Here is a 144,179-nt window from a genome sequence, read left to right as displayed (position 1 = left end):
ATTTCAGACCTTTGTTGCAATAACTACAGAAAATTTCCACATATCCTTCACCTAGATTCCTCAAACGTTAATATTTTATTATCATTTTCTCTGTGAGACTTTCAGACATGATGTTTCATTACTCTTAAATACTTCAGCATATATTTCCTACAAACAGGAACATTCTTTTATAAAACCAGAGCACAATGATTAAAATCAGGAAACTGGGGCACCTGGGTGGCTCAGTCATTAAGCGTCTGCCTTCGGCTCAGGTCATGATCCCAGAGTCCTGGGATCGAGCCCCACATCAGACTCCTTGCTTGGCGGAGAGCCTGCTTCTCCTTCTCCCTCTGCCCCTGCTTGTTATCCCTCTCTTCCTGTCTCTCTCTCTGTGTCAAATAAATTAATAAAATCTTTAAAAAACTCCATTTAAAATTAGGAAATTAACATTGATGCCAAAGTATTGTCTGATATATGGATCATATTCAAAATTTGCCATTTGTCTTAATAATGTTTGCTATAGCAAAACAAAAGTCTGGGTCATATGTTATATTCAGTTTTTATTTAATTTGAAATAATTCCACAGTCTTTTTTTTGTCTTTCATGACATTGACATCTTTTTGGAGTACAGGCAATACATTTTGTAGAATATCCCTCAATTTAGGTTTGTCAGATATTTCTTCATGATTAGATCTAGGATGTGGCTTTTGGTAGGAATATCACAGAAGTGATGTTTTCTTCTTAATGTATCACTGCAGGATGCATATAATACCAATTTATCCCATGTCCCTCTTTTTAAAGTACTTAGCATCTAGGATTGGTGACAGGCACACAGAGAAATAACTGTAATATAGTCTGCTTAGCACAATAAGAGAGGCATGCATGTGTGTGTGACATCTTTCATTCCTTCCTTACATTCTCTTGGCTCTCCTTTTTGCCCCAGTCATTGCTGCCACAACCAACTATGTATACTCTGCCATGGCCTTGCCTCAAGTGCATGGATCATCTCTTGCTTTTTTGCAGTAAGGGCTTTTCTGCTACCATCATGGGGAATGCCTGCAGAAGCCCATCCAGCTGTTTTGGCATAGGCACAGACTGAGGAGTGTGAGGGAGTTGACACTCACCGAGGCAACCTTCTACCACTGAGATGTAGAGCCAGGGAATCCATCATCTCCTCTTCTGTGTCACAATTCTGATGATTCTGAGACACAATTCACACAGCCCTCCAAGGCCTCTTCAGTAGAACCAAGCTCCAGGTGGCCACAATGGTGACAAGCTCAATAATGTACCTTAGATTAGCTTTCTTTCTTTCCATTTATCATTCTTCTCCAGACCCCTCTGTCCCCTGCTTCTGCCCTATGGAACTATTTCCCAGAGTAAACCAACTGCATCCAAGTCCTTGTCTCAGACTCTGCCTTTCAAGGGAACTCAAAATAAGACATTTGATATGTGGAGTAGACCTAGAAAGCAGACCATCAGGAAGGGATTCTGGAATTGAATCCCTTGCCAGTCAGACTTACCACTGTGGGTAGAAAGTGTAGGTAGTGATAACTCCTAGCCTGAATCAGGATCACTAAGGTTTTCACTGGTAGATGTTTGGGATGAGGTATAGATGGAAAGTCAAGCATTTGCTTATGGACTGGGAATGTTCCTTGAACAGTTTAAAGACAGTGGTACTTTTTTTAATTCGAGTATAATTAACATACAGTGTTGTATTAGTTTCAGGTGTACAATATAATGATTCAACAATTCTATATATTTCTCAGTACTCATCAGGGTACCTGTATTCTTTTTTTTTTTTTTTAAAGATTTTATTTATTTATTTGAGACAGAGAGAATGAGAGACAGAGAGCATGAGAGGGAGGAGGGTCAGAGGGAGAAGAAGACTCCCTGCTGAGCAGGGAGCCTGATGCGGGACTCGATCCCGGGACTCCCGGATCATGACCTGAGCCGAAGGCAGTTGCTCAACCGACTGAGCCACCCAGGTGCCCGGTACCTGTACTCTTAATCCCCTTTATCTGCTTTCCCCAACCTCCTACCCACCTCCCCTCTGGCAACCACCCATTTGTTTTCTGTATTTAAGAGTCTGTTTTGTTTTGTTTTGTTTCTTAAATTCCACATATAAGTGAAATCATATGGTATTTGTCTTTCTCTGACTGGCTTATTTCATTTAGCATTATACCTTCTAAGGTCCATCTGTGTTGCATAAATCTCTTTGAATTCGTGTTTTCATTTTTTGGAGGGGTAAATATCCAGTAGTGTAATTACTGTATCATATGGCAATTCTATTTTTGATTTTTTGAGGAACCCACATACTGTTTTCCATAGTGGCCATGCCAATTTGCATTCTTTGCCAACACTCGCTATTTCTTGTGTTTTTGACTTTAGCCATTCTGACAGGTGTGACGTGATATCTCATTGTGGTTTTGATTTGCATTTCCCTGATGATTAGTGATGTTGAGCATCTTTTCAAGACAGTGGTATTTATAAGACCTGTGGATTGACTCACTTTTGTTAAGGGCTTTTGAAGGCTTTAAAAAAAAAAAAAAAACAGGGGCGCCTGGGTGGCTCAGTTGGTTAAGCAACTGCCTTCGGCTCAGTTCATGATCCCGGAGTCCCGGGATCGAGTCCCGGGATCGAGTCCCGCATCAGGTTCCCTGCTCAGCAGGGAGTCTGCTTCTCCCTCTGACCCTCCTCCCTCTCATGCTCTCTGTCTCTCATTCTCTCTCTTGCAAATAAATAAAATCTTAAAAACAAAAACAAAAACAAAACAAAACAAAAAACAAACAGACTCAAGTTACCAACCTTCAATTCAAGACAGGCTGTGAAAATCAGAAAGCCTCCAAAGCAGTATTTAAAGACATGCTTATCTTTTGCACCCATAGGGGAAACTGTGCTGATAATCAGATCCAAGATTGATCAACAAGGTAGTATAGCTATAAGGAGACTGAATGCACTGCCTTGACAAGTCCTCTATGCCAAAGAAGGGCCTTGGTAGGGAAAGAAAGGAACCCTAAGACTTGCTACTGTAGCATGTAGGTGGACAAGCCTGAGAAATTCAAACCCCCAGATTGTTCTGAACTCTACATTAGCCTAACTTGAGAATACCCTCCCATTTTCTGGAGACACTACAAAAACCTCAGATGAGGCAATAGCATATAATTAAACAAAGAATGTTAAGACTTGGTTAATATTTTACCTGAAAGGACTGAGGATACAGGTATAGGAATGAATTTTTAAAGTGTTGGGCCAAGGAGGGCATAATATAAAGGTGGACAGGAGAGAATTTATTGACATTGAAAAATACTCTCATGACATAGCAAGGATACATGGAGCTAGTCCTAATATATTGCTAGGATGTTTCTCTAAAGTTTAGATAGAATGAAGGGCTATAGGAAATGAAGGAGAGATTCTAGAAGTGCCTTAACTGCCTTAAAGAAGGTGTCAGAAGGCTTAGGGAGGCTGGAATAAATTTAAAAAACGAGACCTGAGAATCTACCATCTGACTATGTTCCTTGTAAGGGCCCAGAAGACATACCCATCTCCAAGGCAGTAAGAAATACAGCAATGAGGGTACCATTGGCATCTTTGAAAAGCTCAGTCATAGCTATTCACTGTAGTTGACAGTAAGAGATGCTGCTGTGGAACTGGGCTCCCCAATATCAATTAGACTGATAAAAATCCAAAATAGCAGAGGCCAGATGGAGCACATGACTGACAGAAAGAAAGTTTACATAATTATAATAATGGACTGCAAGGCCACAGTGGCAACTAGAAGGTCTTCACCCACAGGGCTCTGTGATAATGATTAATAGACCACTGTGTTCCTCAGGGCAAGTTAAATGAGTGTCCACTAGGGTGTTACTTGACATATATGTATAATCATAAACAGTGAACAACTGGTGAACAGAAGGCTGATGCCAGTTAGCTCAATGAAAAGTTGCAAGCTCTCACCCACTTTACAGATTAAGCAAGTTCTCAGACTTAAAACTCATCATTTGAAGGGGACGCTGAGTAAAGACTCACCAATACTAAAACAAGTATATATACTACATATTCTCCCAATTATTCTCCAAAAGGACATATGCCCATTTATGGGGAAATTGTACATTGAGAAAAGGGAAGCGTTTAGGCATTTCAAGGCTTGTTGGATACAGGTTCTGAGCTGACACTAAATACCAGAAAGCTAGAAGCACTATCATAGCTTTCAGGTAAGTGGGAGCTCATGGAAACCAGCTAGCTCAGGTTCCTCTCACAGTGGTCCCATGGAGTCACAGACCCACTTTTGCTTATATCCCTGGTTTCCAAGTGAATGTTTGGAATGGATATACTCAGAAACTAGCAGAACCTTCACTTTGGTTTCTTGTCCTGTGCAGTAAAAATTATTGTAAGAGGAAGGACCAGTGGAAGCCCCTGAAACTGCACATTCTCCCTGGCTAAGATAATGCATCAGAAGGAATACAGGAATATATTTCCTCCTCAGAGGAAATATAGAGACTAGTGCCACCATCAAAGACTTAAGGGATGCATAGGTGTTGGTAGTCATCATATCCCTATTCAACTCGCCGATTTAGCCTGTTTGGCCACTGCAAAAACCATAGTAGAAAGTTATGGTGGACTACTATAAACTTAGCCTAAGAATAGCCCAATCACAGCTGCTGTGCCAGATACGATATATTTGATAGAATATAACCACACAGTTTTTGGCAGCTAGTACATAGTTATTGCTCTAGTGAATATGTTCTTCTCAATCCCTCTCAGTAAAAGGAGCAAAAGTGGTTACCATTTATGTGGGAAGGAGAGCAGAACATATTCACTCTCTTGCCCCAGAGCTATGTTAATTTTCATGCTGTCTATCACAATACGTATAGTCCACAAGGACATTGATCAAGTTGACATTCTATAGAACATCATGCTACACTGATAAGGTGAGTAGCAAGGTGCTTCCACACCCAATGATAACCATAAATGGACAAATGCAACAGCCTTTACCCAATCAGGTTAAAGCAACTAAGGGCTTTAGCCCCTCCAAGATTAAGAAGTGGATAACCCATCTGGTAAACAACCTAGGTAAAGCAGAGTGGTGGAAGAGAGAGAGGAAGAATGTTAATTATGGCCTTGAGATCAGTTACAGCTTGTAAGGGAATATTGCTTGTCTCTCTAACACTCCTGTATCAAATCTTCTGTGGGCATTGCTGTCAGCTACCACCTTGAAGGCTCTCTGGTACACTACATATAAGGCAGGCTACTAGCAGATCTGAGTAATACACATACTGGAGTATATCAGACATCTGTTCTGCCCACTTCATATCCAGTTGAGCCAACGTTGGGGTGCCTGGGTGGTGCAGTCAGTTAAGCATTCAACTCTTGGTTTCTGCTCAGGTCGTGATCTCAGGGTCATGGAATGAGCCCTGCATTGGGCTCCATCTTACTTTGTTTTCTTTGCTGGGGTTTTCTAAAAAGAAGAGCCTGAGACAAAGTTCACATTCATATTCACTTAGTTTGGGACATGATCCCAGGGAAAAAAAGTTGGAGGTAGAGGATTAGAAGTAAAACAGGATAACAAAAAATCAGTGCAGAGGTACATTATTGATCTAATTAACTTTACAGGCAATAGGGGCTTTGCCTTGCCGGAGAGCTTCTGAGAGGGCAGAATTAGTAACTGCTTGCTGACACACAGATGGTCTGTTTCAACTACTCAACAATACTGTTGTAATGTGAAGGCGGTCTTTAAGAATACTAAACTTTATCTATAATATGGAACTTCGAATTTCACTTAATTTTTAAAAAAACTGTTATAAAATTTTAATTCCAGTGTAATTAACATACAGTGTTATATTAGTTTCAAGTGTACAATATAGTGATTCAACAATTGTGTACGTTACTCAGTGCTCATCATGACAAGTGTACTCTTAATCCCTTTCATCTGTTTCACCCATCCTCCCATCCACCTCCACTCTGGTAATCATCAGTTTGTTCTCTATAGTTAAGAATCTGGTTTTTTTTTTTTTTTGTCTCTTTTTCTGTTTTTCTTAAATTCCACATATGAGTAAAATCATATGGTAGTTGTCTTTCTCTGATTGACTTATTTCACTTAGTGTTATACTCTCTAGATCCATCCATGTTGTGGTAATGGCAAGATTTCATTCTATGGCTGAGTAATATTCCATTGTGTGCGTGTATATGTGTGTGTGTGTGTGTGTGTGTATGTATATATATATATATACACACATACACACATCACTTCTTTATCCATTCATCTATTGATGGATGCTTGGGCTGCTTCCATAATTTGGCTATTGTAAATAATGCTGCAATAAACATAGGGGTGCATATATCTTTTCAAATTAGTGTTCTTGTATTCTTTGGGTAAATACCCAGTAGTGGAATTACTATATCATATGGTAATTCTATTTTTAATTTTTTAAAGGAAACTCCATACTGTTTTTCACAGTGGCCACACCAGTTTGCATTCTCACCAACAGTGCACAAGGGTTCCTTTTTCTCCACATCCTTGCCAACATTTGCTATTTCTTGTGTTTTTTATTTTAGCCATCCTGACAGGTGTGAGGTGATATCTCATTGTGGTTTTGATTTGCATTTCCCTGATGATTAGTGATTTTTTAGTATCTTTTTGTGTGTCTGTAAGTTATCTGTATGTCTTCTTTGGAGAAATGTCTGTTCATGTCTTCTGCCCATTTCTTAATTGGATTATTTGTTTTTTGGTGTTGAGTTGTGTAAGCTCTTAATATACTTTGAATATTAACCCCTTATCTGATATGTCATTAACAAATATCTTCTCCCAATCAGTAGGTTGTTTTTTTTTTTGTTTTATTGATTGCTTCCTTCACTGTGTGGAGGCTTCTTATTTTGATGTAGTCCCAACAGTTTATTTTTGCTTTTATTTCCCTCGCCTCAGGAGACATATCTAGAAAAATGTTGCTGTGGCCAATGTCAGAGAAATTACTGCCTGTACTCTCTTTCAGGATTTTTTTGGGAAAGATTTTATTCATCTATTTTATTTTAGAGAGAGAGAAAGAGAGAGATCAGGGGAGGGGGCAGAGGGAGAGAGAGAGAATCTCAAGCAGACTCCACACTGAATGCAGAGCCTGATGCAGGGCTCAATCCCACAACCCTGAGGTCATGACCTGAGCCAAAACCAAGAGTCAGACACTCAACCAACTGAGCCACCCAGGATCCCCTCTTCTAGGATTTTTATGGCTTCAGGTCTCACATTTAAGTAATCCATTTTGAACTTTTTTTTTTTATGTTATGTTAATCACCATACATTACTCATTAGTTTTTGATTAAGTAATCCATTTTGACTTTATTTTTGTGTATGGTGTAAGAAAGTGGTCCAATTTCATTTTTTTACATGTAGCTATCCAGTTTTCCCAGCACCATTTGTTGAAGAGACTTTTTCTTGTTGCATAGTCTTGCTTCCCTTGTTATAGATTAATAGACCATATAAATGTGGGTTTATTTCTGGGCTCTCTATTCTGTTCTGTTGATCTATGTGTCTATTTTTGTGCCAGTACCATACTGTTTTGATTACTACAGTTTTGTATTATATCTTGAAATCTGGAATTGTGATATCTGTAGTTTTGTTCTTCTTTTTCAAGATTGCTTAGGCTATTCAGGGTTTTTTGTGGTTCCATACAAATTTTAAGATTATTTGTTCCAGTCCATGCTGTTGGTATTTTGATAGGGGTTGCATTGAATCTGTAGGTTGCTTTGGGTAGCATGGACATTTTAACAATATTATTCTTCCAATCCATGAGCATGGAATATCTTTCCATTTCTTTGTGTCATCTTTAATTTCTTTCATCAGTATTTTACAGGTCAGAGTACAGGTCTTTCATCTCCTTGGTTAAGTTTATTCCTAGGTATTTTATTATTTTTTAAAAAGATTTTATTTATACATTTGAGAGAGAGAACACAGCAGGAGAGGCAGAGGCAGAGGGAGAGGGAGAAGCAGACCCCTGCTGAGCTGGGAGCCTGATGTGGGGCTTGATCCCAGGACCCTGAGATCATGACCTGAGCTAAAGGCAGACGCTTAACCAGCTGAGCAACCAGGTGCCCCGTATTTTATTATTTTTAATGAAATTGTAAATGAGACTGTTTTCTTAATTTCTCTTTCTGCTGCTTCATTATTAGTGTATAGAAATGCAACAGATTTCTGCATATTGATTTTGTATCCTGCGACCTTACTGAATTCATTTATCAGTTCTAGTAGTTTTTTGGCGGAGTCTTTCAGGTTTTCTATATATAGTATAATATCATCTGCAAACAGTGAAAGTTTTACTTCCTCCTTACCAGTTTGGATGCCTTTTATTTCTTTTTTTTTTTTTTAAAGATTTTATTTATTTATTTGAGACAGAGAGAGCACATGAGAGGGGGGAGGGTCAGAGGAAGAAGCAGGCTCCCCGCCGAGCAGGGAGCCCGATGCAGGACTCGATCCAGGGACTCCAGGATCATGACCTGAGCCGAAGGCAGTCGCTTAACTAACTGAGCCACCCAGGCGCCCTGGATGCCTTTTATTTCTTTTTCTTGTCTGATTGCTGTGCCTAGGACTTCCAGTATTATGTTGAATAAAAGTGGTGAGAGTGGACATCCTTGCATTGTTCCTGACCTTAAGGGAAAAGCTCTCAGTTTTTCACCATTGAGTATGATGTTAGCTGTGGGTTTTTCATATGTGGCCTTTATTATGTTGAGCTATGTTCCCTCTAAGCCTACTTTTTTTGGGGTGTTTTATCATGAATGGATGTAGTACTTGGTCAAATACTTTTTCTGCATCTATTGAAATGATCATTTGGTTTTTATCTTTTCTCTTGTTGGTGTGATGTATCATGTTGATTGACTTGCAAATATTGAACAATTTTGCATCCCAGGAATAAATCCCACTTGTTTGTGGTGAATGATTTTCTTTAGTGTATTGTTGGATTCAGTTTGTTAAGGATTTTTGCATCTATGTGCATCAGAAATATTAGCTTGTAGTTCTCTTTTTTTGTAGTGTTTTTATCTGGTTTTGGTATCAGGGTAATGCTGGTCTCAGAATGAATTTGGAAGCTCTCCTTCTTCTATTTTTTGGAATAGTTTAAGAATAGGTAGTAACTCTTCTTTAAATGTTTGGTAGAATTCACTTACGGAGCCATCTGGTCCTGGACTTTTGTTTGTTGGGAGATTTAAATTACTGATTCAATTTCATTGCTGGTAATTAGTCTGTTTAAAATTTCCCTTTCTTCCTGATTCAGTTTTGAGAGATTATGTGTTTTTAGGAATTTATCTATTTCTTCTAGGTTGTCCAATTTGTTGACATATAATTTTTCATAACATTCTCTTGACATGGTTTATATTTCTGTGGTGTCAGTTGTTATTTCTCCTCTTTTATTTCTGATTTTGTTTGAGTCCTCTCTCTCTCAACCTCTTTCTCTCTCTCTTTTTAACGAGTGTGGCTAAAGGTTTATCAATCTTGTTGATCCTGTCAGTGAACCAGCTCCTGGTTTCATTGATCTGTTCTATTGTTTTTATAGTTTCTATTTCATTTATTTCTGCTCTAATCTTTATTATCTCCTTCCTTCTACTGGCTTTGAGTTTTTTGTTCTTATTCTGCTCCTTTAGATGTAAGGTTAGGTTGTTTGAGATTTTTCTTGCTTCTTGAGGGAGGCCTGTATTACTATAAACTTCGCTCTTAGAACAGCTTTTGCTGCATCCCAAAGATTTTGGACTTGTATTTTCATTTATCTCCATATATTTTTCAATTTCCTCTTTGATTTCTTGGTTGACCCATTCATTGTTTAGTAGCATGTTATTTAACTCTATATATTTGTGTTCTTTCCAGATTTTTTCTTCTGGTTGATTTCTAGTCTCATAGCATTGTGGTCAGAAAAGGTGCAAGGTATGATCTCAGTCTTTTTGAATTTGTTGAGACTTGTTCTGTGGCCTAACATGTGATCTATTTTGTAGAATGTTCCATGTGCACTTGAAAAGAGTGTGTATTCTGCTGTTTTAGGATGGAATGTTCTGAATATATCTGTTAGATCCATCTGGCCCAAGTGTCATTCAAAGCCCTTGTTTTCTTGTTGATTTTCTGTTTGGATGATCTAACCATTTTAGTAACTCGAGTGTTAACATTTCCTATTATTATTGTATTACTATCAATGACTTCTTTTATGTTGGTTTTAAGCTGCTTTATGTATTTGAGTGTTCCTGTGTTGGATGCATAAATATTTATAATTGTTAGAGCTTTTTGCTGGATTGTTCCTTTTATGATTATGTAGTGTTCTTGTCTCTTGTTACAGTCTTTGTTTTAAAGTTATTTTGTCTCATATAAGTATTGCTATCCCAGCTTTCTTTTCACTTCCATTGGCATGATAAATGCTTTTCCATCCCTTCACTTTCAATTTGCGTGTGTTTTTAGGTCTGAAATGAGTCTCTTATAGGCAGCATATAGATGGGTCTTGCTTTTTTATTCATTCTGTCACCCTATGCCTTTTGGTTGGAGTATTTAGCCCATTTACATTCAAAGTAATTATTGATAAGTATGTACTTGTTGCCGTTTTGTTACTTATTTTATGGTTGTTTTTCTAATTTTTGTTCCTTTCTTACCTTGTTCTCTTATCTCACAGTTTGCTGGCTTTCTGTAGTGATATACTTGGGTTCCTTTCTCTTTATTTTTTGGATACCTATTACCAGTTTTTGATTTGTGGTTACCATTGTTTATATATAACATCTGAAGATAGAGCAGTCTCTATTAAGTTGATGGTTGCTTAAGTTTGAACCCATTCTAAAAGCACTAAATTTTGAGTCCTCTCCCCCTCCATGTTTTAAGTATACAGTATCATACTTTACATTGTTTTATGAATCCCTTGACAGATTTTTATAGTTATACTTCGTTTTCCTGCTTTTGTGCTCCCTACTTTTCTTACTCCTGCTTATGGTCTATCCTTTCCACTCAGAGTCCCCTTTAACATTTCTTGTAAGGCTGGTTTAGTAGTGATGAATTCCTTTAACTTTTGTTTGTTTGGGAAAATAGTTCATTTTATATTTGAATGATAGCCTTGCTGGATAGAGTATTCTTGGTTTCAGGTTACTTTCTTTAAACACTGTGAATATATCATGTCATTCTCTTCTGGCCTGCAAAGTGCCTGCTGAAAAATCAGCTGATAGACATATAGGGTTTTCCTTGTAACTGTTTTCTCTTGTTGCTTTAAAAAATCTTTATTACTACTCTTTGCCATTTTAATGACTATTTGTCTTGGTATGGACCTCCTTGAGTTGATTTTGTTGGGGGCTCTCTGTGCCTCCTGACTCTAGATTTGTATCCTTCCCCAGATTTGGGAAGTTTTCAGATATTACTTCTTCAAATAAATTTTCTGCCCTCTTCTCTCTTGTCCTTGTGGGATCTCTATAATGCAAATGTTATTATGCTTAATGGTGTTGCTGAATTCCCTAAGTCTGCTTTCATTTCATATTTTTTTTCTCTCTCCTGTTCAGCTTGATTGCTTTCCATTACTCTGTCCTCCAGTTTGGTGATCCATTCTTCTGCTTCCTCTGGTCTACTCTTGATTCCCTCTAGTGTATTTTTTTCCTTCTAGAGTATTTTTATTTCAGTTATTGAGTTCTTCATCTGTGATTGGTTCTTTTTTATGCTTTCTCTTTGTTGAGGATCTGACTGAGGTCCTCCGTTCTTTTTTTTTTTTAAAGATTTTATTTGACAGAGAGAGAGAGAGAGAGAGAGAACACAAGGAGGCAGAGCGGCAGGCAGAGGGAGAGGGAAAAGCAGGCTCTCACTGAGCAGGGAGCCTGACGTGGGGCCCAATCCCAGGACCCTGGGATCATGACCTGAGCCGAAGGCTCAACCGACTGAGCCACCCAGGCGCCCCAAGGTCTTCCATTCTTTTCTCCAAGCCAGTGTGTATCTTTATTAACATTACTTTAAATTATCTACCAGGCATATTACTTACCTCTGTTTTGTTTAGCTCTCTTGCTGTGCTTTTTGTCTTTAATTTGGGATTTATTCCCTGTGTTCTCATTTTGTGTAACTCTCTTTTTTTTATGTGTTAGGAACATCAGCTATATCTCCTGTTTTTGAAAGTTGTGGTCTTATGAAGAAGAGGCCCTATAGTGCCTTGAAGAGCAACATCCTCTGGGCACCAGAAACTGGCACTTCAGGGGTGTCTCCTGTGTGTGTTGTGTGCACTCTATTGTTGTGGCTGAGCCATGTTTGCCTTTAGTCCAGTCATCTGCAATGGCTTTTTTTGATAGTTGTGGGCAGGGTTAGTGTTAGTGGTCCCTGTAGTGTTAGTGGTCCAGTCTGGGGCCACCTTAGGCTTAAGTTGAGTCAGACCCAGTATTTCCAGAGCTATGGTAGCACCAAACTGGAGGGTGCTCTCCCTGTGTTGTCCCCGAGAAGCTTTTGTTGGTGGTTGGAGCTGCAATCAGACCAGATGTCTGCCCCCTGTCCACTGCTAGGGCCCCAGTTGAACTAGTGTGTGTGGTTTTCTTCCATCTCCCTGGTACAGAACCACTTTGGGGTGGTGCTAGCCCGTCATGACTGTTTGCACACTGCCGTGTTTGTGCTGCTGCTTTGGATGGACACCTGCCTTGTGTATTGAAGGGGGTGGGTCTGCAGGAGAACTTGGGGGGGGGGTGTGCTAGTCCAGTGCAGGAGGGGACCTCAGTAGTTCAGGAAAATGGCTGAGGCCAGACTGGAGGGGGCAGGCCTGCATAAGAGTATGGGGGCAGGGCATGCTGTTAGGAAGCTAGGTGGAGAGTGTTTGGGCTGTGCTATTTCCCTCGGGTATCAGTGTATCTAGGCTGGGGAGCAGGGGAGGGAAATGGGGCCCTCCGGCTCTTTTGTTCTTGGTGAGGTCTCCCAAAGATCCCTGCCCCTCCAGCACAGGCTCTGAGATTAGTAAATATATCTTCCTCCCATATATCCCAGGCATTTTTCAAACTGTTGCTTCTATGCTATATCTTCATGGGGCTATTTATTGTGTTGTCTTTTTAAGGGCAGGGACTCAGTTTTCTATAACCCTCTCCGCTCTCTCAGGTCTTAAAGTTCCAGGTGTAAAGCCCCACTAATTGCAAGAACTTGCAAGGTTAGGCCCCTCAAGTTTTTAAAGCCAAATGTTATGGGAATTCATCTTCCCAGTGCAGGTCCCCCCATGGCTGGGGTGAGGTCTGCTCCTCACCCCTCTCCATGCCTGCAGCATCCTTCCCTCCTGTGGATAGTCCTGTGAGTCTGTTTGACTCCTGATTGTGTCTCTGCTCTTCCTATCCTCTTTGATGTGGCCTCTTCTTTACATTTAGCTTGGAGAGTCTTCTGCCAGTCTTCAGATCATTTTCTGGGTTATTTATACTGATGTGGATATTATCTAGCTGTATCCATGGGACGAGGTGAGCCTAGGACCTTCCTACTCTGCCATCTTCCCCGGAAGTCACTTAATTTTTCTGTTTCACAAAGTAGTATTTTTCTTTTGATTTTTTGCAACTATTTAAGAATGTAAAACCCATAGTCTGTGGCCTATACAAAAACAGGCAATGAGTCAGAGTTGCTCATAAGCCACAGCTTGTCAACCCTTTCTATAAGTTAACCAGGGTGGTCTAATTTCCTTTGCCAAAGTTTGGCTTTAGCATGGACAGGTAGTTGCATCTTGACCAATGCAACTTGAGGGATGGTATGCTACAAGCTTTCCTTGATTTAAAAAAGAGGCCCATGAGAAGGAACAGTACTTTTATTGCCTGTAGATACTGCTATGTGATGAGTAATGCCTACAGCTGCTGTAACCATGTTGCGACCATGAGGCTTCTTGCCTTTTTACTGAGAACAGCAGAGTAGAAAGAATCTGAATCTTAATGATATTAATGAGCTGTGGAATTAACTTGGAAAATACTTGAATCTTCATGAAATTACTCGTGTTGAATTAACTTGACTCTAGACTTCTTGTTGTAAGAAACAATAAAGGTCCTTATCATATAAGCCACTTTTAGTCAGGTTTTCTGTTACTTGACTAAAAGCCAAAAATATTCTGATACTAAAGGACCCAGGAGAATACTACTTAAGCCATTAGAACTATAAATGCTGCAGTGGAAGGATATCCAAGTCAAATTCTTAAGTGGAAAAAAGCAAGGTATGGAACAGTTTGCACAGTTAGGATGTCATCTTTTTTTATTATTATTATTTTATTTATTTGACAGAGAGAGACACAGCAAGAGAGGGAACACAAGCAGGGGAAGTGGGAGAGGGAGAAGCAGGCTTCCTGCTGAGCAGCGAGCCTGATGCGGGGCTCGATCCCAGGACCCTGGGATCATGACCTGAGCCGAAGGCAGACGCTTAACGACTGAGCCACCCAGGCGCCCCAGGATGTCATCTTAAGCATATATAGGTATATACATTAAAATTTGGGGAAGACTATGATTAATTATGATTAACTCTCGGAAGTGTTATTGGGATGAATGGGGAGGAAAAAGAGACTTAATTTCAATTGTAGGTATTACCTTATTTAAATGTTTTAAAGGATGGGCAATTACTACTTTTCAAATTGAAAAGCTGGTTACAAAATAGAAAATTGTTAATATCTAGATAAGCAAGTATTGTGAATAGGATTCCGCAGGATTCTGGAGATGTAGCAACTTGATGCTGATGCGTAAAATGTAGTAAGGCCGTAGATTCAGATAAATTATTTCACTTCTATTTTATTCTCTTAATGTGGTATCTTTATCTATGCCACCTTCTCTCTGAGTGAAGCTTAGAAAAGTATAATCTAGAAGGGAAGAGCAGAGAATAACAGATACTGCAACTACAACAGTTTAGCTCCTCTTATCTTTCTGAGAGACAGAATATCTAATGGATTGCCTTTTGGTGTTACAACTGTGTCTTGTCTCAATTACCATGTGTGTTAATGATTTAAAAGTGGGAAAAAGGGTACTTAGTAATGGAAGTCCTTCCTTAAGTTTCACTAGTGAGACTTACCTGTCTGGGAATGATTTGGGTAAGGAAGATAAAAGAGAATATTAAGAATACCGAGAAGATAAAAATAAAAAGAAGACCTATAGCATGAGGGATTTAGGATAGCAATCAGGAAGAAATTTCTGATAGTAAAAACTTACAAACAGAACAGAGGTTAATTACACACACTGTGGACTTTTCATTGTGACAGTTTAAAAGGAAATTATCATCTGTGTGTAGCATGGTATTATCATTAGAATCATAAAGATGAAAGAGTGTAGAGAGCACCTATTCCAAGCCCCTTCATTTTACAGATGACAAAACTGAGGCTGAGAAATTAAAGTGACAAAAATCATCCAGTTAATTAGCTGTAAAGCCAGAACCAGTGTTCAGTTTCTTTCTTTCTTTTCTTTTTTTTTTTAAGATTTTATTTATTTGAGATAGAGTGAGAGAGCACGAGTAGGGGGAAGGGGCAGAGGGAGAGGGCAAGGCAGACTCCCTGATGAGCTGGGAGCTGGGTGCAGGGGGTCCTTGCTCAGGGAGTCTTGAACCCTTTGATATTTATGCAAAATTATGTGTGTGTATGCTTGGAAATCTGTGGTTTCCAGTGCCTTCTTTTGATGGACTAGTTTAACAGCAAGTATCCCAAAAGCTGAATTTGAGAGTAATCTCAGAGAATGAAAGTAGGAAAAACCATGCAATCAAGGAGGTAACTAGTTAGAACCCAACCTCAGCAATGAGGGGTGGTGGAGTTAAGGGGACTCTCCAGGTTCAGTGATAGGGGAATATTCTCTAGAGCATCTGATTATATCAGCATATCAAAAGTTGACTGGGTATGGAGGAAAACTCTCATGGGCTGGGGATTTTTCAAAAGTCCAGGTGGCCAACTAAAAGTGCACAACAGACTTTTTCTCTTTAATACCTGCCCCCCTCCCCCCAAAAAAGATCTAGAAAATTCACCAGTTCAACAACCAAAAAATGAAAGGGGCATACCCTAAAGTTAAAACAAGAAAAACAAAAAAACTTCCAGATACACAAAGAAATGTAACATTCTGAAACAAGTACCAAATTATGAGATTAGCATGGATATCCCCAAATTTGTAGAGTAATAAACCTAATGGATCTCCTTATATTTCTCATTTTCTCACTGTACATTACTAGAAATAGCTGAAAGAAAGGCTGGTGATATGGGGAAAGTGAACTATGGGTCTGACCCTAAAAAAGGGCTACTCACTAAAATGGGGAGACTATCTGATGTCTGAAGATTTTTTTTTTTAATGGGATTAAGATATAATTCTCAGCTAGGACAAACACTCAGCAAAGAAAGTATGGCCTGAGTTTTCTAACGCAAATTTTATCTTTCAGAGCTTATCTCTCCTTCCTACCATTTCCTTGAGGTACGGAAAAGTAAACAGAAGATGAAATACTCTGCTAACAGAAACTGAGTGGAAGCCAAACTGGACTCAGACATGAAGGCAAGGAAGTAAAAACATCATTCACACCATATTACAGAAAAGAGAATGTCTATCAGACTATCCAATCCTGAGCAAGATGAAAAGAAATGACATGGCTACCATGCACACATGGTATAGCCAGACACTGTATGTAACTTTTCTCAGGTCACAGAATTAAGATGGTAGAATTGGGATTCAAACCCAGGTGGTCTGACTAGCCTGGAAAATCTGGATAGAAGAATGTTTGATTTACTAAACTGTTTCCTAAATGAGATAAAGCTGTTGAGCCAACTGTAGTCAGATTTCCAACTCTGTTTGATTCTTAGGTATAAATAAGATAATGAGAGAAAAGCCTCTGGTCCCTGGTTCTTCTAGCCATAGGAGGCAAAAATCATTCAGGATATCTCTCTCCAATGATGGGCCAGAAGCCTGGGGAAGAGGTCAGGGACAGCAATGCTGGGGGACATTATGGGTGTGGCCTGGTCACAGCCTACTTCTACAATAGCTACCATACATTCATACTATCCTAATGAAGTCCTGCTATAAAAGTTTACGTCTTTTAATGTTCTCTTAAACAGGAGCCTTGACAGGGGTCCAGCATAGTGAGTCAAGGCCCTATTAGCACAACTGTCGCCTTTTCCATTACTAAGTTAAACATGTCTGAAACATGAGTATCCTGTTCTAGAATCTGGGTGACAAGAGAGTGGATGTCATAGTTGTGGCCATTTCCTTCATGCATGGCAACAACCAAAGCCCTATTCTTTTTTTAAGACAAAGCGTGAAGAATACCTAATTTGTTCCTGGCATGGGTTTGATCTGTAGTCCAGCAGTCATTCTGAAGAACTTAAATGACATTAACAATATGGCAGCATACAGGGTGCAAGCAGAGGGTGGGCAGAGATGTGGGAAAGATGTGGAAGATCACCGAAAACATGTTTTGACTTTTCTATATTTCCCCTGATTCAAACAGAGGGCTATGACACAAAGCTTCTCTCAACTGCTTTCATTCCCTAATGGTAGCAACATAAAAGATGTATTTTTAATAAGAATTAACTTCATTTCCTCTTAAAGTTGTGACTAATTTTAAGTACTATGTAGATAGTCAATGACAAAAAGTTTTCTGGGATTGTTGAATTGTCAGAGAAAAACTAATGAATAGTGTATCTGACATTGGATCAAAGAGGTAATTTTATGGCAACAGAGGTGTATCTTTCTATCCAGTCATGATAACATAATTAACTAGCATATATCAACCTAATAGCTTATTACCTTTTGTCTACATATTTGATTTCAGGGCCCGACGACGCATCATTAATTGTTTGCAAACTACCTAATATATAGATATCCTACAGAATCCCATGTAGCCATCATATTAATTCACTGTAAAGGGTCAATTTACCTGTAAAAGGGAGATATTTACAGTACTTACTTCTTAGGCTTCATATGAGCATTAAATGGGATCATGTGCATGAAGGATTTAGAACAATGACTGGTACCTAGAATGTGTATCATCAGTCAGAGCCCTTCCAGGAAATAGAATTGCCTCCACATGACCCAAAGGAAGAAGTGTTAGTGAAAGTACTACATACAGTGATATGGGCAGGGTGAAGGGAGCAAGAAGAGCTGCCAGCTGGAACTGTAGAAGAGGGACCACCAGGTAGGCACTGTAGTCTCAGAGGGATGAAACTGCTGACAGAAATGGTTTGTCAAAGCAGGGGAGGCGGTAGGAAGAAATACTCTGAGCTATTTCTTACACCAGTGCCTCCCATCAGCCAAACCCAAACAGCAGCCAACTTGGCCAGATAGTGCAGGACATGCAGTCCTTGGTGATCAATTTGCTAGAGCATAAGGCAGAAAAGAGCAAATAATGGATTGGGATGGGGGGGGGTGTAGTAGGGAGAAGGGGTAATGCAGATTAACCAGCACACTCTGGTTCATTTTCTATTTTAAACCAAAACATACTACACCTGAATCCTAAAAAAAAGTTGGTATAAATGCATCTTTTCCCTACTATGAGAAATAGATTATGTGGAATTTTATTCCTACCAAGGCTCATATATGCTTTCTTTTTTTTCTTCATTTATTATCTATTCATGTAACATAATTATGGAATAACTACTTTGAGAAAGCAATATGCTAAGTATTACGTATATGATTGGTATTCTTGTCCTCAAGGAGACTGTCATTTACAAATCACTCATGTAAGTTAATATCATGTAAATAATATAATAATATAGTAAAAATGCCCAATATAAATTTTCATTTATGTAAAAGGGAGCAGTACTTCTAAAACAATGGAGATTTTACATTTTAAATGTTCCTAGATATGAACAGCCTTTTTTGGATCATATACCCACTTGAAAATCTGATGAAAGCTATAGATTCTCCAGAAAAAAAAAGTGCATATGCATGTAAGGGCTTTCATTGATCACTGTCTTAGTCTCAAGCTTGTTCACTTGAGCCTTTCTTACTCTTCCTATCTACCCACTGGCAGGTGCTCATGTGATCTTTTTGGGCTTAGAGGTGCCCAGGAACATTGCAGAGGGTGGAGGGTCAAAAGACAAAGAGTAAAATAAAACTTAGTGGCACTGCCTGGCATGGCCATACCTTGTTATTCCTAAGGAGTAGTAAAATGGTGGAGCCCTGGTGCCTAACAAGAAAAATTTGCTTCCATGTACAGAATGGCTGTTGCAAAGGGCTCTGATCCATGAGGCTCCTGGGCACTCAACATGCCTTCACAGGGCACTCTTCCCGTCTTCTATGAGTGCACTCACTCCCCACAACTCCCCATTTCCTGGCAGCAGGATATTTTCTTAGACAAATTCAGATCTAGCACTCCATACTCTTGCTACCTGGACAATCCTTTCTCCTTGTTCCCCCTTCAAAATTACATTGTTATTTCAAATCCTCATTATTTTTCAACACAAAGTTCCATTATCTTTCACATTGACGGTCCTTGAAGGCTGACCCCAAGTTACTAGAACTGATTCCATTCTCTTTAGGGATGTGACCAGCTCAGTTTTTAAACATTCCCTGGAAAGGAAGAATTTGCATGCCACACTTCCCTCTCCCCCACCAAAAATAACAACAGGGGAGCCTGGGTGGGTTCATAGGTTGAGTCTGACTCTTGATCTAAGCTCAGGTCTTGACCTCAGGGTCAAGAGTTCAAGCCCCACATTGGGCATGGGGCCTACTCAAAAAACAAAAAACAAACAACCCCCCAAATTCAGTTATATATTCCTTTTAAGGGACTAAAACTTAGGAAAAAATTGAACAGTTCTTTTAAATCAAATTGGATGTTTTGATCCTGCTGTATTCTTATAAACACATAACTCTGTAAATGATTTCAGGGGTTTCAGGCTTTACATACTGATTATCTACTACTGCTATATAATAAATAAAAAATATATAATATAATAATAAAATATAATATAATTAATATGTTATCCCAAAATTCAGCAGCTCAGAAAAATAAACACTTAATATTTTACACAATTTTAGTGGTTGAGGAATCATGGTGCAGTTTAGGTGGGTGGTTCTGGATCAGGGTCTCTCATGAGCTCATAGTAAAAATGTCAGCTGGTGTTGCAATCATCTGAAGGCTTGACTAGGGCTAGAAGATCTGCTATTAAGGTGGCTCATTCACATGCCTGCCAAGTCAATGCTGGCTGTTGGCAGGAGGCTCCACTTCCTTGCCATGTGGACCTCTCCATAGGGGCTGCATGAGTGTCTTCATGACATGGCAGCTAGATCCCCGAGAGTAGGTAATCCAAGAGAAAATGAGACAGAATCCACAATGCCTTTGATGATCCAGCTTCCAAAGTCACACAAAATTTTTCTGCAATATCTTATTGGTTATGCATATCAGCCCTATTCAGTGTGGGAGGGCACGACCCAAAAGTGTGAATACCAGGAGATGAGAATTGTTGGCTTAGCAGTTGACTATCACACATGTCAAGTTCCACATGTTTCCTTTAATTCTCCTGCTTAATTTTATTTACATCAGTGATTCCTACAGAAGATGAGTACAAAAATATTGTTCTCATTTCATTTAAAATAAGATTATAGAGTATTGCTATATGTCCTTGCTTTTCTGTGTTAAAATACCAATACCTTGCCCCATCCAAGTTTTAAGTAGGTAGTATCTTATTTGGTTCTAGAGTCCACAATTCTAATGAGATATAGAACTTTATGAAATGGCTTATAGGAAAATCTTACAATCAGTGGATCTCATTAGATTTCAAAGGACTATAACTAAGGAACAGCATTTAGCTAAGTCAAATAATCTGTATGGTATCTTAAAAATTATCTTTGTTGTGGTTACTAATTCTAGCATTTCACAGAAAAAGCATTTAATAAAGTATTAAATAGACCAAATAATAATTCACTGAGGGTAATTGCAACAGAAAAAATGTGGGGTAGAACCAAGAACAGTAGATGGGGAAGAGTTAGAAGGCTCCTAGACATGGTTCTGCTGCTACCTAGTTTTATGACTTTAAGCTGATTTCTTAAATTCCCCAATTATCATTTCCCTATTTGTGAAGTGTTAGAGTTTGACTAGAACTGGATGACCTCTAATGATGTCTTTAGCTCTAGTACTCTCTGAAATTACATATGAAGCCACATCTATACAATAATTCCCCATTCCTCTCTGTTTCTAAATCCATTTCATAATTCTTCTCTAACAAGGTCCATCTTCTCTTTGTATTTTATTCTCTTTCAGCAATTATTCTGCATACCTCCCTAATTCTATGGTATTCTTTTGCCAATTTATCCATTGACATGTCTACTTTCTTGGCTGTACTTCACAGTAGCCTGAATATATTGACTCAAATCTGCATGTAGATAAGAACTATGCAATTACCGAGATGGACTCTGACTATATCTATAGGGTTCATTTCGGTCCATATTGAACCTCACCCAAGCCTCAACTTCAACATATTTTCCCAAGAATGGCTGCTCTTACTCCTGATTTCTTTCTTTCTTAATTTAATAACTATTGTTTTCCGTCATACAGCAGTGATCTCTGGGAAGGCTAAACATCTCCATTTTTTGAGAACTCATACACCCCAATGTTCCTAATATATGGGCACCGGTGAAACATTCTTTCGTGTTATCTATACTTGTTTTTATGTCACTCCCCCACAATTCAGTATCTTCTTTACCCCATCTCCCAACTGTTTCTTTTCTTTACTCCCATCTTCTATTTCCAGTAAATGTATGATCATCATAGGGTAAGGGGGAGCAAGATGAAAATTGAATTGTTGAAGTGAAAATTACTTCTGTCCATGTTAAAATGCATCTAAAAGCAGTTTGGAGCGCCAAAGGGAGAACCCTAATTCTGTCTAGTTCTGCATGCTGAGTGAAAGAGTCAAACCAAAATTTTTCGTTTGGGCTAGGACCCAAAGAATTAAAATCAGCTCAGACTGAAAGGAGAAAAAGCAGCAGTGCTGGGAGGACAGACAGATACACCAGCTGCAGTTAACAGAGAATCTTGTTCTTCCCACGGCCATGCAGCAGCTGTAAAAAGCTGTATCCACCTATCTGAGTGATACTGCTCTCTTACCAATGACGCCAAGGCTATTTATTAGCTCTCTAGCTATTTAATAGCTAATCTCTAGCTAATATCTAGTTCTTTAATAGCTAATAGCTAGCTATTATTAGCTATTCAGCTATTTTTGTTTATTGCTGGGTGCACCCAATTAGTGAACGGTCCTCTCCTCATGATAGCATCCAATCCCCAGTTAATCCCTGCTTTTCCTAATCCCACCTCACAAACAGCGTCCAATCCAGAACTGGTACTCGCTCTCCCTAGATCCTCCTGACTCCCTTTGGCGGGAACCTAAACCTTACAAAAGACACTTCATCCTCCCTTTTCCCGTGGTCCCCACGCTTCCTCTGGAGTGCCCTTCCTCCTGATTTACACATAAATCTGACCTTATCAGATGGCAGGCTTCTTCCCGGTGGTCTTGGCTGATGTGGCTTTAACAGGAAACAGGTTAGTATCAGAATCTCTCTAATAGGCATGTTTCGTGATGTCTCCTAAGTCTTTCTCTGAGCAGTTTAGATTTTCAGTTCTTAATAGCTAAAAGCAGAGATACATCTTTTCTATAATTGTTCCATCAGCACATTTCTAGGAAGGAATTCCCCCCACCCCCATCATAGAGCCCTAATATCCGTTTAAAAATGGCTTTAATCGTTTTATCGGGTTCGAATTTCAGCGAATTCAGTTTAAATGACTCCCGCTCTGCATTCCTGGGTTACATTAAAATGTAGCAGATGGGGGTGTGTGGGCTTTGAGGGTGTAAATTTTTTATGTAGTTACTGTTAATTCAGTTAATTCAAGACCAACGAAGGCAGGTTGGGTCATTTAAAAAAGGCTTCTCTAGGAGGAAGCCTCAAGCTTCACCCATGTTTTTCCGAGCGCCCCCCCGGAGGCATGAATTGCGGGATGATCTTTTTGAGAGTGGAGAAAGGGGGCGCGTCTGTAGTCTTCAGGAGCGATGCACGTCTGGATTCAAGCCTAAAAGTCCAAAGCCTTGTACCTGGAGCCTGGTGAAGGTTCCGCCCCGGTCTCTGCGAAGGAGTCCCGGGGGTCTCGGAGCCGGACAAGGTGCTCGTGGGCGTGCGCCGCCTCGGCAGCCCGAGGCCCCCAGTTCTCCGCTACGCGGTGCCGCAGCTTCGTCTTGCTCCCACCGGGCGGCCAGCTTTCCCGCGTTACCGAGTCGTCCCTCGGCCGCCTCCCTCGAGCGGACAGTGGCGCACATCTGCCTCGTGCCCGAGGCCCGCCCCCGGGCCGCGCTGCCCACGCCCAGAGCCTTCCGCCAGTCCGGCCCCGCGCAGTGCAGCAGAGCGCGCTCCCGCTCGGGGCCGGCCCGGCTCGCGCGCACGCGCGCAGGGACCCCCGCCCTCAGAGTGGGGTGGGGGCAAAGGGGGGCGGCACGGGGGGAGGGGAAGGAGGCGGAGGAGGCGGCCGCATCGCCTCCGGCGGGGCTCGAGCTCGCCCTCGCGCGTGCCCTCCGCCGCGCCCGAGCCCCGCGAGGGTGAAACGCTTTCTCCCGGCATGCAGCGGGAGGAGGGATTTAATACCAAGATGGCGGACGGCCCGGATGAGTACGATACCGAAGCGGGCTGCGTGCCCCTTCTCCATCCAGAGGTGAGGGACCGCACCGAGCGCATTCCTCGCCCTTCGGGCCCCGACCTTTCCCCTGCCCCCCCCGACTTGCGGAGGGCTGTGGCCTAACCGTGTCGGGGTAGTGGAACGTGCCGAAGTTGGGGAGGGCGGGGAGGCAAATCCAGGCCCGAGCGCAGCTGCGAGCGGATAACGGGGTGGAGATAGCGGGGCGGGCCTGGTCGGGGCGGGCTCTGGGACGCGGTCCCTGGCTGTGCCTAGAGGACAGAGGTGGAGATGTTGATGGTTCTGCTCTGTCGCCACGCTGCTCGCGGGTGCACAGGCAACGGGGGCCTGGTGCTGGTTTGGAACCGCAACTTACGCCCCTAGTCCTGCTACAAGCTTCTCGGGGGCGAGGAGGGAGCGCGTCTGGTTTTGATTTCTTCTCTTTTGCTTCGCTAGGGTGAATGACAGTATCTGTTCCTCCCATTTAGCTCATCACTGTGGGGGGAGAACACAGTTTTTGGATAAAGTGGTGTCCTTCCAGGTTATGCCACAGGCAGCACCTCGGGCACCTTGTGTCCTTATTTGAGCGTCTGTCTTTAAGCGATTAAAGAGAGAGGTCAGAACTTTGGGGAATAGACCCCCGATTACACTAGCTTGTCAAAGTACCTTTTTTTTTGTTTTGTTTGTTTGTTTTTTGGAGCCAGGGGAGGACAGTGCAACACGTTTCCCATCACAACATGAGTATCTTCCCATGTAAGTAAACAGTGCCCCGCTCCAGGATCAGTCACATTCTGTACTTGTTTACCTCTTAGTTTATAGCTGAGCTAGTGCTAGTTCAGTACTGGAAGTAATTTGTGATACATTCAAGTTTTTAATGATCCACACTTAGGTGCGGATCAGGCAGTGGCAAAGCTTCCTGAAGAACTCCTGTAGTTTTTATGAGGCTAAGGGAAGAAGACAACCTTTGTGTTGTAGTGGGGGGAACAAACATGGAAGTCTCTACCTGGTTACTTTGCAGTAGAATGATTCTGCTTATTTCTGAATTTTGGGCTAAAGCATGTTTTTATTATTTAGTAAAATGTAAATAAAGACGCACACTTAAACATGCTCTATATTAATACTCAACCACCCTCTTATTCATCACTTTGATTTACCAGAAACAGATGGGACTGTTCCTTAGGAATATGCTTGAGCCACTCTCAATAGAAAAGGCTCCTCTGGATTCCTGAGAAACAGAGCTGTACAGTAAAACTAAATATTTTTGTGACCAAGGTAGTACCATTTTTAGAACTGGCATTGGACGCATCCTTTCTTTTAGTTCACACTTAGGCCTTAAAAATATGCCAAGAAATAAAGTTTTCAGATGATGCATTGAAAATATTGCTAAGGAATATTTCTATTCATCTATTCCTGTGAAAGTTTCAAATACTTAAATGTTGATTTTATGTATTTTAACATGCTGTTCTTTTAACAAACCTTTGCTTTGTGAAATAATACATTGTTTGGTATTTTAGGAATAATTTTAACTGGTAACAAATCCAGAGAGATATTGCTTGTAATAATGAAATGGCCTGTAGGCTTGAAATTTAGAGACCAGTCTTCAGGTTGCTATTTAAAGAATATTATTAGAAGATAGGCTTATCATTGAAAGTGGAAGTTGATACAAGTGATATCTACCGTTCTTTTTCTTTCTTTCTTGTGTCAGAGAGAGACACAGCCAGAGAGGGAACGTGAGCAGGGGGAGTGGGAAAGGGAGAAGCAGGCTTCCCTCTGAGCAGGGAGCCGGATGTAGGGCTCAATCCCAGGACCATGGGATCATGACCTGAGCCGAAGACAGACCCCCAACGACTGAGCAACGCAGGCGCCCCTACCATTCTTTTTCACCTAGCAAACACAAGGTCTGATTAATTTAGATGTTTTGCATCTTAAGCTTAGAATTATAAGAGCTAAGGTCTTTCTGCATTATTACTGTGGTTAGTGTTGCATGCACACCTGGTGCAGATCTGGTAAAGTTCTGCTTCCTTGCAGTATGTTCTTGGGCAAGCTACTTCTCTGAGTTCTAGCTTCATCGTTTATAATAATAGTATGAAATGATAATAACTAATAGGCTATTGTGAGGATTGTGATAATGTATTCTTTTTTTGTTGTTAAAATAAGCAGTGTTTTCAGTGTCCCTTGGAAAGAAACCCATTCTATGCTTTGGTGAGCAAATAAAATAATACTTTTAACTTCTTTTAGAAGAGAACATAGACTTTTGGTCAGACAGACTTAGGTTCCAATTCTGTAATTTGTAGTAATTAGCTAAGGGACCTGAGACAAGTACTTAATCTTTTAAAGCCCAAATTTGTTCATCAGAAATGGAGATGTGGCCCAATTCAGTTAGCTGTAAGGGATTAAGCGAGACTGTATGTTGAGGATTAAGAACTGGCACATTGTAGGTGTTCAGTTAATGTTATTTCTTTTTCCTCTACCAAAGAAGGAGGGAGATGTACCACATGTATTTTGATTTTGGTAAGTAGTTTAGAGACTTGTGTGGGTTTTAATTTATGGAATAGAATCTTGTAGGAAAAAGTTTTATTTTACTTATCTTCGAATTTAACACTGAGGAGAAACAAAAATAGTTTCTCACTTAATATTTGTTGAACAGTTGAATTATTTGTAGGATAAGGAAATTAGCCATTCTTTAAATCTTCTGTTAGTATGCAAACTGCTCACTATTAAACCCTTTCTCAGGGGATTATGTAATTAGATGAACAGTGAAACCTTCTTTTTAGAGGTATTTACTGTGAGAGAACCTTACTTTTTAATTAATTAAATGACCCATCCATTTAGTCAGTCTTTTAAACATTTCTTTATTTTGTTTGGGTCAGGTACTGTGCTGGACTCTTGAGACTTTGGGATTTTTGTGTTAAATTCAACGAGAGGTGGTATAGGATAGTGGTTAAGAGCCACTGGTGACAAACAGAATCTGGGTTCTGCCACTTGCTGTTATCATGGTCAATTTACATTTGTAAAATTGGGTTAATACCTCTTAGAGTATTTATTGTATTAAGTAAAAAAAATAATGTTTATAAATGTTTATATAATGTTTATAAAGCAGTCATCCCAGACCAAGGCACATAGGCTGCCAAGCAGATCTGGCCTTCTGAAAGTCCTAGCATGTAGTGAATACTGGTGCTATTACTTTGTTTTCTGATGAAGTAGGTGATTATTCATTTTATCATAATGGAAGAAATTAGAGGCTATTTGGAAAAAGATGAACTGCTTATCATGGGATTAGGGATGTTAATCCTACCTCTGTGACTTTAGGCTATTGGACATTTAACTACTCTTAGTTTCTTTGCTTTTGAGATAGGCTAGGGGTACCTGAGTGGCTCAGTTGGTTAAGCGTCCGACTCTTAATCTCAGCTCAGGTCCTGATCTCAGATAAAAAGAAAGAGGCTAGACTAGATCTCTTAAGATTTCTTTTAACTCTAATGTTGTGATTGTAGGTTTGAGCATCTACTATATGCATAGTACTGTGCTAGGTTATATGGGTGAAAATAAAATAGCTAGGATAGGATAGCTTCTGCTCTCCAGAAGTTAATCATCTAGTTGGGAATATATACATATGTGAAACACTTAACAGAAGCCAAATAAGTGCTGAATTGATTAGCCTATAAGCAGTGTCAGATTTCTGTCCCCTCGAATGGTTAGAAGAATGACTTCAGCAGGGAGATAGAGACCATATGTTGGTCTACAATCCAGCTGACTTGCTATCACCACTCTTCCGTTTCATCCACTAGTATATCCTCAGTAAGCCGTCCTAGCTCTTTCATTGAATGAGGCCACAATACCTCCTTTTGCCAGAGTATTATTATAGGGGCTCTCTGTTTCAGCAAGATCTGACTCAGAGCTTTGAACTGGATTGCCTAGATTATCTAGGGCTTTCATCTCTTGTTTGCTTCCCTTTTTAATCAATTTCAAAACTTCTGTTACTGCCTTTTCTCTAGTTTCTCTCTTTTTAAAAATAGCAACATTTTTTGCTTCACATTAATTTTGTCCATATTCATGTCTCATTGTTTTTCCTTTGTTTAAAACGTTAAGTCAAGGGCACCTGGGTGGCTCAGCTGTTAAGCGTCTGACTTCAGCTCAAGTCATGATCCCAGCATCCTGGGATCGAGCCCTCCATTGGGCTCACTGCTCCGCGGGAAGCCTGCTTCTCCCTCTCCCACTGCCCCTGCTTGTGTTCCTTCTCTCGCTGTGTCTCTCTCAGTCAAATAAATGAATATAATCTTAAAAAAACCAAACCAGAACAAACAAAAAAAACGTGAAGCCAAAGTATTACTACTTCTCTTGCCATCAGATTTTATAAAATCTCTTTTTTGAAGTTTTTCTTTAGTGAAAATGATTTTGCCTTTTTCCATTACTATTTTTTGCCCTATAATTAGAGATATACATGTATACACATAAATAAATCATTTGCTTTCAGAAAATAGATAGAAAATTCCTTTGAAAATTGTTTTTCTTCTTCTGATAGGTTACTGGCATACTCTTTATCTTTAAAACATGTCTTTCTGGAAGTCTTTAGAATCTGATGCCTTTTTTTATTCAGGAAGAATGCTATAGGTCATGTAGTTGTAATTGAGATTTAAAAATACTGTACCTTAAGTCTAGTAACCACTGAATCAATAGATATAAAATGAAAATGCAACTAATTGGTGACATCATAGATTGTGGCAAAAGCCAAAGTTGAAAACTACTGACCTGTAAACCAAAAAATAATATTTGGCTGTGAGAAATGCCACTTGTAACAGTTTTGACTTCTTTGTTTAATTTTGCTCATTATTTTGATTTAGTTTGAGACCATCATCCCAAAAGTATTTATTAAGAATGGACTGTGGAGTGGGTAGATTTAAGAAGATATAGATTAAAAGTGTGGCTGCTTGAGTTTAAATCCTAGTGTTGCCACTTACTAGCTATGTGACCCTGGGCAAGTTACTGAACTGTGTCCTAATTTTCCAGACTAAAATGGGAGTATAATAGCACCTACCTCATGAAGTTGTTGTCAAGGTTAAGTTAGATAATATATATAAAGTTGAGTCTGGCGCTTAGTAACACAATACATGTTAGTATTAATGTTGTGGTAAGAAGTTAGTAATTCTTAAGCAAAGTAGTATACATAAACTGGATATGGAGGCAACTAAGTAGCTAAGATAATTAAAATTGGGGATTGAGGAGAGGATGGGCAGAGGACTTTATTATTAGCTTTTTTCTTATTTTGATTTTAATTTTCTTAAATTTTCTTAAAAATGTGTGCTTTGTTATGAGGAGAGTTTATTGAACATCTAAGTATGATCTTGATGCTTTGATAGGCTACAAAGTAATGGGGAATATAAAATAAGGCATTGCAAAATGACAAAAGATTAACTGTAGGCCTTCAGATAGATCCCTCACAGTAGACAAAAGTGAGCTTGTTAAAATTTTGTTAAAAATTAAAAACCCATGGCAAAACTCTTTTCCTTTAGAGAGTATCCTAAGGTTATGTTAGGATAGTTAGGATTTGTTAGTTAAGGCATCTTGATACAGTGTGCTTTTTAACAGAACCTCTTACAACCACATAATCCAAAAAGCATTTCAATATCAGGGTTATGTGAAGTGCTCTTTCACAGCATCATCTAACTCTAGTATTATTTTGTAATTAGATTCTAGTACAGATAGGTAATTTAAAATTGAATATCAAATACTTTAAACTTTGGAGTTTGAAAAATTGATTCAAGGTGATATTGTATTTATAAAATATACAAATAAAATTTTCATCCAGTATAATAATTTTCCAGTGGTAGGATAATATCTTCTATTAAAATATCCTTAAGGGGCGCCTGGGTGGCTCAGTTGGTTGGGCGACTGCCTTCGGCTCAGGTCATGATCCTGGAGTCCCGGGATCGAGTCCCGCATTGGGCTCCCTGCTCAGCGAGGAGCCTGCTTCTCCCTCTGACCCTCCCCCCTCTCATGTGCTCTCTCATTCTCTCTCAAATAAATAAATAAAATCTTAAAAAAAAAAAAAAAAAAAAGAACTACACAGGCAGCTAATTTGAAAGTGTGAAACTTCAGCTTTCAGTAAAGGAGATATTGCAAAGAACTTAATTTTCTGAGTTATAAAGGGATATTATTTTTTGCTTTTGTTTTAATTGGTGAAAATTTGTCATATGATTATTGCATTTTCTAGGGTTAATAAGCACTAAATTAGAATCTTTGGTAAATCACAATATTATAATGTCTTAAGCTTGTCTTTCTGATTATCAATGATTATTATTGAGGAGATGGAGATAAGGGGGATAAGTGTACCTGAAGTATGGGTTGTTTTTTTTTTTTTCATATATGTTAAATAGGTTATATTTTTAAAAATCAGTTTTTTTTTTTAAGATTTTTTATTTATTTGAGAGAGAGAGAGAGTGAGAGAGAGAGAGAGCCCAAGAGGGGGTAGGGTTAGAGGGAGAAGCAGACTCCCCACTGAGTGGGAGCCCGATGTGGGACTCGATCCCGGGACTCCGGGATCATGACCTGAGCCGAAGGCAGTCGCTTAACCAACTGAACCACCCAGGCACCCTAAAAATCAGTTCTTTAATACTAGGAAAAATCAAGTGAAAAATAGTAACTACTGATTGAGATGTTACTGTACTGTACCCTTGTCAAATTTTTTAAAAAGATTTTATTTGAGAGAGTGCATGCATGAAGTGGGGAGGTGCAGAGGGAGAGGGAAAAGCAGACTCCCCGCTGAGCAGGGAACCCAATGTGGGGAGGCTCCATCCCAGGACGCTGAGATCATGACCTGAGCCGAAGGCAGATAATAAACTGAGCCACCCCGGCACCCCTCCCTTCTCAATTTTTTAAAAATAAGTTTCTGTATTACCAACATTTGTTAACTTACGAAGGATTTAATGAGGGATGAGCAAAACTATCCCTATTTTCATGAAAAACGAAAAAAATAAACCCTTCTGTGAGCTAAAGAGAGAAGTTGCTTGCTGTGTTAGAATCCTTGAATTACAGGGGCACCTGGGTGGCTCAGATGGTTAAGCGTCTGCCTTCGGCTCAGGTCATGATCCCAGAGTCCTGGGATCGAGTCCCGCATCGGGCTCCCTGCTCCTTGGGAGCCTGCTTCTCCCTCTGCTTCTCTCTCTCTCTGTCTCTCATGAATAAATAAATAAAAAATCTTAAAAAAAAAAAAAAAGAATCCTTGAATTACAAACCCTTTTAAAACTTACTTGGGAAAAAGGGAAGTTACTGATTTACATAACCCTAACTTAGGATGGCAGGGATGCTTTTGGGCTCAAGGATACCTGGAACTTGAGCCGAGAATGTCACCAAGACTCTGTTTTCTATCTAGTCTCATCTCTGCATTTCAGCTCTATTTTCTCCTAAGGTAGAGCAGCTTCTTTCTTCTCTATAGTGGTGACATGGATGCTGACTTTTTTTTTCCCCATATATCTCAAATTTTAACTAACCATTAGAGAGGGACTGCATGTCTTGCCTTATTCCATGGTGGGAAGTGGCACTGCGTTTTCCTTATTTAGGTTGTTTCCACTCTTATGACCATGAAATAGGGCCTCTAATTTGCTAAGATCTCTTGGTTGGACTTGGGGGGAGAACGGTTTCCTTAAAGAAGGAACGCTAGCAGGCAAAATTATTTCTGTCCTCTATATTCTTAAGTGAAAGAACTGTTTATTTGCTTTGTTTTGTCATCTAGTTTTTTACATGCTTTAAGAGATGTTGTAATTACATTGAACTCATTCTTAATGCCAAATGTTCTAGTAGAGTTACTGAATAGCGTTCTGTATGAATAATCTGGACCAGGAGTTGGGAAACTCTGTAAAGGCCACGTAGTAAATATTTTCAAGTTTGTGGGCCATATAGTCTCTGTAGCAATTACTTAGCCCTGTGGTGGTTGTATGAGAGCAGCCAAAGACAATATGGAAATGATTGGGTGTGCCGTGTTCCTATAAAACTTTATATGTAAAACCAGGTAGTGAGCCAGATTTGACCTGTGGGTTGTATTTGTCAGCCCCTTATTGGGACAATACAAAGAAACTCCAAGAAATTTATATTAAAATATATGTTTCAGTGCATGGAATCCCATTAGTCACTGATATTCAATAACTTTATCAGAACTGGATTTGTGTGGGAGATGGGTTGGGTGAACTAAGAATATGTGTGTGTGTGTGTGTGTGTGTATTAGAATCTTATGGAGAACTTTGTTAGAATACATCTATTTCCATGCACACCTCTTAAAGTTTCTAATTTAGTATGTGGATTTGTGGTATGTATATTTTGAAGAAGTTCCAGAGATGATTCTTATAAAACTCTCTCATATTTTGTTCTCCATTCATTGATACATACTTGATATGTGGGAAAAGTTTTACTACAGGAGGAGGAAGGAAGCTGATTTGACATTTAATGTATGAAACATTGTACTGTATGCTTTTCATGTTATCTCTTTGGTTTGATAACAATAATGGTAATTGCTAACATTTATCAAATTATGACTATGAGCTAGTCACTATCCTGAACAGTTTTGCATATATATTCATTCATTTAATTCTCACACTTTTTTATACCTATTTTACAAATGAGGAAATGGAGGCATAGAGAAAGTTACTTGTTGGTAAGTGGCAGAACTGAATTAGAATCCAGGTTTAAACTGCTTGAACTCAATTGCTCCTTTTTTATAGTGCAGCGCAATGTGAAAGTGATAATACAGTCATGAAGTTGATTGACTATTATTTGCCAGGCACTGGTTAGCAATGATTGCAAATGCCCTCATTTACTTTTTAAAAAATTCTTGAAGTTTTTTTTAATAGGCTCTATTTTTTAGATCAGTTTTGAGTTCACAGCAAAACTGAGCAGAAAGTATAAAGATTTCCCATATACTTGTTGTCCCCCACACCTGCACCACCTTCCCCTGCATCAGAGTTACATTTGTTATGAACCTACATTGACACATCATTATCACCCAAAGTTCATACATTACATTAGGGTTCACTTTTGGTATATATTCTTTGGGTTTTGACAAATGTATAATGACATATATCCATTGTTACAGTAGTATACAGAATAGTTTCACTGCCCTAAAAATCCTCTGTGCTCCATCTATATTCATCCCTCCCTCCTTGTAACTCTGGCAACTACTGATCTTTTTACTGTTTCCATAGTTTTGCCTTTACCATAATGTCATGTAATTGGAATCATATAGTATGTAGCCTTTTCAGATTGGCTTCTTAGTAATATGCATTTAAGTTTCCTCCATGTTTTTTCATGACTCAACAGCTCATCTTTTTAATGCTGAATAATGTTCCATTGTGTGGGTGCACCATAGTTTAGTTATTCATTCACCTACTGAAGGACATTTTGAAGTTATTTCAGTATTCTGCTCATTTACTTTTTACAGTTCTGCAAAGCAGATATTGAACTGTTTACAGATTAGGACGCAGAGTCAGAGGGGTGAAGTAATTTATTCGGGTTCACGTCATTAGTAGTTGGCAGCTTATATTAACCTAAACTCTCTCTCTGACTCCAAACCCGTAATCCTCATATATATTCTGCCATATAATTTAATAGGTCAAAACACAAATTATTTTTGACTATATAATTGAAAAGCTCTGTCAGAATCCCACATCGGGCTCCCTTCTTGGCGGGGAGTCTGCCTTTCCCTCTGACCCTCTCCCCTCTCATGCTCTCTCTCTCTCAAATAAATCTGATTGCAGAAAGTTCTGTTGGACAACACTGATCTGGATGGCTTTTTATGTATGCCTTTTAAAAATATTTTCTACTGCATAACTTTTTTTGTTAAGGCATATTTTATTTATGATAAATTGTGCAAATTTAACATTTTTAAGTTGATAATTTTTAAGTTAAACTTTTTATTTTGGGATAGTTTAGATTCACATGCAGTTGTAAGAAAAAGTACAAAGAGATCTTGTGTACCCTTTACACAGGATCCCCCAGTGGTAACACCTTGCAAAATTATAGTATAATATCACAACCAGGAGATTGATAGTGAATCAGTAAAGATATGGAACATTTCATACCACAGAGATCCTTCGTATTGCCCTTGTATACCATGCTAATCTGTTATCCATTTCTATGGTTTTCTAATTTTAAGAATGTTATTTAAATGGAATCATAGTGGTATGTAACCTTATGGGATTGGCTTTTTTTCAATCAGCATAATTCTCTGGAGATTCGTCTGGTTGTAGCAGTCAGTCATTAGTTTGTTCCTTTTTATTACTGGGTAGTATATGGATGTACTACAGTTTGCTTAACCATTTACCTATTAAAGGATATCTGGATTGTTTCCAGTTTTGGTTATTATAAATGAAGCTTCTTTAACCATTTGTGTACAGGTAAAGTAAAAATAAGTTCTCATGGGGCACCTGGGTGGTCCAATCAGTTAAGTGTCTGACTCTGGATTTCAGCTCAGGTCGTGATCTTGGGGTTTTGAGATTGAGCCCCAATTGGGCTCTGCCCTGGGCATGGAGTCTGCTTAAGATTCTCTCCCTCTCCCTCTGCCCCTCCTCCCCATGCACATGTTCTGTCTCTAAAATAATAAATAAATCTTAAGAAAAAAGATTTCATTTCTCTGGAATAAATACCCAGGAGCGCAATTACTGGGTTATATGGTAGTTGTATGTCAGTGTTTTCAAGAAACTGTCAAGCTGTTTCCAGAGTGGTTGTACATTTTACATTTCAGTCAGCAGTGTATGAGTAATCTGATCTCTGCATTTTCACCAGCATTTGGTATTGATACTTTCTGATTTTAGCCCATTTGAATAGTAGATGATGATAAGTCATTGTGGTATTAATTTGTATTTCCCTAATGGCTAATGATACTATGTTTTCATGTGCTTATTTGCCATCTTTATATCCTTTTGGGTGAAATGTCTCTTTGTATTAGTTTGCTAGAGCATAGAAATACCACACACAAGGTGGCTTAAGTAATGGAAATTTATTTTTTCATTGTTCTGGAAGATGGAAGTCTAAGATCAAGGTATTAGCCAGTTTGGTTTCTTTTGAGGTCCCACTCTTTGGCTTATAAATGGCTGCCCTCTTGCTGTGTCCTCACATGGTTTTTTTTTTTTCTGTGCTCACAGTGCCCCTGGTATCTGTGTCCAGATATCCTTTTCCTTTAAGGACACCAGTCAGATTGGACTGGGACTCACCCTGGCGACCTCATTTAAACTTAATTCCCCCTTTAAAGGGCTTAGTTCCCAATACAGTAACATTCTGAGGTACTGGCATCTTGGCTTCAACAAATGGATTTTGGGGGACATAGTTCAGCCCATAACAATGCCTTTTGCCACTTTTTTTCAATTGATTTTTTATTTTACTGTTGAGTTTTTAATATATCCTAGACACTAGTTCTTTGTCTTGGCTTGCGGATATTTTCTCCCAGTCTGTCAGCTTGTCTTTTCAGCCTCAGTAGGATCTTTCTCATGGCATAAGTTTAAAGTTTGATGAGGTCCAGTTTATAAGTTTTTACCTTTATGGGCTGTATTTTTTTTTTAAGATTATTTATTTATTTGAAAGAGAGAGAGAGAGAGAGAGAGAGCACATGAGAGGGGGGAGGGTCAGAGGGAGAAGCAGACTCCCTGCCGAGCAGGGAGCCCGATGCGGGACTCGATCCCGGGACTCCAAGATCGTGACCTGAGCCGAAGGCAGTCGCCCAACCAACTGAGCCACCCAGGCGCCCCTATGGGCTGTATTTTTTTAATTCTTAAGATTCTCCTTCCCTAGCCATAGATCTCAAAGATTTTCTTTTTCTTTTTTACAGTTATAGTTTCACAGGTAACACTAAAGTTCAGGATCAGTTATTTTTTGCATAAAGTGTGAGAATTAGGTTGAGGTTTTTTGTGTTTTGGGCTTTTTGTGGCCTGTAAATGTCTAGCTGCTTCAGTACCATTTGTTGAAAAGCTTATCTTTCCGCCATTGAATTGTTTTTACATTGTTGTCAGAGATCAGTTGAGCATATTTGTGTGTGCTTATTTCTGGGTTCTGTGTTCTGCTTCATTGATCTATGTGTCTGTCCCTCAGCCAATAGTATACCATCTTGATTACTGTAGCTATATAATAGGTCTTGAAAATGAGTACCTGCTTTCTTTATTCATTTTTTAAAAAATTATTTAACTACTTTATTTGCCTTCCCATATAAATTTTAAATTAATCTTGTCTATATCTACAAAAAATCTTGCTAGGATTTTGATAGGAATTGCATTAAGCTTATATATCAGTATGGGGAGAATTGACATCTTTACCATATTAAGTCTTCCAATCCATGAATATGGTATGTCTGTCTGTTTTTTTAGATCTTCTTTGATTTCTTTCATCAGTGTTTTGTGGTTTTCAACGTAAAAGTACTGTATATGTTTGGTTACACTAATTTCTCTTCTCTCAGGCTGACTTACGGCATCTCTCCAGCAGTTCTCACACTCCTCCACCATCAGTTTTTGGCTTTATCAGATTATATCTACTAACGATCATTTCTCCCATCCTAAAAAAAAAAAAAAATCCCAAAATCAAACCATACTTTCTTTGATCCCACTTACCTTCTGTCTTCTGCCCTATTTCTTTGCTCTTCTTTATAGCAAAACTCCTCAGAAGAGTTACTTATATTTGCTGTTCCCAGTTCCTTTCCTTCCCAAATTTTCTTTAATCAATCCAGCCTGGCATGTGCCCCACCTTGTCAAAGTAAAGCAGCATCTAGATTGCTAAATCCAGTGGTCAGCATGTGGTCCTTAGCCTTCTTGAGTTTTCATCAGCATCAATAGAGTTGATTTCTCCTGGATAAATTTTCTTTGCTTCAGGGAAATGCAGATTAAAACAAGGTGTAATTTGGTACCCATCATATTTCCTCAAGGTAAATCTAAATATAGTGAAAGGAAAACTCAGACATTACTAGTGAGAGTTTAAGTTGGTACTACCACCTTAGAAAGCAATTTAATGGTAGGGAAGTTGGAGATACTAAAATCTTTTTATCCAAAAGTTCTATTACTAGGTGCTTACCCTAGAGAAACTTTTACAGGTGAGATCTGTATAAGATTGTTCATTGTAGTATGGTTTATAGTAGCAAAAAGTCTCAGTAGGAAACTGGATATGGTTTATTCATATAACAGTGTACCATCTAGGAGTTGCATTGAACTACATGTATCAGCACAGAAAAATCTCAGAAACATAATGTTAAGTGAAAAATACTAGGTAAGAAAGAATAAGTAATTTATGATATACTTTTGTATAACAGGATATTAAGTGGGACTTTTTTTTGTGTCATCTAAGCATTTTTCCTGGAGCTCAAAGCTGAGGACAGTAGCTGACAAAGGATCCCTGCGGTGTAAACAGAGATGCTGAACTTGCTGGGAAATGGCCATGATTTGTCCTGGAACTGTGTTACCTCCAGCTTATACAAAATAAAGGGAGACTTAATTGAGAGGAAGGGCTCTTTGAAGGGTTATTAATCCAAAAGGGAATGCTGTAGTGTTTGTATTGTCCTCTATGCAGGTTGCAAACAATTTCTTTGAAAGACTGGGGGACTTTTCAGGAGGGAAAATGTGTCTATGGCTGGATGCCTGCTGGGATGCTGTCTTAGTGGAGTGTTAGAGAATTCATGGAGAAGTGTGATTTGGGTCCCTTGCAGTTATTGAAGGCCCAGAGACTGGGGGCCGCTGCTGCTTTCCTGGGGAAGCATAAAGGTAAGGGATACATAAAATAGTCCTATAGTGGAAAAGCCAGAAGAGAGGGCTTCCTCTGTTTGTGTAGTGATGTTGAGTTGTTTCCTTTGGACCAGGTGAACACTTTAGAGGCTAGTTAGGCTAGAGCCATCATGAAAGAAACTTACCAAAAGATAGTTACCTGCTTGGTATAAGCAACTCCAGTAGCATAAGAGCTGAGGAGGAGTTTTTAGAAGTGAGCTGGAGAACGCCTCTTCTACAGCAGAGGATGTTACAGAGATTCTGTCAAAGAAAACCAGAGCTGGACAGTAGTTAAAGTGGTAAAAATTAATTTCATTCAGGAACTATTGCAATAGGGGGAGAAGCAGCCCCTAAGAACAGAACTGGGCTCAGTTCTGAATATAGCAAGTACAATTGGGGATTTATAGCCAATAAGCAGAATGAGGGGGGTCAGTGGATGGAAATACTAAGAGGAGACATCAAGGATAGGGGGATTCTTGCTGAACTGACTTAATAGGACTTTTGCTGAAAGCAGGTCAGGATGATCAGAAATCAGGGATGGGAATTTCTCTCTGAGCTGCTAAAGCTGGACTGTGCAGTCCCAGTAAGGATATGGGAGGACAAGGTTGAGGCCTAGTTGAGAAGAGACTTCAGAGGACTCTCACCAAAGTTTGGTCAAGGAGAGAGTTATTGTTTATCTCCATGGGGTGAATTTCAGAATTCTCAAAATGCTCCACAGAAGAGAGCCACATTATCACCAATGATTGAGGGTATTTGATAGCCAAGAGAAAACTACAGTCAGCACCAGCTTATATAATATGAACTTGCCTCTTTACTTCTCATTTTTCTATCTTTATTCCTGTCCTGTGGTAGGCAGAATGATGGGCCCCCAAAGATCAAATCTTAATCCCTGGAACCTATGTTACATTATTAATGGAAAAGAGTCTTTGCAGAGATAATTAAATTAAGAGTGTTGAGATGGGGAGGTTATCTTGGATAGCCAGGTGGACTCTAATTACAATCATATGTATCCTTATAAAAGGGAGGCAGAGGGAGATTTGAACACACATGCACACAGAAGGTTATATGAAGCAGACTGGAGAGATTTGGAGATGTGGGCCTGGAATATTGGAGTGATATTGCCACAAGCCAAGGAATGCTGGAAGCTACCAGAGCTGGAAGAGGCAAAGAATGGCTTCTGCCCTAGTACTTCCTGAGGGAGTGTGGCCCTGCTGACACCTTCTGATACTGATGTTTGATTTTGGACTTCTGACCTCCAGAACTATAAGATGATATATTTGTGTTGTTTTAAGCCACTAAGTTTGTGGTAACTTATTATAGCTGTAATGGGAAACTAATACACCATCACGCAGTACTGTAATTATTTGTTTGCAGAGCATTGGGAACACAGAAAACTGGATTGTTGACTCGTCCTGAGGGAAACGAGGAAGGCTGTGGTGACATTTGAATTGTGAATTGAAGGATTTGTAAAAGTTTGCCAGATCTGAGATGGGGTGTGCCTTCTAAGTGGAATAGCTAACATGAGTGAAAGGACCCTGAGGTTTTTAATATACAAGACTTCTTGGGATGGCTGTTATACATAAACATTTAGGATGCTTAGAAGGAAATGGTGGATACTAAAGCTGGAAAAAGTAAGTTGGGGCCAGTTCATGCAATTTTGCGTGATTACTGAAATGTTACCGCTTTACTCTGTTTAGGATTATAAGGATTTTAAGCAGGGGAGTGATTGGAAGAGCAAGGTGGATAGACCATTTGAGAAGATATTTTAGAGGCAAGACAAAAAAGAAGTGATGGATTTGTTTTGAGAAAAGAAGTAGTAAGACTCGAGGGGCGCCTGGGTGGCTCAGTTGGTTAAGCGACTGCCTTCGGCTCAGGTCATGATCCTGGAGTCCCTGGATCGAGTCCTGCATCGGGCTCCCTGCTCGACGGGGAGCCTGCTTCTCCCTCTGACCCTCCCCCTCTCATGCTCGCTCTCTCTCATTCTCTCTGTCTCAAATAAATAAATAAAATCTTTAAAAAAAAAAAAAAGAAGTAGTAAGACTCAATAGCTAATTAATTGCACCTGAAATTTTGGGGCCTTGAATGCGATTTAGTGTGAACATTTTGCTAGTTAGAAATGCCTTTTAATAAATTATACAGGAAGGTGGAAGAATATATTGTGGAGATGGTGAGGAGGAAAAACATCAGATTATCTTTTAAAATTGTATATCTAATCTGTAATTTCCTTGCTCAGAACTCCCTGATTAACTATTGCCTACTGAACTGGATGCCTAATAAATGCCTTTATTCTCAATTGAAGATGGGATTTTTGCATTTCTTCTTTTAGGATTTTCAGTGTTTATTTGACATCATATTTGCAATTTGGTAATTAAATTTAAAACTTACTGTACATGTGCACTTGACTCATACATTTAAAAAACAAAACTTAGAGTGCTTCAAAGGTACTTCCTCAGATTTGCCACATATGGGACATTTTATGTCTGCCCTAGCTTTTGGGTGCCAAGTTGGTAATGTGGCCAGCACTTGAGCTTGGGCTGCTGGTTAAGAAGAGTTGGCTGTATGTGAAGGTCAGGAAGCAGAGAAGTAGAGAGAGACTTCCATAAGATTTTCAGGCCAAGTAGGAGATAATAGTAAAAGAAGGCTTTTCAGAATCCTATAGTTGGAGGATAAAATTGAGAGTTAATCTCAAGTGAAATATGAAATTGGACATATTTTATAGTGAAAGGGTGTGGTGGTCGGCTTGGTATTTATATCCAAGTACAATGTTACTCATTCTCTGGAATGTATTTGAATACTATTTAACAACTTTATATATAATGGAGAAACAATAAAGGCATTGCCTTTTTAAAGTGGAAAAAAAAAGGTAAGGAAATAAGGATGTACTGTCATCATTTTTTCCCCAATATTGCATTTGATGTTTTTGCCAATGTCATATGCCATGGAAGTGAAAGACCACATTTACTTGGAGGAGTAAATGTTTGGAATACTTGTATTCTTAGGCTACTCAAAGAAATCATCAAAAAACAAATTAATATTTTTAACCATGTGTCCAGATACAAGATAAATTTGAACATTAGCAGTACTCCTGTATACTAGTTATTACATTAAAGGTCTTGAGATGTGGAGGTTATCCTGGATATCAAGCTCCAAAATACAATGAAAATGCTTTAGGTAGCTCTCCATTGCATACTCTTTACCAAAATAATTCTCAGAGTTGTATGCTCAGATTAGGCTAGGTTTTTCTGGAGTAGTCACGCTAAAGTCTTAGTGGCTTACATGTCAGTGTGCAGTACACATGCATTGTGGGTCGGATAGTGGCTGCTTTGGGACTTGGACTGATTACTCTCTGGAATATTGCCATTTTCCATGGTAGAGGGAAAGAGAATGAGGAATTGCATACTGGCTCTTAAAACCTGTTCGCTGAAAGCAACATGTCTGTTTTATTCATATTATATTAGTTAAAAAAAAAAAAGTCACTTGGACTCACTTAACTTTCAAGGGGCCATGGTGTATAATCCTGCTATGTGCTTGGGAAGAGAACTGGAAATATTTAATGGGTAGCACTAATGATTGCAGTAGCATTTAAATGTAAAAGTCAAGACCAAAAAGCCCAAGAAAAAGATTGTATGTGAGTATAAAAAGTATAATTCTTGAAATATATTGAAAGGATAAATAACTCAAAAAATACAACAGAAGTGTTTAGATCAGTATGAAAAAGGTTAATATCTAATCTTCTCAATATGTGAAAATCTGATTCAAATCTATTAAACAAATTTCAGGCCTCAAATAGAATAAAATGGCCAAAGGATAAGAACAGGCAATTCTCAAAAGATGACATAGAATAGGAAACTATATTAAGGGTTAAAATATCAAGTATTTTTTTTAAAGATTTTATTTATTTGAGAGAGTGAAAGAGCAGGTGCATGAGCAGGGGTGGGAGGGTGGGGGGGGTGGGGGGGTTCCTGGAGAGAGTGGGAGGGGCAGAGGCAGAGGGACAAGCAGACTCCCCACTGAGCAAGAAGCCTGACATGGGGCTCCATTCCAGGACCCAATCATGACCCGAGCCTAAGGCAGATGCTTAACCGACTGAGCCATCCAGGCACCCAGTATTAAATAATACATCAAGTATTATTTACTTTATTTAAATTAGGGGAAGAATTCAATGCAAATAAGAGTAGTTCTAGCGAATTTATGGAGAAATGGTTAATTATACGATGCTGGTGGGATTATAAGTATAATCCTTTTGCAAAACAATTTACATATTGTATCAAGAACCATAAAAATACTCATTCTCTTTAAGAATCCTCTTTAGGAAGTTTATTCCAGTTAAAAAGAAGAAATATTAAATGAGTTAAAGGTAGTATTTTTTAGTAGTGGGGAAAATCCATCCATTTGTTTTGTAATTTCCTTTAAGGGAACCAAATACTATGCCAGGCTGTGTTTGTGCTAAGCACTGAGAGTGCATCAATGATTTAAGATAGGCTTCTTGACTTGTCATAGCTTATGTTCAGTGGTGAAGAGATTGTTAGAAGACGAAGAATGGAATGCCTAAGAAATAACATCTGAGTTTAGTTAGGAAATGTAAGAATAACCTAAATTTTCAGTGATTGGGAAATGTTTAATTAAATATTTTGCAGTGGTTCAAAGCATTACTTACAAAAACTACCTATAATGGTATGAAGAAATGTAAAATGGAAGAATATAAAATGAGTACTATGATTACAGACTACATGAAGATATTTGGACGAATAAAGATTGTTATAGCAGTGTTCAAAGAAATTGTAAAAATTAGGTTAAATTAGAAAACAACACTTTCTCCTAAAAACACATAACTCTAGACCAATAATGAGAAAAAATCAGACAAATCCCAGTTGAGGGTCATTCTGCAAAATGCCTGACTACCTCTCTTCAAAAAACTGTCAAGGGGCTGTCTGAGAAATTGTTATAGCCAAGTGGAGCTTAGGAAGCCATGACAACTTAAAATGTGGTGTGATGTCATAGATGGGATCCTGGAACAGAAAAAGGATATTATGTAAAAGCTAAGGAAATGTGAATAAAGTATAGACTTCAGTTAATAATGTATCAGTATGAGTTCCTTAGTTCATTAATTGCAACAAATATGTGGTACTAATGTGCGGTGCTAATGTTGGATCTTAATGCTAGAGGAAACGGTGTGCAGAATATGAGAACTCTGCATTGTTTTTGTAAATCTTACATTATCCTAAATAAAAATCCTGAAAATAAAGTTTATTTTTAAGGAGATAGGAGAGAGAGAAAAATGTACATATAGGCATTTGTTCATCAAATGCCTTGTGGAAAGAAAAAAATGTATGCCAAATTTATGCATATTGTTACAAATATCTGTATATGCGTGGATTAATCCTAGAAGGAAATGAAGTGGAAACCAGTTTTTAAAGAAGCTAAAAGGTGATGATGAACATTTTCCTACTCTAAAATTTGTTAGAAGCTAGCAAGATTAATTTGATAGTTTGGATTGAGGCAGTGGTGGTATTACTCCAGTATGAGAACCTGTGAGTCAGGTTGGACTCTATTAGAAGCAGCAATCATGTAGTGTTAGGCAGGGATCTGGAACTGCAGCTGAATATATAATATATGGGACCTGTTGCTTACTGAAAAAATTGATTCTTAATCTTTCCATTTTATAATCAAATCATTTTTGTCTAACTTCCCTTAAAGAGAGAGCATCAAAAAAAAGTTAGAAAGCATTATGGCTTGAGTGTAGTGCCATCTGCTGGCAGTATTAACTAAATACACTTTTTAAATCCTTTTATAATCATGTGATGGCTACTGCTTTTCCTTATTTATTGTTCCCTTGGTATTTGTTTTATGCTTATGCTGTCTTTTTGTTATATATAATTGATATTCCCTTTTAAAAAAATCCTTATGGTATACATAGAATCTAGTTCATCACTACCTCAGGTTTTAAGTTCTCACATTTGGCTTGTCAGTTTTAGTTGGGGCTTAAAAATAAGTCAAGTATGCATAGACCTTTTTTCCTTTCCTTTCTTCTTGTCAGTAACCCTTTATGGTGCTCTAATTTTATCTCATACATTTAACGGAATTAAATTTGAACGACTCAAAATTATATAATTAAGTACATTTAACTTCTCGATTCAGAGTCTGCCTTATTAGAGTGATACCTGACAGCAGACATTTACACAGTGCACATCATAAGCATATAGTTCATCCCTGCTGGCTTGCTAATTCTCTGTGTAGTGTGGGCTATGCACCAGAGATAGGCAGGTAACATGTGCCTTGTGGGTAACATGTTTGTGTGCTAGAATGTTGTTAAATTGATTTCTCCCTCTTTTTGGAGGGAGGGTTTGGGAATGCATTTATTTAATTAACTTGGAATTGTGGTGTCTTTTTCATCTCTTTTGCATGTGCATGTGTGCTCTCTCTCTCTGGCAATTATATTTTGCCCCCGTTGAATTATCTTCATATCCTTTTCCCATTTTGTCAAATGTGATGTTATTCATGCTTTTCTCAGAGCTTTGTTTTGTTTTGTTTTGCTTACATTAGGACTGTTATTGCCAGTATTCTTATATTTAAGTCTTTGGTCTGGCTGGAAGTTACCTCATATGTATGAAGAGCGAGGTGGGAATTAGGTAGGCTGGAGCCTGGTCCTGCCAGGAGATAGTCACATTTCTGGGAAGCCTGGGAAATTGACCTGCAATTTACCTTGTCCTGTAGTAAACATTGAAGAAAATCCTAGAGCCTTTTGAACAAGTTACTTAGACTTGGTATTTGGCCAGAGTTTCCAGAACAGTCAGGAGAGTCCAGGAGGGGCACACATTCCCCAAGAACAGGAAGATGCATCCTTCTCTCACGAGGAGAACCCTATCCTTTTCTCACATAGGCATCTGTATGTTCTTATGGGAGTGTGGCTGACCTGGGAAGCCTCCATTCATGCTGCCCTGAATTCTGTTTTGTGTGGCCCTGTTATTTTCAAACACATTTCAGTATCATCTGCCATTAAGGAAACTATATCTTTGGCTATATTTGTTAACATCTTTCCTGCAAGCATATCAGCCTTTATGTTGGAGATTGCTAAATTTTTTTTTTAATCCCAAATGGCTAGCCATTTGTCCATTTATACCATTTATTGAATAATACATCTTTCCCTCCTGATTCTAATTCTCATTCTTCAAGCTCTATTCCATTGCCCTGTTTATTACTGCGTTGCTCCTATTTTTGCGTATGTTTCCTTCCTAATATATTGTAGTCAGTGGTAGGGCATATCTCTTCCTTTACCCTTTTTTTTCCTGAATATTCCTGAATTTACTCTTCTTGCACATTTATTCTTTCAGAAATACTCTACCATTGAATCAGTTCTTAGAGAACCTTTTCTGCTAGAGCACTTATAAAACATCTGTATTCAGTTGCTAATTAATAAACATAATAAGCACTGGGCCATAGAGGATTCTTTGGTCAATGCTGCGTCCCTCTTTTTTAAAAATAAAAATAAATGTAAACTAAAGATTTAATAGGTCTAGCATTCTAAAAAAAAGTTAACTAGATTGCATACGGACACTTGGTAACTAGTTGATTGGTTATATTCCACTGGAGCATGCCTCCTTTCGGCCCCTAGCCGATGGGGATAAAAAATTATCGCTAGGGGCGCCTGGGTGGCTCAGTCGGTTAAGCGTCTGCCTTCAGCTCAGGTCATGATCCCAGGGTCCCGGGATCGAGCCCTGCATCAGGCTCCCTGCTCAGCAGGGAGCTGGCTTCTCTCTCTCCCTCTGCTGCTCTTGCCCTGCTTGTGCTCTTTTTCTCTGTCAAATAAATAAATAAAATCTTTAAAAATCAAAACAAAACAAAACCTTTGGCTGTTAACTAGGTATAACTTTAAGGATCTTCCTATGGCTGTACTTTCTTTACTCCAATATAGAAAATCATTGTGTGTTAGCCTTAGAAGGCATCTTGGAGGACTGGTGATCTAGTAGTTTTTGAACTTTTTTTTAAAAAAAGCAGCTGCATCTTTTTTTCAATTAATCTTATGCAAAACCTCAGTATCTAAAGATAGGATAAATCACACAGGCCTTTGTTTAAGAAGTAAATGAATTGAGAGTAGGGCTTAAGCCTTAGAGCTCTTGGACACCCTGTTGTTGGTCCTTGAGGCACCTCAGAGGAACTGTGTCCTTGTCTTATTTATCCTTCTCTTTTTACAAATAAGGGACCTGAATCCTGTAGTAGTGAATTGCCTCCCTGGGTATAACCTAGATAAGAAGGTGGCAGACTTTGAATTCAGTAGCCTCCCAGTCAAGGACTTTCTCTATTACACCAAGCTGCTTCTAATGGATTTACTGCTTTCTTAAAAGTTACAGTGATCTACATATGTATTTTTAAATTCATATTACTTTTCTTGGCAAGTATCAATTAAGTTGCTTCTTGGTTCCCATAAAAATCAAGGAAAAATTATACAATTTAAAATTATTAAATATTTATGTGTTGAAAATGTATCTGATATGTAATAGCAGATTTGTAATTAAAAGTTAATATTATCTGTACATTTATTGAAGATATACTTATTTACATGAATACAGTGTATTTCTTTGTTTTTTAAAATTTTTTATTGTTATGTTAATCATCATACATTACATCATTAGTTTTTGATGTAGTGTTCCATGATTCATTGTGCATAACACCCAGTGCTCCATGCAGAATGTGCCCTCTTTAATACCCATCACCAGGCTAACCTATCCTCCCACCCCCCACCCCTCTAGAACCCTCAGTTTGTTTTTCAGAGTCCATCGTCTTTCTTTATGTTTTTGAAATTAAAAAATTACAGTTGTTATTCCTAGGCCTAGTGATAGTGGTGATTATCTTAATAGAGAGTGTTGTCATTTGTCACAGTGATGGGGTACTATTTCTATAGATGAATCAGTTTCCAGTCTGTTTAAAAGTGAAAAAGATAATTCAAAATCCGTATTATAATTTTTTTTTTTTTTGGAAATGAAATAGGCTGGAGATTTGCTTTAACATCATTACTTCTGCCTTTTAGTGGGAATAACTTTACCTCTCTGGAATTACTGTAGGGATATATTAGAGCTATCTTTTAAAAATCAAGTTTCTGGGGCACCTGGGTGGCTCAGCCAGTTAAGCAGCTGCCTTTGGCTCAGGTCGTGATCCCGGGGTCCTGGGATCGAGCCCCACGTTGGGCTCCCTGCTCAGCGGGGAGCCTGCTTCTCCCTCTCACTGTCCTGTTTCCCTGCTTGTGCTCTCTATCTCTCTGTCAAATAAATAAAATCTTAAAAATAAATAAATAAATAAAAGTCAAGTTTCTTGGGGCGCCTGGATGGCTCAGTTGGTTAAGGGTCTGCCTTCAGCTCAGGTCAGGATTGATCCCCTATCAGGCTCCCTGCTCAGTGGGGAGCCTGCTTCTCCCTCTCCCTCTGCCTGCCTCTCCCCTTGCTTGTGTGCGAGCTCTCTCTGTCAAATGAATAAATAAAATCTTTTAAAAAAGTCTAGTTTCTTTTACCAAAAAGTAAAAACAAAAACTTTATAGATGGATAAAACAGATTTAATTTAAAAATGTAACTGGAAGAAAAAAGTCATTTCTAGAACATTTGGCAATGTCACTGAGGCAGTATGGTCTGTGGAGAAACTAAGAGTACAACTTAATCATTTTGTACAATGAGTGAGGTTTCTGGGGATAAAAATGGAATTAAAGTCACATGGAAACATTAGGATAGTAAGCCTTAAAAAGAGATTTATTTTGCATTTTATGAATATTTGTTTTTTTTGTCTGTAAAAGCAAAACGTTAGGCCTTAGTAAATAAGAATAGCAGTTTGCCCTAACAGATTTTCAAATTGAAATAGGTTTTAAAGTTACTACTTTTTAGATCTTACGTTGTCTTTGTTTAGGTTTTAACTTATTATTGGAAGGTTCTTCTAGTATGGGACTTAAGTTTCTTGCCTACTTTGTCCTTCCTCTCTGGATTGTAAAAGGCAAGTGAATGTATTTGGTGTATGTTTGCAATGCTGCTACGAGCCACAGTGGAGCCTGGTGCAAAAGGAAAAATCAACAATATTGATGCTATCTGTATTTAAAAGGTTGATGTTTGGGATTTTTTTTTTTTTTTTGCATTGGCTTTTTACTTTTTTTAAAGATTTTATTTATTTATTTGAAAGAGAGAGAGCTAGTGCATGAGCAGAGGGGAGGGACAGAGGGAGAGGGAGAGCCACGAGGTGGGGCTCCATCCCAGGACCCCAGGATCACAACCTGAGCCGAAGGCAATAGCTTAACCACCTGAGCCACCTAGGCATCCCTTGGCTTTGATTTTTAAAACAGAACCCATTAAGATATATTTTAAAAAATTCCAGTATAGTTAACATACAGTGTTACATTACTTTCAGGTGTCCAATATAGTGATTCAGCAATTCTCTATATTATTCAGTGTTCATCATGATAAGTGTACTCTTTAATCCCCTTTGTCTATTTCACCCATCTGGTAACTATCGGTTTTTCTCTGTAGTTAAGAGTCTGTTTTTCAGTTTGTCTCTTTTTCTTTGTTTTGTTTCTTAAATTGTACATATGAGTGAAATCATACGATATTTGTCTTTCTCTGACTGACTTATTTCACTTAGCATTATACCCTCTATCCATCCATGTTCCTGCAAATGGCAAGATTTCATTCTTTTTTTATGGCTGATATACCACATCTCCTTTATCCATTCACCTATTGGTGGACACTTGGGCAGTTTCTATCTTGATTACTGAATTTTTTGGCAACCTCTTAAACTTTGTATTGGCCTTACCGTGTCCTGGCCTGAGGTTGCAGTACACCATATAGTGCTTTATGTGTAGCAGGCCAAACATGCTTAGTTTTCTGTTGTCATATAAAGGAAAAATAATTGTATCTTAGTGCTGTGTTATATTGAGGGAGCTGACCATGCGTAACAAATTTTGTATTTTAAATAGAAAATTACAGCATACGAGCTTTGAGTGGATGTAATATTCTGTAAAAGTTTAAAATTAAGAGTGTTGACCTTTTTAGAACTATTTAAGTGGATTTACATTTTATCAGAGCTGCCCCATTGTTCCTTACTCACCTAATGGTAGATGTTTAACAAGCCCTCAGCATAAAGGAGTATAAGGAAAGATAGTATCTGAAAATAATAGAAGAATAATCTCCATTGGTTTGTTTCTTTACCACCTTAGAGTTTATTTGGCATGTGATGAAGGTTTTAAAGTAGAGTGCTAGGTGTTAAAGTAGAGTTTAGAGTGTTGGGGTGCCTGGGTGGCTCAGTTGGTTAAGCAACTGCCTTCAGCTCAGGTCATGATCTCGGGGTCCTGGGATTGAGCCCCGCATTGGGCTCCCTGCTTGGCAGGAAGCCTGCTTCTCCCTCTCCCACTCCCCCTGCTTGTGTTCCCTCTCTCGCTCTCTCTGTCAAATAAATAAATAAAATCTTTAAAAAAAAAAAAAAAAAGTGTTGTTGAATCACTGTGTTGTATACCTGAAACTAATGTAATATTGCATGTCAGTTGTACTCAAAATATATTTTAAAATAAAAAACAGAGTGTTAAAGGTAGGGGTTATGCTGGAATAAAAAAAATTGGTCTGAGAGAATGAGAGTTGATGAAGTAAGAGTTCTATGGAGCTAAAGATATATTTGTTTCAGATTTGCCACTAATTTCTAGTCTCACAGCTTTTCTGTTTTGAGAGTGTGCACAAGGGGGTAGATCTATTGAACATGCTTTTTCTCTGAAGAGTACAGTCTTCAGAATAAGGTAAAACTTAATTTCAATAGTGAACATTCTTCAAACAGTGCAAAAATGGTAGTAAAATATTGAAACGTTTTCTGTACCTCTCTTCTGAACTTTTGCCTTTGTGTGATTTACTCTTTAACAGGAAATCAAACCCCAAAGCCATTATAACCATGGATATGGTGAACCTCTTGGACGGAAAACTCATATTGATGATTACAGCACATGGGACATAGTCAAGGCTACACAGTAAGTTTTTTGTTGTAGTTGTTTTCTTCTTTGACATCTGTATTTCAAGTGAAATATGAGCACATGCATTTATTTCTCTTTATTGGTAATTCTTTATTTGGTGAGACATTGTTCTCATACTTTAGCTCTTTGTACAGATTTTTTTTTTTAATATTTTATTTATTTGACAGAGAGAGCACAAGCAGAGGGAGAGAGAGGGAGAAGCAGGCTCCCTGCTGAGCAAGGAGCCCATGTGGGACTCGAAGGCAGCCGCTTAACCGACTGAGCCACCCAGGCATCCTGCTCTTTGTACAGATTTAACATAGCTGATTAAAGTCTTTCTCTAGTCAGTCCAATGTCTGGGATTCCTCAGGGACAGTTTTCTATTAATTGCTCCCCCGCAATGGGTTATACTTTCTTGTTCCTTTGCATGTCTTGTAATTTTTTTTATTGAAAACCGGACTATTCAAATTCTATGAGGTGATAGTTTTTTTTAAAAAGATTTTATTTATTTGAGAGAGAGCAAGAGAGGGAGAGAGAGCACTGAGGGAGAAGGAGAATGGGAAGCAGACTCTCCACTGAGCAGGGAGCCCAATGCAGGGCTTGATCCCAGGACCCTGAGATCATAACCTGAGCTAAAGGCAGATGCTTAACCGACTGAGCCACCCAGGCGCCCCTGAGGTGATAGTTTTTATATCAAATTCTCCTGGGGTTTGTTGTTATTTATACCATTTCTAAACTAATTCTGTAAAGTCTGTATTTTTGTCATGGTGTGGCCACTGAAGCCTCTGCTCAGTTAGGTAGTGGTCAGTAAATAACTGAACAGAAACTTCTTAAATCCCTAGAACCAGTAGGCCTGATCTTTGTTGAGGAACTGTGTGTGTGTGTGTGGAATTGTGTGTGTGTGTGTGTTAGGACACTTAGCACTCTGCCAGGCAGCTTACTAGAGGCTTAGCTTTCGCTTTTTGCTTGCCCAGAACCTCAAGGTCAATTAGACCTGAGAGCTTCGGGCCTTCCTCGGTCTTTGTTGAACATGTGCACACGACCTTAAGCTTGTGTATGGCCTTCTAGACTTCCAGGGATATGTCTGAGCTTTTCAAAGCCCCTATGGATATCTTATTCCTCAGCTTTTGCTTTTAAGCTTTTTGATTTGTCTCTTGTTGGACCCAACTGCCACCCATCCTCTTAAGCAGCTGTGATGTTAAAACATTTGACAAACAACCCCCAAGGTGAAGCTTTGAATGAGTTTAAGTGAGGTTCAATAGATGAACCTTTCGAGTGGACTCTTCCCTCTCTGGGAACCACCAGACAGGTCAAATAATGACTTCTCTTTTGGAATGAGGCTTTGAGAGAACTCTGGTTACTAGTTACTAGTGTAACCAAACCAATGTGAGTTCACTTCTTGGTGAGTCACAGATACACCAGGTGGAGTTGTTGCACAAGTAAACATTATTTGCAGCAAGTGAGGGGATCACGGGGAATAACTTGCAAAGCTGTGATTCCCTGAGCAAGTTTGGATGGGTTCCTTTTATGTAGGGTTATGATGAATGAATATTTTAAAAGGGATTCTTGTCATTGCATGTAGAGGTGGGTATAAGGTTGCACACTTGCCTTAAGGAAAAGGAAACATGCCTGTGCATACATTGTATGTTATGTAAATGAGGCTTGTGCTCCTCTTTGGGCGGAGATTTTAGTATTATAATGAATAAAGGTAGTTGTCAGTCATTCTAGAGGTTACTCCATAGTCCATCCATGCAGTCCGGGGCTTAGAATCGAACTGGTCTGGGTGGTGTGGGCCAGCTGGTGGTCTTGTCAGGGCAGTCGCTATCACTTGAGGGGGGTTTCGGTTTCCATTTGCCTGAGTTGAGATAGCTGGAAAGAAGAGCTTAAGGAAAAATGTGGGACAAAGGTCAGTCAGTTCAAGCAGGTGGGCAATAAGAGGTCAGGTCTTGGGGTCGAGCTGGTAACACTAGTACCAGGAATACAAACATTTTTTCAAGCAGAGAGGCTGGTACTATGATATGTTAAAGTACCACAAAGTTCTCTGTTCTTACTGAAATTCAGCTGTTTTTTTCACTTGAATGCTCCTTGGATTGCTGGACGCCTTTTGTTAATTCCCAGAGTTCTGAAAAAGTTGATTTTGACACTTTCTGGCAGTTTTTTCATTACTTTTGTGGAAGGACAAACTTTTGGAGGTCCTTACTTCACTGGTGGCCCTCTTACTTTCTTGAATGTTATGTATAGTCGAAAATCAGAGCACATCGTGCCACCTGTATTTAGCAAACAAATTGCGTTACATTCATCTTTCCTTTTGAGACTGCTCCTTTTGATAGCTCCTTTCACTCATTTGGGATTAATCTGTCTCACCCAAGTGCATCATTTCCATCAGCAAATAGACTCCAGTATCTTTGATCTTAAAAAAAAAATAACCACCTTTCTTTATACTTCACATACTCTTCTATTTTATTTCTTGAAAAGTATGCTGTCTCTAATTTCTACCTTTAAAAACACTTTTTTAAATTAAGAAACATTTCAATTCTACAGTATAGAGAAGACGATAACTGTCAGATTAAGCAGATGCTACCTACATTTTGCTGTAATTGCTACAGGTTGCTCAGTGTGCTCTCTTCATTCTCCCTAAGGAAGGCTCTCTTGAAACTGCTGTGAATCATTCTCATGAACATTCCTGTACATTTATTTCTACAAACATCTACAAACAAAATGTCATTGTAATATGTGCCTAAAATTTATATAAATTGTATTCTACTCTGCATATCACTTTACAGCTTTTTTTTTTTAAATAAAAAAACTATAGCTTTTGTGATTTATCAGTGTTGACAAATAAGGACCTAGTTTATTGTTTAACTGCTTTGTATTATTCTATTATTTCTTACTGAGGGGACACGTAAAATTGTTTCTACAGTACTTTTTTATTATAACAAACTTTGCGTCAATGAATGTCCTTTTTCCTGTTTTCCTGTGTACATAAACAAGAGTTCTTCTCAAGTGGAATTTCTGGCTTCAGTATGTTCTTTCAACTTTACCAACTATTGCCAAATTGATTTCCAAAATGGCTGTACCAATTTGTACTTGCACCTGCAGGAAATGAGTTCTTCTTTGACTACTTCTTGCTAACTCCTAGTTTTGTCACACTAATAATTGTTGTCAATTTAATGGTTGTGAAATGGTTTTCTGTTTTGATTGGCCTTTCTCTGATTACAAATGGTGTTGAATGTATTTCCTATGTTTATTGGCCATTTGGCTTTCTTCCTGAGCAAACATTTGAGTTCTTTTGTCTTTTTGTAATTGATTTGTAAAAGTTCTTTATGTATTTTGATGGAGTTCACAGAGAAGTTAGTGGGATTTGTGTCCCCTTAATGTTCTCTAGAATCCTGTCTTGCTGCTCTCCTAGCCCCTTCTCACCCCCTGCCCCCCAGTCATGTCGCTCACTATTTGGTACTCCTATTCATTGTGTCAAAACTTGTATTTCTTTTCTGCAATAATGTGGCAGAACATCTCCTCTGGAAACCTGGACTTCCACAATGGTTCTCTCATCGGTGGGTGGTTGTCTAAGACAGTGTTGTACAGGGTTCCCAGACCACTGTCAAGAAGGACTGGAGCCAGTTCATGGGCCACTGCAGGATCCATGGCTGGGCTGAAGTCTGTATGCCTGTTACCCAACACGTGGGTGGCTGAGACTTCTCAGCTCCCTTTGAGTGTGGTACTGGATCCTACAACTCCAACAGAGGCACTTTTGTCCATGACTAGATGCCAAATTACTGTTGTTGGAAGGGGGACAAAACGATGGATGTCTTATTCTACTCTGATGCTGACATCACTCTGGTCCGTTTCTAAATACTCTTTCATTTGTTTCATCTTGTATAGTACCACATTGTTTTAATCGTTTCTTAGTCTTCACAGTTGTCTTAGCTATTTTTGGCTTTTTACTCTCACAAATGAATTTTAGGTTCTACTTGAGAAGTTCGTGAGATACTACTCATTTGTGATTTTAATTAGAATTTCATTGAATTTGCAGATCAATCTGGGGGAAATTGGTATATATATTTCTTTAGGTCTTTAATATCTTTCATAAATCTTATTTATAGGGAGAGTAGTATAATTAAATATGCTTTTCATTATTATTTTAGATGGTTTAATATTTCATATTATAATGATATAGAATCTGATCCTAAATTTTTTTTTGCTTGGTTACTTTGTTGTAATGATTTTCTTTTGCTGGAAAAAAGATAACCTCACAAAAATACATAATTACATGATGGGAGAATTACAGCATATGCTGCATTTACTAAGTCATAGTAATTACTTTTTCAGCATTACTCACTAGGCAAATATTTTACTGAACTTTACCTTGTAAATATCCATTTTTTCATGCCAATTCTTGCAAACTATTCAGGTTTTAGTTTTTTATAATTATAATAAATGGGTTTGCAGGTGTTAACAAGATTGTTTCAAAATATTTTAGTGCATTCACGAGGTTTTTATAGGTGATATATTTAGATCTTTCAGAAACTACATTATATAATGATGTAAACATTTCCCAGCATACAGTTTTTAAAAAATACTTTCTTTATAGCAAGTTTTTTTCTGAAGTAAAAGTAGTTACTTTCTCACTGTGTCTACAATACCCCTTTGCCTTGAAGGGGAACAGACTGTCTTTACCCATTTTAAGAATATATGGTTGATAGTATACCGTGTATTCATTTGCCATCACTACTGCTCCCAGCCCTTGCCCCCCCCAAAAGGCAGTAAATTTGATATACCTTTCTTTTTTGTTAAAGGGAAAATGCAGTTCACTTCTTTGTATGGTTAAAAAGATTTGTGGGGCACCTGGCTGGCTTAGAGGATTGTGCAACTCTTAATCTCGAGGTTGTGAGTTCAAGCCCCACGTTGGGTGTAGAGATTACATACATACATACATTAAGTTTTAAAAAATGATTTTTGTGGTCACTTGTCACTTCTCTCATTTAAAGTGTGAGGTAGAGTCTGCTCTTTAAGGTAATATGTCTAGTTCACTTCACTAGGCACATGTAGGCAGCTTTCTGAAAAAGAACAAAGAACTTGAGGTACCACCGTCATCTCCTGTGAATTATGGAACTCTTGCTCTTGCCGTAGGTTGATTACCTCGTGCCTGTGTGTGTGCCTGCGTACGCACACGGTGCACAGCCCGTGAGGGCAGCAGTGTGCAGGCTGTGTGAAGCTTAGTTTATTAACTACACCATGGATATAGGTAGATGTTTTAATATTTGCTTCTAAAGTCCCATTATGTCCCCCAGCCCCACCCTTTGGTGTGCCTTCCCCATTTTGGAGACCACTCTGAGAAATTACAAATATAGTCAAAGCTCGTTTAAGTTTGTTTTTGTGTCTCATATTTCCAAGGACCATATATTTTGTTTAGAATAAAGTTGATGGTCTTGAGGCTCCATGACGGATTCTTGGAGGTTTATTGTACTGCTTTCTCCATTTTTGCTTATGCTTGAAATTTTCCATAGTAAAAAGCTTAAAAACTTTATGTTGCCACACAGTGATCAAAAGCTGAAAGGGAGAAAAGGATCAGGCTCTCCACAAGTGCCTTTCTTCTTTATCAAATAAAATCATCTTTCCTAGAACTCTCCCAGTATACTTTCTCTTCTGCCTCATTGGCTTGAACTCACAGGACTCTTCCCCTACCCACCCTGCTTCCCGTCCCCACACATCCTTTTTCATTTGCCCTCAGGAATATCAAAGCTAAATTTGTAAACAAAGAATCCTGAAGCTTGGGAAGCATCCTTCTTTTCATTTTTAAAATCACTGATAAGCTCTTGTAACATGTTTCTTTGTGTGTATGTGATTTAATATTTTTTTAACATAATTTTATTATTTTTATAAGCAGCCTTAAGTGTTTTGTGGAATAAGTGGTGATATTAGTAAAAACAAGCAATCTCTAGGCATTTTATTTCTGGTATCCTAGGCATTTTATTTCTGGTATCCTTTTCTCTTCCAACTGATGAGATATTGCATTCTTATAGATGAGACCTTTAAAACTAAAAATTTTACTAACTGGATTAGTAAAAGCTGTTGGAATATTGATTTTTTTAAAAAAATTTTATTTATTTACTTGAGATAGAGTGAGTGAGAGAGAGAGCACGAGTGGGAGAGCAGAGGGAGAGGGAGAAGCAGGCTCCCCACTGAGCAGGGAGCCTGATGTGGGACTCGATTCCAGGACCCTGGGATCACGACCTGAGCCGAAGGCAGACGCTTTACTGACAGAGCCAAGGTGCCCCGGAATATTGATATTTTTAAAGTAACATTTTACCTTGAGAAGTCCATTTTAGTTTCCAGGTATCAGGATGCCTGGGTGGCTCAATCAAGCACCTGCCTTTGGCTCAGGTCATGATCCCGGGGTCCTGGGATCGAGTCTCACATTGGGCTCCTTGCTCAGCAGGGAGCCTGCTACTCCCTCTGCCTGCAGCTGCCCCTTCTTGTGCTCTTTCTCACTCTCTCTCACTCTCTGACAAATAAATAAAAAATAATAATTTCCAGGTATCAAAATGGAGCATTATTTTTTTCTGGAAATGTTACTTTCAGCTTTAAATTTTTTGTCAAATAGTAGTAACAATCTCATATTTTCTTTCTTTCCCAGATACGGAATATATGAACGCTGCCGAGAATTGGTGGAAGCAGGTTATGATGTACGGCAACCAGACAAAGAAAATGTTACACTCCTCCATTGGGCTGCCATCAATAACAGAATAGATTTAGTCAAGTATGTGTTTTCTGTATTTTAAAGTAATTATTTATTATAAAATTATTACAAATAATTATAAAAGTTAATACTTTCTAAAATTCATTGCTTTTAAATGTAGTTTCTGTGTACCTTTTTTCCCTGAAAATTGTTTCTAACATATATTGAATATGCATTTGTACAAGGTGTTGTGCTGAGTGCTTTTTCATGTATCTTTCCTTTAATTTTAATTCTTGAAATAATAATTGCTGTCCTCCTGATGTGGAAACTGAAGCATAAATAGATTAAATATGTTACCGATGACATGCAGCTAATAAAAGTTGGAATCAGGATTTCAGCAGTGTAATTTGCAGCTCACATTCAAAATGTGAATTCTGTGGGGAAAAAGCTACAAAAGAAAAGAGGGGTTACCAAAATAATAGGTAATAATAATCTGTTTTAAGTATTCATGCCAGCATAAGTGATGAGTACATATTAAGTATAAATGATTTTTGTTACTTACTGCTAATCTGCTTGCTTAGTATTAATAAGAGGTAGGTAGATAAGCAAGAGTCAGGGTAATAGGAAGTCTTAGTAAATCTAATGTAGCAGTCTCTGACAATTTGGACATAAGTTCTTCAGATGAAGACATGAATCTGAAATAAACTAGTTGCAGATGTGCACTTAAGTACAGCATACAGAGTCTAGAGACAACTAGGATATTAAGGCTAGGGAAAAGAAATTGCCCTTTTGAATACTAAAGGAAGGTTAAGCAGGTAATCACTTTCTTCAGAGAGCATACCTCCATTTTATTTGTTCCTTTTTTATTCTTGTCTGTCTGACCTTCCCTCTGCCTTTGATAATAGGTCTCCTGATGTCTAATTCTGTTTTTGTTTGTCAGAAAATGTTTTTATTTCATCTTCATTTGTGAAAGAAATTTTCACATGGTATAGAAATCTAGGTTGGCAGTTTTTGTTTGTTTTATTTTTGTGTTTTACTCATTGAAAATAACATTCCTCTGTTTTCTGGCTTATGTTACTATTGAGAAATCAGTCTAAATATTGTGCTTTTGAAGGCTTTTTTTTTTCCTGTCTGCTTTTAAGATTTTTCTCTTTGTTTCTGGTTTTCTGCAGTTTCATGATGATGTAAGTAGGTGTGGATTTCTTTTTATTTACCCTGAATGAGATTGCAAGGAATTCTTAATTCTTTGGATTGATGTTTTCATCAGTTCTGGGAAAAATCTCAACTGTTATTTCTTCAACTATTGCTTCTACCCCATTCTTTTTTTTGCTCTCCTTCTGGAACTACAGTTAATGTCTATTTGACCTTTTCATTATACTCTGTGTCTCTTCTCTTTTGTATGTACTGTCCTTTGGTGTGCTTCATTCTGGAAACTTCTGACTTACCTTCCAGTTCATTTATTCTATGTATAATCTGCTGTTAAATCTATTCAATGTGTTCCTAATTTTATTTTCCAGTTCTAGAATTTTTATCATTTATCTTTTTCAAACCTGTATTACTTAAATCATCTGTGGCTGAAATTTTCAATCTTGTCTTGTATACTTGAATATAGTAAATATAGTTACTTTATAATTGTATCTGAGAAGATAATCTGTATCTGTTAATGTTGTTCCTTCCTGTGCCTGATTATCTTTAAATATGTACTAGACATTGTGTTTGAAAATTATTTGTTGAATAATTTGAGGCCTAAGATGAGATTTCCTTTTGTTTCTGCTAGGCCCACCTTTAATTTAATTTCAAGGCTTTAGATTTTCTGGATTCCTCAGGTGGCTGAAGACCAGGCTAGAGCCAGGTTTACTTCTGGTTCATAATTACTGGTACAGTGTAACCTTTTGGGGTCCCAACCTTTGTTTTGCTTTTGCCTGTTTAGCTTGCTTCTTGGCCAACTCTTCTGTATCAGCAAATTATCTCTAGGGCAGGTGGTGCCCAAGCGGTTTTCTAACTTCTCCAGATTTTAACCCTCTCCTGAATCTTGGCCTGGTTAATGCTCTTAATCTCCTTAGGTTTTACTTTTTAGGAAATGTTTCTTAGATTTCATTGACCTTTTTTAGTTTTCTTTAATGGGAGAGTTGATTCAAATGATCTAACCTTCTCAACCTCTGTTTTTCAGTTAGTGTTATTTTAATCAAAATTGTGTTATAAGCACTTTGAAAACTCAAATAGTAATGTACTTAAAGGCTTACAATGGAAAATGGCAGTCCCTCCCCACCCTCTCGGTCCTGTAGCCCAGAAATAACTATTTTTAGCCCTTGAGCTGTTTCTTTCAGTATTTACTCTTTATTTTATATATTTATGTTGCTACATTTATCTAGGAAAAAATGACAGCAAACATTTTTTCTGCTTTTTCATTTAAATATATACCTTCAAGATTTCTCATTGTCAGTACAAATAAGAGCTGCATCATTCTTTTTAAACAGCTATATAGTGTTCAATTGTATGGGTTTAATTTATTTAATGGTTTTCCTGTTGATGGACATTTAGATTGATTTTGATGTTTTTACCATTAACAACCACTGGTGTAATTGTTATCTTGGTCACATATCATTTTGCTATGTTCATATATATCTGTAAAATTTATAGGAGTAAAAAAGTTAGAAAGCTGAATGTTGAATTTTAATAAATATTGCCAACTTTTATGCTGTTATTTCTTGATTTATCACTTATTATATTTTGACTTTCTATTTTTGGGATATCTAGATGTCCTAGATCTCCTCACCACTAATAATTCTTCCATCCTCTACTATAGTTTTAGTTAAATCACCATGCAAAGTTTAAGTTGTTGTATATAAATTCTCACTGCTAAGTCCTGAAGTGTTCTGTGATTATCTGTTTTTTCCTTGTGGAATTTTGATTTTTGCCTGAAGTAACAGTTATTTCATTTTTAAAACTTTCCCTATGTTGTAACTAATTCTTCCCATACTCTTAGAAGTGTAAAATCCCTCTGTATGCAAACAGTATCAGCTAATTTATCTGTTCCATTTTTGGAGGTGGGGGATAGAGGAAATCATTCCTGAATTCTCCACTTTTCTGCTCCAACCCAGATTGTTTGCTCTTTAGAGCTACTATGCAGCCATTATCGTGAGACTTTGCCATTATTCTGGGAAATCCCTTTGCTTCAGTGTTGGTCTCAGTTTCCTGGATCTCAGGTTTTTGTCTCTTTTGGGTTGCTACCTGGTTTTAGTAGTTTTGGTAGAGCACAATTTCTGATAGCTTTCTGAGAGAGACAGAGTACTTGGGAGGTAAATGTTTTGAAGTTACTATCATTTCTGCCCTTACACCTTATTGGTGAGTTGGCTAAGCATGGACTTACAGATTAAAAATAGTTTTCTCAGAATTTTGAAGCATTACCTTATTATTTTCTTAATTTGTATATTACTGTTGAGATTCTGTTGGTTAAAAAATTTCCATTTGTCTTGTGTTTAAAAATAAAGAAGAAAGTCTGAAGTGAGAAATACAGACAAAAAGACTTGATACTGCCTGCCTTACAAATGTTCCAAGCCACTTGTGAGCTAGTGAGGTTATAGAAGAAAGTCAGTAATTGTAGAGTGGGTTAATAATCGGTTCTGTGCATATTATATCTTCAGGTAGATAAACTTAATTTTTCACAATGCATAATCTAGCAAGTTACTTTCCTAAGACAAACATGGTGAGTAAAGGCAGTTTCCAGTAACAACTGGTATTCATAGCCTCAAGGTTACTTTTTCTGCTGACTCTGGAATTACACTCCTACTTAAAAGTTATAGCATATCCATAGCGCAGCAAACAGTATGAACATCATATTTGCATAGGACCCTCATACTCCTAGGTTCTGTGGGAGTGGCTTGAGGTTATCCAGATGGATACAGCACACGTAGTGGGTTTGTATTGCATCTTGGGGAATTCAGTGCTTTTAGATAAGAGCAAGCTTGCTCTTTGTTCCAGAGGGAGACATTACCTCATCTCTCAAGGTTGTTTGATACAAACACAACTCGGAGAATGACCTGTGTAAAAGTGGTCAGGGCCTTGCATTCTACTCATATACCTAGCAAGACATATGGGAATGTGAGGGATCCATGGAGAAGTGTCTCTTCTAACAGTTATGTTCCATCAGGGTATATTAAAGGGACTTACTGCAAACAAAGTAGTTGGGTCACTTTCATGATGATAAGGTATAAAGTAAGTATAATATGGAAAGGAGGAGACCTTCACCTTAGCCTGGCTTGTTCGTATTTCTAATGTTTTCAAGTGAAAGTCTTTATTTCTCAGCTTTTCCCCCAATATAATAAAATAGAAAAGATTATCTCAAGCTCTTGTCTTCAATAATCTCTTGTTACCTTAGGACTCTTCTTCAAGAGTAACTAATAATACTTGATTTCAGTTTGATTTCAAGTCAAAGCTTTATTAAGGAATATGGGGCTTTGTTAAAACATTGAGTTTAAAATTTTCTGAGAACACATTATATGTGTGGCTTATTCTTCCCTGGGAACATTACATTTTTTTTTTTTTCTTTATCCCTGACTTTGTGAAAGCTCACGTTATTGTGCACTGATATGGCTGGCTGGCTGCCTGGCTTTATTAATTAATTAATTAATTTATTGACTGACTGACTGACTGACTGACTTTAAATCCAGTTTATGGCCATAATATGGCCACTTTTTCTGGAAACTTGCTTTTTTGGATTAGGGAGTTGTTCTTGCATGGTGCCCTCAAGAGTGCCTCACTTTCGTTTTCTGTGTTTTCCCCCCAGGAACTCAGATACTGAAACCAACCAAATTGATTCTTTTTCTTATCATCCCAAGTACTTTTTTTTTTTTCCACTTTATTTATTTATTTTAGAGAGAGGTAGAGAGCATGAGTGGGGGTGGACGGGTGGGGATGGGCAGAGAGGGAATGCCAAGCAGACTCTGCACTGAGTGTTGGACCCCCACGTGGGGCTTGATCTCGCAGCCCTGAGATAATGACCCGAGCTGAAATCAAGAGTAGGATGCTCAACTGACTGAGCCACCCAGGCACCTCATATACCAAGTAATTTTTATCTCCTAGTATAGCTGTTGTACTTTGGGGAGATTTTCTTAATTTATGTAATTTATCTTCTAATCCTTCCTTTGAATTTCTAATTTTATCTATTTCATTTTCAATTTTCAAGCATTTTTTCCCTGATTTCTGCACCCCCCCTTTTAAGAAAATATTTTGTTCTTCATATCATGAGTATATTATCTTCTCTTACTTTTTGGAGGATATTAATTGTAATTTTTGTTTTGTTTCTTTTTTCTTCTCTATTATCTGTTTATGTTAGGCTTCTTCTCTTTATTTGGTCTCCTTCCATATTTGAAACTTTCCTCAATTATTTGGTCATATTTAGGAGAGACATAACAAAGCTGATTGGAAGTTGTAGAACTTAGATCATAACAGGAACCTCCCAATATCTGTTTCTAGAAATTTTTCTCTGGGGTTGTTCAGTGTCTCTTAGAAAAAATCTTCTCATCTATTTGTGGGAAGGAGTTCAATTATGTCTGCCAGCTGACCTGAACAAGGAGAGGAGCCGGGGGTTGTAGTTGTTTAGAGTGTAAACTTTCATTGAATTGCTATTTTCAGTATAGTGTCTCATATGGTTCTCTGATTTAATTTCATGAGTCTCAAATTTCTCTGGTAAAGGTACACTGAATACACTTTTCAGCAAATGCCAAATGGTTGAGTGTTGAAATCAGTGTGAGCCTGAGGCTGGAGCCAGAAATCATCATACAATGAAGCTTAGGGACATAAGAATGAATCTGAACTTGAAGAGTTTGAGTTATTATTACAATAATGTTAAAATTTTGAGTAGTCACATTTTAAGATTGAACATTACAGTACACAAAGAAATACTTGTCTAGCAGCGTCAGCTGCTTGTTTCAGTGTCACTAAAATGCCTGTTTGTGATGCTAAATACTGAACTTTCAGTGAGAACGTAAGTTACAAAACAATAGTTTTTTCAGCAATTTTTATTAACTTTGAACCAGTGTTTCTGTTTATACTCTAGTTTTTTCATTGCATTCTACAGAGGTAACAATTACCTTTAATCCCTTAGTCTTTTTAGGGTTTTATAATATATTCTGGTTTGCTTCTCAATGGTGTCCCCCTCTGGAGACATTTGAGTTTTAACTATTTACTTTTCATCTTTCAAATACTTGTTGATATCTCTTGTTCATTGATGATCTGGTCTCAAAACCTAGGGATCACTAATTGGTACCTACAGGAACATTCCTTGATAACCTTGTAGTATGCAGGGAGGCTTGAGTTTAAAAATAAGAATTACATGATCATTTCAGAATTGTGTGGTTTTGAGCTAGGGTCTTACAGCTATAAAGAATAACATGTTGTAAAAAGTTAGTACTTCCCTTCCAGTAGTTTACAATGAAAAGGTGATAGAAGTTGTTCTTTAGTTTGCAGAAAAAAAAATTCTCCTATCCCTGTGGGGGTAAAAAAAAAAAAAAAAGTTGTACTTTAGAACCAGTCTGGAAATCATTCATTACTGTAGCCCTAGCAAAGATTTGAAATGTGAGTAAAAATAACTCAGGAACAAATATGTTGACTATAGAGAAGGTAATAAAATTGCCTTAAAAAAACATCGCAGCTCTTGTCAAAGTTGTTCTTTGGCTGAACTATACTTCTCTTCGGGCTCAAAAAACCATTTTCAACTATTATATAATGTCTACCAGTTCCTTAAGAAAGAATTTAGGAATAGTTAAATATTTGTGTTCAGACTAATGTCTTTGATATTTTGGGCTGGAAATATTTTAGTCTGGAAATACTTTGTTACATCACTTTAAACTATTTTACATGATGGAGTGGAGTTTGGCCCTTTGTTACATAGTGCTTTAAAAACACCAATTTAACAGATACATAAAGCAATAAATTTCTGCATCAGGCATGTAAGTATGAGTATATTAAATGTTTAAAACTGTGTACATTAGAAGTAAATGCATTAGTGATCTGAAGCAGTAATCACTTAGAACAGTTTAAGAATCTCAGTAATATTCACCATCAAGCACTTGACATCAAAGGCTTGAAATCATTTATATTCAAGATTCATTCATTGAGCAATCCAAAGTAAACATTATGGTAAGCAGCTAGGTCCTGTTCATTTCAGAGGATATCAGATGTTATTATGTTAATATATTAAGCAATAAGGTGGTTCTTCCTTTTTAAAGCAACACAGCTTTAAAGGTATAACAAGGCATTGTAAAGAACCTCTGTGTTATACTTAAAATTTATAAGTCTTGTACATATATTGTTTGATTTAATCTACAGTAATTTTGTGAGGAAAGTAAAGCTCATAAAGCTGAGCTTCTCCCTATAGTAGACTAAGTGGCCTATTCTACAACTTTCTATCTGCTGCTGCGCTCTGATCCAAGTCTTTGTGGTTCTCTGACTGCCTTCTTCTTTATATGATTGTTATTGGCATTACTATTCTTTTTTGTAACTTTAAAAAAAAATTACTTTCCTTTTACTTCTAGAACAAAGGAGTAATGTGTTTGATATAAAATTCTACTAAATATATTTTTTAAATATCACAAAAGATTGTTTATCATCAAAGGCATAAACTAGCATGAGGTCTACAATGGAAAACATTTTTTTCTTTATTTTTTACATAATTTCTTAAAATTGAAAATGAAAGTTGTCTAAATTATTTAAAATTTTGTCTTATAGATACTATATTTCGAAAGGTGCTATTGTGGATCAACTTGGAGGAGACCTAAATTCCACTCCATTGCACTGGGCCACAAGGTTTAAATTTGCTTCTGGATTTTTTTTCTTTTGGTTCCTTTATTAGTCTATAACTAAAAAACTTTTCCTTTTTTAATGATATGCTAAAATGAATGAGAAAACTTATGCTAATAGTTAATATCAACAGTATACTACTATATTGCTATACAGTATGACCTGCATTGGCAGCAAAGTTTATTGTCCCAAAGTGTCTTTAGGGAATTCACCATGCTGATATTAATCCAGTTAGTTTACGATTGAGTTAAACTTTGGATTTGTAAATGTAATACTTACGCAGCCTCTATATATTTACAATTAAAGAAGTTGCCCAGTTCATGGGACAATTAAGATTATATTTGAATAGGATTAATAGAATATAGTAACTATTTGTTACATATTTAAAGAAGTTATAAGTATCTTTATAAAATTTAAAAGCCTCTTATTTCAGTTGAGACTTAAGAACCATAAAATCCTAAGCATGTCTTGACATATACATATTTTAAGAAATTAAAAAAAAATTGTGTAATCTTTTCTACCATTGCCCTATTTAAGAAAGATCTTTCCAGGAGATCCTGTTTGAAATAACATTATATATTTAAGTGTTTATTCTTTTATGTTTTAGACAAGGTCATCTATCTATGGTTGTGCAACTAATGAAATATGGTGCAGATCCTTCATTAATTGATGGAGAAGGATGTAGCTGTATTCATCTGGCTGCTCAGTTTGGACATACCTCAATTGTTGCTTATCTCATAGCAAAAGGACAGGTAAAAAAAATCACAATGGTGTGGATTTTAATCAGATGTTCTTCATGGTTTAAATGCCTAATATCATTGGTGTTACAAGTGTAACAACCTGATGATATTTAAATAGTATTTTCTGGTGGATGAAGAGAAAAGATAATATAGTTAGTTTGAGATTGAGGTAACAAATATAGTTAAGTTAAAAATAAGATATTCAAGAACCAGGTAATGATCCATTAAGCTGTATCTTTTATTTCTGAGAATGATAGAGATGAATCCCAGAAAGTAAGAAAATTTAGGTATCTTTTTTTCCCCTTACTTACATCTTTTGAATATAATCTGAATTCATTTAAGCTTATTTGAACATTTTGCTGGTTATTTTCTCTATTAAGTTACTTCTCAGAGTGGGGGATAAATTCTTTAGGATCAGTTTCTCATTTTCTGCTGCATAAAATAATGCTGCTTCTTACATGTCAGAAAACTTCTCATGATTTAAGTGCTTCTTCCTGATTTTTCACGAATGTGTACTGACTATAATCACATTAAACAGGTACCAGTCTATCTATGCCATGTTTTTGTGATAAATGTATTTTGTTGAAATTAATGTCACTCAGTTTTTCTTTCATGTTTTTTCTCTGGTTATACTTAAACATTAGCTTTATAGCTAAGGATCTCATCATAAGAGTAAGATAAATGATTTTAATTCATTGCTGTTAACGTATTTATTTTAAATTTTACGCAGATTTGGAATTTGAGTAGTATTTATTTTATAAATACTTCAAGATATTTGTTGGCAGTGCCACACAATGACAGTTGTGTGTTGTGCATTACAGTGTAAGAGGCATAGACTGGCTAATTCCTGGAAGAGGGGGGTTATTATCTATTATGGTGTTTACAGACTCCCCCCCAAATCTAATGGCTTTAGAACAATACCAACCATTTATTACCTTAGCTTGACTGGGCTTGGCTGGGTGGTTCTTTACCTTGTGATAATGGCTGGGGGTTACAGTTATCTGGGGGCTTGACTGGAATGGAGGATGGCTCACTCATACCTTATGCCTTAATAGGAATGTAAAAGGCTGGGTTCAGTTGGAGTGCTGAGATAGCAAGTCCTCTCTTTTACTCCATGTAGTCTTAGAATTCCTTCTCCATGGTACCCCTGCACATAGTCTTTCTAAAAGCAGGGAAGTAGACTTCTTCTGTGGTGGGAGCTCCCAAAGGAACAAAAGTAGAAGCAGTCTGCCTTTTTTTTTTTTTTTAAGATTTTATTTATTTGACAGAGACACAGTGGGAGAGGGAACACAAGCAGGGGGAGTGGGAGAGGGAGAAGCAGGCTTCCCGCTGAGCGGGGAGCCCAATTCGGGGCTCGATCCCAGGACCCTGAGATCATGACCTGAGCCGAAGGCAGACGCTTGATGACTGAGCTACCCAGGCGCCCCAGCAGTCTGCCTTTTATAAGTCTTAAGTCTTGAACTGGCACAGCAACATTTCTGTTCCATTATGTCAGTTAAAGCAAGTAACTGGGCCAGTTCACTGTGGGAACAGATGGGTAGAGCAGCAGGTGAGGTTTGTTGGGGGCCATGTTTGGATACTAGCTGCCACAGGAGATTACTTTTGTTCTCCCAAGTTTCTTTTAGACTGGGGTTTGGAGCAGTGGATGGTGCTGTAACACATGATAGTGTTGTTAGTGGCCTTTTATTTTGCAGGTATAAATTTACAATATGCGTTCACTGTTTCTTTTGTTTTTTTAACTGGGTAAGAGAAATGGTATAAGTTTTTTGTCTTTTTGTTAGCTTATTAGTTTTGGGGTTTGGATGTTTCAGTAATCTTTTTTAACTCTGGTATAGGATGTTGGCTATAAAATTCTTACGGGACAGGGATTTCTACCTGTCACAGTACCTTTTGTATAATAAATGCACGATGATAATAAATGTCTGGCAATTTGTTTTCTTTTTCATGAGTAAGTTTGTTTTTTTTTTTTACTACAAAACTAACATGCTTATTGTAAAATAGTCGAACATAAGAGAAGAGCATGACTTAGAAAATGAAACTCCACCTCTCCCCTTACCCCTCTGCCCCCAGAGATCACTTACTTTAACAGTTTAGTATATTATTTTCCCAGAATTTTTTCCATGTATACACTAATTATAAAAGAAACTCCTCTAGTGTTCATCACATCATACTTTGAATGGAGTCCAAAGTCCTTCCCTACAGAAGCACTACAGAACCATGTGTAGTCTAGTCTGAGATACCTCACGGGCCCATCTTTTGTCATCTCCCCCTTACTCTGCTTTGACACACCAGTCTTCCTGCTGTTCCTTGAAGAGCCATGCTGTTGTCTTTGGGCCTTTGTGCTTGATCTTATCTCCTGCTTGGTAAATCCTTTCCTTAGTTACACAGTTCTCTTTCTGTCTTATTTCAATCAGATGTTTGCTCAAATCTTACTAGTTTTGATTAGTTCCCAATTATAAGTAATAATAAAATTAGTATATTTTTATTTTTTCTTTCTCTTTTTCTTTCTTTTCCCTGTCTTTTACTGACTTTAGTCTATAATATTGTTTTTTTAGTGTTAACTTTGTTCTGATAGATGTAACTACATTTCTATTACTTGATTTTTCAGCTTTAATATTTAATATTCTTTGACTCATAGCTATTACAGATTAGGTACTTATACTTTCTTTTCAACCTTTTTCCATTTTCTCCATTTTTTGTTAATTGTATCAGTTTTACATTCTTAGGGCATGTAACATTTCCATTTAGTTTGTCATTCTGTTCTTCACATTTGTTTCATTTTAGTTATACTGTTGAAATATATGTAGTGCTCACTACCAATTCTTTTGGATGATTTTCAGGAGAAAAGGGAAAATGCTAAGTTATGGAGCCCTGTTGATCATGGAATCCCCATAAGCTTTTGATCTGGGCTTGTTAATTCTTCCTAATAGAGAATACCCATACGTCCAGGCTGAACTTGGAAAAGAAGTACCAAGTTTTAAATCCCGACCCAAAGAAAGAAAAGGTTGAATTTCATTTTTCTTTTAGTACTCTAGAGATGTGGCATTATTTTACATTTTTAATTTTACTTACTGATATTTTTTAATACCATCACTTTTTAAAAAAGATATGAAAAAACAACTAAGAAGGAAGAAGAAACTAAAACAAGAATTTACGTGTTTGTTTTAATTGGACATCAAATTTAGTTGGGCTCTCTTGAAATTAGGACCCTGAAGGAAGTAAAATAGTTAGTACTTGACTCATATAAAGAACTAGGAAGCTTCTCATTTCTGAGATTTTCTTAAAGATTTTTACTGAAAAAAAAAAAATCAATGTGTATATTGGAAATACTGAGTGAGGTTACATAAGATGTTCCCAACCAAAGTTAACGTAAATCTGTAAATGGATTTATAATGAATAAGGTGTAACTTTTGATTACAGTATTCATGATGAGGGACTAAATCTAATGATGTCCAAGGATGTGTGTTCTAGTTTGTCTAATGTACTTATTCTCAGCATTTTTTCTGCTTCAGTACACTTGGCTAATGTTCACGTTTGAGACATATTCCCATCGGTAATAGTGGCTCACAGAGAACTGCTGTATAGAAGTATAGAGTGTTTTGCAGTGTACTCTGTCCTCTCTGCACTGACTGGTGTATTAGATAGATAACGCAACTTGGATTAGAACTGCTGCCTTTATATAATCCAGGAATGGGCGATAGGGAAGGGAAGAAGAGGAAACTTATTATCTATTGAATGTCTATTATGTTCTAGGCTGTGGACTAGGTGCTTTACACACATTATTCCATTTGATCATCACAGGGATCTTATGAAGCCATTATTTATATTTGCCTTTTTAGATGAGGAAGTCGAAGCATAGAGAATTAAAGTAATTTTGCCAGTCTTATAGCTGTTAAGTGGTGCAGCTAAGAATTCAAAACCATGTCTGTCTTATTCTAAAGCCTATGCCTTTCCCAAACGAGTAGGTAGATAAACATGTCTTTTCACTTAGCAAATGGTTTTTGATCATTTACTCTGCTGGGCACTGGGAATACAAAGATGAATTTAATATAAGTTCAATCGTCAAAGAACTCCTAGTTAATGAGATAGATGTCTCAGGCATATAGGATAATTAGTCCAGATTGGAGTTAGGAGAGATAATTTTAGGGAAGTGAAACTGATAGAATCCCTGATGCATCAGGATGTCTTGAAAGGAGATTTAGATAACTAGGGAAGAGTTTTGGTTGAGTAGATGGTAGTTTTAATTGTAATGTGTTAAAAAACTAAGGAAAGCAGGGGGAAGTGCCATAGGAAAGCAAAAAGTTGGGTAGGAGAAGAAAAATAATCATGGTTTACTACACTATTTTGCTGGGAATAGTATTCAGATACATTTATAATAATATAAATATCAAACATTTATAGAACCAAAAATACAATAGATCTCTTGGAAGAATAGAGAGGTGCATTATTTGTGATGGCTCAGGAAGAGTAAAGAGAGAAATTCTCATTTTGCATTCTGAAGAGTCTCAGAAGATAATGCCTAAAACTGAAAAATCAGAAAGTAGTAATTCAAGCATCTTATTTTAAGATGTGGAGGACTAAAAGAGGTGAAAATAGTGGGGAGTAAGGCAGAGAATTGCTTTGTCACCACAAATTTTACAGAATTATTTGTCTCTAAAAATGTATGTGCATAACAATAAAAAGCAAACAGACTTTTTTGAGTTTATTGAAAAGATACGTCTTGGGCGCCTGGGTGGCTCAGTCGGTTAAGCGGCTGCCTTCGGCTCAGGTCATGATCCCAGGGTCCTGGGATCGAGTCCCACATCGGGCTCCCCGCTCTGCGGGAAGCCTGCTTCTCCCTCTCCCACTCCCCCTGCTTGTGTTCCTGCTCTTGCTGTGTCTCTCTCAAAAAAATAAATAAAATCTTTAAAAAAAAAAAAAAAAAGAAAAAAGATACGTCTTTTTATTCTTTGTTTTGAAATGCCTAGAAATAAAGAGGGTTTCATTATTCCCTCTTACCATGAATTAGTATAAATCAGTTTTTCACAGACTTAAATGATTTAACTTATCCTCTATGGATGAAAGATGAAGAGTAGGTCAAGGTCTTTAAATGCAAAACATTGAAAGGGTGATTAAGGCATCTGAAAAAGGAAATCTATAAATATATGTTAATTAAATACATATTTAATGTATAGTCAGTTAAATACGTGCCTATTAATTAAAATATTTAGTGACAATAGTTTTATTTTAAAAAGTTAAAAAAATTTTTCATAAATCAGCCTTGATTGAGGAGTGTTATATTGGCTTCTCTTGTGATATGTAAATTAGATTTTTCTGAGTAAATTTGGTAGGAACTTAGAAATTTTTACTGTCTGACTTTTTTCTTTTTATTCTATCAGGATGTAGATATGATGGATCAGAATGGAATGACACCTTTAATGTGGGCAGCTTATAGAACACATAGGTATGTAATCATTATAAAATATTTATTTAGATCATTTTCAGCATATTAAAATGTAAAATAAATGATGAGAAAAAGCAGTGAATGTTCTGTTTGTTAATATTTAAAATTCTTATTATGAGTACATAGTATATAATAAATTACCTTTTTGAATATTTGAGTCTCTGTGCTTACCTTGACCTTGGTAACTGTAGTATTCTTAATCTATTCCTCTTTTAGCAGTTTTTAAGAATGAAAGATGTTACCATATTTTTAAGAACTATTTTTTTCATGTTATTTGTATACTGGCAGGTTTAATATATTAATTAGTAAGTCACCTGAAAACATTTTTGGAATAATCCAGATTTAAACTTAAAAATTTAATTGTTTAATTATATAGATATTAATGACCTTACTCCCTAATCAAAATTTGAAAATGTCAGGACCAAGTATGCCCTCTTTTGAGGGGCCATACTTTATATGGTGTTGCACATACTTAATACTTCATATTAGAATGTTCTCTCAATACTGATTATAAGGTTGAGTATAGGTTAGATTAGAAGTGTTCCAAGATGGAATGCAAATGCAACCACAATCAGTTTAGTGTCTGTAATGATTTCTATAATTGAAATTAGGGTTGTTGTTGTTGTTGTTTTTTTTTTTCCTTTTCAGTGTGGATCCAACTAGATTGCTTTTAACATTCAATGTTTCAGTTAACCTTGGTGACAAGTATCACAAAAACACTGCTCTGCATTGGGCAGTACTAGCAGGGAATACCACAGTCATTAGTCTTCTTCTGGAAGCTGGGGCTAATGTTGATGCCCAGAACATCAAGGTAAAAATATCCTGTATTGATTATGCTATGTGAAACGTTAAGATCTTAATTCTTCAATAAAAACTAGGTTTTTTTCACAGACTGTCAAAAATGGAAGAAACCTCTTATTTAAGCTCAACCCTTTGCTTCCATGTGAGAATTTCTTTGGAAAGAATGATTTATTTACTTTTGTCTTTCAGTATTGAAGTAATTTTCAGATTTTGATGGCCTTTTCATTAGTGAATTCTTACTGACTTTTGAAAATTAAATTATATAATCCCTATCTTTATAGCTGAATGGAATAGTTTTCTGGTTTCTTTAAGAAGGTCAGTACAGAAAATCACAAGTTTGTAGTTAAACTACATTATGCATAATAACTTTTAGTAATTCTTTGACTGGTTATTGTTTTATTTTAAAGGTCAAGACCTTTAAATATGATAGACAGCTTTATGATGTTTATAGGAAAGTCCCCACCTCCCTCAGATGTTGGACTAATCCAGGAAAAGTATACAAAATTATCTAAGAACAAAACACAATTAACATTTACACCGTGAACCATTTAGAAATTTGTAGACATTTTATGAGTACTTGAAAGAAAATTCTATTGGTGGTTTTAAATTTTAGTTAAGCATTCTCATTTTTAAAGCTTCAGGATCCACCACGTCTTTCAGGAACTCTTTCAATGAAATGACTTTCAACTTTTAAATATCATCTTTCAGTAATGTGAATTCATAAATAACTTCGTGCCCTTTGACGAATGTTCTTTAATTTTGACTATAAACCATAGTATTTTTTGAGTCATGTTTCTTAAATTTCTAAGGGATATGTGCTAATTAAATTTGGAAGAGATTTGAGCCACATTCTAATCCAAAATGGCAGTCAAAAAGTAGGTTATCTCCTGCTGGATCAGGGCATCTATTTATGTTCCAATGAATAGTTCTTTCTGTATTCGATTACTTTGAGCTTGAGCTACCTAAAATAATACAGCTTAGACTAGCTATATGGAGCCTAATGTACTTAAAATTTTAAGCAATTTTTAAAAATGAGTTTAATTAAAAATAGTTAAAAGTAAATATCAAATATCATGTTGGAAACCATAAGAAATTGAGAAATCCATATCTTTTCTTTCTTTTTAAAATTTTGAGTCCTGGGGTGCTGGGTGGCTCAGATGGTTAAGCATTGGCCTTCGGCTTAGGTCATGATCCCAGGGTTCTGGGATCGAGCCCCGCATCAGGCTCCCTGCTTGGTGGGGAGCCTGCTTCTTCCTCTCCCTCTGCTGTTCCCCCTGCTTGTGCTCTCTTGTGCTCTCTGCCAAATAAATAAATAAAATCTTTAAAAAAAAAATGTTTGAGTCCTTTTGTCTCCACCCAAAGTGATCAGAGTGGCCTAATGTCTACCAGTAAATACGAGAAGAGGAAAGTCAATATACCATAGTGCCTGACACATGATGGGCACTCTATTTGTTGACAGACTGAATGAAGATTTATGTAGTCATGAACTTTACCTCTAAGCTAGTTTTCATGACTCTGCTAGTATACCTGTCTGCCACTTCCGAAATTATAGATAGAAAATTTTGCTTTTCCAAATGTTTTTAAATAGGAAGCTCAGAAAAGTTCACAACACTGTAATTAGTAAATTAGGCCAACCTCAAGGCCTAAAGGATAAGAAAGAATGAGTTTGACTAAGGCTAACCAAGATCCCCATAAGAAAAAATTAGGGAGCTTACCTTCTGTTTTATAACTGAATTGCTTTAGAGCATTATTTTTCTTCTCTTTGGTACCAGACAACCATTCCTAAAATGATCATGCCCCAGGTATATATTTCAGAATATTTGGCATTAATATTATTGAAAAGGTAGAACCAATTTTACTGTGGCAAATATTGAGTCTCCCTAGACTCTGCCAAGAGCCACAGCAATATATTGAAATTACAAGAATACTAAAAATTGTGACAACATGACTATACAGTTCTGAAATTTGAAGCTAGTAGTATGTATTTTTAGACCATTTAAAAATATCTTTTCTATCCATATAGAGTTTACGTATCTTCACTTGGATCATGATCTTTAAGTATTTGAAGTGCAGTTTGTAAATTTAATGTCTTTTCAAATAAATAGTGAACTTCACATTAACCATTGCATAAACTTTTATTAGACTTAGCAGAAGAAATAATCTATAATGAATTTCAACAGAAATGTAATGATAAGAGAGATATTTGAGATGATTTATATGGTTTGAACCTTATATTTTTAGTATTTTGTAGGTTCAGGTGCATGAATTATTTGGTACCAAGATAGGATAAGCTCCAATGTAGCTTTTTATTTACTTATTTATTTGAGAAAGAGAGCACTCATGAGCAGGGGGAGGGGCAGAGGGAGAGGGACAAGCAGACCGCCTGCTGAGTGGGGAGCCTGATGCGGGGCTCAATCCCAGGACCCTGGGATCATGACCTGAGCCAAAGGCAGGCGCTTAACTGACTGAGCCACCCAGGTGCGCCTCGAATGTAGCTTTCCTAACTAGTGCGGTTCATGTGAATACCTGCCAGAGCTACAATGTCATATAATTATTGTGCATGTAGAACTTTTTTTTTTTTTTCTTGAGAGAGAGCATGGGTGAGCATGTGTGGGGGGTGGGGCACAGAGGAAGAGGGAGAGAGAGAATCTCAAGTGGACTCCTCACTGAGCGTGGTTTTGCACACGGGGCTTGATCCCATGACCTGAACCAAAATCAAGAGTTGGACACTTAACCGACTGAGCCATCCAGGCACCCCCCAAAGGAAGTTATTTTAAATGTAATTCTCTGGTAGCTTCTGGAGTGACATCATCATCATTGTCATCATCATCATCATTATTTTATTTTTTAAATTGAGGTATAGTTGGCATGCATCTTTATGCTAGTTCTAGGTATACAACATAATGATTTGAACATGTGGGATGACCGCCACAGCAGGTCCAGTCAGCATTGTCACCATTACATAGTCACAAAATGTCCTTTTTCCTTATGACAGGAACCCTCAGGGTTTACTCTCTTAGGAACTTTCACATATACAATAGAGTAGTATTAACTATAGTCGCCATGCTGTACATTACATCCCCAGAACTTAACTTATTTTAAAACTAGAAAGTTTGTATGTTTCAACTCCCTTCACTCATTTCACCCACCCCTGACCCCTGCTTCTGGCAACCACTATTCTGTTCTCTGTATTAGTGAGCTTGGTTTTGTTTTGTTTTGTTTTGTTTTGTTTCTTAGATTCCACATACAAGTGAGATCATATGGTATTTATCTTCCTCTGACTTATTTGGAGTGACATTATTTTTAAAGGAAATAAAGTCTAAGGAGTTGCTTCAGTTCCTCAGGGAATATTTATACTTTCAGAGTAAAAATCATCTTTTTATCCACACTGGTGGAAAAGTAGATTTTTTTTTAAATGCACTTTTTATGGAAGTTAAAAGATGAAATAAGTATCAGCTGTTTTTTCTAATGGAATCTGGCATTCCTGATATGCTGCGGTCTAGTCACCACCTTCTAATGGAAACCATTTATTCATTTATTCATTCAACAAATATTAGTGCTGGGGAGTCAAGGTGTTCAAGACAGATGAAGTCCATATTCTCTCAGAATTTACATTGTATTAAGGAAATAGACATTAAGTTAATTAAAACACGCGTGTGCATGCACACAGGCACCTGTGGTATAGTGATGAGGGCTGTGAGCGACTTCTGAATACCTCTGAGGAGATGACATTTGCTTTGAGACTTGTCTGATGAAGAAGGGATCAGTTATACAAAGATAATGTGGGAAAAAACTTTCCATATAGAGAAGCCTGCACGTGCAAGTCCCAAGGCCAGGAGCAAGCTTGCCATGTTAGAGGTGCAGAAAATGACAGTCTGGACTGAGTGCAATGAGCAAAGGAGTGAAGTCACTGAGAGAGCCAGGTGCCAGATCACGCAAGGCCATGATAAGGAACTTTAATTATGTTCTCAGTCATGAGAAGCAGTTGGAAGGATTTGCGTAGGTTGGCTTTGTAATCTTTGTGTTTTAAATATTTTTAAAAGACTACTTTGGTTCCTGATGGAGAATGCATTGAAGAATTAAGAAAATGGAGGGGATGGTTGAAGATCAGTTAGGCCATTGTAATAAATCAGGCAGGTGATGTTAGTTTAGCCTACGATTGTAGGAGTAGAGATGGAGAGAAATGAATGGATTTGGAAATGATAGTGTAGAGTAGATTAGATATGAGGGCGAAAGGAAGTCTTGATGACTGAATAAATAAATGTCTTGTGATATATATTGAGGTTGTGAAGACTGAAGGAAGACTTTCTTGGGGCGAGGGTGATAGGAATTGGTTCTGTTTTAGTCATATGTAATTTGAGGTGTAGTGCCTTTTAGCTATGTGGAATGGCAGGCTAATTAAGTAAATTTAAATTGCTGTGAATTTCAAAAGGGAAAAATTCATTAATTAAAAACAACCTAGATTCTTTGTCCAGGAATTTGACAAAGTTTATCTATGCCTGTATATTTTTCCATTTTTCATTTTAAGTGTTAAGAAAGAGAGTCTAGTTGATAATCATGAATTATAACAAAAAAGATGTGGTCTGCAAATCTGGATATGGCTGTAAGAGGAGTAAAAGTTGCATTCTTCAAAGAATATGAAAAATTATACTTTGTGTTATAGTTATACAACTGTTAGTTGATCCTTTTTCTTCTAAAATAGCTATTTGCTAAATAAGATTAAACTTGTTTCTTAGAAATCTGTCTTTATATTAGATATTTACCCTTGTATGTTAGTTATTTGAGTAAGGAATTCAATTCTTTTAATATATAAATAAGTGATTTTTTTCCCCAAAATAAGATTACTTCAAATTAATTATTTTGATCCTTAGAAGGAACAGGAATGGCCCTATACCTTAGATTAGAAATTCTTAATCTGGGACCTACCAGTGAATTTTGGTTAGGGGGTGGGCCCATAAATTGTTACAGAGAAATTACTTGTATCAGTACTTTTTGGGGAGAAGGTCAATGGCTTTCATCAAGTATGACTCAAAAGAATTTAAGAACCATGGCCCCAGATAATAGTTACATGGAATAAATCCAAATCTTGTGAAGTGATAACAGTAAGGGAAGGAAAAGTGACTTGGGATACTAAGAATTTTTTTTTTTTTTTAATGACCTATGCAGTAATCCCTTTTTATGGTAGCTCTCATTTGTGAATTTTTAAAAAACAGTATTGTACTCCCTTCCACATGTTTTGGTTATACGATAAATTTAGATGAATTGAATTTTGGGAGAACAATTAATCTCTGAGTGCTGCCCAAGCATTTCTAGTTTTTTCTTTCTAAAAATTATCAACATAATTTAGTTTGTGCAGGCTGTATAATTACTGAGCTTTGTTAATAGATTAAAAGACTCTTACATGGTTTCTTGAAATGAGGTAAGAAACTTTTTTCTAAAAATAGTTTTCTTTACCTCTTAAGTACCCGACCTAGATGGTCTCCGAGAAAGAATTTTCCTTAGTTTTAATAATGAAATTCGATCTCATGCAAAAAGTTATCTTCCACCCTCCACCTTCCATTACGTTTATCTCACCAAAACCTTTGAAAATTTTCTTTTATTACTAGTTACATAGTCTGTAAATACTCCATGATTCTTGTTGTTATTGCTCTTGTTACTATCATTTACTATTTTGGCTGACACATGGAGTAATCAAATATAGACTTAATTCAGAGCCCGGGCTTTAGTGTCATTCTTTAAATTAATTGCTTGTTTATTTTACCAGCTGAATAAAAGAACTATACACAAGCAGTCAGAAGACTAGAGGAGTAGTAGTTGGAAGATTTCTTAAAGCTCCCTCCATCTTTTTATCTAGGCAATCCTTAGGTGTCACATGGCCCTCTAGTGGAAGGGATGCTCAGCTGGACCGAGGCAACAGCAGGATATTCTCTGGGAATTGTTACCCAAGGGATTGCTTTTATTCAGGTAATCTTTATAGTTTGGATTAATTAGCTGGTTCTTACAACTTAGGTGGTAGAAGTTTTGAATAGGTAGGGAGAGATTTTACAGTAAATACCCCTATTTGTGGAAGACTCACCTAGATTAACCCATTCCTTATTAAATACTGTTGACCTTTTATTAAAGGATTGGTTGGGCTTTTTGTTGTTATTGTTGTGTTATAGTTGTTGCTATTGGTGGTAGTGCCGTGCTTATTTTGTTGTTTGCTTTTTGTTTTTTAGTGTTTTTCTTTTAAATAAAGTGTACTTTATACTTGATAATAATCGTCCCTCGTAAGTAAGGCACTTCAAGGCTTATTTTTTTAATTCAGTTTTTCAAAATAAAATTTCAATATTTTCCTTTTTTATTAACTGATTTTGAATATTCATCCATACATTCTTAAAATTTTGGCACACAGAATTTTTCATTTTGCTTTTCTATTTAAAGAAGTAGATAAATAGTACAGAATATTAAATAAATAGAAATGTAGGTGTCTGACTAATGAGGAATAAGATTTTAAATTAATAATGGCAAAAAGAAGCGTGGATCTAGAATTGGGGGCACTTATGTTGTCTTTCTTTCTTTAAAACACTTTAGTTCTGTTCACTTATACTCTTTGGCATTCTTCTTGAGATTAAAGGGAGCTGTAGGTCCATAACTTGAGTTTCTCTATTTTTTGTTACTGTTCTCATTCTCTTTGGAAATTTCTGGATGGGTGAATGAATTTAAGAAGATCAGAATGCCAGTACAACAGTAGTAGAAATAGAAGCTGACTTTTCTTTTTCTTCCCTGTTGTCTTCAGACCTTTGTCATTACTGAAATTAAACTGAGAGGTTTCTGGCAATTTGATATCATAGTAGGATGTTTTGTAGTAATAAGTATTACTAATAAAACCCTTAAAGAATATGAAATACCTGATAAACTGAATGATAGCCTCTGATCCAGCAGGTGCTAAAATACCTACTTTTTGATTTACTTTAATATAAGTCAAAACGCAACCAGAAATAGAATCTATAGAATAAGATGAGTAAATACATTTACTGATTGTACCTTGAATGGGAAAGCATAATAATAATATGTAAAGATTTAGACTCTCTTAGTATCTGACTTTGCCCAGTGTCAAACAATGTTAATGAACTAATTGTTCAATTTATTTTTGTGGGAGTACTTTAAAAGTTAGTAACTAAAATATTTTACTTTTTCTTTTATTTTTAATGTGAATTTTTTCTGCTTATCAGGGCGAATCAGCACTTGATTTGGCAAAGCAGAGAAAAAACGTGTGGATGATCAACCATTTGCAAGAGGCGAGACAAGCAAAAGGATATGACAATCCATCCTTCCTTAGAAAGCTGAAAGCTGATAAGGTAAATTCATGATTGAAGATTTTCAGTATATAATCTTTTTAAGTAAAATTCATAGGCATACTTTCTTAGCTGAGCATTTTTAGCTTTTAGTTTTGCCATTGGCCAGTGTAATTTTTAAAATACTATATTGCCCAGGACAAAATGAAGTTGGAAGCAGAGTTTTTCAGGGCTCTGCCTACTAGGTAATTTGATAATTAGGAAGGATGGTTATGTGTGAAATTGTTTAAATCTCCATAAGCTAACATAAATTTAAGTTCATTGATTCAGCTGGCCTTTGTTATTAAGTAATAGATAATAAGCCCGTCTTGTTTAAGGGCATTTATTAATATGGTAATAAATTATGAAAAATTGTAGTCCTAATACATATCTTTTTAAACTGCTCGCAACTTTAATTGATTCAAGCTTCCCATTCTTTTGTGATATGTTGTAACTTTTTTTAGAGTGAGAGAAACTTACATTCTTCACTTCTCTATGGAAAGCCTGTTTTAGATCTTCTATATACCTTCAAGGTTAAACTGTATAATTGATGGTTCAATTGCCTAGTTATAATAATATCATTTCAAAACTAAGAATATTTCCCCCAAAGAAGGGTCTGTATTCCTTAAAAATTTCTTTCCTTTAAAAAGGAAAAATCATCTGGCAGTTTCTTTTATAATACTTAAATAATTGACAAGGTATTTGGCTAATTCGTCAATAATCACAAGTCGAATGGCATTAAGCCTTCAGTACCTTTTTATTCAGGCTGTTCTAGTGGTACTACTTTTTATTTAAAGTTAATGATGTATGTGTTAGCAGGACAAAATGACAAGATTTGGACAAAGGGAAACATGAGAAAATGTCTCATTTATAGTTCAGACTCCCTTAGTGCGTTGAAACCACTGGTCATTGCTTCGACATGAGAAGAGTTAGATTTATAGTGTATAAACTTGCCTTTTGAGGCGCCTGGGTGGCTCAGTCAGCTAAGCATCTGCCTTTGGCTCAGGTCATGATCCCAGGGTCCTGGGATCGAGCCCTGTGTTGAGCTCTCTGCTCAGCAGGGAGTCTGCTTCTTCCTCTTCCTCTCCACCCCCTCTTGTGCTCACTCGCTTTCTTTCTGTCAAATAAATAAAATCTTAAAAAAAAACTTGCCTGGGGTGCCTGGGTGGCTCAGTTGGTTAAGCAACTGCCTTCGGCTCAGGTCATGATCCTGGAGTCCCGGGATCGAGTCCCGCATCGGGCTCCCTGCTCGGCAGGGAGTCTGCTTCTCCCTCTGACCCTCCTCCCTCTCATGCTCTCTGTCTCTCATTCTCTCTGTCTCAAATAAATAAATAAAATCTTTAAAAAAAAAAAAAAAAAACTTGCCTGTTTTCAAACCCATAGTTGAGAATAATGAGCAGTTTTTGCACATTGTGTTAACTTTCATTTTACTATTAGATATAACATAGAAAATGGTTTATTTTTTTATTTTCATTAATTTTGCTCTGTCCTCTAGGATTTAAAGCAGTTTTTCTCAACACAGTGAACAAAGGCTGATGTCTCATAGTAACTAAGCTTATAACAAAAGTGTCTTGTATTACTTTGGAAAATCCCATAATATTTATACTTTCATTTTGTTTAGTGTAAATATTCTAAAGGATTTTTTTAAAAATACATTGTCACATAAAAATGACTTTATAAATTCTAGATGTTTAATAATATATAGTTACTTATTATAGCAATATGAACTATGTGTCACGTTTATGTGTTTGGATACAGTTTCTTTTATTTTTTATTTTTCATTTTTTAAAGATTTTATTTATTTGAGAGAGAGAGAATGAGAGACAGAGAGCACGAGAGGGAAGAGGGTCAGAGGGAGAAGCAGACCCCTTGCTGAGCAGAGAGCCCGATGCGGGACTCGATCCCGGGACTCCAGGATCATGACCTGAGCCGAAGGCAGTCGTTTAACCAACTGAGCCACCCAGGTGCCGTTGGACACAATTTCTTTTAATAAAGAGAGTTTCACGGGTGCCTGGGTGGTGCAGTCAGTTGAGCATCCAACTCTTGGTTTCAGATTGGGTTATGATCGCAGTCTGTGTGGGGCTCTGCACTCACTGTGGAGTCTGCTTGGGATTCTTTCTCCCTCTGCCCCTCCTACTCATTCTTTGTCTCTAAAGTAAAATAAATCTTTAAAAAATAATAAAAAAATAAAAGAGAACTTCATTAAAGAGTTTAGCACAATTTTATTAACGTGTATATTATTGTGATCAGTTCAGAAGTCGAGTATTCCTTTGTTTTTTGTTTTGGTGTTTTTTGCATTAGTATTTTTAAATATATTACATTTTTATTTATTTTTATTTTTTTTAATTTAATTTAATTTTATTATGTTATGTCAGTCACCATGTGGTACGTGCCCTCCTTGATGCCCATCACTGGGCTAACCCGTCCCCCCACCCCCCTCCCTCTAAAACCCTCAGTTTGTTTCTCAGAGTCCATAGTTTCTCATGGTTCATCTCCTCCTCCGATTCCCCCCCTTCATTTTTCCCTTCCTTCTCCTAATGTCCTCCATGCTATTCCTTATGTTCCACAAATAAGTGAAACCATATGATAATTGACTTTCTCTACTTGACTTATTTCACTTAGCATAAAATCCTCCAGTTCCATCCATGTTGATGCAAATGTTGGGTATTCATCCTTTCTGATGGCTAATACTCCATTGTATATATGGACCACATCTTCTTTATTCATTGATCTGTTGAAGGGCATCTCAGCTCTTTCTAGAGTTTGGCTATTGTGGACATTGCTGCTGTGAACATTGGGGTGCATGTGGCCCTTCTTTTCACTACATCTGTGTCTTTGGGGTAAATACCCAGTAGTGCAATTTCTGGGTATAGGGTAGCTCTATTTTTAATTTTTTGAGGAACCTCCACACTTTTCCAAAGTGGCTGTACCAACTCGCATTCCCACCAACAGTGTAAGAGGGTTCCCCTTTCTCCACAACCTCTCCAAAATTTGTTGTTTCTTGACTTGTCAATTTTTGCCATTCTAACTGGTGTAAGGTGGTATCTCAATGTGGTTTTGATTTGAATTTCCCTGATGGCTAATAATGATGAACGTTTTTTCATGTGTCTGTTAGCCATTTGTAGGTGTTCTTTTGAGAAGTTTCTGTTCATGTCTTCTGCCCATTTTTGGACTTGATTATTTGTTTTTTGGGTATTGAGTTTGAGAAGTTCTTTATAGATCTTGGAAATCAGTGCTTTGTCTGTAGTGTCATTTGCAAATATCTTCTCCCATTCTGTGGGTTGCCTCTTTGTTTTGTTGACTGTTTCCTTCGCTGTGCAGAAGCTTTTTATCTTGATGAAGTCCCAAAAGTTCATTTTTGCTTTTTTTTGCTTGCCTTTGGAGATGTATCTTCAAAGAAGTTGCCGTGCCTGATGTTGAAGAGGTTACTGCCTATGTTCTCCTCTAGGATTTTGATGGATTCCTGTCTCACATTGAGGTCTTTCATCCATTTTGAGTTTATCTTTGTGTGTGGTGTTAGAGAATGGTCGAGTTTCATTCTTCCGCACGTGGGGCTGTCCAATTTTCCCAGCACCGTTTATTCAAGAGACTGTCCTTTTTCCATTGCATATTTTTTCCTGCTTTGTCGAAGATTATTTGACCATAGAGTTGAGGGTCCATATCTGAGCTCTCTATTCTGTTCAGCTGGTCTATATGTCTGTTTTTGTGCCAGTACCATGCTGTCTTGGTGATCACTGCGTTGTAATATAGCTTGAAATCGGGCAGCGTGATGCTCCCAGCTTTGTTTTTCTTTTTCAACATTTCCTTGGCGATTTGGGGTCTTTTCTGATTCCATACAAATTTTAGGATTGTTTGTTCCAGCACTTTGAAAAATGTCATTGGAATTTTGATCGGGATGGCGTTGAAGGTATAGATTGCCCTGGGTAGCACAGACATTTTAACAATGTTTATTTTTCCGGTCCATGAGCATGGAATGTTTTTCCATCTTTTTGTGTCTTCTTCAATTTCTTTCATGGAGTGTTCTGCAGTTCCTAGAGTATAAATCCTTTACCTCTTTGGTTAGGTTTATTCTGAGGTATCTTATGGTTTATGGTGCTATTGTAAATGGAATCATTTCTCTAATTTCTCTTTCTACAGTTATTGTTAATCTATAAGAAAGCAGCTGATTTCTGTGCATTGATTTTGTATCCTGCCACATAACTGAATTGCTCTATGAGTTCTGGTAATTTGGGGGTGGAGTCTTTTGGATTTTCTACATAAAGTATCATGTCGTCTGCGAAGAGAGAGAGTTAGACTTCTTCTTTGCCAATTTGAATGCCTTTTATTTCTTTTTGTTGTCTGATTGCTGTTGCTAGGACTTCCAGTACTATGTTGAACAATAGTGACGAGAGTGGGCATCCTTGATGTATTCCTGATCTTAAGGGAAAGGCTCTCATCTTTTCCCCATTGAGGATGATATTCGCTTGGGTTTTTCATAGATGGATTTTATGAACTTGAGGAATGTTCCCTCTATCCCTATACTCTGAAGAATTTTAATCAGGAAAGGATGCTGTATTTTGTCAAATGCTTTTTCTGCATCAATTGAGAGGACCATATGGTTCTTCTCTCTCCTCTTATTAATGTGTTCTATCACATTGATTTGCGAATGTTGAACCACCCTTGCATCCCGGGGATAAATCCCACTTGGTCGTGGTGGATTATCTTTTTTAATGTATTGTTGGATCCTATTAGCTAGGATTTTGTTGAGAATTTTGGAATCCATATTCATCAGGGATATCAGTCTGAAATTCTTCTTTTTGATGGGGTCGTTGCCTGGTTTGGGGATTAAGGTAATGCTGGCCTCATAGAATGAGTCTGGAAGCTTTCCTTCTGTTTCTATTTTTTTGAAACAGCTTCAGGAGAATAGGTATTATTTCTTTCTTGAATGTTTAGTAGAATTCCCCAGGGAATCCATCAGGGCCTGGACTCTTGTTTTTTGGGAGATTTTTGATCACTGCTTCAATCTCGTTACTGGTTATTGGCCTATTCAGGTTGTCAATTTCTTCCTGTTTCAGGCATCCATTTCTTCCAGCTTACTTAATATTGGCAATATAGTTGTTGGTAATAATTTCTAATAATTGTTTCTATTTCCTTGGTGTTAGTCGTGATCACTCCCCTTTCACTCATAATTTTATTAATTTGGGTCCTTTCTCTTTTCTTTTGGATAAGTCTGGCCAGTGTTTTATTGATCTTATTTATTCTTTCAAAGAACCAGCTTCTAGTTTCATTGATCTGATCTGTGTTTCTGGTTTCTAATTCATTGATCTCTGCTCTAATCTTAATTATTTCTCTTCTAATGTGTTGCTTAGGCATCATTTGTTGCTTTTTCTCTAGTTCTTTAAAGTATAAAGTTAGTTGGTGAATTCAGGATTTTTCTGTTTTTTTGAGTGAGGCTTGGATGGCTATGTATTTCCCCTTTAGGACCGCCTTTGCAGTATCCCATAGGTTTTAGACCGATGTGTTTTCGTTCTCATTGGTTTCCATGAATTGTTTAAGTTCTTCTTTGATGTCCTGGTTGACCCAAACATTCTTGAGCAGAGTGGTCTTTAGCTTCCAAGTGTTTGAATTTCTTCCAAATTTTTTCTTGTGATTGAGTTCCAGTTTCAAAGCATTATGGTTTGAGAATATGCAGGGAATAATCTCAGTCATTTGGTATCGGTTGAGACCTGATTTGTGACTCAGTATGTGGTCTATTCTGGAGAAAGTTCCATGTGCACTCAAGAAGAATTAGTATTCTGTTGTTTTAGGTTGGAGTGTTCTGTATATATTTATGAGGTCCACCTGGTCCAGTGTGTCATTCAAAGCTCTTGTTTTTTTGTTGATTTTCTGCTTAGATGATCTGTTTGTTGTTGAGAGTGGAGTATTGAGGTCTCCTACAATTAACGTATTATTATCAATATAACTCTTTATTTTGGTTAACAGTTGGCTTATGTAGATGGCTGCTCCCATGTCGGGGGCCTAGATATTTACAATTGTTAGATCTTCTTGTTGGATACTCTTTAAAAATGATACAGTGTCTGGGGCACCTAGGTGGCTCAGTCGTTAAGTGTCTGCCTTTGGCTCAGGTCATGATCTCAGGGTCCTGGGATCAAGTGCCGCATCCGGCTTCCTGCTCGGCGGGAGGCCTGCTTCTCCCTCTCCCACTCCCCCTGCTTGTGTTCCTGCTCTTGCTCTCTCTGTCAAATAAATAAAATCTTTTTTTTTTTTAAAGAATGATATACTGTCCTTCTGTGTCTCTAACTACAGTCTTTAGCTTAAAATCTAATTTGTCTGATACAAGAATTGCTACCCCAGCTTTCTTTTGAGGTTCATTGGCAAGGAAGGTGGATCTCCATCCCTTCACTTTCAGTCTGGGTGTATCTTTAGGTTCAAAATGAATCTCTTGTAGACAGCATATGGATGGTTCCTATCTTTTTATCCAGTCTGCAACCCTTTGCCGTTTTACGGTAGCATTTAGGCCGTTCACATTGAGAGTGATTATTGAAAGATACGAATTTATTGTCATCATGCTGCCTGTGAAGTCCTTGTTTCTATACATTGTCTCTAAATTTCTGTTCTGTATCACTCCTGGGGTCTTTCTCCTTATATAGAACCCCTCTTAACATTTCTTGCAGGGTTGGCTTAGTGGTCACATATTCTTTCAGTTTCTGCTGGTCTTGGAAGCTCTGCATCTCTCCATCCATTCTAAATGACAGCCTTGCCAGATAAAGTATCCTTGGCTGCATGTTCTTCTCATTTAATACCCTGAATATGTCTTGCCAGCCCTTTTGGCTTGCCAAGTCTCTGTGGATAGGTGTGACGTTATTCTGATGATCCTCCCTCTGTACGTAAGGAATCTCTTCCCCCTGACTGCCCTTAAGGTAGTTTCCTTGGTTCTAAGATTTGCGAGTTTTACTATTACATGCTGGGGCGTTGGCCTGTTTTCCTTGATCTTGGGCGGTGTCCTCTCTGCCTCTAGGACACAAATGTCTGTTTCATTCCCCAGATTAGGGAAGTTCTCAGCTACGATTTGCTCAAATATATCTTCTAGTCCTCTCTCTCTCTCTCCACCCGCTCAGGGATCCCAATAATTCTGACATTGGAACGTTTCATAGTGTCACTTATTTCTCTGATTCTGTTTTCATGGATTTTGAGTTGTTTCTCCCTGGCCTCCTCTTTTTCCTTCTTTTCTATCAATTGGTCTTCTAGATCATTAATTCATTCTGCCTCGCTTACCCTAGCTGTTAAGAGTATCTAGATTGGATTGGATCTCATTGATAGCATTTTTAAGTTCTGCCAGTTCAGCTTTCATTTCTGCCCTTAAGAGACTATGTTGCCATTAATCGATTTCTCCATTTTAGCTATTGTCTTCATAACTGCTACCCTGAAGTCCATTTCCGACATCTTGGTTATATCTGTATCCATTTTTAAATTTGTGGCAGAAGTCACAAGTCTCTGAGTCTTTCCTGTTTTGGGGGTTCCTCCTCCTAGTCATTCTGTTAAGGGGTGGTTGATGGAATGTACAGAATCCAAATTATTGACCACAACCCAAGCAAAATGCACCTGTTTTCTAGGGACCTTAGGGTTGCTGGCCTCTTGTTCTCCCAGCCTGTTTTCGGAGGGGGAGGGGGCTTGCCATGCTGTTACTCAGGCAACCCTGTTTGGCTAGAGTTGCCCTGCCCCCTGTGGGGGGATGGGCTCAGTGAAAAACGGTTTTGGGGGGCTTTTGTTCTCTGGAGGCTTTCCCTGGCGGCTTTCCGAAGTGTCTCTTCCGAGAGTCAGAGCAGAAGAGATCTTTTCCAACCCTCTGCCTCAGAGCAGAGAGATCGCAGTCTGTTCTTCAGTGAGCTCTCCAGGCCACACTATCTCAGTTTCTGTCTGTGCTGCTATAAACTGCAGCGTCCTGGGTTGTGCGCCCCTCAGCAGGGCTCCCAGTCCTCGCCTCCGGTTCAGGGCTTGGGGGGGAACGTCTCTGCTCTTTGTGTTTCTAAAACCACCAGCCACCCCCAGTTTACGTGCGTGGCCCCGCTGCTCCAGGTTTCAGTCCCGGGGACTGCCCTTTTAAAGTCCTTTCCCTGCCACTACTGGTCTGCGAATCTGTGCCCCGTCCCCAGTGCAGGAGGCTGTTGCTCACCAGCAGTGCTGGATCCCCATGGCTCCCTCCCCCTTTCGTTTATCATCCAATATCTGCCTGGGGAATCACAGCTCCCCTCTTCATACCTTGAAACCAACTGCCTGCGATACTCTGTAGAGATCCAGAGATATCTTCTTATATCTCAGGCTGATTTCGTGGGTGTTCAGAGTGGTCTGGTAGATATCCAGCTCATTTCAGGGGACCGGTTGGAATAGGGTCCCCTACTCCTCCTCCATCTTTTCTCTATATTACATTTTTAAAAAGGATTACTAAATAAAAATATACAATGGTTGGGTGCTTTTTGAAATTAAGTATTTGTAATTATATAGGCTATTCTCTTTTCATCTCATTTGAAATATTTAAATCATAAACATGACTTAATTTGCTAATCTGTAAAGTATGTTCTGTATTTAAAACTAAACAAGAAATAGTCACCTAGGATTCAGTAGTATTTTACTAAAAATAAGTCATCCCAATGGGGGAAAAATATTTTTGGACAGTGCTAGTAGGTAGATGTGGAGGGAATCTTAATTTTAGAAAACTATTTTTAAAGTGCTTGGATTTTTAAGGTTAGAAGATTTTAGACATGGGGGAGGAGCAGAAGGTGAGAGAGAGTGCCTCCTAAATAAATGCTTAATAATAAGTTAGAAGGAAATCTTTAAATTGTATTTTTCAACACTTAAAAACCCACAATCCCTTTTGTTAACTGGAATCTCACATATTGTCTTCTTTAATATTGTTTATTGATCATGTGAAAATAAACCTGGAAAGGTGGAGTAGCTGTACTTTTCCTATTCGTCCACACTAAGCACAACTGAAAAACTTGGACATTATGTACAAAACAAATGTAGGAAAATTCTGGGAGATGGAAAGAAGAAGGCAGAGTGGCTAGGTAGCTCAGGACCTGAAAAATATATTCCCTTTTTTGCCTCATACATCCCAAAAACAGAGCTGACAAAGCGAACAACCTAGAATCACAAATGGATATAGACAAAAAGGGCTCCAACAAAATCCTGCTCTCTGGTCAAAGAACCACAAAAGAGACAGCTTAGCAAGATAGAGGCTTTTAGAAGATAACTTTCTACCACAGCCAAATATTGCAGAAAAAGCTGTGGCCCCACCTTGAATCACACCAGCAAAGGCCTAGACTTCCACCCTTATCAGGCTGTAATGAGGTGCCCCAACTTCTTTCCTGGGGTGATGTCAGAGAAGTTAAATAGGGATTTGGGACTTTTATCCCCACTGGCTATTAGTGAGGTTCCATCCCCTGCTCTATGAGGGAAGACCACATAGGACACAATAATGAGGCACTCCTAACCTTCCCAGCCATGGAGGTATCAGTAGAGGTATAATGGGGAGCTGGAAGTTCCACCTTTGCCCAACAGTAATGAGGAGTCCCCTCCTCAGGTGTCATTAAAGTCCAAGTTGAGATCTGAACTTCCACCCCACCTGGCAGTAATGAGTAGGTGCTTTCACTCCCCTCATTCTGCCAAGCTACAGCAGAGGAATCCATCTAAAAGAAAAGGTTTGAATAAGATCCAGTGTTTCATTATACCCCAAATGTCCAGTTTTCAGATGAAAATCTCTCATCATACCAGGGACCAAGACAATGTGAAACTGATGAAATGAGAATCAAATAGACGCCAACAAAATGATGACAGAAATATTAGAATTATCTGACAAAAGATTTTAAAGTGGCCACTATGAAAAGGCTTCAATGAGTAATTATGAACATCCTTGAAAGAAATGAAAACTAGTCTCAGCAGTGAAGTAGAAATACAGAAATAGAATATACAGAAGAACCAAATGGGAATTTTAAAACTGAAAATTAGAATAAAATTTACAAAACTCAGTGAATGGGCTCAACAGCAGATTAGAGGGGACAGAGGAAAGAATCAGTCACCCTGAAGCTAGAACAATAAAAATTAGACATTCTGAACAACAAAAGGAAATAAATTGGAAAAAAAAAAATGAACGAGCCTAAGGGTTATAACAGAGTATCTAACGTTGATATGATTAGTGTTCCAGAAAAAGAGGAGAGGGAGGGTGGAGCTAAAAAAGTACCCAAAAGATACAGTGGCCCATGAAATCCCCAAATTTGACAAAAGACCAACCTCCAGATTAAGAAGTGGAACATACCCTAAACAGAATAAACTCAAAGAAATTCTGCCTGAACACAGAGTCAAACCTGTGGAAACCAAAAAACAATAAAATTCTTGAAATCCCCTTACCAGTGGGAGTGAAGCAGTCCAAATGACAGTGAATTTCTCATCAGAAACCAGAGAAGCCAGAAGAAACTGGCACATTTTCCAAGTGCTGAATGGAAAGAACTGTCAACCCAGAATCCAGTATCCAGTAAAAATATCTTTCAAGAATGAAGGAGAAATCAATACATTCTCAGATAAAGGAAAATTAAGAGAATTTGTTGCCAGCAGACCTACCCTAGAAGAATGTCTAAGAGATGTTCGCTAAACACAAAGAAAATGATAAAAGGAAAAATCTTGGAACATCAGATCATAGTAAACAAATTTCTGAGTAAATGCAGTAGACTTCTCATCTTATGCCTTCCAAATTATGCTTGGTAGTTGGAGCAAAAATTATAATATTGTTTGGTGTGTCTCTAAATGTAGGTATATATGTGAGGCAATTTATAATATAAACGGGAGGGTAGAGGGACATAAAGGCAGGTAAGGTTTCTACACTTCATTTGAACTGGTAAAATGACACCAGTGTGATAAGTTATGTTTGTATAATATTTAGAGTAACCACTAAAAAAGCTCTACAGAGGTATAAACTGGAAAACACTATAGATAAAATAGAATTCTAAAAAGCTTTCCAGTTACCCACAAGAAGGCAGGAAAAAGAAAGCAGAGAAACTAAAGCATAAGAAGAAAACAAAAAATAAAATTATAGACCTAACATGTCAATAATCACATTAAATTAAAATACTCTAATTTACCAAGAAAAAGACCGTTATCGGCTCTGTGTATTATAAAGCATGATGCAACTATATACTGTCTATAAGAAACTCACTTCATGTGTAAGAATATTGGCAAATTGCTTATATAGGTAAGTAATAGATTGGAAACAGTATGTGTTAGTTACCCTGATACCAAAACCACACAAAGACAGTACAAAACAAAGGACTATAAACAAATATCCCTCATGAATATACAGTTGACCCTTGAAGACACAGGTTTGTATTTGGTAAATACAGTATTGAAATGTATTTTCTCTTCCTTATGATTTTCTTAATAACATTTCCTTTTCTCTAGTTTTACTATAAGACTACAGTATATAATACATATAACATACAAAATATGTTCAGTCAACTGTTTGTGTTATTGCCAAGGCTTCCAGTCAAAATAGTAGGCTATTAGTAGTTAAATTTTGGGGGAGTCAAGTTATATGCAGGTTTTTGATTGCAAGGGGTTGGCACCCCTAACCCCTGTTATTCAAGGGTCAACTGTACACTTAAAAATTTTTAACAGGGGCGCCTGGGTGGCTCAGTTGGTTAAGCTTCTGCCTTCGGCTCAGGTCATGATCCCAGGGTCCTGGGATCGAGTCCCGCATCGGGCTCCCGGCTCAGCAGGAAGCCTGCTTCTCCCTCTCCTACTCCCCCTGCTTGTGTTCCTGCTCTCACTGTCTCTGTCTCTGTCAAATAAATAAATAAAATCTTTAAAAAAAAAAAAAATTTTTTAACAAAATATTAACAAATAGAAATCATCATTACATAAAAGGAATTGTGCACTATGACCAAATTGGGCTTATTACAAGAATGCAAGGCTCATTTAAATATTCAAAATTATTTAGTGTAATCTACCATATTAACAAAGAAGAAAAATCTCATGATTATATCCATATAGAAGAAAGCATTTGATAAAGATCAATATCCATTTATGGTAAAACTCTCAGAAAAATAGGAATAGAGGAGAATTTCCTGAACTTTATAAAGAGCATTTCTAAAACCTTCAACTAACATCATATTTTATGGTGAAAGACTGAGTGATTTCCCTCTAAGGTCAAGAACAAGGTTGGGCCGCCTAGGTGGCTCAGTTGTTAAGTGTCTGCCTTTGTCTCGGGTCATGATCCCGGGGTCCTGGGATTGAGCCCCACATCAAGCTCCCTGCTTGGCGGAAAGGCTGCTTCTCCCTCTCTCTCACTTGTGTTCCCTCTCTCACTGTGTGTCTCTCTCTCAAATAAATACATAAAATCTTAAAAAAAAAAAAAAAAAAGAAGGCAAGGATATCCCTTTTACTGTTCTATTCAACTTAGTGCTGCAAGTCCCGACCACTCAGAGACTCTAAATGCTGGAAGTTCTAGCTAGTGAAATAAAGCAAGAAAAGGAAGTTAAAAGGCATATAGTTCAGAAAGGAAAAAATAATAAAATTGTCCCTATTTGTGGTTGACATGATAGTCTGTATCCCAAGGGATCTACAAAATAAACTCCTAGAACTAATAAATGAGTTTAACAAGTCACAGGATATTTTATTTTATTTCTATATACTTGTAATAAACATGTGGACACCAAAATTACTACAATATTACTTACAGTTGCTCAAAAAAAATCAGAATACTTAGGTGTGAATCTAGCCAGACATGTAAAGTTACTTGTATACTGAAAATTTTTAAAATGTCAATGAAAGAAATCAAAGATGATCTACATAAATGGAGAGACATGCTGTGTTCATGAAATGGAAGACTCAACATAGTGTCGAAATTGTTATACAAATTTAATGCAATTAAATAAAAATTCTGGTAAGATTTGTTTGTATAGCCAAGATCATTCTAAAATTTATATGGAAAGGCAATAGATCAAGAATAGCTAAAACAATTTTGAAAAAAAAAATCATCCTGTGCAATTTTAAGATCTTCCATGTAGCTACAGTAGTCAAGAATGTGTGGTATTGGAGGAACAAATTCCTAGATCACTGGAACAAAATACAGAACCCAGCAATAGAACCACAGAGATATATGCCTCCTGACTTACAGAAGTGCAAATATAATTCAGTGGAAGAGAAACAGCCTTTTCAACAAATGATGTTGGAACATTTGGACCTGCATAAGCAAAAAAATAATAAATAAACCTCTACTCAAACCTCACACTGTATAAAAAAGTTAACTCAAAATGATTCACAGACTTAAATGTAAAACTATAAAACTTTTAGGAAAAAACAAATCATCAGAATCTAGGGCTATACGAAGAAACTTGACATGAAATGTATGATCCAGGAAGGTAAAAACTAATCAGTTAGACTTCATCAAAATGAAAAACTTTTGTCCAATGAGAGGCTCTGTTAATTAGGATGAAAAGACAAACTGCAGACTGGGAGAAAATATTTGCTAGCCGTATATCCCAATAAAGGACTAGTTTCCAGAATGTATGAAGAATTTTTCACAACTAACAGTGAAAAAGTCAAACAACCCAGTTAGAAAAATGGGTTAAAGATGGGATATTTCACCAAAAAGTTATAAAAATGGCAGATAAGCACATGAAAAACTGTTCAACATCATTAGTCATTAGGGAAATGCAAATTACTATAAAATTCTTTCAAACTTACTATATATTTGAAAATTTCCATAATGAAATTCAAGAAAAAATAGATTTTTCATATCTACAAAAGCAGCACATCACCATTACATCTCTCTTTTTTTTAAACATCTTTATGGTATCATAAATACCATATGTTAAATAATATTTTGAAAAAAAAAAAAAACAAACCACTCCAGAAGCCCACACATAGGTATTTATCCAAGTGAAATGAACTAGGTTCACACAAAAACCTGTATGCAGATGTTTATAATGGCTTTATTCACAGTCTTCAAATTTGGAAACAACCCTAATCCTTTAGCTGGAGATGAGTAAATAAACTGTGATACATCCTATAATAGAATACTAGTTAGCATTAAAAAGGAACAAACTGCTGATACACACAACAGCATGAGTGAATGTCAAATGCCTTGTCTGAGTGAAAGAAGCCAGACTTAAAAGACTGCATCAGTATGATTCCATTTATAAGACATTCCTGCAAAGCAAAAAATACAGGGGTAGAGATTAGTGTTTGTTAGGGGCTGGGACTGGGAGCACAGGATATTTCAGGGCTTGATAGAACTGTTCTGTGTCTTGATTTTCGTGCTGACAAAACAGTGTATGTTAATAAAAAATCAGAGAACTCTGCCCAAAAGAGGGTGAATTTTACTATATGTAAATTGTATTTTTATTTTTAATAATGAAAAAATGTGGCTGTTGCTGAGGGAGAACAAGCATCTTAACTAAAAACAAGGCAAATTACAGATAATTTTAGAAAATACTTTTCCAATGACCTATCTGCCTTACACTTTGTCCTCCCAGTTATAAATCTTTTCTAATGTCTTGATACAAAATTCATGCATACTTGAGATGAAAAAAACAGATCAGCAGGGTTAGTTTACTACAGCATAAAATTAAACTCTGAAGTTATGTTTAATTATTTTTCAAGTTAAAATTAGGCAGCATTCAGAAAATGAATTACAGTGGTTAAGTTGGGGAAGACATGGCCATTTATATGAAAAAGTATTTCGCTGAAAGCCAGCAGTATAAAAGGGGCGCTAAAAAAATGTAGTATCTTAGCCTTCAGAAAGGTAAATAGGGAGAAAAGTAATGTTTAATCTCTGAGCTTTGTTAGATCACAGCTGGAAGATCTTACATTGTTGTTACTTAAGGTACCTCCAGAGATTTGATAGCTGCCTGTCAGTTTGTGAGGGGCTGCTATGTGGAGGAGGCAGTAGACTTTACTTTGTGTTGTTCTGAAGATACAACTGTGATAGATGGTATAAGGAAGTAGATATAGATAGGTTTTCTAACAACCTACAAAGTACAGACTTTGTAACAACTAGATCAGTACAACAATGAAATGGAACTACCTCCAGAGTATTAAGCACTGTGCTTTGATATGTGTTTAGAGGCACATAATCTTCATTCTTTGGACTCTGGGACCCTGTAGATTGTTTGATTTTTATTTTCTATCTCATTTTAAGATTTTAGTTTACTGTTTATATGTATCATTCAAAATGTTTTCTTCAGGCTAAGCATCCTCAGGTTTCTTTATCTGATGTAGCTCTTAGAACTTCAGGTCGTTCTGGTTCTTATCTCTCTAGTTATCAATGGCCCTGTTAGAGGGGTAGTATCATCATGAACTATTTTCTAGTTTATCCATGCGTTGGCAGGTGGTACTGCTGTCTTCTATATCTGAATATCTAGATCCACTCCTATAACTTAGATTCTCATTTTCCATAATTTTACTGAAGTACTTTTAAATTGTCTTTTTAATGCCTGTCTGTAGAAGACTGAGACTAGCACCTTGAATAGTACCTGTGCATAGTAGGCGTATTTGAATGAATGAATTTCACTCTCTGTTGCACGTTTTCACAAAGATAACAATGGTTCATATTCAGATTACTTGAAACACGCAAACTTTCTAACTAATTTTTTTTTTTTGGTACAGGAATTTCGGCAGAAAGTAATGCTAGGAACTCCATTCCTAGTTATTTGGCTCGTTGGGTTTATAGCAGACCTAAATATTGATTCTTGGCTCATTAAAGGGCTAATGTATGGTGGCGTTTGGGCTACAGTACAATTTCTTTCAAAGTAAGTATGTTGTTTTTAACCATATTTTTAACTGCAGGAAAGGATATAATTTGGACCCTGCTATGTAAAATTAATGTTTTGTATGTTTAGAACACTGCCTTTAGGTAATATGTTTCATTTTAATTTAATGTTAAAGAATTTTGGTAGACTTATATCTGAAATCTTTTAAGTTTTTTAATGTTGAAATTCTTTTTTTTCTTTTTTCTTTTTTTATTTAAATTCAATTAGCCAACATATAGTACATCATTAGTTTCAGATGTAGAGTTCAGTAATACATCAGTTGCATATAACACCCAGTGCTCATCACATCACGTGCCCTCCTTAATGCCCGTCACCCAGTTACCCCATCGCCCCCCACCTCCCCTCCAGCAACCCCAAGTCAATCAGAGAAAGACAATTATCATATGGTTTCACTCATATGTGGAATATAAGAAACAGCACAGAGGATCATAGGGGAAGGGAGGGAAAACTGAATAGGAAGAAATCAGAGAGGGAGACAAACCATGAGAGACCCATAACTGTAGGAAACAAACTGAAATGTTGAAATTCCCCAGGTACTTTCATTGACCAAAGTCTAACATATAATTTTTAAGGCTAAAGTACAATTTTAAAGATTTTTTTTTTAAATTTATTTATTAGAGAGAGAATGAGAGAGAGAGAGCACATGAGAGGGGGGAGGGTCAGAGGGAGAAGCAGACCCCCTGCTGAGCAAGGAGCCCGACATGGGACTCGATCCCGGGACTCCAGGATCATGACCCGAGCCGAAGGCAGTCGCTTAACCAACTGAGCCACCCAGGCGCCCCTAAAATACAATTTTAAAACATTTCAGGAGAAGTAGACTTGAGTTCATTCAACTCTAACTGCAGTATACATATTGTGTATTTCTAGGTGATTATAATGGTTGAGCTTACCTTTCCATAGGAATTATATTTTCTTTGGTCATAAACAATATGCAAGAAAGAGGTTTGATTTTAGTACTAAGGTAGAGAGAGTCTGAACATGCGCAGTAAGGCTCAGCCTTTGTATTTTCTCCTCCCTCATTTTTCTTTAAAACATTGTGATCTTTCCCTTTCTTCCTATCCTTAGATCTCATTCCTTTAAGTTGCTCATTCAGCAAACCTAAGCAGTAGTCTATGATCTAGAATTTTCCACGTAATCTCCATTTCTTTAGTACTTTGTTTTCACGTGAATTTCAAAAAAAAAAAAAAGGAGTTGTGAAAATAATTCACAGAGATGAGGATGACTGGTAATACACTAATGTGTTAACTGTCAGGAAGAGGCTTAATTCTAGGTAATGAATCTCATTGTAGTGTTTCTAGGAGCTCCAAGGGATCCCGTAAATAGGAAGACTTCCTACTTAGCCTACATGGATAGTTGATCCTGCTTATGTTTAATAAAATTCATTAATACATATTTTTCCCCCAGTGCTAAATTCTGTACATCATGACCTTCAGTTCCATTACATTGGCCAGTTCATTCTATTTGAAAAGCTGTACTAAAAGCTTAACAAGAGTGTGTAGGTAAGGAGAAATAGTGAAACATAAAAACTTGAGGATTGCTTTGTACTTGTTTGTCAAAATTATGTGTCTTTGGTGAATAATATGCTGAGTGATAGAGTTACTAAATATACTAAAGTGATTTATTGATTTAAGAGAATAGGAATAGACTGAAATTCTGAGGTTGAAAAGTACATAGAATAGAATAGAATTCCATTTCTCGGCAAATTAGGAGCTTCAGCATCTTGCTGACTGATTCAGCTGTGTCCTCATTTGTTATTGATTACCATGAAAAATGGTCTTGGTATTTAAGCATCCTGGATTTCTGGATTTTGGTTAAACCAGAGTTTACTATGTGGAATGTGTATAATTTTCATTTAAGTAATTACTCATTTTTATAAAGAAACATAGAGCTCAAATTTTATAAAAACTTGTATTTTGCAGATCCTTTTTTGATCATTCAATGCATAGTGCATTGCCCCTTGGAATATATTTGGCAACCAAATTCTGGATGTATGTAACGTGGTTCTTCTGGTTTTGGAATGATATCCTTTGGTTATAAAGGTCATATCTAAAGCAATTTTTGTTTGTTATTTAAATGAATATTTTATAATAATTTAACATTAGGACTGAACTACTTATGATTTGCTGCAGTAAAACAGTATTTCTAGGAAAATACTAATTGTGAACCAAAGTAAATATTGTTTTAAAATCTTTCATATTTAATAGTTTGCTTTTGAAAGCTGCTTTTAATGACTACATTAGTAATAATAGTAGCTATTATTTATTGAGTGTTTAAAGGGCATTTTCTTAAATACTCATTTGTACTCATTTAGTACACATTCTATATATTAATATTTTTATCTCCACATTTTATAGATGAGAAAATTTAAGCTTAAATAGGCTAAGCTGTTATCCTTGCCCAAGGCCACATAGCTAGTCCCTGATAAGGCTGGGATAGAAACACACACTAGTCTGATTCAACAACACGTATTCGAAACCTTTTTTACTAAACTGTGATTTTCATGTTTTAGTATCAAACTATTTTCTCTAAATACTTTCTTAATATCACAACCTTTTATTTTGTTGTGGTTGGTAACAGTTAATTTTCTCTTTTGCATTATGAAAAGCATGCAGTACTGTATCTTCAAATATTTGCTGATTATTTCAGTGTAGTATGCTTTTAAAAAGTAATAATTTGAAATTGTAAACATGTGTGTGTGCATGTGTGTGTATCAAAGAAATAAGACCAATGTCAAGTTTTGGATATTTTTATGTAGATGAAGCTCTATCAGTAAGACAGTCTGTTTTATTAAAATAAAGGCACATGTTTCACAAATGTCTTTTAATAAATCATTTTTTAAAACATTACCATAAAAAATATGATAGGTTTTAAATGGAATACAGTTTTTGTTGACTTATGACTGTTCTGAACAATTTTAATTAATACCTAGTTTCACTTCACAGTCTTGCATGTTACAGCACTGTGTTCTTTTTATTGTCTTGTGTTTTAAACAAAAAGTATTGAAAAACAAAAATGCTTATTTTGAGACTGAGGCACAGAACTGTGGCTATACTTGTCATTCTTATATTTTTATATCATTATATGATTACTTTCAGAAAGTATAGTGCTTAAAAAATACTTCCTTAGCATAAGTTTCTTTTGAAATATTTCCATGTGGCAGTTTTTGCTAGCTCATTCTGCCTTGTACTAAACTTTGACATAAAAATTGTTCTTCAAGGATTTATTAAACATTAGAATTTGTCTTATTGGAACATTTAGTCTAGGTAAAACAGATCTGCTTATTTTTGTTACCTCATCTATTTTAAATTTATAAAAAGCACTGACCTCTGAAATGACATTAGTATTCCAGACATATTTTCTCATTTTGTTACCTAAATTGGACAGTAAATTTTATATCATGAAAAAAGTCAGATTCACATCTCAAAATAATTTTAGACTGTTGCTGTTCTCTTAATCTATTGTGCATATAAGTGGAGAAAAGCAGGAAAATTAGTAAATTACAGATAATGAAAACTTCATGCCAGAGAGTTTTTATGTAGTCTGACTTGAATTTTTTCCTTTTCTTTCTTCCTTATTTGGAGATAGAATAAAATAGCTATGCAAGTTTCCAGAGTGAGTTGAGAATGTAAGAAGGAGATTTTGAAAGGAAGGTCAGCACAATAAAGCAATTTAACTTGCCCTATTTGAATAATTATGCCTTTAGAATAGATTGGCAGATAGTTCATTTTTTAGATGCACTGAACAAATTGCATGTATTTAATTTTTCAAATAAAAATTGTAGTATGAGAATACCAAGTTTTTATACTTGTCTGTGAAGGAGTGATGATCATAGTACTGTCTCACAGAATTCTTGAGAAGATGAATTTAAACTTAGGACACACCTGACATGTAAAAAATATTAAATAAGTGTGTGTTACTATCTTATGCATGACTTTTTGGATCATTGTGTCCACATAGGCTTTAAGTGCGCATTTACAATTTCTTTTATTCGTATGTGTGTATGCTGCTCATGGAATGTGGAATGAAATCACAAATAACTTTAAATTCTGATAATAAAAAAAAGCTTTACGCTTTTCTATGTTATAAAAGAACCAGATCTCTATGCCGTATGTGATTTTAGAGCTATATTTTTTTTTCAGTATTAAACTTTGAGGCCAGAGATAAGAGCTCAGGAAACCTATATAGGAAGGGAACAGAAAGAGCCCAGAATTATTTATAATGGAAGCACAAAGGATGTTAGACAGGAAAAGTCATAAGGTTCATGATATAAGATAATGATTAAGACAATGGAGTTAAAAATGGCAGCTCTTGTCAGGGACTGTCTCACTTGTTGACTTCATCCTCTTTGCTGTTGATTCTACCACTTTCCTCATGCAACTCATGACTACATATGTAATTAAAACTGATTAGACCAGTTGTGAAAAATAGAGTTACTGTCAATTTTCATTATATGTGGTGATTATGTTCTATGAAGTTGCTGCAAACATTGAATTAGCAAATACTAAACCTGTTGCTCCTAGGAGAAAAAGAAATGCAAACCTCTGGTCATAACATTTTTGTCAGCCAGTCAGTACATAACCTTGGTTTTATATGTGTTTCTGTATAAATATCAGATTTAATATTTATCATTGATTGATTGACATTGAACTCAAAGCCAGCTTGCATTATAACCCGTGCCTGAACAAAGCATATCTAACACACCTATTTTCTCTGTAAGGCACATCACAGCCCTCTTGTGTTTAGGAACATTAAGATAACACTTCAGCACTACCCTAGGAGACCATTTTAAATAGCAAAATGGCCAACAAAAAGCACAAATAGGCAAAACGTGTGACACAGAATAGACCATGAAAAGATACTTGTTTACAATATGAGAGCTAGGACAAGTAGGCTGACTGTTGCCTTGTTCAGCTCGGCTGGCATTGTGTACATAGGGTGACTCATAGTTTTTGCTACTTTGCATATATCCATGGATGACTGTAAAAGCACCATGAATATTGATTTTGGGATTACAAATAAATTTTAGCAAGTAGGCATGAGGATCAACTGTATAAACTTCATTTTAGTTTCTCATAATAGGATACCCAACTTATGTGTTTTGTGGTGTAATGAATTTTATATTGATATAAATTATTTGTCCTCTAACAAGTAAGTTCTTATTCTTTTCTACTGTTCATTAAATAATTATCATCTCATATATACCTTACATTTATTCAGTGCTTTTTGGTTTATAGTTCTTTCAGATCTGTTGTTTGACTTGGTTCTCAAAGCAGTTCTTTGAGATTAGAAAAACAAACCATATAAATCCTAATCCTGTTTTCTAACTGATGGAAGCGTTGAGGTTCAGAGAAGTTGTATGTCTTGCCCAAAGTCACATAGATAGGTAATTATCAAGTCTTGCCCAGCTTTTTGATCTGATAACAGTGTATCTTCAAATGTCTAATTTTATACTCTGAACATAATTTTAAGTTTTAAACCTTCCTGAAAAGCAACATGTAGAAAAAGCTTTAAAAATACCCTGAGTCATTCATAAATAAGTTATCAGAGATAAGATCTAAAATTTATTTACAAAGTTGTTTGCCATAGTACTATTTATAGTAGGGAAAAAGTGGAAACAACCTGAGTATCCATCCTGAATGGGGAATAGTTGTTATCAATTAGCTGTGTGTAGTATGGGATAAAATAGCCATTACAATGCTTTTCTAAGACTTAATGTGGGCTTATACTTAAGATGTAATAAGTGAAAAAATATTGATGTTAGGCTATTAGAAATTTTATGTCTAAAAATAAACTAGTTTTCAGTCAGGTTTTAAGTTAAATTAAGCTTAAACTAAAGATGGATATAAAGAACTTCTGGAAGCTGGTATGATTATATATATAAAAATGAAGACATTGCTAATTATCATTTTCACCATCTTCTCCTATACATTTTCCTCTTAAGCATTTTTTCCAGCCGTTTACGGCTTCTTCAGGTTTTTTTTTGTTTGTTTTTTTGTATCTTTTCTAGTTTTCTTACAATATTCTCTAAGCTTTTTAATACCTGTCTTCAGGTATCCAGTCACTACTTCTGTGAATTCTGAAAGTATTGCTGTAAATATTCTTGTATATCATTTGTGTGTGTGTGTGTGTGCACGTGCACATGCAGGTGTTTCTGAAGTCATTAAAGATAATCTCTAATTTATTTCTTAATTCATGTGTATTTGAGTACCGTGTATAATGAATGATGTTGTGCGGGTGGGCGTGTCTATCTTCCTTTTTGCTTATTAGGGAACTCATTACTCCAGCATACCCTTTCCTCACTCAGTTGCAGTGTCAACCTTGATATTTATCAGTTTTCCTGTACTCTATTCAGCTTATTGATCTCTGCTGTGTCAGTACTATTTTATTACTATAGCTTTCTCCTTCCTTCCTTGCGTCCTTCCTTCCTTGCGTCCTTCCTTCCTAACTTCTTAATTTCCTAACTTCCTTCCTCCCTCCCTTCCTCCTTTTCTTCTAGTACAGATAACATACAGTGTTATATCAGTTGTAGGTGTACAATATGATTCAATAATTCTATATATTACACAGTGCTTATCATAAGTGTACTCTTGATCCCTTTCTCCTATTTCACCCATCCTCCCCCCCCCCCCCGCCCCACCTCCCCACTAAAGCTTTAGTCTTAAATATCATGATCTGGTAGGCCATGTTTTCCAGCTTCTTTGTTTCTCAGGAATATTTTAGCTTTTTTGGCACTTTGTTCTTCTGTTCAGATTTTTTAGAATCAGCTTTTTAAGTTCCATGAAAAGCCTAATGCAATTTTTTTTTTTAAGATTTTATTTATTTATTTGAGAGAGAGAATGAGAGAGAGCACATGAGAAGGGGGAGGGTCAGAGGGAGAAGCAGACTCCCTGCCGAGCAGGGAGCCCGATGCGGGACTCGATCTAGGGACTCCAGGATCATGACCTGAGCCGAAGGCAGTCGCTTAACCAACTGAGCCACCCAGGCGCCCAAGCCTAATGCAATTTTGATTGAAATTCTATTTAAGTTGAAGAATAATTTGATGTTTAGATCTGTGCCATTACTAAGTAACGTAGACTGGTTAGCTTACACAAAGAAATTGATTTTCTCACAGTTCTGGATAAGGATGCCAGCATGATAACGTTCAGGTGAGGATTCTTTTCCTGGCCTACAGCCACCTCCTCCCTGTATCCCACATAGCAGGGGGAGAGAGTGAGATTTCTTTCTTCCTCTTAAATCTTATACAGTTACAATCCTCTTGGATTAGGGTCCTACCCTTATGACCTCATTTAACCTTAATTACCACCCTAGAGACTCTATTTCCAGAAATAGGCACATTAGAGGTTAGAGCTTCATATGAATTTGGGTGGGGGGGGTTAGGGAGTGGGACGTGATTCAGTCCACAGCAGAGGGCCAGGTGGGACTGATGAGAATTCTGACTTTATCTTCTCATCTGCATTTTCCATACTGTTTATACAAGTGGAGGTGGGATTAAGAACTACCCCAGGCAGCTTGCCTTACCAGAGTTGTCTTTTCTTGACCTCCAGTTGAACTTTATGGTATAGTGTGGCTTGTCCCCTTTCTGAAGTTGTTGCTGGTATTTTGCAGACAGTTGATTCATTTGATTTACTATTTTTGTTTTGTTTTGTTGGGTATTATGGTAAGTTAGAGCTGCAGTTCACAGCAAGCATCAAAATAACATCCAAGTAGATTAAAGAGTTAAATGTAAGAAAGGATTCCATAAACATTTAAATGAAAACATTGATGACACATACTTCTTTATCTAATTGGAGGACTATTTAAACATAAAAACAAATACAAATTAAAACAATAAAATAAGGTTTCTTTTGCTTCTAAAATTGACAACTCTTTTCTTTGCTCAAAGCTGATGAAAATGTAGTAGTCAAGCAGTATGTGATGTTAGTGGGATTTTAAGTTGGTGTATCTTTCTGGAAATAATCTGACAGTATAAAAATATACATCAAGCCATACCCAAAGATATTGTTCTCATAATATCTAAGGACCCAGTATCTTCTGCTGAGTGCATTGGAGAAGCAGAATAGCACAGGTAAAAAGAGCCTGGATTTTAATACCTGCTCTACCTTTAATTTAGTCTGCAACTTTGGACTACTTCGTTAACTTCTGTCTCAGGTTTGTCATCTGTAACGTGGGGATAGAGTTTTTGTGCAGATTAAATGGCATATAGTTGATTAATAGGTGTTGTTTTACTGATGTTCATAAAAACACTATGATCTCAATTATTAAAAATGCAGAATACCAAGTATAAAAGGAATAGTCCCTGGGTTGTGGAGGTGTTTTTGCCTTTATACTTTTTAGTATTTTCTGATTTTATAGGGAAAAAAATGGTTGTTTTAAACCTTTACAAAAAACAACCATGCCATTTGTGGAGAGTTTGTAAATTTTTGTTTGTAAATTTAAAAAATTAACTGGTGTGACCTATTACTAAAGCTAAGTTCAAACTACCATTTAAAGATATCTAATCTCTTTACCTTTAAAGATAAGCAAAGAAATTCTCTAAGTTCATGTGATATTTAATTCTTGAATATCCTATCCCTTTTAAATCTGTAGTCATTTCTTGAGCTGCTGTTTAGCCCCCTTGCAAATTTAATCCAGGCTTTAAGAGCCTGAGCTGTTTACATGTTAGCACCTTTTGAAACTTACAGTGTATAAAGGTCCTGCTCCTGAAAAATACCAGAGTTCAGTATTCTTTGCATGTACATTTACCCAGCTTTATTCTCAAGAGATTTTTAGCTGTTGATACTTGTACCTGCATAAAATCTTGAAAATAGTATTTGAGTATTTCAGATATTTTGTGCCTCAGAAATATGTTGCTCTAGCAACATTATTTTTCCTAGTGTTAAGTAGTTTTTGATTCCTCATTTATATTTATAAAGCCTAGTACATTTCTTATATTTTCATTAGGTAGAAAAAATGTAAACATAGAAACTTCTGTTTAGAGCAAGTTTATGAATACTTTTCTAAAATTAGGGTCAATTTGAATGTATTCAGAAAGGCAATGGAGAGAATTTAAAAGCAGTCTTTTAAATACCTGGGTGTGATATGTTAAGTGGTAGATTAATATAAAGACTTTAATGCATATAGATAAAGTAATATGTTAATAACTTTGAACATGAGAAGTCCCTTCATTTTTGATCAGAAGAAATAATGATCATTTAAAAATAATGTATTCACTGAATTTTTAATGCATTACTGACTTTTTTAAAGTGTCAGAAAGCTTATCCTACATGACTTAAAGTTTGTAAAGAAATCACATTTTTACTTTTTATATTCAGTTATGAATATAATTTAGAAGCGTATTTATTTCGATGTAATAATAGATAAATCAACTTGTATTTTTTTCTTGGTTGGTGTTCCCTGTGTGTGTGTGGTAAAATTTTACAGATTATAAGTTTCCCTATGATAGTAACTCATTTATCATTGCTTCTTTGGATTCCTTAACTTCAGGCACATCTCAACTTTTTATTTATCCATCTTCCATTCCTTGCCAATAGTGTTGCACTTTTCTACAATTTTGGAAAATCTTGGAAATCAGATCCAGGGATTATTAAAGCTACAGAAGAACAAAAGAAAAAGGTAGCAAGATAGAATCTAACTAGTCGTATGTGTTTAATTGCCAAATTATCAGTATTTATACCAGATATTAGAGCACAAAGAAAGGAACTATCTTTTAGAACATAAAAAAGTTTCAAACCAAATTGAGATTCTGCATAGTTGTTGCTCACCCTTGGAACTCCTGAATGCCTGTCCTTACACTTTCATGACATTTTAAAATTTCATGTTTCTCTCCTGTATAAGAATTGTGATTGCTTTGAGGGATGAGTACAGCATTTTAAACATCTCTGAAAACCCTCAGCAGATAATATGAATTCAGTAAATGTTTATTAAATGACTGTGTAACTGGAAGGTCAGTAAACTGGTTGATAGTTCAGATACTCTGTTTCAATAACATATATATATTTATGTCTGTGTTCAATAACAAATATATGTGTGTGTGTGTATATATATGTAAAATCCAGGGCATCCCTTATTAAAGCCCAGGTACTTTAGGAAACCAAATTTACAGTCCGAAGGTGTCCTAGAAGTAGAGAATTAGATTAGACTGGAGGCAGTTAAACTATGTTAAGAGCTATTTTATCCAGTCTCTGAAAACAAAACAAATCCTGATGAATTATTACTGTCCACAATAAACTAAAACAGTGGCAAGTTCTTAGGGTCTAATCCCCCCTTTTCTAGCCCGCATAGAGATTGCTATCCTTATGTTTACAGTATTCTTCAGACATTACTGCTAATTGGTTTGCTAGGTTTTCTTAGTCATAATCCAGTTCTGAAGATTAAGGTCTTTACTGAACTTAAGTTTATTTTCATGTCTTAGTCATCAAAACCTATACAGACCAGTTCTTAGGGTAGGTAACTTAGTTTTATTCTCAGAGTATTCCCCTAAGTTTAGAGTTGCATTTTCATATACCCAAGAAATAAAATTTCTATATTCATATTATAATAGCAGAAGTAAATAAATAAAAGATTTTATTCTGAGCAGAAAACATTGGTTAATTAAAAATGAACATCATGTTTATTGATTCATTTGATGGCACTATAGTTGGTGAACATTGTTGAGTTTTGAATAAAATACATATATTTTTTTAATTCACAGACAATAGTTGAACTTGCAGAGACAGGAAGTCTGGACCTCAGTATATTCTGCAGTACCTGTTTGGTAGTATTTTTTTCTTTATTCTTCCCTCTCTCCTCTTCACATAGCAATGGGATAGCATAGAAGGGGTGGGGAACAAGAACAGTTTCTTCTGCTGAGCACATTTCATGCCCTCCCCACTCCCTCCCCCCCTTCCGTGGCGACATTCCTTTTAGACCATAGTGTAAGGAGAAAGATGGTAAAAAGACGTCTCCTCCCAATGTGCTTGTTCCCCCTGATGGTAGACCTTGACTGTACTTCTGATTCAAGGTACCATTCATTCGTATTCATCCTTAATCTGTTTTTGCTTTTAATATAACTCAACAAAGAAAAAACTAAGTAATAAAATATTAAAAAATCAAAGGTTTATTATGCTTACCTAATATTGTTTTCCTAGGTATTTTAGGAAAAAATTTATTCTTATATTTAGAGGTCACATTGGGAAAATCTGTTAGCTAACTTAAGACAGCATGGCCTCTAAAATGGTTCTGTTTGAGTAGTTATCTCTTTGTCTTAGAGGATTTATGGAACTTTGAGCACTGTTTTATCATTGATATTAAAAGTTGTCATCTTCAGGACATAAAGATATAAATGAAATTAAATAGCATTTACTTATGGGATCAGGTATAGTAATACATTATTTGTGTTATTATTATGGGTATCAAATTTCTACAGAATAATACTGTTTTGTGTTTTAATTATTTTCTGCTAATTTTTATAATTCTTGAAAAAATATATAAGTTGCCACAGTGTTAAACCATGTTTTCCTACATGGAAATGGAAATAATCCCTAAATCATCCATGAAACTAAATGTCCTTTTATACTTTTAAGTTACACACTATCACTGAACTAATGTCTTAACATGTAAATAACAACAAGAGAATTGACTTAGTTTGGGATCCTGGAATAAGTCTTTGAAATGGAGCTCTAACTCTACAGATTCTTTAAGTTGTTCCACCTAACATTCCATTCCTTAACCAAACAGTTACAATTTTGAATACTCAAAATGTATAGTGCTTTACTTTTGGTAGCAACTTTAAGGTGCTGACTAGATTCTTTTGAATTTTCAAGCATTCTTTAAAAAGGTTTTTGTTTCTGTGCTTTACAATGGTTAATTTACAGGACTGGCACCTTAATGTTCAGAACATTTTTATATTCTGCTGTTCTCTGGACATATTATTCCATTCCACAAAGCCAAGTATGCATTGCTCATATGTTTGCCATGTGGCAAACAAATTCTTTATAGAGTCATTCAGTATGGTTTCATTGTTAAATAAATATCTGATGGCAAGAACAAGACTTTCTATCCTTCTAGCATAAATGTTTTATTATATTATTGTAAGCCGTGTACTTCTGGATAGATAATTCGGTGTTGTAAAGAAAAGAGCATATCCAATTATAAAATAATTCAAATTGGCAGAGGTATTTGTCATTATATGGGTATCCTTTCCTTTGATAAAAAGACAGGTCCCTAAGAAGCCACATGTAAATCAGAATTTCCTAAAAATGAATTACTCTGTAAGTGAACCGAGGAGCCTATCATGTTCAGGAGCCTTGTGTCAGTCTTTGTTTAGAATTCACTGACAAGTATTGCCCAAAGGGCAAGTATAGCTGAGGGTTGGAAGTGGGGATAAAATTTAATACATCCTTCTTCTTTCTCCTAAATAGATGTAGTTTCATATCTGTGGTAAAGAATAAGTGACCCTTTATAAAGAGCCCACAGATCATTTTAGTACGTGTAAGGACTGCATAGTCAACCTGTGCTTTTTCTTAGTGCCTCAGAATGATATATAACCTTATGCAAACTGGTGGAGAAATGGCAATGCTTTTCTGAAACACCAATGAAGGATGTTACAAATTTTGTTTCTGGCATGGGTTAATAAATAGCTCTTGTCATGTATCCAGCATTAGGACTAGCAGCCCTTCAAAGATCAATAATGAGTTCTTTATTCACTTGGCTGATTCAGAGTGATGTAGAGTGAAACATTTCACAACACCTAGAACAGTAAGGCATCATAAACATGAATTCCTTATTGCCTGTCAGGAGCTGAATAATGAATATATTTTATGTTTTTGAAGTAATAGGGACTACCTAAATTTGCTAAGCATGGTGTACTTTCTTAGATGGGTCATGAAGTTCAGCAGAGATGTTGTACCTTAATCTGAGATTTCAGGAGCCACTGAAAGAGAAAGGTGTGTGTACACTTACTGGTTTTTGTTGGATTTGTTAACTTTGGGAAGACATTTTATTAATGATTTTGAATTTTAAAAGCTGCTTTTGTTCACTTCTAATTTGGCCTTCCTTTTACTAAGGAACAGTTTCATTTCGTTAAACAAGAACCAGTATCATGACCATTAATCACAATAACTTTTCATTTAGAAGCCTGGAGAGTGATGTTTTTATTATTCAGAAACTTGAGGGATGTGAATTAAATATAGTACCATTCATCATAACAGCAAATTGGTCTTTGAGTCTTAATTATTTTTGTAAAATGATGGTTCTACCCCACCCTTAGGCATTTATATTCCACAGTAGCCTTATCCTTTTTATCTTTTTTGTTGCAGTTAAAATCTCATTTAACAAAACAGTAGTGGTTTTTGTTTTATTTTATGCCTCTGGAAATATAGTTTTGTTTTCTTCATAATTGTATTTTGAGAAAATCAGTGTTCAGCTTTCCTTTCTTCGGTGTAGTGCCTTTCATAATCTTTTAAAATGCTTATTAACAGATACGGAAACCAGTGAGGTCCAAACATTGTGGCGTGTGCAACCGCTGCATAGCAAAATTTGATCATCATTGCCCATGGGTGGGTAACTGTGTAGGTAAGTTTTATTAATAATTTCTAAGTGCATTGTTCATTTAAGTTATTCTAGATAACTAATGAAGTCCAGTATTAAAGTAGATGGTAGAAACTTCATTCCTACACTCTACGATAGCCCTGCTCTCCTCTGCCCCCCAGTTAATCTTCTGGTTGACAAACAGCAACTCAGTTGTGAGAAAAAGGGGGGGAAAAGTTATAAAATCAGTGTCTAGAAAAGATTGATATTTCTCTATCAATTCTTTCTGGTGCCTATTCTTTCCTATTTTCTTTATTGGATAATAGTGGAATCAATAAGGATGCAGAGACAGTATTGCTTTTTAGTTAAAGTGGAAAAAGTTAAGGCAGTAAAAATATTTGGAAGGATGTTGTGTACAGAAGCAGAGAGGAACGACAGATAAAAACTCTATATACCTCAGTGTTCAAGAGTGGTGTGGTCTGAGGAGGTGAACTAAGTGGTCTGAGAGATGGCCCTGGGTTTTTATGAGGTGACAACAGGGAAACATTGCAGAGATTGCATGACTGTTGGGGAGAAGCCTTTAAAAAGTTGGATTATAAAATTTATAAAAGTAAAGATAAAATAGGTTATTTAAAACCTCACAAAGCAAACAGTAGGTTAAAACTCAAAAGTTGTGATTCATTTGGTTCATTGGGACTTAAGAATCAATGTCATGCAGTCATCACATCTTTGTAATTATAAACATTCTTATTTTAAGACTTCTTTTTAAAAAGATTTTTTTATTTGAGAGAGAGAGAGCACAAGTGGGGGCGGGGAGAGGGAGAAGCAGGGAACCCGATGTGGGACTCAATTCCAGGACCCTGAGATCATGATCTGAGCCAAAGGCAGATGCTTAACTGACTGAGCCACCCAGGTGCCCTTATTTTAAGACTTTTATTAAAACATTTATTTTCCTGAAGAACATTTTGTAAAATAAATAATGTATATCATTATTGTCCAAATTGTATCATTCATGGCATTCCTTTACCCCCATCCCCAAAAGGCGCATTTCCAGTTGTTTTTTCTTAGCTGAAAAAATTGCTTCTGTGTTGTTCTTTAGGTGCAGGCAACCATAGATACTTTATGGGCTACCTATTCTTCTTGCTTTTTATGATCTGCTGGATGATTTATGGTTGTATTTCTTGTGAGTACAGTTAGCTTTTTACTTTCTTAAAACAAATGTTTGTGTACTTTAGCTTACCATATTAACAAAATATGATAATGACAAAACTAAAAATTATGATTTGGGGCACCTTATTACAATGAAGCATAAAGAAAAGAACAGATGTAGAACTATAAATGTGTTCAACATACAGTATAAGCAACAGAATTATCAGTTAGCTGTGTTTTAATATGTGTGTCCTTTGATGGTTTAATAGGCTTTGAAATGCTTCTGGGTAAAATACACCAACATTTTTCACATCACATGCTTGCTTTACTCTAGTAGCTTACAGATTTTGTGACTATGCTAGTTGCTCTTTAGTATCAAACAGCTGGGAATATGCAGTTAGCTTCGCACAGAACTTGAAATATTTCAAAAAGTAAGGTGTAATTATTGCCGATTAGAGAATATTAAGAGGTGTTAGAAGATAGGTTTTTAGGAATAAGTTGTCATTCACTTGATCATATGGGTATAAGGGCAGTGATGGGTTTTTATTGCATTGAGAACATGATTCTCATGAAGAGTTTAAATGAAGGTATTAGTTACTATGCTTCAGGGCTTGGTGGTACTTAGCATAAATATGTATTAAATCCTGGCTTAAAAATAAGTTGTGGAAGGATGATTTCCTAGTCCTCCTGTTTTCAGACATATTAAAAATAATGTCTGTTATTGCCCTGATGAAAAAGGCTACTTTCTCAAATACAGATTAAGAGAGAGAAAGATTTGGTCAAAGATCTTGACTTAGTTTCTGGCCCAACAAACCTGAGGGAGAACATGGGCCTGCTAACAGCCGAAGTTCCCGCTAACAGCCGTAGTTCCCGCTAACAGCCGTAGTTCCCGCTAACAGCTGAAGTTCCCGCTAACAGCCGTAGTTCCCACTAACAGCTGAAGTTCCCACTAACAGCCGAAGTTCTCGCTAACAACTGCAGTTCCCGCTAACAACTGTAGTTCCCACTAACAACAGTTTTTTATGGCAGCAGCTCTAAAAGAAGAGATTTTTGTTTTGGAAAAAGCCCTCCCTCACCAAGGTGATCTTTTTGTGTTGTACGTACCCACCACCCCAAAAATTTTCACTTATATACATATATTATCTTATATTATATAGAGGTAATGTTAACTATTGTATGTATGCAAGACCAATCCAGATAAAAACTGTGTATTGTTAAAATACAGTAGTATTTTTTTTAAGATTGGCTGGTGCTTTTTCCATTTCTGTCTTTGCTGTGTTTTTTCACTAATTATGTACTAATTTTTCACTAATTATGGGGTTATTTAAGAGTATAAAAAAATTTGCATTCCAAGTCATTGGCTAAATGTAGACTTTTGGATCATGGCTTCTAAGTGGTGCCTGCTGCAGATGCCTTTGTGAAGTGGTTGGATGAGTACTGAGTAAATGTGAACCTTCTGTTCTCATTTTAGACTGGGGACTCCACTGTGAGACCACTTACACCAAGGATGGATTTTGGACATATATTACTCAAATTGCTACATGTTCACCTTGGATGTTTTGGATGTTTCTGAACAGTGTTTTTCATTTCATGTGGGTGGCTGTGTTACTCATGTGTCAGATGTACCAGGTATGTGCAAGTACAGGATTGATTCTTCAGTGCGCTAACTGAAACCTCTTAACACTTCATTCCTTGTGAAAAGATAATAATGCATTCTCTTTCTAACCACTTCTGCTTTTCAAGGATTAAAATTTTCAATTTACTTTACTTACTCTTCCTTTATTCTTTCTTTATGTTTCCTTTACTCTTCCTTTCTTTTTCTCATTTCTACCTCCCACTTCCCTTCCTCCTCTCATTTTGATATGAACTTTGTTCTTACATTATGAATTTTCTTTTTTTATTTTAAAATTTTATTTGACAGAGAGAGAGCACAAACAGGGGGGAGAGGGAGAAGGAGAAGCGGGCTCCCCGCCCCCTGTGGGGCTCGATCCCAGGATCCTGAGCTCATGACCTGAGCCGAAGGCAGACATTTAACTGACTGAGCCACCCAGGCACCCCTGAATTTTCAGTACTACTTTTGACAGAACTTATTTCTGTTGTTTCTGATTCAGATATATCCAGTTGGATATAGGTGTGAGCTTAGATCGATGATGCCATTAGTTTTGTGTTTATTAGTAATGTTTTATTACCTACAAATATCAATATTTATTCAGGAACCTTTTTTTAATTAAGGATTTTTTTAAAAGCTCAATTTTTAAGGGGCTGATGGAGAGGTGGTCTGTGTACATAATGTCCATCTCTCCCCATGCACAATGCCAAATAACCTGTTTTTTAAACATTTGTCCTGTTTAACTGGCTACTTTTCACAAGAGTTCAAAGTGATATCATGTAAACTAGCTTGATGATCTCCTAATGGAAAAGCAAAAACAAACTTCATCATTTTTTTCTCCATCCTGGTCCTCTTGAGAATTAACTTATTTCACATTAATACTTATTTTACATCAGAGAGAGTTAATGGTTTGCTTTCTCTTACCTTTTAGATATCATGTTTAGGTATTACTACAAATGAAAGAATGAATGCCAGAAGATACAAGCACTTTAAAGTCACAACAACATCTATTGAAAGCCCATTCAAGTACGTACATGTTTATAAATTTAGTATTTTATTTTGGCATATAACTTAGCAAATATCTAGTGAATACATCAAAGAGAAATGCCATCTTTAAGTATGTCAATAGGATATGAAACAGGGAATATTTCTTTTGCTTAGCAATATGTAAAATAGCTTATAAATCCTACTGAATTCTAAGATTTCTGCCAGACGTAGCATTGGTTAGTTTACTGTAACTTTAAAATTCATCACATTAACTATATATAAATTCATGACATTCTTTTTTCTTAGTTGCACAATCCAAACTCTATTGACCTACTAACATTTAGTATAAACATGTATTATTATACATTAACAATACAGCTTTAATATTGCCATAAGTTTCTACAAATTTTTGTTGCTAAATGAATGTATCCACAGAATTAAAATATGATTTTAAAAATACAGTCAATTGAAATTCATATTTAGGGAAATTTTCTAGACTCTAGGGCAGCTACTTTTCAGTTCGAATTATTTTATTTGCCCTCTGCATGACACACAAATTTCCAAACATGGATTTATTTTTCCTTTTTTAAATTGAGGTATAATTGACATACAACATTATATTAATTTCAGATGTACAGCATAATGATTCGGTATTTGTGTATATTGCAAAATGACCCACACGATAAATCTGATTAACATTTGTCACCAACCATAGTCAAAGAATTTTTTTTTCTTGTGATGAAAACTTTTAAGATGTGTCTTGGCAGTTTTCAAGTATGCAACAGAGTAGTATTAATAATACAGTGCTGTTCATTATATCCCCATGACTTATTAATTTTATAGGTTTGTACTTTTTGACTCCCTTCACCCATTTCACCCACACCCGACCCTCAGCCTCTGGCAACCACCAATTTATTCTCTGTGTCTATGAGTTTGGTTTTGTTTCTTTGTTAAGATTCCATATATAAGTTAGATTATATGGTTTTTGTCTTTATCTTTCTAATTTATTTCACTTAGCATAATGCCCTCAGAGTCGATCCCTGTTGTAACAAATGGCAAGATTTCCTTTTTTATGGCTGAATAGTAGTCTCTCTCTGTGTGTTCGTGTGTGTGTGTGTGTGTGTACACATACACATACATACCACATTTTCTTTACCCATTGATCCATTGATGGACGCTTAGGTTGTTTCCGTGTCTTGGCTGTTGTAAATAATGCTGAAGTGAACGTGCAGTGCATGTATCTTTTCGAGTTAGAGTGCGTTTTTCTGTTTGTTCCTTTTTTTATTTTTTGAGTGGTTTTTTTTTTGGATAAATACCTAGAATTGGAATTGCTGGATGATATTGTAGTACCATCTTTAATTTTTTTGAGGACTTCTTACTGTTTTCCTAGTGGCTGCACCAGTTTACTCTCCCACCAATAGTGCACAAGGGTTCCCTTTTCTCCACATCCTCACCAACACCTGTTATTTTTTGTCTCTTTGATAATAGCCATTCTAACAGGTATGAGGTGCTATCTCATTTTGAGTTTGATTTGCATTTCCTTGAATATTAGTGATATTGAGCATCTTTTCATGTATCTGTTGGCCATCTGTATATCTTTGGAAAAATGTCTATTCAAATCTTCTGCCCATTGTCTAATTGAGTTTTTTTGAGTTGTATTAGTTCTTTATATGTTTTGGATATTAATCCCTTAGTGGATATATGATCTGCACAAATTCTTTCCCATTCAGTAGGCTGCCTTTTCATTTTGTTGATGGTTTCTGTACAGAAGCTTTCTATTTTGATATAGTCTGACTTGTTTATTTTGCATTTGTTGCCTTTGCTTTTGGTGTCATATTAAGAATTTCACCGCCAGGACCCCTGTCAAGGAGCTTACCACAGGTTTTCTTCTAACAGCTCTATGGTTTTGAATCTTGCATTCAAGTCTTGAGTCCATTTTGAAGTAATTTTTGTGTGTGGTGTAGAATAGTGGTCCAGTTTCATTTTTTTGCACTTGGCTGCCCAGTTTTCCCAACACCTTTTATTGAAGAGATTGTCCTATTCATTCATATTTTAAATATATATATTTAATCTTACATTTTGTTTGATGTTGAGTAGTAGCTTCCTAATGAAATAATGAAATATTTAAAACTTTTGAGTTTTACTCAAGCTATTTGCCTAGCATACAAACTTTTAAATAAAAGCAAAAATAAAGGAGTCAGTTGGGTAATTTTGAGAATTCTCCCATAGGCACAATTATTATATAAAATGTAAAACTGTGACTGCTTTTCCAGAGATGTTCTTGAAGTCCTAAAATTCCCTGAACTTATCCTTGACATACCTTTTCTTAAATTGTTACTTTTAGATACATTGCCAGCTTCATGCTATTTATAATTACTTTGTTTTACTTTCTCAATTTTGGATATAGTTTGTCTCCTTGCCAAAGAGCCACCCATCAAGGAAAGGTTTTATCAAAAATTACATATGACACAGGAATGAAAGAAATGCAGATTTGAATAACTTTAAAATATCATTGTGTAACCCATTAAATTAGCAAAAGAGAGAAGAAAAATTAGTGTTGGCAGAGCTGTGAAGAAACACGAATGCATATATATTTTATAGAGTTATAAACAGGTTCTTTCTGGCAAGTAAGCTGAGTTTTTAAGTTTAGAAAAAAATACATTTAACACCAAAATTATATTAAATTCATATATTAAATAATTGTACTAATAGACTTTTTCTTTTTCTTTTTGTTGGGGGGGTGTTTTAGCCATGGATGTGTAAGGAATATTATAGACTTCTTTGAATTTCGATGCTGTGGCCTCTTTCGTCCTGTTATCGTGGACTGGACCAGGCAGTATACAATAGAATATGACCAAATATCAGGATCTGGGTACCAGCTCGTGTAGCAACATCTTTATCCTATGAAGCATATTGCTGAGTGGTGCCTGAAAATTGTGTCTGTCCGTGTCTCTCTCACACTCGAATCCACATTTTTTGAACAATAGCATGCTATATGTAGGGCTAACAGTGAATTTTACAGTCTTTTTTCCAACACTTTTATTAACAAAAGTAAACATGGACAGAGCACACTGCCACTTCTGGGAAGAATAAAGATCATAAAAGGAATTTTAATGGTTCTTAATGTGGGAATTCACAACACACTCAACTTTTTGGTTTTGTTCTCATAACACTTTTCATGAATAAAGAGTGAACTTATTCTGGTGACAGACATGGTATACTGATCAGAAATGTTCGATTCTAGCTAACACTAAATTTATGGTATACAGCTAAATTTTATGATGCAATCTACTATGACTATTGCATTTAATTCCAAGAGAGTTGTCTTAAATTGATTCAGGCTAGTATTATGTACATTTTAGAATGTACATGTAAATACTGTGATAAAAATCATGTGGTTTTATTAGGGTTCTACTGTAATATGTCTTCAAGGGCACAAGAAAATAATGTTCACAAAAATATGTGCTAACAATATTTTATTGCCATCAGCTGTTGCAGTATATCAGCTGATATATTTCTAGTTCAGTGAAATAATTTGTAGTAACCTTGCTCTGAGGTTTTATGGTCTGATAATAAAGCACTTGCATGAGTATAGTAAGTCACGTTATTTTGTTCAAACTTAAAAGCCCTACTAAGTGCATGATACACCTCATAGAATGTATACTAGCACATACTATCCAGTAAAGCTTAAATTAGAATTTAATTTGATGTGCAAACAGTCCAATTTTTAAGAGTTGAGGTAATTTCAAGGCAGAACAAATAAGTTAATGCAAAATTCTCAGTAATAGAGATAAATGGATATACTTCTAGAATTCTGAGCTGCAAAATAAATTGTAGACAAAATAATGGAGTTTAGCTAAAGATGGAGCATGATCTCTGTACATATAGCACATGTGAATAAAAGAAAAGCTAATGGTATATTCTGGTTTTTAAAAAGTGACCCATCAGAAAGAATTTAATCCTCAAGATTATTTCAATTTTCCCAGTATTGAATGTTTTAAAATTTGTTAATGCTGTCTGAAACAATTTCAGAAAGATTTTCTTATTGTTAAATGTGATGCACTGATCAGTTTTTGTTGCAGCATTTCCATACTCTCACGGTGAACTATTAGTCACTGCTTCCATAAATATTGTTTACAGAGTGAGACTTGGTTTAGTCCTCTTAAGTGCTGTAGCAAACTGTGGTTCGAGCAACCTGTGGCAAACCTGTGAGAGGGAATGGGCTTGGGGGAGGGTGGGAGAAGGGTGGTCAGACTGCTGACAGATCCTAGACCAGTGTAAAGATTGTGTATCTGTATATAAATAATTTATCAACTAGTTTTCTCTTTGTGTCTCTATGTGTTAGTGTATTTAAAGCTGCTCATTTCATTTTATCCAACCAAAAAGAAAAGGGAGATAACTAATGAGCTTCTAGTGATGTTCAATATTGCTGTTAATAGGCATTATACCCTGCAAGTTCACTGCATGTCTGATGCTTGGTAAAATTCGTATTCTCTGTAAAATGCAGATTAAAGGTATTAAAGCAATCTAGTGGTATACCCGCCCCTTGCCTTAGTAAGACGAGCAGTGAAAATGTATATAGTTGATGTTCAGTATTTCCAAGTACCATTTTTATATAGTAGTTTCTTTGACCATAAGTCACACATCAAAAAGATTACCTTTAGTGTATTTGAGTGTTTTAATATTAGAAAATTGGCATATGTACTTTATTTTTGAAAAGGGAAGAGAGGGGTGTGGGGTGGCAATAGCATTGTGCCATTTTGTCATAGAATGTAAAAAATTGGTTAACTTTACAAATGTCTCTGCTAGTTTTGACTACTAATTGGGGGAAATTTTAGATAATTTTTAAATTCAAAGTTATTTATAAAAGGCTAGAATTTCTTTTAATTTTTTTGTATTTTGAGCCACTTCACGTGAAGACTCAGTTGCAGTTTTTATTGAATACATTTTTATTAACAGTCGAATACAATGGTGGCATTCTCAGAGTTTGGATAAGAGTGTTGTTACCATGTTCTTTCTTTGTGGTACAATATTCTTTTCAGTGCAAAAGAGATGTCTTTCAGTTAAACGGAAAAAATCCTCTAGATCTACAAGTACATGGAACATGTTAGCACTGTTAATGCTTTAGTACTAACCATCTCACAGCACTGGTGAAATCCGTAACTTAGAGATGGTCAGATGGTCAGGAGCCAACTATGCAGCAGCGTACTGTACCGTCTGTTTACTTATTTTGTAAGTCTTGTGTGTGGAACCAGCTTAACCCGGTTCTAAAGTTGGTATGAAGGTGACCCTTCTGGGAATAGTTCATATCAGCTTCATTGGATACTTTTAGCAAATAGGAACTTACTTCTCAGCCCTGAACATGCATTACTTCTTTGGAGGTTTTTTTTTTTCCTTCATATTTTTTGTTGTTCCCAGGAGTTTGTGTGAAATACTAATAGGCATAAAACAGCATCATTCTACTTAAGCTATGGGTATTTTTGTTTTATATTTTCTTTATTTATAACTGTGCCAAGTATTATTTTGCTACTTACCATGTTACTCTATGGAAAGAAAAACCTGTAAAGTGTTTAATAAATTAGCTCTCCTTACATAAATTAAATCTGTCAAAATTTTGTAAAATATTAATCAGAATAAATATTGACTCTTAAGTGTGTGCTTGTTTGTTATTTCGCTCCGTTCACTTCAAGAAATTGATGAAACACTGGCAGTGGTACCTGTGATATGAAAAGATTATTCTGTGTATTTTTATCTGGGTCAACTAGGATTCACATGGCAGGACTAGAAATTAGCAAAAGTAAAAGGTGGTAGCATTCTTTCAAAATATCCAATTCTGTGTGTATGTATGTGTATGTAATTAATACTTTTTAAATAAAAGCAATAAATTTGTCGTTGAGAATTTTGGATTCCAGGGCGCCTGGGTGGCTCAGATGGTTAAGCGTCTGCCTTCGGCTCAGGTCATGATCCCAGAATGCTGGGATCGAGTCCCCCATCGGGCTCCCTGCTCAGCGGGGATCCGGCTTCTCCCTCTGCCTCCCTCTTTCTGTCTCTTTCTCTGTCTCTTATGAATAAATAAATAAAAATCTTAAAAAAAAAGAATTTTGGATTCTGTAGAGTAATTAGAATGCTCAGGGATTGTAGGACTCTCCAAGTTTTAAATATAAGTATTGTCTAAAGACACTGTGGTGAAATTTTGGAAAAGGAAACCTATCGAACATTGATCTCAGTTACTTGAAAAGCTGTGCATGACAACTTCTTTATTGAGGAATTTAAAAAGCAAAATTTGTGAAGGGACTCTTTCCTGCCTGTTCAGAGGATTGTTTATGGTTTAACTGAGAACCCAGTGGTATTAAATATTTTCAGATTGGACTGATACTCATTTCATAATTATTTTATGATACTTAAAGTGATGCGTACAGAGCTGTGTAGAACTCAAGTAACAATATTTTGAACAAGTGTAAAAATGAAGCAGATTCTACAGCAATCCATCAGTTTTCATTGCAGGTGCTTTCTTCCTCCTTAGCCCTTTCCAGTTTGGTAGATTGTACCTAACCTATGATAAGGATATTTGGTTCTAAGGGTTTATAGAGATAACTGGAAACAAGTGATACATATCAGGACAAGAAGTCTTAGCTTCTTGTCAAAAAGTAAATCTTCAGTTCCATAAAGTTGTTGGTATAAGAGTTATTTATTAAATATCTTTATGTGATGTATAAAATAGAAAAGTCTGTAATTCCAAGTAGAATATTCAAAATGTTCCTTGATCTAGGTCAGCTAGGTCACAAGCTCCAGGAAACCAGATGTGCCTTTTTGCCTTTGGAGTATGAATTTTTTACTCAGATAAATTTTACAAGAGTATCTATCATCAGACATTTATTTGGGTTGAAAAATACTTTTTAATAGATAGCAGTATTTCTAGTACTCAGAAGGAGGAACTGTTTCCATTCAAAGCATCAGAAAGCCTCATTGCTGCTGGTGCTGCTTGGATCTGTAGGTTTACAGTTTTTCATCAAATTTGGAAAAATTTCAGTCATTATGTCTTCAAATATTTTTCCTCCCTTGCCCCCCTGCTTTTCAGGAAACTCCCCAGTTACACATATATTAGGCCACTTGGGATTGTCCTACAGCTCACTGATCAGTTCATCTTTTAAATTCTTTTGTCCCAGTGTTTACTTTGGATCATTTTTATGTCTTTAAGTTCACTTAAACTTTTTCACTTATATTGTTTAGTCTGTTGTCAGTACCATTCAGTGTATTTTTCATCTCTGACATTATATAATGTTTTCACCTACAGTGTTTGATTTAGACCATTTTTTATATCTTCTGTATCTCTACTTTTTTGGAGCTATGGAGTATACTTACAATTAACTTTTAATATCCTTACCTACCAATTTCACATCTAGGTCAGGTTAGGTTGGTTTTGATTTTTCTTCATTATTATGGATCGTATTTGCTTGCTTCTTGGCATGACTAATAATTTTTGATTAGATTCCAGACACTATGAACTAGGTGCTGGATATTTTTATATTCGTACACAAAGTGCAGAACTTTGTTCTGGGATGGAGTTATTTAGAAGCTTCAATCCTTTCAGGTTTTATTGCTAAGCAAGATTTGTTAGGTAGGACCAGAGCAGTGTTCAGTTTGGGTTAATGATTCCCCATTGTTGAGGCAAGTAAGACACGTGTGCTCCATCTAAAGCCCCATGAATCATGTTTCCTCATCTCACTGGTGGGAATGAACAGGTACTATTCCCAGCTCCGTATGAGCACCAGTCTGTGTTCTAAGTCTTTCAGTTGGTTTTTTCTCTGGTCTTGGATAGTTACCTTACATGTATGCACTATCAGCACTCAGCTGAAGACTTGCAAAGTGGGGGTTGGGTCATAGTGTGCATGTTTGTGGAGTTTTCTGTGCAGATCTCTCCAGTCCCTTGAACCTTAGTTGCCTTGGTCCCTCTGGACTCGGCTCAGTCTCAGCTCGGAATGCCTTCCAACCCCACCTGTGTTCTCCCTCTTTGCACTCCAGCTACACCCTAGAAACTCCCAAAGCAGTCAGTTTTGCTAATCCTAAGACTAATCTCATTTTCCCCATAACTGTTCTTTGTTGCCTGTTGTCCAGTGCCTGAAAACCATATTTTTTTCATGTAATTTGTGGTTTTGGTTGTTTCAAGTGAGAGGGTAAATCTGGCCCCTGTTGTTTTCACTTTGCTTTAAGTAGAAGTCTGAGTTAATATGTTTTTTAAATTTTTGTTTTAATTTCTAATATGGAAAATATTGGTAGATGTAATTGGTCATAAGCAAAAGCTCCTTGGGGTCCTCAATAATTTAAGAATGTAAAGGCGTCCTGAGATTAAAAGGTTTGAGAACGAGTGGTCCAGACCAACATTTCCCAGTGCTTCCTTAAGATGTTAGTGGTTCCATGGACAACTAATTTGGTGTAAGACTCTCAAGTTAAAGCAGACTTCTCAACCACAGGCTCTCAAAGCCTTCAATATGCTGGTGTGTCACATATGTGTGTGTGTGTGTGTGTGTGTGTGTGTATGTGTCGATATGGATTGATAGCAGTACTTGCTAAACTTAACTGATCTTGAAGAACTTTTTGGAACTAGAGTTGCCAGCAGTCCTCCTCAAATATACCAAACCAGCACAAGGGGCTAAAAACAATCCCAAGTGGGTTGTTTTAAAAATAAAAGTATATATTTCCATACAGCACTTTAATATCACATTTGGATTACTTTGGGGCTACCCTATTGACTTACATCCAGATGTTGAAAGTGATTCCTCCCAGAGCAGTCTACTCAAAGCCAAATTCCCTTTTCCACTCCTGGAACCACTGGTAACTAATTTTACAGTTTGGGAGGTGTTGTGTCATGGCTCCCAATTTAATAATAATTTTAATTATGAGTGGATGTCTCAATTGTTTATTGGGTAGAAATCTCAAATGACTAAGCACCTGGCATTTAGAGTGTTTTCCTCTCAGATATCTATGTGTATCTCTGATTTTGGAAACTTGGTAGGTATGGGAAATGTTGGTTCTGTGTGGGGAACAGTTTAATATATACATTTTGGTTATCTATAGCTACCTAATGAACCACTCAAAAATTTAGTGGCTTAAAACAGTATTTTTATTCACAAATCTCTAGTTTGGTCAGAACTCAATAGGAATAGCGTGCTTTGTTCCACTTGGGTGTCAGCTGGGATGGTTCAAAAACTGGGGACTGGAATAACCTGAAGGCGTGCTTACTCATGTCAGCTGATGCTGGCTAATGGGAGAGATCTCAGCCAAAGCTATGGCTATAATTTCTACATGTAGCCTCTTCGTCTGGTTTGGGCTTCCTCAAAATATGGTGGCTGAGTTCCAAGAGTAAGCATCTAAAGGGAAAAAGGCAGGCAAAAGCTGTACTGTCTTTTCTAACCTAGTCTTGTCCATCATATTGTGCTAGTTAAAAATGAGTCACTAAGGTTGGCCTTTATTCGGGGGGTGGGGGGGTGGGGCGGGGAATTAGTCTTCATGTCTTGGTGGGAATGTCCAGGTTTTAAAACTACCACATAGAGAATTAGAAGTTACTCCGTAACTCTTCTTCAATTCAGCCTATCTCCATTTATTGCTGATTAACTTCCCCAGTCTTCTTAACAAAAAGGCCTTCCCCTCTGCCACAGTGGAACTTGCCTTATAAGACCTATATGAGGCACTGAAGGCTGATGCATGAATTCCTTCACTTAGTACATCCTCCAGATTGACTTCTTCCCACTAAGTTTCTGCTTATGTTTTTAATGTCCTACATAGCACACCCTGTAGCTTTTCAAAATAAGCAATATAGTATGTTAAAATAGGCTTTGGGAAAGATTCATATGTGCTCACTGATCATGCTGGTTCAGTTTTACCAGTACACATTTACAGACCAATTTCACACCATACCCCTGAAAAATAAAAGTTTGGATTGAGTCTTTGATAAAGAACTAAAAGTTTCTGGGGAAATAATAAAAATACTCTGTGTATACTTAACACTCCTTTCCTACCTGAGCCAGCTAAATGTGCCAGGACAGTGCGACATTCTTTGCAACTTATGCAGGATTGAAATTTTTGAGAAAAGCACTTCAGTTTCCAGGATTTAGTAAGTTACCATCTATCAGATCAGAATGGAGTCTAAAAAGTCATACCAAGCCTCAGATTCTAAAGTTGTCCATAGGTAGCTGTTCGTAATAATCTTTAGGTTTAGATGAATCAAAAGAATTTCTCAGTGTTTTGTTTAACAGCGTGCTTACCACCCTGGGTCATTGTGCCTTTCTGAGGAGCTTGTTAGAAGGGCTTCTATGGCCCCACTTCTAGAGAGTCTGCTTCTGTACGGTCTAGGAGTCCGCCTTTTAATACTCCCAGGTGATTCTAATGCAGGTGGTCTAGGAGCCATGCTTTAAAGAGAGGAATAATCACCAGCCAGAGTGGGGAGGGCAGGCAGGCAGGCGGGAGATGCTGCTGAATGCCATCTCTGAAGAGCTAGAACCCGTTGCCTAGCAACCCCCATTCTTGAGGCATTCTTCCCAGGTTAAAAGAGATCTTTTCCAAGAGCCATAACGTAGACATTAGCCTAGTAAGTCAACTTGTTTAATGGGGTGGACTCTCTTTAACCACTAACGTGCACGTAGGGACCTACAATGATTTTCCACTGACTGAAATCACAGCAGCTTCTCCAAAAGGTAAATTGAAAAGATGCTGAACCACCAAATCAAGCTGAAGTTTTATTTAAAATGTAAAAGAAACAATTCTTGAAAATGCTGATGAATAAAGCAAAAGGACACCGTGCTCTCTTCCTACGAGTCAGCCAGCCTCTCCACGTACGGGACAACAGACAGTACTTAAGTGCTGGCAGAATTTCACAGTAGTTTAGTGGTAGATTATCTGTGCCTAGAGGATGTAGAGGTTCTCAGTGTGCGATCTTGGTTCTGGGCTTACACTCTACTGAGCATGAACGAGGGCTCCTGCTCCTTGGCCATAGCCAAATCCCTTGGGTCCAAAGTTCTTTGCATAGCATCCTATAAAAGAAAAAGAAGAATTAGTAGAAGACCATTAAGCTTTGCTAGCATTGCTTAAGACCCACGAAACAACAAACCCCTCTAAGTTAAAAAAAAGTTTGCCATGCCCAAAAGAGTTCAACCTATTGAAGATCTAGAATGAGCGATGTAGGGGCACCTGGGTGGCTCAGTTGGTTAAGAAGCTGCCTTTGGCTCAGGTCATGATCTCAGGGTCCTAAGATTGAGCCCCACATCGGGCTTCCTGCCCAGTGGGGAGTCTGCTTCTCCCTCTGCTGTGCCCTGCTTGTGCTCTCTCTCTCAAATAAATAAAATCTTTAAAATAAAATAAAATGAGCCATGTAGTAAATATCTTAGAGCTGCAAAGGCAAGTCCAAACATTCTGATGCCACAGTATTCAGCTCATGGTCCCACCTGAGTTATAAGCATAAAAATTGGGCCGGGCAAGTGACATATTTGTCTACTACCTTCATATATTCATATGCTTTGCTGAAAACATAAATTTGAAAGAAGACTCTTTATAGTGAGGTTTTTTGTCTTATTTGTTGGGGAATCTGAAATGACCAGAACTTAACTTTATTGCATCATCTCAAATTGTTCTATGGTTCTCTGTTCTAAGCATCTCTAGATCCTTTCTTATTTTTTTTTATTATTATGTTAGTCACCATACATTATACATCATTAGTTTTTGATGTAGTGTTCCATGATTCATTGTTTGTGTATAATACCCAGTGCTCCATTCAGTACATGCCCTCTTTAATACCCATCACCAGGCTAACCCATCCCCCCACCCCCCTCCCCTCTAGAACACTCAGTTTGTTTCTCAGAGCCCATAGTCTCTCATGGTTCGTCTCCCCCTCCGATTTCCCTCCCTTCATTCTTCCCTTCCTGCTATTTTCAAATAGCCAGTGGCAATCCCACCTTTCCCCACTGTCAGAGTATCTTTTTTCTTTTTAATGCTGGTGACATTTCCTTAACCAATAACCAGTGTGAGATATTCAGATGGACAGTAATAACAGAAATTCATTTTACCTTTACAATAGATTTCACCTTCTTTCTCAGTCAGGGTTGTGGATTCAAGACTCTTCCCACACTTGGCACACCGGAAACAGTTTTTGTGCCAGGGCTGGAAGAGAAACTGAGTTAAGTCTGAGAGGTCGGTTTCTTGCAGTACAGTTTAGACGCTGCAGCAAGCGGCTCACGAAGATCAAGCCAGCGCGAGCTCCTGACTGCTGTGCTTCTGCTCCAACAAAAAGCCTGGCACTGGACCTCCCCATACCTACGTTCCTAGCCACCTGCAAAAGGGCCGAGTTCAAACCTCGTTCACAGAAGACATGGACTGGGAGCCCTACCACGCAAGGGCTGTTTCCCCAAGAGTGGTCTCAGACCTTGCCGCAAGCACAGTGTGCTCCTTTAAAGACTGTCCCTTTGGTGGCTGAGAACAGCTGCAGCTCAAAGAGGTGAAGTGGTTCCGTAACTTTCCCAAATGCACACAACGAATGAGCATTGGGTGTCCTGACCCTGGTTTCCCACTACCTGGAGTAACCCACAGAGTCCAGGTGTGTTAACCGTAACAACCTTCAGGAGCGCCCCTTATGAAAACAAGTTTCTTTCAAACATAGATGTGATTTGTCAAGTAAGGGCATCACTTCAAAAACTTAATGATTCAGCAGCAATCTAAGAAAAATGTGAATCCAAGGCATTTATTTATTTATATAAAGAGTACCTGAAGGGGACAGGAAGGGGACAAGGGAGAAAGGGAGCGGAGAGCAGTCATTCGCGGCTACTAACTCCAGATAGCACTTTACCTTTCCAGCTCCAATTATCTTCTCAGCAGCATACACAGAATCCCCACATCTGGAACACTTCTCAGCACCTCCGTATTTCTGAGCAAATTTAGAAGTGTTTGGATTTGTTGTAGGCCTGTGAGGTTGAGCACTTGTAGAAAGGGGGAAAAAATTAGGCAAGATTTACCAAAGGCCCCTTTTAGCCCACAAGGCAGATTGCCACGGGAAGCGGGGACTTCACTGCTCAACTGTCCCATAGGCGGCGGCCTTCTTACAGGTCAAAGAAAGGACTGAATCTCAGGTGCTGGTCAGCTGGTACTTTAACCTATTTATGGGCTCATTTCTGCCCCAAAAGACAGACGAGGCCCCAAACTTAAGTATCTGAGTCTAAACTCAGAATTTATTGAATCCCCAGTGCTTGCCTTCCACTAAACAATTATGCTTTGCTTTATAAAAACCTACAGTGGACATATTTTTACCTTATATTCATAGTACTGTTCATATTACCACTGGAATCACAGCTAGTTTTTTTTACTTTACCAGAGTTTGAAAAATCACTGTTAACCTAAGCAGTTAAAAGTTTCTGCAGACAGGTCAGTGGCCTTAGGTAGTCATTAAGAAAGTTAAGCATGATTTACAGATTAATTTCCTAATATATCTTAAGTAGGGGAAAGTGTGAATAAACTGCTTTCTTCATGGAAAAATATTTTAGAAAGTTTGCCTATTACTGTATGATGTTTACTTTTTCTCTGGATAGAGTTATTTTTGTCACTTATTTACAAGTCACTGGGTAAACTGTTTCCCTCGTTTTCCCCTTCAATATGTAGGTGTATCTACTCTGCAGAACAGTGTTGTGGGCTCTGAGATTTAAAGACCCCTCAAATCTTACAGGTCAGTTGAGCAGATAAGAGGACAACAGCTCGGCAAATGATACAAGTGCCCCCTTTTTCCCATTGGAAAAATGGTTTTTTTCCTGATTATAGTTTAAGTTACATACATATTTAACATAAAATGTTAATTTAGAAATACTGCCTTTTCATCAAACAATGTATTCAAACTCTTCACCTATATCTTCCATTTATTCATCTCCACTGTATCCACGTTTGGGCCATCTCACAGTTTTCTACACATCCATGTAAGGGGTTTCATATACATTTTTTGAATCATGTTTGCTGCGGCCACTGTATTTTAAGCAACAAATACAAGTGCATTACTGACTCACAATATTGGTGTTTCCAATTGTCCCTAACGTATGCATATTTTTAAAAAAATCTCTACAACCGACTGTATTTACTTTCCTTTAAGAGTGATCTTCAAAAGCTATTCACAATGATATCCAACATTTGGAGTTAGGAGTTGCCCTGGAAAAATTTCCAACACATTATGTTAAAATAACTTAATGGAGATCTTCTCCCACCTCCCTGCTAATGACATCACAGGGTGTGGGTAATTGTTTAACCCCATGACAGATGAAGAAATAGGGGCTCAGATATTACATAACTTGTTGGAGAGCTAGAGAAATAGTAAATTGGTGAGTCTGAACTGAAAAAAAAAAGCAGTTCTGCCCCAACGAAATGTTCCTGCCCATGCAATGCTGTCTCCCCGGGAGATCCCTGTGAAGATATATGGTCCACATATGTTATCATTACCATGTCCCACAGGGTGCTCCAGACCACGGGCACTCCCAGAATTCAATCACTGAGAGAGGCTTCTGGAAAGGGAAGTCTACATCTGGTCCTAGTATGTGGCCAGGCTACGATGGAGAAGAGACAAGGGCACAGATCGACAGGCCAGCACAGAGGGCTTGTCAATTATTGGGAGAAGGTGGAGAAGCAGGAGGAGGTCAGGAGGTCAAGAGGAGGGTCCACTGGTCTTTGTGACTCTAAAACTATGGCCACAATCACTGACTGTTGGGATTATGGATGAATTTGGTTTCGTTTGGGGGAAGGGATATAGATACATGTGTTTTGAAAGATTTGAAATAAAACCTTAGAAAACAAGAGTGGATTTTAACAAGCTGGAAAAGGAGCGCAGAACAAGAACAACGAACTTCAACAAAGACCAAGGTAAGCTGGGCTCCCACAAGTGACGGCGCGCAGTGCTGAATGAGTCAGCCCTTGTACACAAGGCACCGTGACTCAGAAACTCCGAGTGTGGGAAAAAACCAAAGAACAGACAGGTGGGCCTCAATGCAGTGGAAAGAGCACAGGTGTGGGAGCCAAATGGACATGGAGTCAAATCCTGTCTGTGTCACTTAACTGTGTGCCCTGAGTCTTAGTGTCCTGTCTATAAAATACAGACAAAATATCTAAACTCAGAGTTACTGTAAGGACTATAAAAGGAACAAATGTTCAGCAGACAATAGACAAATTATTTCAGGCATACCATAATGCACCGTGTTTAGGATTGTAAGATCTGGAGTTACACTAGGTTAATTTCCAGGCTCTACGATTAACTAGCAATATGACTATAGGAAGATCACTTCATTTTCATTGTCTAAGTTTGTTGAGTAAGATGGGAAACCCTACCTTGTCAGGTTGTTGTGAGGATTATATGAGGTAACGTGTTAATATTGCATGGTGGCCAGGTCACAGGGCAGGATGAATGGTCTTGTCCAACAAAAGGCCATCTTACTGGAATATTACACCGGTTTGGGCCTCTTCAGTATAAAATGGATGTGAAAAATGTGAAGTTCAGATGAGGGAATTATTGGGCCAAAAATAGGAATTAAGAGGAAATTATGAAATGAAAATGAAAAAATTATGTAGCCTGAACATGAAATACTAAGTGAAGTTGAACAGAGTTAGCACTTTGCTATTTTGGTACTGGACCCTTTTAAAATTTAATACTGAGCTCTCGAACAAAAACAGGAAATAATTTCCATTTTTTAAATAAGAATTTGTAAGTTAGAGAAAAGTCATTGCTTGGTGAAATACTCTTACATGGGAGGAGTGACTGAGGACTTTTCATTGACTGCTTAATTGTACCTGAGAAATGCATCTCATGATTCAGATACTATGTTTCTGTATCATTTGATTTCATTACATCTGATCTCTAAAACACTGTGAGATGGAAGTAAATGTAAACCATGTGCTTTTGAGAACATGACTCCTTGATACACTGAAGAATGCAACAAAATCAAGGCTAGAAATCACTGGAATAATGAATACGAATTTTGTTAGGTCCCAAACGGTCCATTTCAAGCTTGAAGAATAGTTACTCATTTATACTAGAAAATTGGAATAATCTTGTGTTCAGTTATTTTAAGCTAAACATCTGTTCTGTCCCAGACTCCTGTTCACCAAGTAACATTAATTGTTATGACTCTTTTTTGAAGGTAACAAACAGGGTCCTAACTCACCTCTCTGGCTTGATGCCCAGCCTCTCACCCCGGTCCATGTTGAGCGTGCCGGCGCCCTGGCCGTAACCGTAGCCTTTGGGCCCATACTTCTTCCCGTAGCAGGATTTGCAGTAGATCTCCTCATCATGAATTGCCACTGTTGTGCTATCTAAATTTTTCCTGCAAACCACTGGGGGGGAATAAGTTAGACCTTTAGAAACGTGCCAGAGATGCCTTTTTCCTTAGAACAATGGTGGCCCTGACACATGGTCTACAAATGGTAAAGGCCTAGGCTCTCTCACATTCCTTTTTCTCCCGCGGCTTCCCAAACACCAGGGACAGCATCTGGACTGGGTCAGCTACAGCTGAGGACGATTTGCCCTTCTCCACAGATAGGATCGTTGTTTCAGAAACATACCAGAATTTTAACTGCCCGAAGCCTCAACCTTTTCTATAGGCTTGGCCTCTCTGGGAGGAGGGAGAGAAGTTCGGAGATGGCTATAATTACGTGAACAAAAGGAACACAATTAACACCTTGCTCCCAACCCTCAACACAATCTTTTCCACCTCTTCCTAGTATTGCGAAATCACAACCTAACAAAGAACCAAAGGGTGGCTGAGTGCCCTGTGGGAGTTGGCTCTGCACCCCTCCTCCCCTAAAGAGCACCCCGGGCATAAAAACGGCTTTCAATCCAGAATTGTAGTTTTCATCACGAGCCTAGAAGGGAAAAAGCATTATTTTTTCATCTCGCCACTGGCTTCTCCAGCAGTGATGAGTATGTCTGAAAATTGTAAAGTGGTTTGAAGTCTGCATTTGTGTTTCCCTTCTGTCCCCAAAGAGAACACATTCTTTCTTGATGGTTTTCTTGCCACAAGACATTTCCACGTATCCCACTTCATAAAACTGCCAAATGTCATCATGTTTTACCCAGACATTATTTCACTTTCTAAAACTTCACTTAAGTTTGAGAAAAAAAGGAAACTATGAGGGAACTTGCTGGTAGCACAGCTGGGCAGCTGGAGATCCAAGATTAGGAGACAAGGGGATTGTTTCCCTCCTATTTCAAAGGGTGGGGGGGAAATGCAAGGCGCAAGAAAGGAAGGACAGAAAGACGGGGCAGGGAAAGGCGACTAAAATAGTTAAAATTACAAAGTTTCTGTTAAGACTACCGTCTTCTCTGGTAGAAGAGAATGATGTCATCTGCTCTGGAACCTTGCTGTTGAGGCTCAAGAACTGAAATACATTTGCTGGGAGACACTGTTCACCTAAAAGCATACATTGCTAAAGAACAAACACCCTTAACAGAATATGCAAAAATACAAAAACTGTTTCAAAGGCCACATATCTATTAACCAAAGCAAGTTCATGAAAACTGTACCGTCTTACTACCCTTCCTTCCTTCTGTCCTCATCTCTCTACAGTAAAATTCTCCTAGGTTTGCCAAGTGCTCCGAATTATATCCTTAACAGGCTTTAGTCAGCAGAGACCAATACTCAGAAGTAGTAGTAAAATCGCCAGGAAAGAAGTTGACATTAAGTAAACAGTGACTTTATTGCGGTGGAGAGACTATCCTGGCTTAATGTAGATGAAGCTAAGAACAATTTCTCAAGTATCTGTATTCTTTGTTCACATACTCTTGGTTTCAAACCTGCTGAAAAATAATTCCTAAAAAAAACCCCCAACAAACAAAAAAGTAACTTCTAAGAGAAGAACTGCTTAAACCAGATCTGAGACATGGTAGCTATTATGGGGGCCTACACAGTAAACATGTTATATTTTTATTCTTTGTAACTGCGACTTTCTGTTGTCTGTTTCTAGTTGCCTGCAAAACAGCTACACTGTAACAAGGTCCCGAGTGTCGAACGCTGGTGCCTAGAGGGAAAAGGACAACTAAGCACACTTAATGCGAGCAATTTCTAGCAATAATCCTCACTGTACAGGACTACAGACATGTCTGCACGCACGGGTGGGTTCCTCACATTAACAAATCGCTCATCAAAGAAAATTTTGTCCTTTGAGTCAGAAGATGATGCTTAGTGAAGAGCTTTCCAAAGCGGCTTCTCTCCTGCTTGCAACTGAAGGCTGAGCTGTCACTAGAGAGGGCACGCAGGGGGAGGGGGCCTGGGTCTCCTTCTGTGTCTGTCAGCGAACACACATGTGCTTCATGCCCTCCTGCCTGTCCTATCAGAGGCTGATCATTTCCCATCTAGAAACAGTAGTAATTCCCAACTTGCCTTGATGGGATTTTCATACCCTACGTTCCCTTCCCTCAATTAGGATATCAATAACCAGAAATAACTGAATTTTCACTACCAGAGAAGATGGGAATTTCACTTGTAGACATTTGATTTCAGCGAGTCGTGGTGTGCCAAGAAACAAGCGAGGAGGTTTCAAAGAGAAGGGGCCCCGCCAGGAGGAGAAAGCTGGGGGGGTGGGGGGGATGAGGAGTGACCTGCTGATTCGGAAATCAGAGCCCAGCCCTTACCCTGTGCCAGAAGCCGGGCCCAGCTCCAGGCTAAAATCGACACCACGCTCTTCGCGAAGCAGGGGAGACAGAAGGGAGAACAAGCAAAATCCAGTGAGGGCCCAGCGGAGGCTAGGAGCGATGGGGACACGGCAAGGCCTCGTGGGGCCGGTCACCCCCGCCGTCCGTGCCGCCACGCTGGGCCTTCACGCTGTCCGGGACAGGCAGGCAAAACCCGCCGGCGCTTCTAACATGACCTCCGTTAACATCAGCGCAGTGTCCGGTTAAACAGGTAAATGGAGGCTTGTTCCGGACACACGCGTTCCGTGGGACGTCGGGCCCCGGGAGCTACTTACTGCACAGAAAGCAGCAGCGGTGGAAGCTTCGGCCGTCACACTGCACCTCCTCCGCGTGGTAGACGGTCCTCCCACAGGCCCCGCACTTGTTGCCACCTCCCCAGACGGGCATCCTGAAGGAATAAAGGGCTCGTGAGAAGGTCCCCGCACCCTACGGGACGCCTGCCACGCTCCCAGGGTCCAGCGGCACATTGTTTCTTTAGGCACTGCTCTGACCACCTCTGCAGAGGCCCGCGTTCCTCCAGGTTCGCCGCCTCTAACTGCAGCTCCATTAGCGAGCTCGGGCTTGTGGGCACAAGCGCGTTCCTGCAGGACAAAGGAGCTGCGTTCCGAACGGTACGGGTCGCCGGCACAACCCAGACGAGGCCACCAGCGTCCCGGGAGCTAAGAAAGGAGAGTGGGAGTGGGACGAGAACACTGGCGCCCCCCCCCAACCCCGCACGCCCATCTTAATGATGGGTTCGGAAAACTCCGCTGAAGAATACACACTCGGGGGAGAGGTTTGTATTGCTCGTTTAACTCACTGTAACACTACCGGGTTCTTAACATAGACCGTACACAAGCTGTGACACTTTCGAGGGAGGAAGAAAGTGTCGAGCTGCCCTGCAAGAACTAGTCTTCTGTCTGGCCGCTGGAGTCGTGCAAGATTACAGCATCAGCGGCTGGGTCTGCCTCTGCAGCTGCGGGCATGCAGCCTTGCTGTAACCACAACAGACAGCCCTCCAGATGGCTACGATTTAGGTTCCTCTGCTTCACTAATCCCCAGGCCCCCAGCCCAGCCAGGGGGTGTTGGCCCCACTTTGATAGGCCTGTCAGTCCATACACAGGGCGCTACCAAGTTCCCTCCCCGGCGACGTGAAGGGTCTGGCGAGGCCGTCTGAGCGCCGTGGCCCGCCTCTGTGGGACAGCTCCAAGTCGAAATCCTGCCATCTTGCTAGGATGTGGGGCCAACGTGTTCTGATCTCCCTCCCCAACGAACTGGTCCACCTGGGCGCCGTTTAAAATGCCTACTTCGGCATGGCCATGTGCACAGTCGGCTGTCTCTGCAGTCCTTCAAGAACGGTGTGTTTTGTCTGCCCTGCCCTGAGAGGTGTCTAAACACACAGGGTAAGAAGAATGCCTTTCTTCCGCACCATCATTTTCAGACCTCTCTTGTGAGTGGTATTGGCAGCCCTTGGTGGTGAAGTGTCCTTGGATGAGATGCATGCCTCTGTAGGACGTAGCTGGATGAGAAACAGAGACCTCCTTCCTAACTCGGCCGTGGCTAGCTAAATAAGGGAAAAGGAGGGCTGCTTCGCAATCCATTGAAGAATCTTCAGTCCTTAAAAAGGAAGGTGGTAAATTCCCATCCTCCTGCCCATCCTACAGCATTTAAATGATCCAGAACCCAATGACTCCCTGAACACGGAGATGAGGGCTTTCTAAATGCAAGTTGTACAGAATCAGTCACTGTGTTGGGCACATTTCTGGATGTACGGCATTCTCTTGACCCTCTTCTGGTCACACCACGGGGAAGCAACCGTCTCTTTCTAGGTCCATATGCTTTAGGGCAGTCTTTATTAAAATGTGGTCTCCTTGTGATGGTCCACCACGCCTGGTACCAATTCAAGATGAAATTCAGGTGAGAATTTAGAAACTTTAAACAATTTTACGCCCCAACAATCAAGAGCATGATCAGTGGACTCATCTTGTTGAACAGCATAGAATCAGAGAATCAATCTGCACTTGGAAATTAAAACAAAAAATGGTCCTCTACCAGATAGTTTGAGAAACACTTGTTTAAAGGGTATTGACTCTACCCTCAACTCCAGGGCTGGGCGTGTGACTCGGTCATGGCAATTAGGTCACTGCGGCCCCCACCCTCCATCACAGTGATTGATGTGGGAATGGTCACATGACCCTAAGGCAGGTCAGGGAAAGTTAAGCCCAGGGCCTTTGGTTTAGGACCGTGTGGATGCAGGGGTGGAGATGCTAGCAGCAGTCTAGCCATTGTAAGAAAAGAACCTAAGAATGAAGCCAGCACAGAAGAAAAGAGATGGAGAGAGTGGACTTAGACACTTTTCAGCTGCGTCTTGTCTTATCCTGGGTGCTATGAGAGCCAATAAATTGCCTTTTCGAGTCATTTGGAGATGGAGCTCCTGTTCCTTGAAACAAACACATATAAAGAGACCTGACCGATAGGACTAGATATCACTCAACTGTTGTCCTCAGCTTGCAAAACGCCTCCTTCTTATTCAGACAGGACCAGGGTAATTCCAAGGGTCCACCAATGTCACCGGCTACTGTGAAGGCATCCACAGAGGATCAATAACTAGCAACAAGGGAAGAGATCTGCAAGCTTTCCTTTAGTAGTTGCATAAATCTGTTATTCCCTTCCCTGGAGACAGGTGCTCCATTGTTTAACTCCACAGTGAAATTTGAGCCTAACTGTAGAACCTCAGCCACAAAGCCCTGGTTCCAAAGGCCTTCCACTGGCTGGAGTCTGGAGTGCATTTAGTAACACGGACTTTGCCCCACGGCTCCAAAGTTACCAGAGTTCTGGAATGCTCACAGAGGCCACAGACATCTGCAGGAAGTACCCTCGTGATTCCAGAGGAAACCTAAAACCAAATCCAGGCCCGCAGGTAATGACCTTACAATTACGTAAAATTGGATCCCAAGCATCAACAGCCCGGCTGGCTTTGGAAATCCTTTGTGATTGTCAAGGCATTTCTCATCATATGAGAAAGCGTACTAGTTATTACCAACGTGTATTTTACATTTTCACCCATATTCGCTTTGGTGCTATCACCAGTAAGGAACCAGATTTCCATCAAGACTAATGCCCTCTTGGGTTATCTTTGAATAGCATTTAAAAGCACATTTTTCAAAAACAAACTCATCACTTTATGTTATTCTCTATTAAAAAGCAGCCTGGATTTTAAAAAAGGGTTTTTTATGTAATTTTATGTAATTCAGTTACTTAAATTCACTTCTTGTAAGTCAAGTCTGATTTCTACTGCCCATGCCACACGAGCCAAAGGAGTCACTTTTCAGGAAATACCCAGCGAAGTGTTACAACATTCAGCCTTCTGTGTGAAAAGTCTTTTCCCCTCTAGGGTGGGGACCACACCTCTGTCTTCCCCACCATCTACCAGAGTACTTGGCACATGTCAAGATAACTTCTATTGTTTTAAAGAACTCTCCCTTTTTCAACCTGTCTGTACAGTTCTCAGTCCAATCTTATGCTGATCAACACAAAGGTAGCACTGGTCTACTTCTCTTTGTCACATTTTTGGATTCTAAGTAAAATTTCCAAGTCATTAACATTTTAAAAGTTCCATCCAGTTTCAAGGCTTTCGTAAGGATTTCTGCATAACCCTCTCTGTGGTCCAAGCAAACGGTATAATAGAAAGAGCATCCTCACAAAGCTTCAGCTGGAGTTATGCTTTATTTTTTATGCTGGATACTGAGTAGTTGGGTGTTCCTTATAGGATTCTCTATTTTGTGTGTCTGAAATATTTCAGCATGGAAATAAGGGAGGGAGGAAGGGAGGGAGGGAGGGATGGAGGAAGGTTGGTTTGGGTAGATCTGGGTTAACATCACTGTTAAGATGGTTCTGCAAACTTGGGCTTAGTTTTCTCATCTGTAAGACAGGGAAAGGTAGCTCTCTCTATCCAAAGGAGATATTGTGAAGATATAAGAAGGTGAGCAAACGTTTTGGCAGACATCTAGTAACTGTGAGCTTGAAAATGGAAGGGGCCTCTCATATTGTCCATCCTGCTGTAAGTACTCCAGTAAGGAAACCCACTATAGAAGAGCGTAGCTCAGAGCCACAAACACAGTAAAGAAAAAACTTAGCTGATGAGTCACTCATAAACCTTCTTTGGGAACATTCAAACACACTGTAAGTGTGATGATAGTTCCATTTGTGGTACCAAAGAAATGAAGTTCAAATTTATACTTTTAGGGTGAACCCCAATGGACATTTCCTGAATTTGGCAGGAGGAAGTGTGATGATCTTCCATTTCTGTCACTCTGGGCATGGTTATGCACAGAACAAAATTCTAAAGCTTCGCGGTTCCTACAGGCCTTTGGCTGCACTACTCCCCAACGGCTGACGTTAATCACAGCAAACTGGATTTGCACTGAGCAATCTGGGCTGCATGCCTTTCCCCAGTCCTATGCATTAATTTACAGAATAGTGAGAGGAGGAATGAAATCTCACTTTGCACATACCACGCGAAAGAGGCCAAACACAGGCTTATTCTCTGTTTCTCCGTCTGTTCTTTGTTTTTCAATGTCTGAAAGAGTTCTAATGCTAGGATTTATCCGCTGTGTTAGATTAAAAAGCTTGGTTTACATCTAAACACCTATATGCAGTTTCTCTTTGCTGCTTCTCCCCAGGCAAAGACACCACCCAAAATTTCCTAAGACTTACCCCTAGGAGAAAATTACTATCATCTAAATCTGAGTCACCTTGTGGTAAAGTTACCTCATTCTCTAGATAATCAACAAGAGCCACAGAGTGACCACATGGATCATTCTCACACCACCTGTTCTGCATTTAGCATCTTATTTTAGAATCTAAGTGTCTTGAATCCATGAGTCTAGAGTCTACATGTCGCCACTTGCAGTGTAAGTTTTTTGCTCTGATATTAGAGGTTTGGAGTGAATCCGTCTATAAACCCAGATTCTAAATACTTCCAGAAGCTTTGACATTTTATTACTACATACAGGGTTTTGTTATTACCCTAGATCCTGGGTAGAATCCAATTTCCCAAAAGGGAGATTTATTATAAACCAGTTTCATCTTGAGACACATCCAGAGGGGTCACTAGTGAAAGAATATGTAGTTAGTAGCATTGTCCCAAATTACAATGATTTTTAACAGAGTTTGAGAGTTGTAGTTAATTGGAAATTAAGCTTTACTCAATGCCCATTCTAAAAATGCTTCCTTCTACTTAACCAAACTATCTGGTTAGTCTACTTCCCATATCTAAGTGAATACCACTGAACCAAGGATAGACTTCATGTCTTAGTGAGCAGCTCCATGTTCCATTTGGCTCCTTCTACCAAAGCCAAATCTTCAAGACAGCTCAGCCTAAGGGTGAATTAAGAGCATGGATTTTGAAGTCAACACAGTCTCATTTCCTTCATATGTAAAATGAGGATAATGTGCCTTTCTTATAGAGTTATTGAGAGAATGAGATGAAAACATGCTTATAGGAGGCCCTCAATGTATAATGATATACTCAAGGTAAAATGTTTTGTTATCAATCCTCATCTCCCACTCATCTCATATAGCCATTCCTTCATGCTACCTCTAAATCCCTCCCCATCAGGGAAACTGACTTTCTGCCCTCCCTCATCCAGCTAAATCCTAACTTCTTTTCTGTATTGCCAGTAATTCTTCTAGGGTAGGGGCAGCTAAGAAACACTGTACAATGCTTTCCTGTCTGAAGATTTCACATAAGTGTATTCATCCAGCATTTCATAAGCCATTTCCTGGGTTAGGCACTGAGGCTGAAATGGTTGGTTATAAGGAAGGGGGCCAGTTCCTCAGGGAATTCTGCTTTGGTGGCAGAACGATGGAAACAAATAATGGCGCTACCATAGAACGCATGACACAGAGGCATGTAGAAAGGGATTCGAACGTCTGCAGGGTCTACTTGTACAGGGATGGCAGAAACCGGTTCATCTTGTAGATTTACTGATAGTGGGCTCCTGGAACTATATTTGAAAAGATTCTGAAGTTCCATCAAGATGCCGCATTAAAGATGGCTATGATTACGAACGTCTGCCACGGAAGCTGCGGTGCGTGTGCCAGATTTAAGACATTCCTGGTGTAAGAGAAAGAGCGTGGAACTTAGGTATAAGGTTGAAAGTCAGTCAGCAGCTCTGTGATCTTGGCCAAGTTCCTTAATCTCAACTTCCTTGCTATACATACTTGGAAACAGACGACAACGGTCTCTCATCGGGTGGTTGGAGGATTCAATGAGATAACGTCTGAGGTACCTGGCAGAGAGCTGGTACCCCACAAACGCTGGCTTCCTTTTCCTTCAGCAGCACTGCGGGGCCTGAATCTGGCTACAGAAGTTCAGGCGTTAGGTGACCTGCTGAGGTCACTGACCTCTAGACATGCAGATCCGGGCTCCACTCACTCCTGTTTGACTCCAGAACCACAAGCTGTCCCCCAAACTCCCATATCTGATGGAAGGGTTGAGACCATCTCTGATCACCTGAGAATGATCAATCAGTCCTCGAGTTACCGAATTCCTTGTACACAGGAATGCCTTCCTCTCTGACCAGTCTTCATGGATCCAGCTACCAGTGAGTGAGCGTCTGCTACTCTCAGCCAAAAAGCTCTCTACCCCTCCTCTCTGCCTCCCTAAGTCCATCCTCACTACAGAGGAATCCCTCCTTCTCTCCAGTAAGTTCTCCTGTGTCCACTTCAGCCTCACCATTAATTACTAATTCTATATCCTCTTTCCACTTTTGTCTTCAATGTGGGGTACAGCAAAATCCTTGACACAGATTTGGATACTACTTGCCAAATCACATATTGCAATTAGAGTGCAACTAGGCTAAAAATGTGTTCACCATGACCCCCAGCATCTGCCATAGCAATCCACAATCTGTGTGAACTGCAAGATATTTAATTATTCAAACAATTTAACGTTTGTGTGATTTTTACATGGACTCAGACTGAGATTTATATGCCAAGACTACTGCTTATTTGCCAAATGATCTGATGTTGGTTATTTGATCTGCTAGTTTTCTCATTTTAAAAATGGAGATAATGCTTATTCATATCATAAACTAGTTCTGAGGTTAAACAATATATGGAAAGCATTTAGAATACTGCTTGCCACGTGGTAGGTAATAATAATTACAAATACTTATATAAAGCTTACATATGTGTTACTTATATTAAGTAGTTTACTTATACTAACATTTAACCTTTATCACGACGAAGGGAGACATTATCGTTACACCCATTTTATGGGTGGAGAAGCTGAGGTATAGAGACATCAAGTGGCTCGTAACTGTGAAACCAAAACAAAATTACCAATTCAATTTAAAAATCAACACCAATAAAATTCAAATAAGCTACAGAGTTTGTTTCATTGATTTTTTTTTTTTTAAGATTTTATTTGACAGAGAGAGACACAGCGAGAGAGGGAACACAAGAAGGGGGAGTGGGAGAGGGAGAAGCAGGCGTCCCGCGGAGCAGGGAGCCCGACGCGGGGCTCGATCCCAGGACCCTGGAATCACGACCCGAGCCGAAGGCAGACGCCCAATGGCTGAGCCACCCAGGTGCCCCTGTTTCATTGATGTTTTGCTAGAAGTAAACCACTGTTGGCAACACAAATATAGTACTGACTTCTCTGGCTCTGGCGCAGGTTCTTTTTAAATTGGGCATTTCTTGTACTACGTGAGGATCCGATTCTCTCTTTACTTTCCTCTTTCAGAAGTACTGGGAAGTCACCATGAAACCTTCTTTCCTATAGTGAACCGGGAAGCTATTTGGCCCTAATGTATTTATTACCTGGCATCTGTCCTCTTTTTATTAGTGAAGGACAATTAGTAGTACCGTTGGCACAACGAGATAGTAAACAAAAAAGCAAGGAACCTGATATCCTCTGCAAATGATTCAGTGTAATTCTATTGGTTCTTCCCCTTGATTTACACCAAAACTTAAAATTTTTTAACAATCAGAACTGTGCCAGGTTCCTCCACAATCTAGTCTGAGAAAACTTCAAGTCAGCGTTCTTAAAGTGGGACCACAGTTTCCTTGGAATAATGGGAACTGGTGAACTTGGTACCACGGACTTTATTTTTATACACTTAAAAACATTTTGAGAAAGGGTTCAGACGTTTCACCGGATGGCCAGAGGGTTCACCACACAAAAACAGTTAAGTATCACCTTCCTGGGTAATCAAGGCCCCAAGGGAGTCTAGAGATCCCCACCCAACAGAACCCCAGGTCCGCCATGCAAATACCAGCCCAAGAAATGACACAGTACCTGGAGGAAACCTGGGAATATCTGCAAAGGGAAGAAACCTGCTCCTCAGGCAAGGCCAGTAGATACTGTTCAGTTCAGGCTTTCACTGAGAGCCATTTCCCCATATATTCAACAAAGTTCACAATAGTGTCTAATGACAAGGAATCTCTCCCTGGCTGAGCTGGGCTTTGTTCAAGGATCAAGATCAATAAGGCTTATGACAACCCTGGTGTACATGCTATTACATCCATTTTATAAGATGAGGTAACAGAGGCCAGAGAGTAAAGTAACTTGCCCAAGGTCATCAAACCAATGGGCTGGAGCTGCAAGAGACTGGGGGGACTGGTCAGTCCTGTCCTTTTCACCAGGCCATGACACCAACCCCTAGGAGGCTGGCTCTCCACAGCTCATTCGATTTACCTCATTCTTGGCAGAGAAGCAAAATCAGAGGCCCTCATTTCCATGGCCATGTAGTGGCAATGCTGAGGCTGGAGCTAGGCTTCTAAAGCTCCTCATTTATTGCCATTCCCTTTATGCTATGCCAACATTCTTGCTGTTTTAGTATAAAATTGTATTTTATCGTATTAAATTGTATTTAGTACAAAATTGTTTTTAGTATAAAATACAATTTCCCCCAAATCCAAGTTATTTGGCAATTTCATCAGACCTCCAATGAGTATTGCCTTTATCACAGTATTTAGCATATCAGTATTTGTATCAATCAGTATTTGAATACATTTGAAGGAATTCGTTAAAAATCTATAATCAAAACCTTAGATCAAACCTGCTAATGTTATCTATTGCCTGAGTCCAATGAAATATTTGTCCCCGACAATTGCAACCTTACTCCTTCCTTTCTTCATTCAATTAACCAATACTGGCTCTGGTCCAGCTGTGTTTAAGGCACCCAGGCAAGTACTGTGAGTCTCAAAGACTGATGAGATGCAGATCCTGCCTCTTGTAATTTCACTCTAAAAGAGTAAAGAAAACTAGAATCCAGAGTAGAAAGAACACTGAGAAATACTGATCAAGTACTAGCAGCAGTCAACCTGAGAGAACAATGACCAGGGATAGTGAGGGTGGACCGGGTGGACTTCATAAAATCAGTTATGGTTTGGTATGTAGTTTTGAAATTATGTGATTCATTTTTAGAATCCATCGCCCATCTCTTTCCTGAAAAATCTGAGTCAAATTATAGCCAAATTTGTAGTTGTCCTATTTGAATTCTTGGCATTTCCTAAGTAGAGCTTGAAAACAGGTTAATTAGAAAAGGACTAACGAGACCACTTTTACTGCCTGAGTTAAAAAACTTCTACCCCAAATTACAAGATTTTCTATATTGAAAGCACATATAAAGTGAAAATGTGCTTAGCCTGCAGCCTGCAAATAAAACAGGTTGAACATTTTGGGTAACTATTTAAACAAATATCCTTCAACAAACGTCCGGGCTTGGGGAAGGGGGAGGAAGGTTGAGTGTCTCCCCGCTTGGAAACCCCCTCCCCCCAGGGGCTGCCTACGTGGAGCTTTGGAACTCAGGATGTGATTTTCAGGACCTGTTGCAGAATTTCACAACCAAGCATTCTGGCTTTCCTGTTTGTACCTGAATAGTAGAAAGTTCCCGGGAAAAGCTGGGAGTGATCGACCTGATGTTTCACTGCTGTTCTTCAACATTTAAGGTTCAGTGCTTGGTGGGCAGAGACCACCAAACAATGGGGCTGCCAGAAGCTCTGTACCGCAGCAGGGGAAGGATTCTGGGCTCAGCGGGCTGTGGAAGCCCCCACCTCACTCCCAGGACTCCCAACCAGCCCCCGGTAAGATCGCCCTCAGAGCAGCACACTCCGGGCAGAGGAGACCCCGAGACTCGGATCCCGCCCTCCCCTTCGCGGAGAGAGAACCGGCTGCTGGAGGAGGGGGCCCAAAGCTACTAAAAAGCGGATTAGCAGCAACGCGAAACTCTCGGCCCCGCCTCTCTCCCAGAGAAACCGGTACGGGGCAACCCGTGGGGAGGTCACGCGCGAGTATTTATCTGCCCTAAGGGCCTGGGATCCGAGGACGGACAGGGCCGGGGCGGCCGTGGGGAGCCGGACAGGTGTGTGGAGGGGGGCTGGGGGGACCGGGGCGCCGGGGTGAGGAGGATGGCGGGGGGCGGCAAGTGGAGCTTGGCAAGGGGATGTCAGAGGAGATGGGGGACCACCAGCAGGACGTCCTGAGGACCCCGGGAGACGGTGGAACCCCCCTCCCCCTCGGTAGGCGGAGGCGCCCCCAACCCCCGCCCCCCCCCCGCCACTACTCACTCGAGTCCGGGCAGACCACGCACGCCGGCGGAGATAGCAGAACCACACCAGAGGGAGCCCGCGGCAGTCCCGGAACACCGACGACGCGAGCGCCCGCACCTTTTAAAGACTCCCTGGTGGGCGTGGCCTGTGAGCCCCGCCCCCGCCCCGCCCGGCGGATTCCTGGACTCGCTCGGGAGGGCCGGGGGCGTCTGGAGCGGGGGCCGCTCGGGGCTCAGCTTCGGGCTAGGGACCGAGAGACAAAGGGCAGAATCCCGCCTCTTCCTGCTGTTTCCCGCCCGCCTGGCATCTTCCCACGTCCCGAGACCCTCCCGCCGGCCCGACCCCTCCTCCTTCCCCACGGGACCCGGCAGTTTCCAGAAGTGATTAGCAGTTGAAAAAGGAGACTTCCTTAACCTGCAGAGAGACCGAGCCCGGAGACTGTCCTGTCGGGGAACAGCCCCCGCCGCCCTGAAACGTACCATTCCCACCGCGGGCGCCAGTCCTCCTTCAGGAGGGAGCAGTCCAAGGTCGAGGAGGCTCCCACAAGTAGAGAATGGGCCGAATCGGGGCTTTCCGCCACGCTCTCCCTTGCCTTACCTTGTAAGTAAACTCACGTGATTAACTTCCCCAGTGGACAGTCTCTGCTCCCATTTCCAGCTTCTGGGAATCCGCAACCTTCCTGTTCTTAAAGAGCAAAATATCTCATCTAGACTAAATAAATGACGTTGCGAAAACGCCTCATTCCCCAAGTGTTTTGCTTTTCCCACCGCGAGGGCACACGCTGCCGAGGGGGAAGAAACCTAAACCCAGCCAGAAGAAACCAGGGCACCGAAGAGTCCAAGGATGTCAGTGACCACGCAGGGGACCTCATACCTGAGCTGCAGGATGATTTATTGTTTGAGATGGAAAGAACAATGCCGCTCTCTCTGGTTCACATTCTAGGCCTACTGATGACATCTGTGCCAGAAGCCACGATCCCTAAGAATTGATACATGGCAGAATGGGGAGCTGGAAAAAGGCTGTTACTGAAACTATTCCTCCAACCGCAAATGCAGAGCTTCTCAACCTGGACACTTGACATTTTGGGCTGGGTAATTCTTTGTCGTGGGGGCCTCCCCCCACCAGATGCCAATATTACCCTTCCCTCCACTTTGTAATTATCAAAAACAAAATTTGACCTTGCCAGATGCCCTCGTGGGGAGAGGGCCGAGGGCATCGGTTGAGAACCACATCTGCAGGACAACTTGCAGCACTTGATACTATGCTGGGGCTAATCCAGGCTAAACTCATTAGAATAGCAGCCTTATAGTCTCCGCTCACCAAGTACTGTGCAAAAACACATAGTGGTGACTGACATGTCCTGATACTGTGGCCGGAGTCTGGAAGTATTCCTGCCTGCTGTGAGCTTTTCTAAATATGGGCAATCCATGTCTTCATGATATCGGCTAATGTAAAAGTGACATGACTCCTGGGGCTGACGGGACGGTTCTGTTCTCAGATTCTACATTCACTCTAACTCTGTTGCTTACAATACTTATTTTTTCTTGCACAAGTTTCTGTAGTGTCTCTACTGAATGAAACTCTGTGCACGTCACTACTGTGCTGATTTTCAGCGAACCATTGGTCCATTCTCCCCTACCCTTGGGTTCTTGATGTCTTCAGGACCTGACCTGTTTGCTTTCGGAGGCTCATGTTGTCCCTCAATTTCACAGCCTCATTCTATCCTTTGAAGTTTGGCTTACTTCTAACCTAGAAGTATTTCTGCTCTCTGATCCTGAATGTATTTGTCTCAGCGTATTTTACAGTGAGTCTGGGGATAAAGTACTAGATTTGATTTTGAATAAATCTGTATTTGTATTTAATTATCAACATTTTAACAAGTATTTTATTTCCCTTTACACATTTCTTTAAACTGTTGACTCTTTTCCTTGTAAATATTAAGAAATTATTTCGGATGATTAGAGAGAATGGTGCCAAAAGAAAGAGTATGAGCTTTGGAAACAAACTGATATGGTTTCAACATACAGCCCTGCCACCTAGTAGCTCTGGGAGCTTGGCCCAATACTTGACTTCTTCCCATCTTTTTTCTTTATCTGTGAGATGATACTACACAACTCGTAGGATTGTTTGGAGGATTAAATCAGATTATGTATGTAAAATGCGTGTCTGGCTCGTGGTAAAGTCTCAATAAATGTAGGTTGTTATGTTAAGCAAAGCTATCTCGATGTCCTTTTCTGCCTTGAGAAAGAAATAGAAACTGTGTTTTGCTGAGCATTCATCTTATGTTGTCTACTGAAAGGTTTGGTAGTAAGACAGTATTAAGTGTTTCCAAAATAATTAAGAGCCTTCTAGTAGAAAGTAATTTGTGTGCCTGGGGAAGAGCTAGTGGGAGAAGAATAAGCCCTTCTGAATTCCATATGGCCCTAGTCTGTTTGACCCCTTCAGTCTTATAAGAGGCAAAAATAAAGGTTAAATGTGTCCAGCAGGAGGTTTCTTTTTCCCAAGACATGCACATTATACTTGTAACAGCTCTTTCATTCTCTGGAACCCATTAAACAATTTCAAATGAAAGTTCTTCATCAAGGTCACTATCCTAAGGCAAGTTGAACCAAGGTTGCTTTTCTTCATGACCTTGTGCTCAAGTTCAGATTTTTCAAATATTTTTATTATTTTTATTTCATGCTACTTTTTCTTAACAAAACTCTGAACCAGATGAGTGTGAATATAAACATAGAGCCTCTTTGTTTTATTTTAGGGCAAGGATTCCTTCCCAGAAGCCAGCTAGGCTACAGTGAAGAGGAATTTTTTAGTATATGTGAAATAAAGGAAAATATAAATTCTCACTTTGCTAATCTATATGCTTAATGATAATAATAATAATAATAAAGCAGCTGTTCCATCTTGTTTCTTAGCCAAGATTTAGCAGCAGTGGTAGGAATTAAAAATTACTCATATTCAAGCCTAATAGTCTGTGATGCATTTTCTGTCAGAGAAAAGAATCATGTAAGTTACATATGCTTAAATTTTGAAGGGTAGATTAGAGTATCTTATTCTTGATATTTGTCATAGTTGCTTTTTTCAAAACTTATTTGAAACTCCTACTTCATTATAACTTGCATTATTTCTTACCCTTCTTTCTCCAAAAAATACAATATCCGGGGCACCTGGGTGGCTCAGTCGGTTAAGCATCCAACTCTTGATTTCAGCTCAGGTGATGATCTCAGGGTCTTGAGATCAAACCCCATGTCAAGAGTCAAGATTCAAGATTCAAGATTCTCTCCCTGTGCCCCTCCTCCCCCTCACGCTCTCTCTCAAAAAAAAAAAAAAAAAAGAAAAAAAAAACAACCCACAAACAGATAAACAAACAAAAAAACTATTTCCTTCAGTGCTATCACTTCTGTTACAGGATTACTGATGTTTTCTTTCCTCTCAGAGCTTTCTAGCTTTTCCAGCTAAACTTATGCTTTCTTATTACAGCAGAGTTTTCCTAGTTGGACAAGTATGAGAAATATGGTTACTCTTAATCTCCAAGATGGTCTGTTCTATCCACCTTCTCTCAACCTCGTGAATGCCCTGTTTCACTTTTCTCCCTTATGTTCAGTTGGTGACCTCCCCTCCTTCATTCACATTCCCAACCACAGCCAACATATGCTCAGCCTGCCTTCTCTAACCGGCTGTGTTTTCTCCCATGTTTATACTTGCTGTCCCCGATGATGTCAGAGGAAGAGGTTGTTCTCCAACCCCTTACCAAGAATATCCACTCCGAGGGTGCCTTCGATCCCATTTTTTAGCATTCTTTGTTACATTCTCTTGCTCTTCAATTCCTCAGTCTCTACAGCTTCCTTTGCTCTCACATTACAAAGCTGCTGTTATCTTAAAAATATCTTAAAAAGCTGGCAAAACTTCCCTGACTTTCGTAGTAGGTACTCG

General features: G+C 38.0%; 2 protein-coding genes across 4 annotated transcripts; one reads left to right on the top strand and one right to left on the bottom strand.

The window, feature by feature from the left end:
- Nucleotides 1–23,362: 23,362 nt before the first annotated feature.
- ZDHHC17 (zinc finger DHHC-type palmitoyltransferase 17) lies at nucleotides 23,363–116,797 on the top strand. Of its 2 annotated transcripts, XM_035002089.1 has the most exons (17): nucleotides 23,363–23,542; nucleotides 49,098–49,201; nucleotides 55,821–55,943; nucleotides 63,591–63,668; nucleotides 64,270–64,414; nucleotides 69,781–69,845; nucleotides 70,494–70,656; nucleotides 77,861–77,986; nucleotides 93,599–93,741; nucleotides 95,682–95,782; nucleotides 103,250–103,374; nucleotides 104,453–104,515; nucleotides 107,220–107,313; nucleotides 108,368–108,451; nucleotides 109,889–110,046; nucleotides 110,958–111,052; nucleotides 113,763–116,797. In XM_035002089.1, exons 1-17 carry the CDS (start codon nucleotides 23,450–23,452, stop codon nucleotides 113,899–113,901), a joined length of 1,899 nt encoding a protein of 632 aa, XP_034857980.1. In that variant the 5' UTR covers nucleotides 23,363–23,449; the 3' UTR covers nucleotides 113,902–116,797. The 2 variants fall into 2 exon arrangements, with proteins under 2 accessions (XP_034857980.1, XP_034857981.1); XM_035002090.1 differs by lacking the exon at nucleotides 108,368–108,451.
- A 4,936-nt stretch (nucleotides 116,798–121,733) lies between these two features.
- CSRP2 (cysteine and glycine rich protein 2) lies at nucleotides 121,734–140,795 on the bottom strand. 2 transcript variants are annotated; one of them, XM_035002088.1, is made up of 6 exons: nucleotides 140,729–140,795; nucleotides 129,986–130,098; nucleotides 127,186–127,354; nucleotides 123,846–123,975; nucleotides 123,070–123,163; nucleotides 121,734–122,040 (listed from the first exon to the last, which is right to left on the bottom strand). In XM_035002088.1, exons 2-6 carry the CDS (start codon nucleotides 130,095–130,097, stop codon nucleotides 121,964–121,966), a joined length of 582 nt encoding a protein of 193 aa, XP_034857979.1. In that variant the 5' UTR covers nucleotide 130,098; nucleotides 140,729–140,795; the 3' UTR covers nucleotides 121,734–121,963. The 2 variants fall into 2 exon arrangements, with proteins under 2 accessions (XP_034857979.1, XP_034857978.1); XM_035002087.1 differs by lacking the exon at nucleotides 140,729–140,795 and adding an exon at nucleotides 140,268–140,376.
- Nucleotides 140,796–144,179: the final 3,384 nt, after the last annotated feature.

This window comes from Mirounga leonina, unplaced genomic scaffold (genome assembly GCF_011800145.1).
Source record: "Mirounga leonina isolate KUSES-001 unplaced genomic scaffold, KU_Mleo_1.0 Mir_126, whole genome shotgun sequence".
NCBI lineage: Eukaryota > Metazoa > Chordata > Mammalia > Carnivora > Phocidae > Mirounga > Mirounga leonina.
Note: the sequence above shows the minus strand (reverse complement) of the source record. Positions and strands in the feature narration are given on the sequence as shown.

What these genes read in the sequence shown, in the direction of transcription:
- ZDHHC17 (XM_035002089.1), top strand. Translation starts at nt 23,450, where the DNA reads ATGCAGCGGGAGGAGGGATTTAATACCAAGATGGCGGACGGCCCGGAT. An exon ending in GTTCTTCTGGTTTTGGAATG is followed by an intron (nt 95,783 to 103,249) that starts ATATCCTTTGGT and finishes AACTTCAGGCAC; the next exon opens with ATCTCAACTTTTTATTTATC. An exon ending in TCATGTGTCAGATGTACCAG is followed by an intron (nt 110,047 to 110,957) that starts GTATGTGCAAGT and finishes CTTACCTTTTAG; the next exon opens with ATATCATGTTTAGGTATTAC.
- CSRP2 (XM_035002088.1), bottom strand. Translation starts at nt 130,097, where the DNA reads ATGCCCGTCTGGGGAGGTGGCAACAAGTGCGGGGCCTGTGGGAGGACC. An exon ending in CCGCTGCTGCTTTCTGTGCA is followed by an intron (nt 127,355 to 129,985) that starts GTAAGTAGCTCC and finishes ATTCCCCCCCAG; the next exon opens with TGGTTTGCAGGAAAAATTTA. An exon ending in AGATAATTGGAGCTGGAAAG is followed by an intron (nt 123,164 to 123,845) that starts GTAAAGTGCTAT and finishes TTTCTCTTCCAG; the next exon opens with CCCTGGCACAAAAACTGTTT.